The 121896-nt window shown below is 38.6% G+C and overlaps 1 protein-coding gene across 1 annotated transcript; it reads right to left on the bottom strand.

The window, feature by feature from the left end:
- Window positions 1-1141: 1141 nt before the first annotated feature.
- GRAMD2B (GRAM domain containing 2B) lies at window positions 1142-63728 on the bottom strand. Its single transcript, XM_063085573.1, has 14 exons — window positions 63265-63728; window positions 25619-25738; window positions 22633-22741; window positions 20459-20525; window positions 19451-19554; window positions 16054-16149; window positions 15117-15188; window positions 14939-15019; window positions 12467-12578; window positions 11261-11383; window positions 10566-10653; window positions 9592-9696; window positions 6150-6243; window positions 1142-2396 (listed from the first exon to the last, which is right to left on the bottom strand). The coding sequence occupies exons 1-14, from the start codon at window positions 63345-63347 to the stop codon at window positions 2355-2357; spliced, it is 1296 nt and encodes a 431-aa protein (XP_062941643.1). The 5' UTR covers window positions 63348-63728; the 3' UTR covers window positions 1142-2354.
- Between the last annotated feature and the right edge of the window lie 58168 nt (window positions 63729-121896).

Genomic DNA, 121896 nt, shown 5'->3' with positions numbered 1-121896 from the left:
TTTGACTGGGGAGCTAGTAGTGTAAAACAAAACAAACAGCAGCAGCCTCCCCAAAGTGAGAAAATAACTGAACCTAGAAATGATTTCTCTTACTTTGGACAAGCCAACTGCAGTGGTTGTTGGGAAGTAAAATTCCAGGTGCAGACCAGCAACTGTGCTGTCGGGGTGTCAGGTGTGAGATCTGAGTCCTGCTGACAGCCAACCAATCTTTTAATTAACTTATCTGATTAAGAAAAAGGTAATGACTGCTCATTATACAAAATCTGTAGAATACAGAATAGGTCAATGTGTGTGTGCGCTTTCATGTGTATGTATGTATGTATGTGTATACACACACAAACGTATGTAAGATTTTCTTTATAAAACTGGGATCATACCACATAGTTTTATGCCTGCCCTTTTAGTGCAATTTTTAATTATATTTTCTGTGCCTTTCTTTGAAAATACAATTCTAAATAACTACATCATTTAACTGTTCTGCTATTGAATATTTAGACTTATTGTTTTTCTGTCAGAAGGCTCCAAAGATTATTCCTGTATATAAAACTTTGACCACATCTTATTGCTGTAGGATAAATTCCTAGAGGGCAGATTACTAACTCAGTGAAATTTGAACCTTTTTAAGGCTATCCATACAGTTGTAAGACTGTCCTCCAAAGGTGGCTGACCCACTCTTGAATCTCAAATGGGTTCTGAATATAAAGCATTGACACTGAACTTTTATAAAACTGGAATATCAGAAGTGAAAATATTTGTAAAAATAATGAATATGGTACCTGTTATAATAGTATACTACCTGCCTGATAAGGCTATGATAATGTGACTTTATCACATTTAATCCTCACACTGACACTTTCAGCCTCCTCAATAAAATTGTGGGGAAATGGCCAAATATTTTGCCTAAGGCCCCACAACTCAAAAAATGTGGACCCAGGAATCAAGCATTGATTTCCTGATTTTGAAGTTTTCAAAGTTTATACCACTGTAACTCAAGAACTTAAATCATCTTTGAGTTCTGACATGAATACTTGAGGGGAAGGAAGTATGAAGTGAGTTGAAGTAGTAGACAGGAGGTAGAAAAAGAGTTAAAAAGCATAGTAAATCCTAGTTAAAAGAATTTACAAATTGACAAAACACAGCATTAGCAGGGCATTTTAACCAATGAGTATTTATTAAAAGCCAGTGGTGCACCAGGCACAGGTGTTGTCCAGTGGGCTAACAAATACAAACGATGTAACCAATTTACTTATTAGCTTATCTGATTAAACAAAATACATTTCATAGAAATGATTATAAAATGCATTAGATAGAAACAGAATATTTTTTATATTTATTGTTCTTATGGTATCCTAAATAATTATTAATAAAAACCAACCAACCCATCTGGTAAATAAAGTTAACAAACCACCAGTTATTTAATTTAGTCAGCAAAGGAGAAAAACATAATATTGTCATGCTGAACTGGGGTTCAGCATTCAATACAGACATCCTGTTCCAAACTGCTAACACAGTCCACCTATAATCTTAAAAATTCACTGTTTTTCATCCTGTATTAAGTCACTATTACGCCTTTTGTTTTAAAGATTAGTTTTGGTTTTAAGGTAAGTTTAATTTAGTACTTCAGTCCCATGCCTCACAGATTCTTGACCTGAGGTGGGTTAAAATCACTCCAATTATGTATCGATTATAGGAACAAAACAAAACAAAGCAAAACATAAACGGGGTGGTTTCATCTACTTTGCCTGATATTCTTGTCAAAATTGAACTGAGATATGCAGATAATTTGAACCAGAACATAACAGCAGAAGGGGGGAAAAGGACAAAATGTAGGTGTTATTTGTTTGAAGCAAGCCTGTCTATTTAGAACCATTTATTGCTTTTTTTAAGACTCCTGGCTAATTCTTTAAAGGACCATTTGAGTTCGTTAGTTTTGTGATATATCCCTTAGCTTAAAGGCTGGTTAAAAGGGGTGTAAGGCAGGAAAAGGAGGGTGGACAAGACTGAAAAGGCGTGGAGCGGAGTGTTTGCTGACATCATCACGATAACGGCAGAACCACAATCATCCAAGAGTGTCGGCCAGGCCCCTCCTGAAACCTCCAGAAATGGGTCTGTTTACTTCAGGCAGCAGCAGCAAAAACTTTCTCAGAGAGTCAGGGTCCACCATTATTGCACAAGAACCCAAAGTATTCCCCTTCCCCTCTTTCCTGAGCTGGAGACCTCCAAGTGCAAACTTGTCTGGGTTCTCATCCGCTCGCACCTCTGACCAGCAGGGGGCGCTCTACCAGGATGCCTCGGGGAGCACCTTCTTCAAAGGGAAACGTGAGGTATGACGTTGGCCCGAGCAATCTGGTCGGTCAGTCACCATTCTCAAGCAGCTTTTGTAAGTTGTTTTGTATCTTGAAATAATAAAAGAGAAGCTCCTATTATTAAAAATAATGGACTACATTAAGGGCATATTGCTATGGCCTATATAATGCTTGAGGTGAATCTATTCTACCTTGAATAAAAAGCTACACGGGTTAAATTTAGATGAGGCAAATAAATGATTTTTCATGGACTAGAACTCTAATAATCCACTTTAAAATGAAAGAAGATAGGGATAAAAAAAAAAAAGGAGTGGCACAAAGATGAAAATGTCAGTAGAGGTCGAGAGAAATCAGAAGTAAAAGAAAAACTGAAAACATCAGGTATGACCAAAATGCACAGAGACAATGGGAAACTGGTCTTTATAGAACCCATTCGACGGTTTTAATCAGACAGATGCCATGTAATAATGCTTAACACTCCTGTTGGAAACTACGCAACACTTCCAAGAAGATTGTGAATATTACAGGGACAGGGATCAACCATGTCATATGTTTGGATTTTAAGACTACAGTCAAGTGCTGAGTATAAAAATGTTCTCAGTAAATGTTTCTTAAATAGATAAACTTTAAGGATTTCAGAGCATGGAATTCTCAACAACCAAAACTATGGTGAGAGTAGGGAACCCTGCGAAGCAAAAGAAAGGGGATGTATTCTTCTTGGAGGAACAGTCTGTGTTGCCGTGCAGGTGTACTCAGGGTGAGTGGAGATGAAGGGGATCAAATACGTATGTGCCAGGAACCTGACACATCTCACCTCAGCCACACCACCCACACACAGGCAGGTTTACACATGAAACTGAGGGCCAGAGGCTAGGCAGCATGACCAGCTACACAGGAAGTCAGTGACAGAGCAGGCGAAAAACAAAGGTCTGACTCCAAAATTCATGCTCTTTCTATCATACTGCTCCACCATTAGCGCCACTTTTAGTACTAAGGAAATAATCATTTACTTCTTGACCTGTAAAAGGCATTGCCTTCTCTCCCCACATTCCTGCTTCCTGTCTTCCCCAACTATCCCTCAGGACCAAGGAAAAATGGAAACCAGGAGTGGGAAGGTAGAAAAAGAAATGAAACAAAGGACCAATATCCAAAATACACAAAACACCCAAAGGTAAAACAAAGGTGGTAAATAGGCAACTTATAGGAGAAAACACAAATGGCCAATAAATACATGAGATGTTCACCTTCAGTAGTGATCAGGAAAATACAAATAAAACCCATACTGAGATCCAGTTTCACACTGTCAGACCGGTAGTGGGAAGCCTAAATGGACTAGGATAGTGCCAAAGGAAAGACAACTTGAAGAGACACTTGAAGACATTCTTCACAGGACTTGCTAGCTAATTAGTTAATCAATGACAAGTAAAAAAGAGGAAGGAGTTAAAAATTATTCTTTGATCTTCAATGAGGATGGCTGAAAGGCAGTGATGCCATGAAGAGAGATAGGGGAGTCAGAGCAGGAGAAGATCATGAGGCTTAGACATGCCCAGTCCCTGAAGGAGAGTAGAAAGGAATTGCTGGTATTGAGTAAAAAAGCTGGGCCAGGTCTCAGACTTTTCCAAGGCACGTAGCCGCTATTTCACCCGCAGGCTGTGCTGGTTACTGCCAGAGGGGCGTGTACCAATCAGAAGGAACAGGGGTGTGGCCTGGGAACTCTTTTTTCAATACTTCGATTCCTTTGATCAAAGTGTGCAACTTACAACTTATTATGTTAAGATGTGCGTTTTGACCACAAATCTACTTTTCAGTGATTCTGTTTGGGGACTAAGGTGGTGTCCACGGGGACAACTGTAGGCCTCCCTAGCCTCCCAGCTGGACTCTGTCCATAGGCCCACACAAGACATGCCAACTGTTGGCCTGCTGTGAACAAGCCCTTCTGTTTTCTGTTCCCTTGTTACAGAATGTGGTGTCCTGGCCAGGCCTGGCAGGAGAGTGAGAAGAAACACAAAAGGAGGCAGCAGGAGTCCATGTTTTTCCAATCCAAAGAATATCATTTTTATGTCAGAGTGAACAAAATTGAAAATTAATACCACCTCATTCTCTAGGTCTGCAAGAAAGCGAGACATTGGTAAACATTTTTTTTTTTTTTTTTTACACACACACACATACAATTGTTTATTTTCAATTCTCAGAACCTAATGTGTTAGAAAGTAAAATTTGGGTAACCAACCATACCTTCTGTAGGTTGATATTGGACGTAAAAGAGAAAAGTTTCCAAGTTTGCTCATGGATACAATGATTCAATGTGAATAATTTGTCCTGTCCTGATTTGGTTTAGAACAGAAGTTTGGAAACTCCTTTGCTCTCAATACTTTCATTTTTAAAGGCTTAATAACGTTTAGTGTAGGTAAACAAAGATAATTTTACTCATTTGTATTTCATATTTCTTCCCAGGTGTGATTGCACTATTATGTAAAGTTATTAAATACTGGGCATTTGGCATAGCAGTTCTAACTGAACACTTGATTCTTCACTCTGAACCTTGCCTTAAGGATTGGAGTAAAAACAAAGTTGTTATCACATGGGAAAGGATAGAAATGTGGAAAGGAGAAAGTAAGACATGTTGATGAAGGTTTACCTTCTGGGATATTCTGGTGAGCCTATCTTTTTCTTCTTGTTCACTCTCCTACCGACTTCTAAGAATGCCACAAGCTAAGAACACATTCGCTCTAGATTTGCCCTGCAGGAAAATCTACATCTTGTCCATCAGTGGCATTGTCAACAGCCCTAAGGCTGGGTTCTGAGAAGCAGGAAAGCAGAAGGCTTCTGTAGTGGATTGAACTGTGTCTCCCCTAAACTCACTAAAGCTTGAACTGTGTCCTCCAAGTTTTATGTATTAGAAACTTGGCCCCCACTGTGACTGTTAAGAGGGTGGGAAATCTTATTCTGGTAATTGGAAGGTAGGTCCTTGAGAGGCGATTAGATTGTAGGACCATGCCATAATGAACGGATTAGAAACGGTGGTCATGGGCATGGTTCTCAGGGCTTTAAAAAGAGCGTGAATGAAATTAGTCTCTGCTCTCTCTGCTCCACCTTTCTGCAGTGTGATACCCTGCCATCACTGAAGTCATCACCAAAGAAAGCCTTCACCAGCTGTGTCCCCTGGACTTTGGACTTCCTAGCCTATGAAACTGTAAGTAATAAATTTCGTTTTCTTTATAAAATACCCAGTTCCAGGTATTTTGTTATAAGCACCAGCAATGGACTAATACAGCCTTTAAGCACAACATTGTAGTCAGACAGATAGGTTCAAATCCCAGGTCGGCTAACTTTCTAGGTGTATCATCTTGAGCAAACTAATTTAAAACTTTGATTCTTCCCTTATCAGATAGGAACAATGACACCTATCTGCCAGGGTGTAATAGGGATTGAATACAGTATTTTCTGTTTGGCAACAATCAGCCAGGGTAGAGGTGAGGCTGCATTCTCTAGTAGGGCCAATGGTCTCCAGTTTACTCCCTTACTGTGTCCCTACACTGAGCCCCAGTGCCAGAAGACATTTACCACTGGGCAGCATGGTACAAAGACATATGTATAACCAAGGAGGAAAAGCAAAAAGCAGACCCACAAGACCATGTATTTCAAAGAAAATGAGATTAAAACCGATTTCTTTGTAGAAATAAAAAAATATTCTTCCACATTTACTATGCAACCCCCCTGCTGGATTTGGCCATTTGGGTTGTCTGCCGCACACTGAAGGCATTTGCTTGTGTAATCCCTGACCCACGGCAATCGACAGTCACTGCCGTGATTGCCCCCATACACAGGAAAGAAATAGGTCACCTTTTCTAATTTCATTATGTTAGCTGTAAGCTCTTGGCAGAGGATCTCCACATTTAATTGTACTTGTGACCCCAGGCTGGATGGTGCTGTCTGCCTGTAAGAACAAAGAGAAAAATTATTACGGGCAGGGACAGCAAAGAAAGAAGTGAAATGAACACATTTTAAGTTTATTTGAAAGAAAACTAAGTTATAGTAGAAGAGAGTGGGCATTTCACTTGTTAACTTCAGAAAGGCCCTGCAGTAATCCACAACTCCAGGCTGGATGTTTAGGGAACTAATTCTTCAAAGCTCAGCTGGAAATCTCTTAAGCTATTTTTGTTTAAGTGGCTGTGTTGTGCCTTGGCTTCTAAACAAAAATCAGACAAGAATTCTCCAGCATGTGGTTTCTCAGACCTCTTTTATTAACCCCTAACATCCTCTCTATCCCCACCACAGCATAAATTTGCAAGAATTATTGCTCTTCTCAGTCACACATGTATTTTTTTTAATGGGAAGAGCCATTTACACTAGAACTTTCAGAAAGTTTAGGAATGTCTTTATCTAGTTAATCAAATTTCCATTAAAATGTGAGATTTTTGCAGATTCTTCTTTGAGACTTGCTGCACACATATGCCCTTGTCTTATAATCTAACAGATGTATTCAATATTTACTCTGACTATTTATGGCATAGACTCTTATTGTGGAGCCCTCTGGGGTCCTGTACCAGCTAACACTGTAAGAAACTTAGAGATGTATTTACATTTCCTGGAGAAATGGTCTAAGCCTGTTTATCTGATTTTCATATTTCCCGGTTTATATCATCTCTACCTTTCTCGGTTGTGATTTAATTTTGGCTGTTAAGTTTTTGTGTTGCAGTGCCTGGTCTATTTTACATAGGGTCTATTTTTGAGACATAAGTACTTGGTAAATTATTGATGATTATCCAAATCTTAAAAAAGCCATACTGGCCAGCTGCCAAAATTAAAAAAAAAAAAAAAATCTTAAGAAAGCAACCAGACACCTTTCTGTTTTCTAGTACTGACACAAATAGTGTATTCTTTATCTTTAACCCATGGAAATGGAATCTAAATTCTCGATTTTCTACATGAGGGATCTGAGGCCTGGAGAACTGACTTATCAACATGAGATTCTGAGTAGCAGCTATGTTCTCACCCCTGGGCTTGGAATCTGGGGGAAGGTAGTGCCACTGAGGTGACTACAATCTACAGGCTGTTAACATGTAAACAAAGCTGGTAATATGTATGGATTCAAAAGGATGGCTCTTCAGCAATTGAAGAATCAGATTACATGTGTGAATTTAGCTACTTTGTAGCATAGATGGATTACCCTGGATGAGGTAAGACATCGGGGAAGCTCAGGTATTGAAACAGTATTTTATTAACACACCACCCTTCCCGTCATGGGTGTTCCCTGACCTCATGTGATATGTAATCTTTGTGATTTTTCCTGTAAATAATTATTTTTCAGATTATACTTCCTCCTGGGTTGATCACTTCAGTAGCAGAATGACTATTCCATTTCCTTCTGTTAAGTGGAATTTCTCCCTCACCATCACCAAGTTAAGTAAATGATAACAGGACATGAGGTATATGTTCCTAATAAAATCAACTCATTATGTGATAGTGAACTAATAGCCTACAATCTAGAGTCACCTCTTACTTCTAAGTGTATTAACATTTTGATCAAGATGGGAGAGGATAAGGGCAAGGTATGAATCTGTCCAGACTATTTATTAGGCTTCTGCCTTTTATTAGTTCAAATGTATATTTATGGTTCAAAAATAATCTGCACCATACATGGAAGCCACAGAACAAGACCTTTAGGTAATTCTTAGAGAGAAAAGAAAAGTCGTAGAAGAGTACAGCAAAGTAATTCTCTAAGAGTAGAACCCAGACCAACACCATCAGCATCACCTGGGAACTTGCTAGAAATGAAAATTCTCAGGCCCCATCCCAGACCTATTGTATCAGAAACTCAGGGGATGATTGTTTTACTTTTTCAAAATTCTACTGATTATTTTTGTTCACTTTCTTTTCTAGATAAATGAAGAATAGCTTCACAGTTTCTATAAAACTGTCATTTTGGATTTTGATCCTAAATTTACAGATGAATTTGAGGAGAACTGACATCTTCACAATATTAAGTCTTCCTATCTAGAAATGTGTTGTAGCCCTCCATTTATTCAGATTTGCTTTTACTTCTCTTAATAAAATTTTCTTTTTCTTCATTAAAAAAACAAACAAACAAACAAAAACTCAGGGGATGGGCCTTTTAGTCTGTTTTAATAAGCCCTCTAGACGATTCTGATGCACACTCAAGTTTAAGAGCCACTAGCAGACTGGGAGCTTTTGTAGTGATATAGACCTGCATTTCAATCTTGACTCTGTTATAAGCTATAAGGTGTTAAGCTAACTGTTTCTCTGAGACTCAGTTTCTTCACCTATAAAATGGGAGGTTATAAGGTTATAGTACCTCTCTCATAAGGTTATAGTACTGGTTAGCTCACTTGGTTAGAGTGTGGTGATAACACCAAGGTAAAGAGTTTGAACTCCTGTACCAGCTAGTTCCCCCCAACCCCCCAAAAATTTATGGCAAAAATAAAATGAGGGAAAAATTGTTTGTATTTGTATATGCATGTATCCATTCTAACAGTCTCTAGCACATGGTAGCACTCTGTAAAGGAGTAGCTCTACTTCTAAAACTTGGGCTAAAAGTATGCTTTTTAACATGAAATAATTTTTTTTTTTTTTTTTGGTGGCTGCCCAGTATGGGCATCTGAACCCATGACCTTGGTGTTATGAGGCCTTGCTGTAACTAACTGAGCTAGCCAGCCAGCTCTGGAGTAATTTATTTACTTTTGAGGCAATATAAATCTTCATGTAAATGGGTTTAAAGGAAAGTACTCTATGTCTGAAAAGATTGAATTAGGTCAGGAATGTTAAAAAATGACTAATGAAAAATCTTCACAGACACATTCAGCTAATTACTAGTCACATGCATCTTTACAGTGGTCAAGAATTTTGCAAATTAATGAGTTAATATGAAGATGCAATATGATGAAATGTGCTGAGTTACCTGAATTGTTTCTTTTCTATGAATGTCTTGACTTGCTGTCATTTTACAAAAATAAACTTGTACAGTTTAGTAAATGGGCCAAGGTCACAACTGTATCTTAGGATAGTACTGCATGATCATATAAAATTAGGCTTGTTTCTTTCCATATTACTGGCGACACTATAGCAACTCAAGAACACTGCAGGGTTAGGTCATTCATTTCTAGGACCCCCCTATCTTTTTACTTTCCACATATACCTTAACAAAATGTCTCATATAGAATGTATCCTCAAGTAATGTTTGCTAAGAAGGATTCTAAGCTTCAGGTCAATTATTACACTAATCTGAATAGCAAGCAGATGATAGCTCTGGAGGGAACTGTCTTACTCAGTATTACGGGTGTCCACAATGGAGGTTAGTGATCCCAGCCTTTCCTCCAGAGTGTTAATTCTGTATCTCATGTAGAAGGTCGAGATGATTAGTGCACAGACACTGAAAGGGATAAAAGAAAATTTTCAATAGGTTAATGGCTAGGACCTGATACTCATCAAACAACAAACTCAGAGCCAATGCTATACACTCCATGCAAGACATTTTCCAAAATAACTTGGCTAAAGAGACTTAAAAAAGTTCTTTTTAAAACAGGCTGATGTTTGTCATAAAACTTTACAGCCAGAAGGAGACTTAAAATCCTCTAGCCAAAGCCTCTCAATTTGCAAATAAGGTCCACTCCAACAGGATCATTCAAGGCCAGTCCCAAGTTGGGTGACCAAGCCAGTACACCTCTTCCCTCTGGGTACTGTCTCCCTCTGCTAGAAGAGCCTGGGCAGAGAGTGCCCAGCCTCGTTCTCTGAAGACACACAAACTCCTTGCTCTATCAGGAAACCAGACTGGGCATATCCTCCTTTGTTGTGAGGAACTGCCTAGTAGAACAGGCTATTTTCAGAACAACTGGTTACAAGACTGGAAACTGATGGGAAGGTTACGAAAGTCAATGCCTATTTTTTCTGTAAAGGTAATGACATTTCAAAGTTGTTTTGGTGTCTGTCCAGAGGACATGGGACAAACGGAAAAACAAATAACAAGGATAAAGATGCTTCATAATACGCAGAACTATTTCCCAACTAATAGTATACACTCAGAATTTAGTCCTCTGCTGGATTTGGATAATCATTAGGAAAATGTGATCTAAGCCCAAGGAAAAAAATGTTGAAGTAGAAGACAGAATTTGTCAAAGAAAATATTTGGGTCACATTAGAGACAATTGAAATTTACAGTGGCTCTTGGCAATGTGAAGAAATCATTCCTTTGGAGAATTGAGTCATTTTCTGGAGTCACTCACAGTAAATTCATTTACTTACACAACTGCGTAGAATATAAGAATATGGTGGAGAGTTGGACATTTCTGAGACTTGACTTTATGTGAGATTTCAATGGTTTCTGACTGACCTGTAGGGTGGACAACAAAAAGCAACTGTTTAAAACCATAATACACTTCCTTCATTTAGCAATATCCCCATGTGAAGAGATAGTTGAGAGAGTAATTAATCTCTGATAAAAGAAATCAGAGAAAATATTAACTGAAGCCTTCCAGAGGTCACTTTATCCATTAGTTATAATTCCTTCAAGGTTCATTCAATACATACTTATCGAGAGCCTTCTCTGTGTCGAGCATTGTGTTGCAGTCAATGGGGGACACAGTATAACACCATCCTTGCTCTCATACTAGTATAACTGGTAACCAGTAATTAACATAATTAGGAAATCAGAAATAATTCAATAATTTGAGTTTTACCAGCAATGTCTGAATCGTAGTCTCACATATTCAGAATAATAAAGTGACCTCCATGAAAACTATCCACCTTTGTATCACCCATAGTAAAGCACAGAACTGGGTACTGCTTGTTGAATGAATAAGTGAATTAATATGCAAAAACCTATCACAGGAAGGGATGGGAGGAAACATGAAAGGTGATCACAAAGTGAAACATGGGGGCCCTTTAAAAGCTACAAACAGAAATCTCTCCCCACCCTTCTTGAAAAAATCCACCCTTACCATGTGCAGGGAGACTCTTGGCTTTTCCTTCAGGCACTCTGTTCACATGGGCATCTGCCCGAGTTGGTTTTGCTTCTCCCTTGGAGACATTCAGAACTGTCTGGGATTCTGTCACATGGAAATCTACCAAGCCAAAATGGAGGTGGGTAAGATTTCTCACCAATCCATTTAAAAACACAGAGCTGTGGGAAAGCAAAGTATTTTGGCCCCAAAATATATTTCTTTGACATATTTCAAGATGGCTAACTCAGACTGGAAAAACAAAATTAGCTAGGCTGTTTCTTTGTGGAAAGAAACTTACATTTGTAAATGCCAACAGCCAGGCTTCCTCTGAGGCACCCCTCCTTTGGATACTATCTGTTCTTTCTGAGGGCAGCTGTGAAATTGCCTGAAGTATTTTCATCTGTATATGAGACGTCTCTACTTTAACTTCTTACTTCCTTCTTTCACCTGTGACAACACCTCCCCCCAGAACTTCAGAGAAACCTGGTCTCAGGCCATTCATTGTTCTGGGGCTTGTACATCCTCCCACCTTCTCTGTCACGAACACTGGTATATAAGCTTTGTACCCCCATCGGAATTTGGGACATTTGGGACATTACTCTCTTGTGATTCCCTTGTGCTTTGCCTGCTCCCATCATGTTAAATAATAAAATATGTTATGCTTTTTCTTCATATTGATCTAAAATTTTTAGTGATTTTTATTAATAAAGCTTCATGGGTAGTTTTCCTTTGGCCCCTATAGGGCCAACCACAAAGCAAATCAACCCCTTAATATGCACAGAGGTCAAGAATATAAATGGACCTTCTCACAAGTTGGTCGAGGTAGTTGGGGATTGAAATCCAATACTTAAGCAAGAATAAAATGATATAAGGCAGTCTATCGTTACCCCACTGACTCACAGGAACGATTCAGCTATAACAATTAATAATATTACTGAAATAAGAGGTAAGAAAATATTATATGTTTATCTTTCTCAACCTCCCCAATATTATGTCTATTTAAGAGACATCTGTTAAATGTGTATAAAAAGAAACGGATTTTTACCACATAGGTAGTTCCACTCCCTTGAACATTCAACCTACCCTTTCCCCAGATTCCCTTCCCAATTTTTTTTTTTTAATTTGTTTTTGTTTTTAAGGGGGGAGGGTAAAGATGTTATATGGGGAATTAAATTTTATTCAAAATACAGTGATTTTCCAGACCTCGAGAGTTCTCAGATTCAGGAGTCTGAGAACCAGAACTGCTGTATCCTTCCATGTCTTGCCTTCTTTGTTGAACCACTCCATCCAGATCTGAGAATTCATCATTGAAGTCCTGAGGGGAAACAATAGATGAAGAGAGGCCAATTTTCCCTTATTAAACAGGCAAGTCTTTGTAACCCTTGTCCCTTTCACTTAGGCCTGACCTATAAAATACAGAAAAGAAGGAAGGATTACCCCACACTACTGGGATTTTCCCAACAGATCACTGAGTATCTGATTACTGAAACTGAGATTTTTCTGAGCAGTTGGAATTCTGTCGAGAAACAGTGGCCAACTTGTTTGAAACAACAAAAGTCTAGAAAAAACCTTGGAATGCTGATTACTGAAAAGCTTCCAGTGCGAAGCTGGAGAAATCTCAGAATGCTCTAAATCCAAGTTTGAATATGTAGACAGAGAGAAAGGTATTACTAAATTATTGTTTTAAAAAAATATATTAGAAACAGAAAAGGGAAAATAGTTTTAGGAAATTAGACCCTGAAAAGAAAGTGTCAGCTTTTTTTATTCCCTCAATTAAATGAAAATAGGGTCAGTGATATAACATTTAAATTACAAAAAGGTGAGAGAGAAGTTAAGGGAAAAATCAAAGATGTTTTAGTTTGTATTCCATTGGTTCCCCTGAAGAGCTTATGAACTGAAAAGACAAGAGGTGTCATTAAAATGTTCTGGCAGAGGTATAATTAAGCTGAGCTTTAACAATTTAGTTAGCTGCCAAAAGAGGCTCGTCTTGTAAGCAAATTGCCAACCTTTCACCTGGCACAGGCTCTAGCTGTCTTCAGTCATCTCAACACTCATTTTAATTTCATACAAGAATTTATAGGGGAAGGAAAATTGAAAAATTCGAATCTCTTCTATTTAATAATGATTTATTGAATGCCTATCATGTATCAGGCAGTATGCAAAGCTTCTTACATACATAATTGCATTTCATCTTTACAGCCACACAGTGAGGTTGGCATTTTAATGGGTGAAGAAACTGAGTCAGAGCAGTTAAAGAGCTTGCCCGATGACATTACACAGCAGGGTTGAGCCCAGATTTGAAACCAAGTTTGTTGGATTCCAAATCATATGTGTTTAATTGTCTTGTACTGCTTCCCACTACTTTTTTTTAAAGATAGATTTATTTTTAAATTGAGACAAAATTCATATAAAAAAAATAAAAGTGTATAATTCAGTGGTTTTAGAATATTCCCAATGTAGTGCAGCTATCACCACTATATTATTCTAGAATATTTCGATCACCCCAAAAAGAAACCCTGTGCCCATTAGCAGTCACTTCTCATTTTTCCTTCACCCCCTTCCCTGGCAACCACTAATTTACTTTTTGTCCTTATGGATTTGCCTATTTGGAATATTTCATATAAATGGTATCATAATACGTGGTGTTTTGTGTCTGGCTTTCAGTTAGCATAATGTTTTCAAGGTTTATCCATGTTGTACCATGTATCAGTACATCGTTTCCTTTTTATGGCTGAATAATATTCCATTATATGAATATGTCACTTTTTTTTTTTTTATCCATTCATCAGTTGATGGACATTAGGATTCCCACCTCCCCCCATTTTTTGCTTACGAATAATGCTGCTATGAACATTCTCGTACAAGTTTTTGTGTGAACATGTTTCCAATCCCACAACTTTTTAATGGCTCTCAAAGATTTGTAGGACATGTTGAAACTATGGGCTCATACTGCTACAGTAAAGGTGAATATGTGACAATAATCAATTTGGGAATAATCATTTTAAGTACATGGTTATAAATCTCTTGGGAAAACATTATAACATTATTAAGTAAAAGTCTTCTGTAAACAGGGGAAGCTACTCCTCACTGGAGATTTACCCTACAACCAACAAAGTCTAAGGGAATCAAACAATTTCTATCTGTGCTTTGAGCTTGCTTTCTTTTTTTTTTTTTTTTTTTTTTACAGTTATTTCTAAGTATGCCTTGTCTTTTCTAAGATGTAAAATCTTTGAAGAAAAGAATTAGTTTTGATTTTTCCTTGTATCCTACAGTATACACTAACATGATGGTGCCTTGACTATAGAAGACATTCAATGATTTTGTGGGATGACTCATGACCTACCTCAAATAGATTTGTGAGTTGCTCTAAAACAATACTGAGAAGCAAACAGAGCAAGACTCTATAAATACCTTCAATGACCAGTAACTCATCAAGACAGCCTACTACCATGTTCATTCTTATTTTTTTGCAGGACAACCCTTCAATTATTTGAAAAATATTTATGACCTACTATGGTTCTCTCTTCTTTAGTACACATATACCCTGTTTCTTAAACTATGCCTCATATTCTGGTCCTAAGTTCTTACTGCATCTTGGTCATGGTGTAAGCACAAGTCTAATTGTGGGACATAATCCCTTTCTTTTGTATTTAGATAGTTATGTAGGCAACTTACTAGAGGCAGAGATGAAGGTCGGTCTGCCCGGAAACTGTTTTCAGCAGAAGATGGATTGGGACTGTTACCAACACTTGTATTCTGAAATTATTGGAACAAAATGAGAAACCAGATCAACTACGAAACCGTAAGAAAAACAGAAGAGAGAGTAACAGAGGCTCGGGGATGTTATACTCACTTCTAAGTGTCCACACACAGATTTTAATAGTTTGTAAGTTGAATCTCTGGACAGCAAGGAGACAAATATGTACTGAAAAACAAAACAGAATAACGAAGAGATACTAGCTGACGAGAAGTGAGAGTTCAGAGTTCAAAAAAGTATCTGTATATAGTTTTTCATTTTCAAACAGTGCAGACCATTCTCTGCTCTATATTCTCATATTCTCACTCCTCTCACCCATTCTATTTTTATTCCATTCCTGGAATAAAGCAAATATATTCTCCCACAGTAGCAACAAAACCCCTAAATCCAATTGAACAGTAATAAAGAAATGCAGGGCAAAATGAAGGCTTCAAAATCTGATATTGGTGCCCCAAACAAGGACAGACAGAAAAAGGCCTGGGCAGTAAAGAAAGGCTAGTGATATTTGCTAGATCCTCTTTAAACATCTCTCCTCCTCTGTTTTTGTTTTTAAGGGTATTTAACAATTCTCTAGGGTCCACTTTCTCTGCTCTGGCTGCCCCCACCCCAAGAAGACTCAGTCTCACCCTGTCTCACCCTGTCAGCAAGGATGTTGTTCTTATTTGTTTGTTTTTTAATAATATTAAAGGAACTGAATATATCAGTTTAGTCTGACCTAACAGATGTTAGGGAAACGGAAGTTGGGAAAGAATTTTATTTTTTTGACCTTGGTCAGGCAAGTATAATTAAATCAGCAGGAAATTCGAAATTGGCAACAATTAGAATACATCACCTTGTGAGGGGAACAACACTACATAAATGTCTACAAGCTATAATTTTTACAATTAGTCTTTATAGAATAGCTCCTGATTCATTATAGGAGATGGTGACATTTATGGTTCAGGGTCTTGGGCCTTGGCAAGAGGCCCCGAGAGCAACAGAGCCCAGAGCAGGAGGACGAAGCAAAGGTGCCGTCACTCTGCTGTGTACTCACCCTGTCTGTGACCGTCGCTATAACCAGGGCGTTTGGCACCAGTAGAGCGGTTTTGGTTTTCTTTATAAGGGTTACTGAGAAAGCAGGAATAGAGATCTGAAACAGAATCGCTGAGTTAACACTGGTTCAGACTTCACAGAATAGCACTTCAAATCTTCACATTAAAGAAAAACAAAAAAACCCAAATTAAAACCAGCAGCAAGCTCTTCAGCCTCCTTGAAGAAAAGTGAATCTTAAAGAGAGGTGTGGGGTATGCCACTGAGCTCCTCAAAATGGTGTTTATAAAGTCAAAGGATAAATCAGGATCATCAATTCTACTGAAGGTCTTGGTGGGAAACCTTTATCTTCAGACAGAGGAAGAGTATGCAAAATTTACATTCATTTTAAAGAGGAGCCCAAGGCTCTAAAGAAGTTTCAAGCTCGTGGTCATTCACTTTGGGCTGACCTCCACATGCCCCATTCTCCTGTTTTTAGGTGCATGTGGTTGGGTTGGGGAAAATGTTAAAAAGCACTGGTGTAGTATAACCATCATTGGACAGAAAGTCTGAGATCTGAATTCTCAGCTCAGCTATGTTACTATCTACATGACTTTATGAGTTATCCATTCTAGGCCTCAGTTTCCCGATTTATAAATTAGAGATAGTCTTATCCACTTCTCAGGCTATTTTGTGTATTAAATGAAATAATACATGGAAAATGCCCAGGAGCAAATAAAAATTTCATTAATTTCTTTACTTGTCTCATGAAATCAGGATGGGTGAAATAAAAGAACGCTAAGTTATTTTCTAGTTCAATAAAGAATAAGAACAGCGATAACTGTCACACAGACACATTTCTGTCACACACAGAAATGCTAAAAATAAGATGATCTGACTCCTTCCGTAGGTACACACACTCACTTGAATGTTTATTTTGTAAAATGCTTTACATATTCTGAAAGAGATCTGCAAGGTCAGTGAGGAAGAGGGGGGCCTTATGTTAGTACTGCAGGCTTGAAGGAAGAAAAACAAGCTTTTAATTTTGAATATTTGCATCCACATTTGGGTTTATGAGATGGGGTTATTTATAGCCCCATAAAGTTCCAGACAGCAAGACTATGGAAGAATGAGGGGCTAAGCCAACTAGACATTTTCTAAAAACTATTTTGCCAAAGAATTTTACCCACAAAAATTTTTAAGAGTAGGAGATAATTCCCAAGTTATAAGTTAGGATAACTATGGAAAAAAGAATTTAAGTTCTACTGAGATAAAAGCTGATATCAATGAGTCTAATTTTGTTTCTGAGCAGGAACACGAACACACAGTGACAAGGAGCTATAAATGTAGATTTTTCATAATCTAAGGCAAAGAACACCCTTAAGGAGGAGTTTTTCAATTGCTTCATGTGTATAAAATTACAACTAGGTAAGATTTGTGAAATAAAGTTTAAATCACTTTTCAGTTTGAACCTAGATCGAATGTGATTCATGCATGTTAATTTTACTAGCATCTGAAAATACCGACAGACTGACTAAATAGGTCCTGATTAAATTAAGGCTATACTTTATTATTACAGGGTAAGGTGCTCAGAAAGTTCCCCTTCCTGGAGCAAATTCTTAGAGTGTCTTCAGTTCATATTGGATCATGTTGGACCGAGGTCTGTTGGCAGTGAGAAAATTCTGCAATATCTCTGAAGCCCAAATCTCTTTTGATATCATCCTTTGAGGGGAAGAAACATACAAGTCACTATCATGGTTCTTACTCCTACCCCCTGCTAATCTTCAATCTCCTGCCTCTGTAGGTTAGACACAGCGGCACATGCAAAAGCAATCCCAGTGTGCCCATGTCTTTAAAAAATCAGGGTCACTCCTTTTAACTTCTTCTTGTCAGTTCTCTCTGAGGTAGAAGTAGGATTTTAAAGACATTGTAAGAATCGTATTAGCTTGAAACTGCACCTTACTGCCTTTGTGAATGCCCCATCCCTTAACAAAGACTAATTATTTGTTCATGAATATCTTCGACCCCTGCTCAGCTTTGCTTATAGATGCTGGCTGTCTCTGAATTCCTGAGAACTAGCCTTCCCACATTAATCAGTACTACCCAATCCTCTTCCCCACTTCATGAAGAAGCTCTATAATCCAGAAATCTAGAAATACCATTGAATACTGCCTGAGATTGCTTTGCATTATACTGCTTCAGAAAATACTGTGAATCAAAATATTGTTATCTCAACATACCTCTATATAACAGAGAAACAACACAAAAATATCATGTTTTACCTAAAGAATAGTATGCTTGTCTGTAGACCCAACACCAACAAAATAAAAAACTTCCACAATATGTGTTAAGTGGCCTTTATATAATTGCCAGTGGCTTTAGGGAGAATATTTAAATAAAACATATCTATCACTCAAAACAAAAGGTTTTCAATCAATTACTTCATGAGCATAAAACCTGCCCATTCATCACCATGAATCAGAATGATTAAAAAATCATTGAGGTCACACAAACCCAAGAAAGTGTTTGTCTGACTTCTTATATTAGCGGCCTGAATGAGCAGAAATGTGACATTATAGCTCAAAGGTAAAGAATGTCAGGGGGATGGAATTATCTTTTCCCTTCTTTTTTTTTTTTTTTTTTTGAGGGAGGGGTGTGGCTGGATGGAATGGTGACTTGAACCCTGGACCTTGGTGTTATCAATCTTTTCCCTTCTTATGCCAGTCCCAAGGTCCTCATTTTTAGAAGGTGGTGCCTTGGGCAAACTGCTAATCCCTTCAGGCTATTCTCCTTGGTTCAGGGTGTCACATGCCTCTGCTCCCCCAAATCTATGTTTAATGAGAACAAAAAGATGTAGTATCAGAGTACACTCGGGATTGTAGGTATGTACCTTCTCAGACTAGGCATTAACTGCTCCAATTCCTGCTCATTTTGTGCTGCTGAGAGTACAAGGTGAGTTCTAAGAAGTAGCTTATTTATAGGCCTGTTGTCCTAGACATCTCTGATGGTAACTGGCATGAATATCGTGCATAAATTCATATTTCTTAAAATAATTGTTTTAGATTTAATGAATATCTTTGAAACAAACTGTGGCACTCTCTATATGAATAACTTGAGTATTCTCTGGTGACATCTGGGTAAAAGGATTTAGGGTGTGTTTGTGGGAGAGGTCTATTTATGTGGATAAGGAAATGAGTGAGAGAATGGTGTTTGGGGAAAAAGAGAAGTTAGTTTCATCTGGAAGCATTTAGAACCTATAGTATTTGGAACTAAAACAAAGAAAACTTGGCATAAAGGCCAAGTTTGTATCATAATCATGATACAAATATTTATAAATATCACTAAATTTAAAACAATTAATATTCACAATATATAATAATAAAGTACAGGGTCAGCATTTTTTTTTTTTTAATTACACCAACCTTTGTGTCTTTTCCAAAGACCTTGGAATGAAAACAAATCCAGTTTTCTGATACAAAGAGCTTTCCGTGGTATAGTATTTCTTTCTGTAGAGCACAGGTAAAGCCTGGGAAAATATATACAAATATAGCATCATTTAGAATTTCCATTTAAAATAAAAATTGTGTAGATATTTTGAGGATTCAGGGATGGGCAGAGATAATACATTTGTACTCTTTTTCAGTCATCTTTAGTGGAATAAAGATGCAGTGACTACAGTTTATTTTTAATTAAAAGTCAAAGAGACTTTAGTATAAGAATTAAAGTGGAAAGGCAAATTTACCATTGCATATCAGAGACTAAGAATGTTTCAAAAATCTTCTCTATTTAGGTGGGTCTATCACCACGTGCTGATGTTAGCCCTCCTGACTCCTCTTCCTGGGGATTCTCACTAGTGACTGTTTTTGAAAAAGATGGGGCTGGGAGAAGAGCTGTGACTCATGCCTCCAGTTTGGAGATCACAGCAGACATCAACATTTGTACACAGAGAAGCGAGAGCAGATCCCTGGTGATGAGCCACTGCACAGCAGAGCAGGTGCTGAACTGGCATGTGGGCAAGATGCGTAGGTATGATCACTGCACCCTGCACAGTGCAGGTGTTAACACGTCTGTCCACTTAGGTTTGTGTTTCTTGTTAGCCTCGCTTGCCCCAGGCTTGTTATCTTATCCTAAATCTCAGGATGATTAGACCACATGCCTTTTAGCAATAAATAGAGAAGTCAAGGATATCATTCTGGAACCACCTTGGATGATTACATATCACATGGAGATTCAGTTCCTCATTCTACTCTTTTATCTTTCAAGGTGCTTGGTGAACACCAGCTGAAGCTGGCATTCTTGTTATGTCATGACTTTCAGAAACCTATTCCTCCTGGTGACTCAGTCCCCGGAATATGACTTCTTTCTCCCCCAAAATGAATTAGCAACTTTTCAAATATGCAGCTTCAAAAGTCAAAAAGGTCAGAACTTACTTTGCTTCAGTGGTTCCTCAGTCGGGACATCAAGAAACAACTTGTGAAAGTGCATGTTTGCCTTATACTGCAACGAGAACAAAATACAGCCATCACTGCTCTCGCTTTTTTGTGAAACAACACAAATTTTAACTTAAATTTAAGTTAAGTAAAAAAATACCCCTTCCTTAATACTATCTTTAGGAATTCACTCTCTCTGATCTTATAGTCTCCAATATGAAAGTCCAATGTGAAAAGTCACTCCAATGTTAGGGTCAGGGCACAAATGTTTCATTTTCTACCTAGATTCCTGCCTTGCTGGTTGGACATAAAAAGCAGCTGGTGGTCAGGTTTCTGCCCAGGTAAAGGGCTGGAAAAAGATGTCCCTGATAAGAAATGAGATGAAATTCTAAGGAATCTCACTAAGGAAGGTACTGGATCCCAGGGCACTAAAGATATAAATGGGAACTTTCAGAAGAGTCCAGTGGTTAAATGCTTTGTGGTCAGGTAAACTTTAGTTTATGCCTTGGCTCTGCCTTTTTCTTGGTGTTTGACCATGGCCTCATCTCTTAACATCCCTGGGCCTCAGTTTTGTCTTCTGTGCCAGAGGACCAAAACAGTACCTGCTCAGAGGGATGCCATGAAACTTAAATGGGATAATACATCTAAGGGACCTGCTGCCTGGGACAACGTATGGTCACTATTACTGTTATTGTTGTGAAGGCATTTCCTTTGTTAGGGTCCGGACAGGGGGAGACTACCATTAAGACAAGTAGGATTTCATACAAGACTTTACTCTCAGGGCAGTGGAAGGCCCGAAAGTCTGACATGCTGCACATCGCTTCATTTTCCAGACATCTGTTTTCACAACTGTGACAACAGCAACGTACAGCCAGCAATATACAGTTTGTAAAATGCTTTCACAAACATCATTCTCACAATAACCCTAGACACCTGGCATCCCCATTCCGAGGTTTGGGACACTCAGGGATCCTGAGTGATGTAACCTGCACTACACAGCTATTTAGAGGTAGAACTGGGTCCTCCCTCCACAGGATCACTCTGCCTCATGTGATGCTTTGGAACCAAAAGTCTTATGAGGAGAGAGACAAACACAGGTAGGCCCTTGAGGGCTTATTATTCAAACCAGCAGTGGTCTCCATGGCGAAACTGGCCCTATTATTGCCATAAAGAAGAGCTACAGACCAGGTCATCAAGATGATAGATGGTCCCTGCAAGTCAGCTATTTTGCAAACACTTTGTATAAATTACCTCTCATTGGTTCCTAGGAGCACACTTTGCATCCAGAAACACACATTGATTAAAGCTATGTGTCCTATGCCCGCTTCACTGAGTTTTTGTTTTTAATGGCTAGAGTGAACATTGTTGCACACTTGCACAACAAGGTAGCAGGACTGATCTAAATTAAAAGCAACATAGCAAATGAAAGCAATATGTGACTCTTGATTGAATCCTGGAGAGGGGAAAAGAAAAACCTTCACAATGGACATTCATAGCTGGGACAGCTGTGGAAATTTGAAATGAATTTTATATTGATAATATTTTTATGTACTTAATATTTAAATTTCTTGGTTGTGCCAATAGTTTTTTCTTTTAGTTCTTAGGAGACACATATTCAAGTATTTAGGGGTAAAGTATCAAAAAAAAGCCTCCCACTCTAGGCCCCAGTAAATGAGTCACAAACATAACTGGGCTTTGTTACCTATCTGGGTGTATTTTAGAGCAGAACCAAAATCACTTCTGGAGGAGAATCATGACCCTGCTCAAGGGTCTTCCTCCTTTCTGTGCAGCTGGGTGACCTTCTATACAGGCAGTTGCCTTATCAGACTCTTCAATTTTATGGCAATGGTGTCACACTTCCCCTTGTCCTACTAATCATTAGACAAGCACATGACTCTGTGTTGGTCCCTACTCTCTGGCTATTTGTCAGAGTTAGCAGCCACAGCAGGAAACTCGCTACCACTCAGTATGTGTTGAAAGGTCAGCTGTGGAATATAGTGTTGATGAAAAATTGACTGGAGGGATTGCCACTGGCCTGTTCTTTCAGATTCTCTAAACTCTCTGCCTACATTAGTCCTGACCAGCAGAAAGCTGCACACTTAGGTTCCTTCTTTTCATTGGCTTTAACAGTTCTGTCACTCTCTGAGACAATACACAGTCCGTTCTCAAATTACCTGGCTGGAAGACGAAGACTTTTTCCTTTCAGTCTTAGAGTCATTTTTGCTTTCTGCTTTACAGTCGTTCTTATCACCTAAAGAGGGACCTTCGAAACTGGATTTTGACCTGGAGAAAGGAAATCCAGGGAGTATATAAGATGAATTTTTTGTGCCACTCATTAATTTATTGTAATAAATCTCAATTATTATATCATCTCATGAGAAAAACTGACATTTGTTTTCTTTTCTACATATCAATGATTACTCATGATGCTCTAAGGGCATTTACACAGCATGTATTTTAGGAGACTAGGATGATTACACGAGGCTGCAATCACAAACTGCAGAAATGACAACTTATGAAGAGAGAAATAGCATTCAAGATGTGAAAGTCATTACATCATTTCAAAAGTATTTTAATCAGTATAAAGAAGAGTACTTGAGGCAAATTATTAAACAAAATTGCAGCTATAGCTCAATGAAAGAATATTTTTGTTTCAGAATTCTATCAATATTCAACAAATATTAATTGAAAGGGGCATTGTGTTAAATGCCTTGGGGCACACATTTTCTATCCTTAAGGAGCCTGTGCACACACACACCAAACATTTTTTTAAAAAGGAAGTACATGATTTAGCACCAAATGAGACAGTAAGTACTAGGAGGTAAGAGAAGAGGAGACCAATAGAACAATGTGGGTTTAATATGCTGGGCCCCAAGAGGATGAGCAGGATTGGGTATGATGAAAAGAGAGATAAAACATCCCAAATTGGGAAAATAGCAAAAGTGAAATCAGAAAAAAAAAAGAACATATTTGAAGTCAAGTTCTCCTTTGTCCTGTTAAGGGCAGAGGTAGAGCTCCAGGATTTCTTCCTAAGGTGATTCTAGCCCTGGCTCTCCATTTTAGAGGTTGTGTGAATTTGTGTCTTTAACTCTGCAGCTAAAAACAGTCAATTCAAAGTGGAATGCATGCATGAGTTTTAAAACTATATATGAGATTAGGTTTTACAATTATGTAATTGTTTTATTGTTTATTGGGGGAAATAATACAGGAATTCCATGATTTCACAATATTATTCCCAATATTATTCCTTAGAATGAGGCTCCATTAAAAAAATTTGGTTCAAGGCAGATTTAAGAAGAATCTAAAATAACTCAGGCGGTATAGAGGTGTGACAGATGGACAGAAATGACTGAAGTTAGAGAGACATTAGGCTCCAGTTTTCAAAGCAGTGACAAGATGAACTATGTAATGTCACAGGACTCAAATTCACAGGTAAAATACCTCTCAGCAATTCAAGGTAAATGGATTTGATTTCAGCTACAGGCCATTGAACCTGTTCACAGCTGTAAATTCCCTTGGAATTCTAGAAATTAATTTTTTGGTAAACTATGAGTAAACATTTGTACTCTACTTGAAAATAAAATTATTTTTACAAATGTCAAATTACCTTTTATTTATACAATTCACTAATTTGAATTTATCACCTCTACTGATTCAAGTAAATAAATGTTAATGGAATTGCCAAAGAAATGGTCAGACCTTTTGAAGAACTACAGGCTGTAAGCAAATTTGACAAGCAGGGCAGCTCAACCCTTGATAATTTCAGAAGGTGGAGGCAGTAAAGGGGCTCATCTGCATGGCAGACCTCTGTGGACTGGGTGCTGATTTATATAGTATTGATTTCTTTGGGTCTTCTCAACTGTGTTATTCTCACTTCCTACAGGTGACTATGATCAGGACCGGAAGCCCAGTGCAAAATGAAAATGCGGGGTCCCTTAAACAAAAATTATTAAGAATTTCTAAGGGGCTGACTGGTTAGCTCGGTTGGTTAGAGCATAGTGCTGAAAACACCAAGGTCCAGGGTTTGATCTCTGTACAGGCCAATTGCAAAAAACCAAAAAAAAAAAAAAAAAAACCAACCAAAACAAGAATTTCCAGGCAGCGAGAGCAGAGCATTAAGCCAAGCACAGTTGATGAGTGTGTTCTTCTCATCTGAAGCCTGGGGAAACTGGAGTGAAACCAACAGTGTTTTTAAGGTGCCTGCTGTAGACACTCAACAGTGGTGAGAGATACAAGACACACAATATGCTTTGGGCCTTTGTGGAAAGGATCACTTGGTAAGCTGAGGCAGTATGCTCTGATGGGAACCTATAGAAAAAAATGGTTAAAAGTGGTATGCCACAAAACAGGCACACAGAAAAGGTGGAGAGATAATTAGATAACTGGAAATTAGAGTCAAGAGAGAAAATTCAGGGGAAGAGTTAAGACGCTTGGTCCTGACTGAAGTATAGATTTGGAGAGAAGATATGGGCTGGGGAGACAGAAAGGAAGCCAAAAGCAGGAGTTATTGAATCATCGCTTAGCAGAGGCCAAATGAAGAAGGTAGCAGCTCTGACAGTTCTAGTGATCGGGAAAGAGAGCTCTCACTTCTCTACTCGGTCCAGATAAAAAACACAGATACCCATCACTGACCATTGGTTGACCACTCTTTTAAGGGCTCAAAAGGAACTTTAAGTTCCCACTTGGTGGTTGGTGCCCCTGAAGGTGATGGGGATGACAGCCACATACTCAAAACCACCTCTCCCCTCACAGCCCCAGCCACAGGAAACCGGCTACACGGTGGATGCCCTGATGGGGCTTCTCCTCTGCTCTTGTCCATGGTCCCCAGGCAAGTGAGACGCCAGGTGTGCACACCCAGAGGCTCAGTGGACACTCCACCCTGGCCAGCCACCCCAGCCTCATGAGTCAGCAAAGTCAGTGCTTTCAGAAAGGTGCAGATGTTCTGTACAAGGCTGGGGCAGGAAGGACAGACAGATGCCGCTAGGAAGAGATGAGAGAGGAAGTCAAGCGCCAGTGCCAGGGTATCAAGGAAAAGTGCTCCATTCTTTCTCAAGGCTTTTATCTGCCAAGAGTAGATCCTCCCACTTAGCGATGACCATAATACCAGAAACATCTGCTCCTCCCAAGCAGGCAGAGAAGAAAAGTAAACTGAGGACTCACCGCAGACAAATGATTCTCTTCTGGTCTGGGGACTCGGCCTCCACAGAGGGAGTAGGGGACTGGGCTGTTGGTGACCTGCAGCCTTTCTTTTTCTCCTCCACACCATTCTCAGCCTCTGAGCTGGAGAAGAGAGAAGAAAAATGTCTCAACTTAGACATCCAGAGGGAGGATGAAGAAAAAACAACGAAGTAACTTTGCTTTCTGGAGAGTGGAATGGTCTTCAATCCCCACAAGAGGCACACTCTTATCAACTCTGAGAGCTGTGCCTGTTCCCAATTCTTATTCTAACCCCTCTCCTGGTGCCTCCAGGGCAGTAGCTGTAGGTCACACCTGCTTGACTACACGGGCACTTGCTTGGCTCTCCTGTGTAGCCCTGTGCTGCCCAGGTGTGTGCTGGGCAGCAGATAACTTGGAGGCTGGGAGGGGCCCTGCAAGCTCATGATCACATGTGGCCTTCTGCAGGTGTGATCCTTCCTGCTGGGAACACACACTACCCTTTGTTTGCTCTTCTCTTATGTCACTTATCACCTTTGTTGTAATTATGTGGGTCCCACTTTGGGTGGTGGCTGTTTTAACCAAGCGCTTCCCTAAGCCATTTAGTCTCTAATCTTTACAACCACCCAGGCTAGTAGGAATTTTTACATCATTTTATAGATGAAGAATCTGAGGCTGTAATTGAATATCTTGCCAAAGTTCACAAGCTAGAACTTATCTTATTGGGAGTCAAACTCAGTTCTGTCCATCTTTGTATAGTCTCTCCTCCCTGTCCCTCCATCCCTTCCCCCATCCTCCCAACCTACCCACCCATCCATATTTATCCCCCTTGTTAGCTCTTCACTGTGAAACTCTAGGGAGAAGTGGAAATCTTATTCAGGTTTATACTAACCACAGGGTTTAGGATAGTGCTGGTATATAGTTGTGATCAATAGGCCTTGGAAAAACTAGGTCTGGTAAAACAGAGAGCAGAGGGCAGCAGAGGGGAAGGTAAGTCGAGAGGGTTTGCACACTGAACAGCTAACAAATGACCAGCTTGGTAGATGGAAACAGAAGCGAACTTCCTTGGCTGGTGGTTGAAGACCTCTTGGAGACCAGGGGAAACCATTTCTACTGGGGAGGCAGTAGAGAAAGGAATGTTCAAATAGAGCATGGGTGTTATACAGGGAGCAGACTTTTGATGTCAGCCTGGGCAGCAAAGAACTCACAAAACATACTTCTGAGGAGGTGAGAACTGCAGGGTGACGGCATAAAGTGTGGCATGTTAAGAAGGCATTGTTATGACAGATCAGCTCATTTAATACTAATTCACCACCTATTTGGTATTTTCACCTGCATATGGCTGCACAGGCAGGCAATGTCATTGGTCAGTGTGAGCTTTCTGGTTGTTCGCTTATCACCTCTCATGGCGTGTGGAAATGGCAGCCCACACTATGAGTCCTACTGCGGTGTCAAGGACAGCACCGAGTATATCTGATGAGGGTGGCTAACTAATAAGTCCTATAAATGGTTGATGCTCTCTTTTTGTAGTTTGCATTGCTCTTTTCATAAGTAGATAAATATCTGAGGACAGAGGTCCAAACTTCTACTATTTTGGTTCTTCTCTAAGTACTTTTAAAGAGCTCAGCCCATAACTTACTTGACTTGTGTGATAAAAGGTATATGGAAAGCCTTGAAACATTTTTAGGAAAACACTGCTTTGATTTATAATAAAGCAATTGGACTTTATTTAAACTTAGCACCAAGTTTTATTTATGGACTCAAAGAATTTTAGAACAATTAAGGGGCCTTAGAGCCTATCTGTGCCTTTTTTCTCTACCCCCAAGACACACACATTACTCCCACTCTTCAAATGCATCTGGCAGAAATCTACTTGAGAAGCCCTCTTTTAGTAGGGAGATTGTGTGTGGAACTTCAATAATCCATTTTGGCATTCATTCAAATATTTACTGAATTTTATGCAGGATCAGATTAAGACTTAGAGGCAGAACCATAGCTGTCATGAACAGCACCTTTGTGTACATAGAGCCACTACTGCTAAGAACCACTCAGAAAAAGGTATCTTGCTGTTTGGAGGTAGCCCTACCGACAAATGGCCTGGCAGTGATAAGTCGCCCCTCTCTCTGGGCAGATATAGCCCAGCATCAAGGTGCAAAGGCAGCAAAGTTCAGGCTGGATTTCAGCCCTTCCCTGAACTTGACCCTTCTTGATCAGGCATTTTTGTGCAGTGCAGGGTACTAAGAGCTTAATCACAGGTGGCAGTCCTGTTTCAGGACTAGCTTAGCACTGGGAAGATTACAGTGAATGCCTCTATATCGTCCTACCCAAACAAGTTCTTTCAATGACAGAACATACAGGTATGCTAAAGTTCAAATAGCCTCTTTCTAGATAAGCCCCACCCCACCGTTTCTTAAACGTGTTCTTGGTCCTCAGCACTGGTTCTTTCCCTGACAGCCCTACCCACGGGGCACATCCACAAAGGCTTCCTTCCCACCTAGTCTCCTCTCTGCTGCTGCTGGTTTTATAACTCAGTAGACACCTAATCAATTATTGCCTTGTACCATTAACTTTTCTCCCAAACTTCTTAGATATCTGACTACTAAGTTCCTTAAAGTCAGGGAATTCTGCTTTTTTTCCACAGCTCCCAGCTCCACATTTTGCTCATAGTGGTCATTTATGTATTGATTGATATTGGATTAATTACCTAGTGCCTGAAAGAGGAAGTGAAATTCATCTATGGGCCAACTCAGTTTTAGGTTTTTTGTTTACTTGAAGATGCTATAGGCTCAAGCAAGCACAGGCAAGATTATTCCTGCAAGCGCCTCTTACTTTGGAGGCCCTGTCAGCAGCAGACTGAAACTATGTAGAATCTAAACAGCAGAGACTGTACATGTGTTTGAGTGAGTAGTGTGGGAGGGGCAATGGAAGGCTTCCTCAAGGCCTCTTAGTACCTTTAAAGTCACCAACTTTCAGGGCCATTGACTAAGAGTCAATTGAAAAAATAAACAAACCAAAAAAAAACAATCCTTCTCTTTCAACAAATATTTATTGGTACAGTCCCTGCTCAGAGCTTCGTGGGTGACACAGATAAGTGAGCTGACAGCTGCAGTATCCATAGAAGCAGTGGACGATGCTGGAAATACACATCAACCTTCACTTGTTCTTGGCAGGTTATTTCTGCTCCCATCTCCAACCCAATTTAAGCATCAGTTATGGGCCCTGAAAGCTTTTCGGTAGGAATTTCAGAGCAGTGAGACAGTCATCCTTACACAACTAAGCCTGACTTCACCTATTATGGGACAGCATTTTTATTACCAGCTAGGAAAAGCTGGCTTAAATAAAACACTGCCACACGCTGTTACACAATCTATAAATAAAAAACAGACTGGACAATCCCTATCAACAGTCCAGTATTTGTCACTTTCCACACCTCATTAGTCTCATGACAACTTAAATTTGGATTTCACAATTTTTCAGAATTAGAATTCCTCTTTGAAGTCTACTATCATTCCTCCTGGAGACAGTCTCTCTGAGTTTAAGGTAAACTCAACACTCCTTTCTCTTGTCCTCTCAGTGTCCCTGGCCCTTTGCCCTTCCTGCTGAGAATGTATCGTATTCAGGCATCATCACATGAAAATCCAGGTAAATACATAGCTTCTGGGCAGAAGCTATGATTAAGGTGCCTCTCAGGTGAATGAAAACAAGTGCCTCACAGTGGTTCAGTCCAGAAAGCAATGTTCCTTTCTTTTCTTTTTTCTTTTTTTTTAAAAAAAGATGACCGGTAAGGGGATCTCATCCCTTGGCTTGGTGTTGTCAGCACCACGCTCAGCCAGTGAGCAAACTGGCCATCCCTATATAGGATCCGAACCCGTGGCCTTGGTGTTATCAGCACCGCACTCTCCCGAGTGAGCCACGGGCCGGCCCGCAATGTTCCTTTCTAATTACAGTGATGATTCCCTGTGTTTGAATCTACCTTCATGCTGTATTAGTCTAAGCTAAGGCATAAAAAATATGCCACTAACCTTCCTTATGGTAGTACAGGTGTTGGTAGTTTTACACACACTGTTATTTAAAAAAATCCCTGACCATCATTTTTATTTTATTTTTTATTTTTATTTTTTTGTCTTTTTCGTGACCGGCGCTCACGCTCGCACCGGCCATTCCTATATAGGATCCGAACCCGTGGCGGGAGCGTCGCCGCGCTCCCAGGGCCGCACTCTCCCTAGTGCGCCACGGGCTCGGCCGTGATCATCATTTTTAAAACCACAGTCTTAACCAACAAAGGTTTAGAAGTGACTTAAAGGTAGGATATGTTTCACCAGAAGATCTCCATAGGATAAATTCCTGGAAATGAGATTGCTGTGGTTAAGGCGGGGTCTGTGAAAGTAGAGTGTTACTGAAACCCTGTACCGAAAACTAGGTTGGCACTTCACTCCCCAAGACCTGGGCCCTCACAGACCCTTGCTTTTGTTGTGCTGAGGGTTTAGTGGCTCCACAGCTGGCAGGCAAGGGCTGGAATAGTTGGGAAGCAAATAGTTGGCTACAGAGATGGCGGAGATCTCAGGGGACTGCTGGGCAGCAGCCACAGCACATGTAAAGAGAGACATCACTGTCACCAGAAGAGGGAAGGGGAATGGAGTGCAGAGCTGCAGGAAAGGTGGTAGCGATCAGGGCAGCTGGGAGACTCGTTAGCTTCCCCAATTTTGTAAACTCAGAATCTCCCAAATTAGATTTTTCTCTAAGCCAAGAAGAACGGCCTTCCATTTACATTTCTAATATAGTATATCTTTGCCTGGACATTGACATATTCTAATATTGTATATCTTTGCCTAGATATTTTAAATTTCATTTACTTATCTATCTACTTAGAATATTATCTCTGAATAGATACTGCAAGCAAAAACACAAAATTTAAAAGTTACAAATGGATACACAAATTTTCCTTTTATCCCCATTTCATGGTGGCCTAGTTTCTCTCCACAGAGGCACCTCCTATTCCCAGCAGCTTGTGTGTCCTCCTTCTAGGGAAAGTCTGTGCACATGTGAGTGTGTGTATATTTTAAGCACAAATGATACTATGTTATTCTACACCTTAATTTTTTTAACTTGTTCTTTCCACTTCAGGACACATAGTTCTTCCTCATTTTTTCTAATGACTGCACAGAGTTCCACTGTAATGGGCAAAGTATAATTTAACCAATTCCTTATTGAGGTGAATTTCAGTCTTTTGCAATCAAACAACATTGCAACAAATGTCCTTATATGTTTATTAGGTGTGTGAATATATCCATATGATAATTTCCTGGAAATGGGATTGCTGTGTTAAAAAGTATGTGATTTAAACTTTTTATAGTCATTGCCAAACTGCATGTAGTAGAGGTTTTGTTACTCATGCCCACAGTATATAACAGTGTGTACACATTCTCACTAATAAAGTATTAAACTTAAAAAAATGTATGGCTGGCCAGTTAGTGCATGGTGTTATAACACCAAGGTCAAGGGTTCGGATCCACATACTGGCCAGCAGCCCCCCCAAAATTAATAAATAAAATAAAATAATGGGAAATAGGCTCATTAAAATAAATGAATAAATAAACTTAAAAAATATATTTCAAAGTATGTAGCACAGTGCCTGGCACATAGAATAACAATAATCATTTTAATAATAACTAGCGTTAAACTTTTCGATCTTTGAAAATGTGAGAGGTAAAAAAAAAAAAAATTCCCATTACAGTTTTAATTTGCATTTCTCTTCTTATGAGTAAGGTTGAGTATATTTTTATACATTTAAGAGATTTTTTTTAAATTTCCTGTTTTGCAAGTTAGCTGTTTGAATGTACACTTTGCCAGTTTTTCTAATGGACTGTTGATTGAAACATTTAGGAAAGACAATTCTTACAATCCTTACAATTTCTTGCATCACAGATTCTTGGCAACATCCTAGAATGGACTTTTTCTTTTTCTTTTTTTGGCAGCTGGCCAGTACAGGGATCCACATCTTTCACCTTGGTGTGATAAGGCTGCTACAATGAACTTTTTATGTAAATGATCTTAAATATTTACAAATGCTAAGTGAATATTAGGGGTAAGCACGACATTAAAATAATGACAAACTAATTTTGTTTTTTCCTTGATAGACTTACTGACAGATAAAAGGAATGCCAAAACATAGTATTTGATTTCAGCAAAACCCTCAATGAAATCTGACAGGCTCCCATTTCAGGATGGAGGATAGAAGCATAACTGTTTGTCTCTCCTTTCTTTCTAATGGCTTTACAATGAGTATTTATAAAAGAGGTAATAACCCTGTTATGATAATGGAGGGAAACTATCAATAGAAGAGTAATTTTCCAAAATTCCTGGAAAACGGAGAGCATAAAGTAAAGTACAATATTTTCTCATGCAGCAAAGTAGAGGAAGTCCAGATATGGATATCAATGGAAGATAAGAGAATAGAGATCTGCTTGTCAGAAGTCCAGTGAGGTGCTTTAAAGGAGTAAGTGAGAAGCTGCTGAAGACATTAGACTTAATTAAAGGTGTGCCTGTGGGAAATCTTTGATTACCAACCCCACTTTCCGCCAACCTCCATGCTCAGACCCAAATGGCAGGCCATCAAGAGCTTAGCCCAAGAGGGGAAAATATCAGAAGAGTCATCACTAAAATAACTGAACAATTTAGGTGCAGAAAACCAGGGTGCCTAGTATGCGGATGGAGTCCTTAAGTAAATCCTTATCTTTCCATTTTGCTTTATCCTGAGGCCAAGTGCCGATTCCCTATCTGTGAACTACGGAGACCCTGGACAGCTATTCTAGTCCCTTATTCATTTTTTTTCCTAGTCCCTCATTCTTAAATACGAAATGACAACTAAAGATTGCCAGTTTTTTTAAAAAAACATTAAGTCTGAAAGAAAAGACCAGGATAAATCAAAGAGAAAGTAAAATCCCAAGGAAACTGACTTCAGAGAACAGAACACTCAAAACAAGCAAAGAAGGAAAACAGAACCTAAAACCTTTGAATTAATATCTTCAGAGAGAGAAGATAGCACCCAAAAAACAGAATCACAATATTATGGAAAAGGAAACTTTGCTTGTCCCCTTATGCTCTCTGAGTCCAAATCCTTGTAACAGCCTGTACAGCACTTCAGGACCTGCCTGTCCACCTCTCCTGATTGCTCTGATCTCCTTCACCCCAGCCACACTCCAAATGGCCATGAAAAACCTGTGCACCAGCTGTTTCCTCTGCCTGCGACGCTCTATTCCAGATAGCCACATGGCTCTCTCCCTCATTTCCTTCAAGTCTTTACTTAAATGTCATCTTCTCAGTGAGACCTATATATTTAACCAAAGGGTTGGAAGATAGCGTCAAGATATAGAAATTCAAAAAAGAAAAGGTAAGAGGGAAAAACAAGACATTTATAAGCCAGGTATGTCTATATTAAATGCATTCCAAACAGAAAAAAAAGAAGACATTATTAAAGAAAAAATAATGGGAGGTAAAAGGGAGAAGTTACTAATTTCTTATCTGAAAATTGGTTTATCAATAGGTTTAGACTGATGTATTATTTAAAAGAGAAAAATGCATGAAAATAGGAACTAGAAAGAATAATATGCCTGTTTAAAATTGGGAGTAGGAGGAGGGGGAGAAAGGAAGGAATTAGTAAAGGGCCATGCAAATCAACTAGATTGTATAAAAAAAGAAATAAAAATAAAAATAAATAAATTAAATTTAAAAAGTTGGGGGTAGGAAGAGAGGGAGGCAGGGAGTTGGTATGAGTTGATTCTCTTCCATCAAAACAGGAAGTTGGGAGACAAGATTTAAAATTGATAAATCAGGAAAGCAGGACACAGACACTTTTACAGATAATGAAGTAACCACTACAACTAAAATTGGGTACAGTTAAAAGTGGTAGCTACTGGGAGGTAGATGGGGCATGGGAGAGGTGGGATTGAATTCATTATATTATTTCAATGCATTATATTATTTTGGTAAACATTTAGAATTAAAAAAAAATCTTTATTAACATCCTTGTAGAGAAGATGTAAAATACAGAGTGGATAATAAAAATAGGTGGATTTGCTATCTTCAAATGTTTGAGTTCTTCCAATGTATAAAACCTAATGCCAGATTCTATGTTCTCAAGGGATTTAGCCCTAACTGGGAATTTTAGTTTGGCATGTAAATAGAGAACAACACAGGTCATGAGGGATATCTGCCATAAAGATAGTGTCTAAGGAATTCAGAAATCTCTTCTAACTGAAAAAAGGCGAACCAAGGAAATTCTGTGGAAGAAATAAGCATGACATTGTGTGGGGGTGGGATAATACTTGTATGTCTTTTCTAATTTAGCAGAAAAATATCATAACTCTGAAATATATTTAGTACCAGAAATCAGAAATATAAATTATATTTCTATCTGTCCTATAAAACAGTAAAATTAAAACAGGTGCTTGGATTGGAAAAACCAAAACCTTCCATTACTGTATCTTAGACATAGGTGCTAACACTCTGCCTGAAGAAACATTGTAATTGTGCAATGTTTATTGTGGAAAGATTGACATTTGAGCTGAGTACATATAATCTGGATTTGTTGAGATACCACAAGGGCATGAGAAATACAAGGAAAGGCAGAATTAAAAATATGCGGACAAGAAAGTCACACTCTCACAGGGAACTCTAGTAGTTTGCTTTCTTCTGGAGTATGGGCAGCAGGAAGAAGCAGAAATTAGGCTGTCGTGAAGTTAATTCCCAATGAGCGAGGGCTGCTTTTAGACTTCGTTTGCTTGGCAGTAGGAATTATTTACAGCCTTTTAAACAGAAGGAATGAAACAATGAGATATTAAGTGCCCACCTTCTCCCACCTCACGGGGGGCCTGATAAGATATGTGCTTCAGGGGGACTACGTACATATCAATCAATGTACAAGAACTGGGGAGGGTGGAGGCTGAGACAGAGAGAAAACAGGCAGGTGAGGAATGAATTTAAAGGCAAGAAGCAGAGACGGCACTGCTGAGATAATCCAGAGATAACGTCAAGCAATGGAGAAGAACAGCCAAGGTAACCCCAAGGTTATCTGGGGGATGGAGAGGACCGCACTGCCACTAACAGCTACAGGGAACATAGGAGGAAAGGTAGTTTGGTGGGAAGGATTTTGTGAATCTAGTTTTAGATACAATAGACATATTTTGTTAGTAGGTAGAAAACTGTATCTAAAAAACCAAGAGTCCAAAAGAAATTGACAGTAAAAAGAGTACCTAAATTCTGAGGAAACTGCCAAGTTTGGAAACTAATTCTGTTGAGTCCCAAGCACTCTGCCATAGCAAAGAGTAATACCTAAATCTCAGCAGCAATACCAGAGCTGGAGGAACGGTTTAGAAGAGGCCACCATCTGTCCCTAATACCTCTTTAACCTGGTCTCACAGAGCTCCCCTCTGGTCTCATTAAAATGGACAAGTTGGTGTCCCATGAACAATCATATGATCCATTTCCACCTTTATAATCTACTCCCAATTCTGTTTTCCTAAAATATTACTTTTCTTTCAAAGCCTAACGCAACTCACATAGCTCCAAAAAGCATTTAATTGTCAGGATTCTGATTCTAAAGGGACAGAAACCCAACTCAAACTAGCTTATGTCTAAAAAACAAACAACAAACAAAACCATGGGGCTTCTATCACTGCTTTAAAATGAAGCCAACAGTAGAGAACAGCTGTAGCTGCAGAAGCCTCCCTCCACCCCTGGAACACACAGCAATGATCTCCAGGGTCTTCCTGAGTGCCCGATTCATCTTCCTGAGACATCACCTCCATTACGTCATGCCACTGCTCCAGAGCCAATGACGGCCTTCTACTGAGCATCAGCAGATCGAGGCATCTGGACACGAGCCAAGACCCTCCAGAACTTCCCAGTCTCCCTCTGCTTTTCAAAAGGAATTCTCCATTGCGACCATGTCGGTCTTCTCACTGCGGCCTTGCTCATATCATGTTGCATCCTCTCTCTACACACCGGCTCTCAGTTCTAGCCTGCAACATCCTCTGTTCCTCCCTACTACTCACAACTAGCCATCATTCCAGGATCAGGACAACAATGTCCCCCCTTTGATACTGGCCCCCATCTCTTTATTTCTCATGTCTGGATAAAAGGAATTAGGCAATTAATACTTGTTCACTGGACAACTGAGTATATTTGTAATACAGTGCAACAATCGTCATTTAAATAAAGGGTTTAGGCTTAAATTTTATCTCAAAACTTACCTAGTAAATTCCTTTTCAAGTATGGTTGACAAGTCCTATGTGGTGGCCAGGTTGAGAGTTGCAAGGTGAAGAGAAAAAGGCCAGTCTTTTCACTTTTCCCATTGCTGAATAGCATTGTTTGCAAAGTTATTTTTCAAACTGATTATTAGTTAGGTGAGCAATAATTTGAAACCATATGGACACTTGAAAAGACTGTCTTCATTATTGGAAGAAACAACAACAGTAAGCAAAACTGTAATCAAACTAAATAACTTCACAGCAGTGGCATTTTGAGGCCAAGCACAGCTGGAAAACAACAGAGAAAAATAACGAGCAAATGAATCAAGGAGGCACCAATTGACTTTTCCAATTTCCAGTCAAGGTAGATTGATGCTGCTGATAATAAGTGCTCTTTTGTTATTTACACTCTCAGTATGTAAATACTATTTTGCATTGCTCATTACTAACAAAATTTCTAAACATATAGATTGAATATACCTCCTTCAAACTAGACAATACCTTCTCAGGGACAGGGACTTAAAATATTTTTCATATTTCTAGATTCATTTCTTTTTTTTTCTTTTCTTTCTCCCCTTTTTTTTCTTTTCCCCAACATAGATCCGTTCCTTTTTGAAGCTGTTCTTCTAACAGCAATTGCTGAATGTCAGAATCACTCACTTTTCACATACGTAAGATATATTAGAAGGCATCTATTGGATTAAGGTTTTTGGCCTGAATGATGTGTTTAGGGAAGAATTGGTTTTTAAACAGAATGAAAATTTAACCCAAACAGAAAGATAGAAATGCAAAAGAATAGGACATAAAGATTTATAAAGAAAAAATATTTATAGAAAGTGCAATATTAACAAATCTTCAGCTATCAGGATAAATATTCAAAATATAAATATCAAATAAGATTGAAAAGTAGTTCAGGTACTTTAGAAATAACTATAAATTAAAACCTGGATTAGGGAGAGCAACGCGGTCACTGGGAATTTTTTTTTTTTTTTTTTCTTTTTGAGATAATATAGGAAAAGAATATACCATGTGAAAAATCAAAATAGCCATTTGGAATTAAAGACAATTCTCAATGATAAAATGAAGGAAAGCTGTTTACATAAACTAGACTTGCAACTGGTCAAATTCATAAGTATGCCTATTGCCCAGAGCAGGAATCCTAGAATTTAAGGATAGTTAAGTTCTTTCTCCAGGGCCACACCTAAAAGTTCCAGATGGGAATCTGGTCTATACCAAAACAGATCCTATACCCATGATAAACAGCCACACACATAGTTTTTGAACCTAGCACATCCCATACATGGTAGGGAAGAAAAACAGAGAGGGTGATCAATCCCTGTTCTCAGCATATTTACAGTTGAAATGGAGAGATTAAGCACATGTGTGAAAAACAAACCCCATTTCTAAAATGCTCCATTAAAATCCCAATAAGAATGTTAAAGCCTCTCTTTTGGATTTTTCAGAATTAATGGGATCTATCATAGAGGAGATCAATTTGGAACCCCATTTTAAAGGAATGGAAGACCAAGGATAGTACAAAACTGGGAGGATGAGAACTTCAGGCAAAGTCATAAAAAGTCATAGTATGCAAAGAAGGAGAAAGAAAAGAGCAAATAACTTGTATACCAGGAATACCAGAGATGAGAAGGTGAGTAGAATGGCAAGGCACAGAGTGCCTGAGGTGCTGGGTTTCCTGATAAGGGATGAGGGTGTGCCTGAGCAGAGAAGTTCTCAAATTTAGGAGAGAGCCACAGGTCCAGCCAAGGTTTCCTGAGATGAGGCAGTTTATGAAAATGATACTCCTGAGAAAATTATTGTGTCTCTTCTGATAGATAGGTTTTTGTAAAGGGTTAGAAATCTTGATTCTCATTTGATTTTTAGAATAGGGTTTTTAGTAAATATATGTATGGGGCAAAAGCCCTCGGATTGAAGATGACAGTCTACAGATAGCGTGGCAATAGCCCATTTAATCAATCCTAATTAAATAATGTTGATTCTCATTTGATTTTTAGAATAGGGTTTTTAGGTAAATATAGGTATGGGGCAAAAGCCCTCAGAGTAGGCAATGACAGTCTACAGCCAGAGGGCAACAGCCCATCTAATCAACTCTAATCACTGCTTAGGTATGGGATTGTGTACTTTAATGATTTTAGAGCTAGGCTGTCATACCGATCCTGTTAAGAGATTTTAAGAACTGCTAATGGGAAAGATGCGTAAAAAATGTTTGCTAGGGGCAAGCTGTCTGTTGGGGGAAACTTTAGAGATAATTATACTTATGATTTTATATCATTTAAGGAGAGTTTATACTTTAGATTATGATCACAGTTTGACCAACTTAGGTTTTCACAAATTGTACTTGTGAAATGCACATTGTTAATTTTACTGATGTTACTAGTTTCCATTGTTTAAGCTGTACTTAGCCATAGATAACTTTTGTCACACTGCCCATGTCTTTGTGTCCTTTTGTAATGTTTGAATCAACTGAATTTTCTTGTGAAATATCCTTGTCTTTACAATAAAAAACAGAAGCTAACTTTGAATTGGGGTTGTACCCAGTTTTCTCCTTCCAACAGGGAAGTAGGGGTACAGACACTTTGGGCTTCTCAACATATTCATGGTGCTTTGAATAATCCTTTTTTTCATCTTCATTACACAGTGAGAAGTGTAACAGGTTTTGTAAGAGAGTAATGTCTGGGAGGCCAGGTGTTATGTTCTGAATGCTTGGATCTCCCCAAAATTCATAGGTTGAAATCCTAACCCCCAAAGTGATGGTGGTAGGAGGTGGGGTCTATGGGAGGGCTCTGCCCTCATGAAAGGGATTACAGCCCTTATAAAAGAGACCCGAGGGAGCTTTCCACCATGTGAGGACATAGTGAAAAGATAGCTGTCCATGAACCATAAAGTGGGCCCTCATCAGACACTGAATTTGCTGGCACTCTGGTCTTGGACTTCACAGCCTCCAGAACTGAGAGAAATACATTTTTGTTTTTATAAGCTACACAGTTTATGGTATTTTGTTACAGCAGCTTGAATGGACATCAGTGGCATGAATGGACACTGGGTTTAGAGGTACTCTTCCAGGGAAGAGAAGGAATAAGGACCGGGAAGAATGTGGGAAACAAAGAAAAGAAATGCGTCACACCTCAAAGTGAGGCATTGCTAATACACGTCATGGGCAGAACATTCCTTTATGCTATGCAAATTCCTCTTGAATTACATTTTAATTCTCTTGTCATGACCTTAGTGAAGTTATACCTATGATAAATGTAATTCAGAGAGAGAGAGGGGGACAGAATGTATCATGCCAAGAAATACATGTATGTGGCCAGAAGGGAATTTTTTTTACCTATTAATAACACAGTAACATTTAAGGTTAAAGTATGCAAACAAAAACCAGGGCCATTAGAAGCAGACTTAGAAAAGAAGAATGTTTGCTTTTGTTTTGAGGACCCCCCTCCCTGCCCCCATGCAGACCAGCTTTGCTACTTTGGCCCTCAGCTGTTGGAGTAGCATTTGGACCCAAAGCATCAGAGAGAAGAGCTGCCTCTTTCCGCCCTGGCTGGTATCTGTAATGACTAACAGCTCTTTCTTTCCTTTTATACCTTTTATTTCCTGTAACTCTGTCTTTCTCTTCCATGTAGGAGGGGAAAAAAAAGATCAAAAGCCAGAGAGAGCTAAAAGACCAAGGTATGTGGGCATTGCTGCAGAGTTAAAACTTACTGAGAGTCCAAAATAGCAACAGCGAGTCCTCCAGAAACCTGTCTCCCTTTGTTTCTCCCTCACTCAAACTCAGCATAACTACTTCCTCCGTCTCCTGCATTCTGATCTCACAGATCAGAACTGCATGTGTGTGAGGGCAGCGTAGGATGTTCACAGGACTGTGCCACAGAGGAATTTCCCAGAAGCAGGTTCGGATCGACATGCACAGGACAGGTTATGAATGTCAGTAGCACATATGCAAATTCTCTTTGCTTAAATGGCATGTATTATTAAAACTCAGGATTCCTTTTCTAATAAAAAATAATGAAACTGAACTTCTAGAGAAGAAAGATGTCACTTTTTAAAAATGGGATATCTATACATTACAGAAAACAGCTTTCTGTAAAAGGTTTTGATTTAAACAAAACACTCCCAAATTAGATACACTGACTTAAGAGCAGTTCACACTACCCATGGCAAAAAATAAAGGAGAGTACAGTTTTAGTTACTTCAAGTTGTAAGGTGAGATTTCAAAAGTATTAATGTAACTTACCTAAAAAAGTAAATGTTTATGTGTATTTGGTTTTCCTCAGAATTCACCCCTGTGTTTTGTACATATTACTGTCAATAATATGGAATTATTCTATATCATTATTGTTTATATAATATAAAATATAACAATAATTGATAGAGTTTGGATGTGTTCTCCCCACCAAAACTAATGTGGAAATCTGATCCCCAGTGTGGCAGTGCTGGAAGCTGTTTGAGCCGTGGGGGCGGATCCCTCACGAATGGATTAGTGCTCTCCCTAGGTGGGGGGATTAATGAGTGAGTTCTCGCTCTATTAGTTCCTGCAAGAGTTGGTTGTTTAAAAGACCATGGTACCTCCCCCCCACCCTCTTTCTCTCTCTCTTGCTTCCTCTCACCATGTGATCTGTTTGTATCCACCGGCTGCCTGCTGCTTTCTGTCATGAGTAGAAGCAGCCGGAGGCCCATGCCAGATGCAGCTATCTCAGAATCGTGAGCCAAATAAACCTTTGTTCTTTATAAATTACCCAGTCTAAGGTATTTCTGTTATAGCAACACAAAATGGACTAACAATATAATATTATATATTATTAAAATTGTTATTATATGTAGCAAAATATGGAATAATTGTAGAGCTAATGATAACTCTGCACTGCTGTTGAATAGAAATGTTTATCCCAATATTTTAAATATAACTAACTTATACAGGATGGAAGAATTAGGTATAATATAATTTATACATGACAATTAGTATCTCTTTCAAGGAACTAAGCAGTGAGTATAAACAGATTATAATAAATCTTATATCTGACATCCATATTTCCTGTCCTTAATTTCTCCCACCACAAATATACATTTCTATCTGCACTGAAAATAGGTCGCTTTGGAAAATACATCTTGTCTGCCTCTTCCCTCTTCCTTGCCCCTCCTTCCTACTGGATTTTCCAGACGACTTTATACTCACATTGTGCTTCACTGTTCTCAAAGAGCATTCACACCCATGACACCTTGATACCACACTAATCCTCATGCCAACCTTTTGAGGCAGGTATGTATATTTCACAAATAAGGAAACAACTTCAATCTTGGTGATGGGAGCCTCCATTACTCTCATACTTTGACTATCTTTGTCTCACCAAGCCCAATCAGACACCAAGACTTGTGAATTTTACCTCCTTAAAATTTTCCAGTTAAGTCCCCTGCTTTTCTTTCCCAAGTTTGATTGGCTTAGCTAGGGTCCTCAACGTCTCCTGCCTTGACCACAATACCTCCCTACCTTGTTTGAGTTATATACGATATCTCCTCCTTCCATGGGTGCGGAAGATCACTTGGTTCTATGATCTTTGAAACTTGCAAGTATGATCACATCATTCCTCTGTCCCCTTTCAAACCTCTTTGGTTTTCCATTGCCTACAGGATAAAGCACAGGTCCTTTACTATCTGAAGCTCCCTTTCAGGCTTTCGACCGCTTGTCCTATGTCCCCCAAGTACCCTAATCTTGGGCTGCTGTGCCCTCTCTATGGTCCCCCACAAGCATTTCACATCTTTCAAGATTTAGCTCAGGCTGAGGTCACCTCCTACATGAAGACTCCCGCAACTGACTTCTTTCTTTTTTGTGCTCCTTCCCAATACCCTATAAAGTATTACTGTCATGGCAACCATATCACTTTAATGCACTTTAATATGTGGTTTGTTTAAACATTATGAATAGGCTATTGTTTCCTTCTTTCCCTGCTTGGATCATAAGCCCCTGGAGGGTAGGGTCCTGGTCTTATCACATCTCTGTATTCCCACAAGGTGTTCAATTCATTTATATTAGGTGTTCCATGTCTCTTAAACCAGCACTAAAGGCCAGGCTTTCTGATTTCTGGTCCAGAGCCCCTTTTGGCTCTGCCAGACAGTATAAATAGGAACAGGAAGAGATAGATTTCACTTGGAATTCCTGGACTTGGGAAGAGTAGCACGGGAAAGGCCAGAGAAGTTTTCTGCTGGTGGGTAATTCTGTTCTGGCAACCGAATAACTAACCTAGTGAGGGCGGTCTGGTGGGGCAACAGCCTGCCCTTCCAATTATTCCAGACAAAGATCAGATAAATGATCCTGTGAAGGTTGTGGGTAAAGGGAAACATTTCCATTGAGGAGGCTTTACTGCTTCACGTCACAAGACTGGGTGAAAGGCAATGGAATCTGCCTAGTTCCTAAGGTGAAGTGATTTTGTCACTACTGCCGGGAGGGGCCATTATGTCTCAGTTTGCTTTACTTCACTAGATTTCAAAGGGCAATCCTTAGACACTGCACATTCCAAGAAACTGGAAGAAAACAGGGTTGCTTTTCTTTGTCTTATTCCTTCTTGAAAATGGAGAAGGCTCTAGCAGAAGAATCTCTATGCCATACTCTGTGATTTCCAAAGAGCAGCCCAGTGCAGTTTCTGGGAGTGGCATCTTCATGCAGGATGTTTATCACATTTCAGTGTCTTAATAAGAGCCCGGGCTGTCCTCGTCTCCTCTCCGGGTCCTCCCTCCCACAGCCTGTGTTACAGAGCTGCTCTTTGTCATATCTTACTTGAGTTTAGAAAACGTAGGCTTTTCTTGTTTTCGTTTTTAAAAGGTTTGGGCAAAGGAGCTTGGGGGAGTATGTGCGTTTCCTATCTGAGCAGTGTATGCTAGGTGTTGTTGATAAGAGGAATAGTGCTGATGTTTGAAAATCGGTCATGGTTACTGCTGGATTTCATCAGAAAAACTGAGGCTGGTCTACTCTTTTGGGATTCATACTAAATTTATAGCATAGCTGGGTAATTAAGGTACCCAGTTAAATTCATAAATAATTAAAAAAATTTTAATCCACTTACTATGAACATTTCACAACACATACCAAAGTAGAAAGACTATTATAAACCCCCAAGCCAATTTTGTTTCATCTATATCCCTGCCCACTACTCCCGCCTATTTATTTTGAAGCAAATACCGGACAGTATATAGCTCTAGAAAATAAGGATTATCTAAAACACACAAACAAACACAATACCAATATCAAACCTAAAAGAAGGTTAAAAATTGTCATTGTTTTTAAAGAAATGAGTAAAATCCATTTCTTTGGATTTGGACGATGTGAACACTGTGTAGTAGTATTTAGGATTGGAGTGGACTAAAGTATCTTTTGGCACATTGCTGGGTATGGGACTCAGGATGTTTTCACGGTCCCTGCACTAGTCCATGTGGCTATTGCCAGCAGGGCAATAGGACGTACCCACTTTGATAGTGCCAGGCACCAGGCAGGATCCCTTTTCTCTTGGGAGCCTATCGGCGCTGGCTATTCTGGGGAGAGGAAGAAACAGAAGTGACATTCCCTAATCTTAATACCTCTGCCAGGTTAGGCTTTCTTGGAGATGAAGGAAGAGAGTTTCCCAATTCCATGGGTCAACATGAAGTGAGTTCTAATTGTGACCAGAGTGCATGAGCTACCATGACTTCAGGAGGGACGATGGAGCCACACCTGTATCCCGTCTGTCCCTCATGCTGCTGCTGTTCCTCTCCAATGTCCCTCCCCTAGCACCCAAGGGACAAGCATGAGAGAAACCTGAGCAGCAGCAGACACAGGTGGTGATGTGATAGCTAAGCTGCCTGCTTCCTCTGGCCCATCAATCAATACCATGTGTCAGCAAGGCCTTGGGCTGAGCTGGCACTCGAGATTGTCTGGGCTTTCACACGGACATGTTCATTTGTCTTTGAGCATTTGCAGGGTTAGGTCAGACTTCTTGAACACAGAAAAGAAACAATTCTGTAACTATCTAAAAAACAAGCAGTTTGTGGGTTTGAAACAAAATATGGAATTCTAGGTGCAAAGACGAGCTCTCTCAAAAGTATTAGATTCTCAGAATTTGTCAGTCATAAATACCAGGCCTCAAATGGTACCTGCCCCCTTATCCTTGGAAGAGATTCTTGCCAATTCTTAGAACAAAAACCTACAAAATTCTGTTCATGAAAAACAGCTTTTATGTAACAATAATTCCCAACCTCTCCTAGAATGCTTCAGTCACCAAACTGGACGGTTACCTTAGAAAAGGCACGAAGAAATGTCTTTTCTAAGCTGGAGGGACAGCTTTTTTTTAAGGCAGACATCTGCACAGTATGGTTTGCTCAGCAGAGGGAGATACTGGGAAAGGCCCCTCTGTAGTATCCCTGAATCCCCTTATCCCCACCCCAATGTGTCCACCTATATTTCTTTGGAATAATCTTTGGAAAAGGTAGGCCAAGATTATTGGTGGTGGTGGTGGTGCTGATGGTCGTGGGGTGCTGGAAGGCATCTGTATCTTTTAGAGCTCACTGGTCTCTGTTATGAATATAACAGCATGCATGCATGAAGTCAGTGAGGGAGTCTTCCATCACAGCTGAGAGAAAGATGGTTTTACAGAGGCAAGACAGCAAAGATATTGTCCAGGAAAGTTATCAACTCTGTCAACATCTCCACTGGGACAGCAGCAGGTGCCTGGGCAAAGGGTGTCCTTGAAGATGTAGTGGGAGAGAAGTATAAAAGAGAATGTGAGGGTGCTTAGAAGCCTCAAGGTTTTGCCTGAAGGAGACTTGTTTTCTTTTAACTAATTAATGGGATCCTGGCTCAGCACAGAAATACACAGACTGAAACAACACCTGCCAAAACCAGGACTGAGTATATAAATAAGGCTGAGGATTTTTCTCTCCCCATTAAGGGTCTTTTCGGGTGTGCTCGAGCCATATGGTTTCTGAAAGATGAGTCTATGAACTCCACAAACGAGGGATTCTCAAAGTGTGGCCTAAGGACCTTCTGTGTCAGAACCACTGGGGTTGGGAGAGAGGGGCTTGTAAAAATGCACTTCATAGCCCTACTTCAGACCTTTTTAAGACTTCAGTCTTATTCCAACTGAAATCTTGGAACTACTGAGCTGAAAATCAGCCAAGCCAAGATTACTGGGCCAAGTGGAAAGAAATCAATTACTTTTGTTTCTTTCATCCAGCAATCTTATAAGGGTGGCTGGTAAATTTATCAGCACAAACCAGTACTACTAGAAAAATAATTCCCATTAATAATGAATTTGTAATGCTACCTTGAGGAAAGAAGTTTCTATATCAGTTAGATATGCTACCTAAAATCACAATATGGACCATGTCTGGGTTTCCTTTGGGAGATACAATTACTGCTGGTTTTTATTTTATTTCTTGCTACAATCTATGGTTGCCAAGGTTTCTACAATGAGCTTCTTAGAATCATAGCTATTATTATTTTTTAAAAAATCTTTTTAAAAGAGGAGAAGAAACAGCGACCACATTTGATTTTGAGATACTAGTTATGCATGATATCTTAAACTAGAGTAATTTCAAGCAAGTGTTTAGGGAAGGATTTTAAGCAGAAGGCTCACAGAAAAATCTAGAAATTTTGTAATGCATAAGTGTGAATGTACCTTGGAAAATGCATTTTAAATAGGGGTTTGAATGAGTTTGTTTCAAAATTATGACTGATGTAAATATGCAGATGAAGAAGCTGGTGAAGATGAGATTAGGAATTAGTGGGTTACTGTGCTAAATGCAAATACTATCTCTATTCTGTTTTGTTTTTTCTGGTATTGGGTGGGATGGTTAACTTTCTTGCTGAAGTATCTTTATAGACATATCAGAATAATAATTTCTTCTCTTCAGGATGTTGTGAGACTTTAGTAACATTCATAGTTGTTTTACATAAAAACACACATAAATACACTAAAACGGGGTTAAAAAACTTATTTTAGCCGGAAAAGAAAAGAGTTTTGATTTGGAAATTTTCATTGCTGGGGAACAGAGATTTGAGCAGATTTCATCCTGTGACTATCTAAAGTTGTCACAGTTATCAGGTGAATTGTCTCTCCTGTTTTGCATTAAAATATACTTCCAAATTCCAGATATTTCATTAAGAGCCTCTAGCAAGCAAGTTCACATATTCCTAAGAAAACACTCACTGGGGAAGCTCTTCTCATTAGAACTAAAACTGCATTATTTGTTTTACCAAAAAAAAATTAGGTAAGGACTGTCCATTGAAATGGTAATTGTGAAATGTTGACGTATGCCAGGATTATTATTTATGGTTCTTCCTTGAGCAGCCTGATCCCAATGGCCTAAATAAAGAGGAGCAGTAAGAAGAGCGGAGCCTGGGAGATGCCCACTGATTGTTGTTCGAGCACCTGCATGCAATTTTAGGACTATAAAAGGTGAGGAAGATAATCAATGAAGCAGTGCTAGAGTGACACAGTAGAGGAGGGGTAGCCCTGAGCCAATCCTGGAAAACAGTTGCTAACAGCCTGCTTTCCTCCTTAGTACCTGCAGAGGCCGAGTCTGCAGTTTTGAGCGATCCACAGCCCACAGCCCACTTGCCATCTGCATACCCCTACCTAATAGTATGACCTGAGACCTAATTTCAGGGTCAAGGATTACCCTGAAAAGAAAGTTGGTTTTATACTGTTATATTTCAAATGAGCCTAGCAAACAGTATTTTAGTGTCTAAAAGGCATCAATCTCCCTAAAGCAGGAGATCTGAGTTTAAGGAAAAATAAATTTATATTAAATTGTATGTTTTTATAAGTATTTGTCCCTCTGCCATGATAATACATCCTCATTTTAGAAAATCCAAACAATACCAATAGTATAAAAAACAACAAAATAAGAAAACACAATTTAGAGACAAATCATCTTTTTTAAAAAACATTTTGGGAAACATCTTACCAGGAATATTTTAATGAATAAAAATATCAGTATAAGAATTTATGTAATAAGATCATACTATAAATTGTTTTGGTAATTTTTTAAAAAAATTAAAGATATTCCTGATGTTATTCTACTCCAGTGAATAGAGATAAATGCCATCTTTTGTAAATGCTGCAAAATATCCCACGGTGTTAATGTGCAGTTCATTAACCTGCCTTGTTTTATTATCACACACAATTTTTTATTTTGGTCAAATCTACAATCTTTCCCTTTACGATTTCTGAATTTAATTCCACATAGTAAGACCTTCCCTACTTCAAGATTATATAGTGGTTGGCTTTTGATTTCTTCTAGTATTTTATGGTTCCTTTTTTTGTGTTTAAATGCTTGATCAATCAGGAACTTGATTATGGAATGAAGTAGTTTTCCAACTCTAATTTTTCCCAAGTAGCTAGCCAGGTGTCCCATCTTTTCCCCACAGATTTAAAAATACCTCCAGATATATTTGGATTTCCTTCTGACCCTTTGGATAGACTCATAATGACAAGCTACGGGTCTATCTTCCTATTGTTCAGATTTACCCTGGATATTCCTGAGTGCTTCATTCTTTCAGAAGAATTTTAGAATCACCATGTAATGTTTTTTTCAAGAGTCACTGAGATTTTGTTTGGAGTTGCACTGAACTTACAAATTTAAGGTACACTTTACAACGATAAGCTTCCCTGTTGAAGAAACTCCTCCACTTATACAAGTTGTGTCCCTTAGCAGAGGTACTGTTTTCCTTTGAGTTGTACTAAATTTATTTCTGGGTATTTTCTATTTATGGTTGCTTGTCCGTACCTTTTTCTATAATTTACTTTTTTAACTTGCTTTTGTTGGTAAGAAAAGTAATTGATTTTTATAAGTTTTTCTGATAATCAGTCAACTTACTCTTGTTTCTAATTGCTTTTGTGTTAGTTCACTTGAGTTTAAAAAAATATAATAACTTTTCACCTATACTCAACATGTGTGCTGGGTAAGTTCAGCCTCCTGCAGGTTCCTCTTGACTCAGCTGCCTTTAATTTTCCTTATTGCCTTCATCCTCTGACATACTTTCTCTTTGAGTACTTTGACACCTGGATCCTTCAATGTCCTCATAGATGGCATCAAACAACCTGGCTTTAAACCAGTGATTTTTACTGCCATTTCGTGCAAATCACTTACAGTCAATGCCTGGCTTTCTTTCATCATGGCTCAGATTGCTCTATACAGGAATCCTCTTTGTCTCTAATGTTCCATCGTCTCCCTGACTACTTCTCATACCTCGCCACTCCCACCACCTGTACTTTTTGACCTCAGAGACAGAAATCAGTCCTTGATATTGCCATGTTCTCCTAGTCTCTCAATCCCTTCTGGACTTTACTTACTTCCTGAGGCAGCTCAGACCATATACGTGATTGATCACCTACAGTTTCCAATCATGCCACTCCGGCTACACCCACTCAGCATAAAACCCCCTAAAATCAGCTCAAAATTAGCCTTTTTAACTTCTAATCCCTGGACTCTGAGCAGGGTGAAGAGGGGAAAATCAGTGGGTCGGTGCCTTTGCTGTCAGCTGGGCCCTCAGCAGTCCTTGAATATCCTCCTCTCCTCTTCCCTCAACTTGTATTCCAAACACTCTCCATGCTCCTCAAACTCCTAACAAAACACAACTCATCCCTCCAGGTGAAAGGGGCTATGTCATGACTTCACTGATGGAAATTTGAAGTCACCCAACAAGAGTAGCCACAGGTCTTCCCCTGACCTACAATTACCTATGTCTGCATCATTTAATAAATGCCCATCTACAGCATCTATTCATTCCTCCAGTTTCAGAGTCAAGGTCTCTCTCCTATCCATGTTCAAGCCCATTTTCTGACACCTCTGGGCTTGTTTGTCAGTTATCAGGTATGCTACATCATCTTCTCCCTCTCTGCCGGCTCTTTCTTCTAGGTTATCTACAGGCTCACAAGGCTCTCTCATCTAAAAAACAAGACCTTCCACTGACCTCACTCCTCTAGTTAGTGTCCTCCCTTTCCCTCACTTCTCAACCACGACTCTTCGAGCCTCCATCGACACACGCTGCGTCTGCTTCCTCACGTCCCGTCTATGCAGTCCACTGCAGTCTGGTCTCCATGCCCCTCACTCCACTAAAATGTCTCTGGCAAAGTTCACTGGTAATTTCTATATTACTAAATGCCAAAGGCACTTTAGTAGTTCTCCTAAGGCTGCTCTTGGTTGCACTTGCCACTGTTGACTATCTTTTTTTTTTTTTTAAACCACTTTATTGAGGTATATAATTTATATACAGAAGCTGTGCATATTTAATGCATACAGCTTGATGAGTTTGGAGACAAGTATGCACCCATGAAACTGTCACTACAATCAATGCCATAATCATATTCATTGCCTCCAAAAGTTTCCTCTCGCCCTCTTTATTATTATTTTTTGTGTGTCTGTGTGTGTGGTTTTGATAAGACCATCAGGAAGGCCAATAGGGGTGGAAGAACCAGAAAGATAGTGTGGTGAGAAAAAAATCACATAGGGTATTAGGACTATGTTTTTTTTTTTTTTTTTTGACACGAGGAGAGAATGGATGTTTTTAAACTGAAGAGTGACATGATTTAACTTACATTTAAAACAGTCACTGATTACTGTGATGAGACTGGACTGCAGGAGGTGGGGTGGAGTGGGAGGGAAGCAGAGAGATCAGTTGGGGGCAATCAGTTAATGCAGGTGAGAGATGCTGCTGGCTTAGACCAATTGGTAGCAGTTGTTAAGTAGAAGTGGGAGAGTTCTTGAAATGTGTTATGGTAAGCCAATGGGATTTGCTGATGATTTAATATAGGTATAAGGAAAAGAAAGGAATTAAGGATTAAGGAAAAGAAAGGAATTAAGGATTACTAGGACATTTAGGCAGAATAGCTAGAAAAATGAAGTTGCCATGAGCTCAGATGGAATACCAGGTTTGGGGGTTACTGGCTGGACGTATTTGACCTATTAAGGTTGAGCTGCTTCTTTTATTTATTTATCTGTTTGACACATAATAATTGTACATATTTATAGGGTATGGTATGATATTTTGATTGATGTATACAATGTATAATGATCAAAATCAGGGTAATTAGCATACCCATCTGTGGAGTATAATTACATTCAAAAGCAAATATATTTCACAGGGTCTAGTTCCCTGTAGTTTCAGGTTTAGCCTAACCTTTTTGAAATTACATATAGAAATGTTAACCTTTCAAAAGACAGGAAACTTTCCTCAGGCTAGGGTCTCTGATGTGGATGGAGAGTTGTGGCACAGCAAGGTTGCTGACTCAAGGACAGACAAGTTACTTGTTTGATATGTAAAACACTGGGAAAATTACTGCAGGGAAAAAGAATGTTTGCTAAGATCAAGCTTTTGTTGGTGGATCGACTTAACCTTTGGCAAATCGCATTATGGAATGTCACTTTGTTATTTTATGTATGTTACCAGCCTCTACTGCTGAACTATACTTAGACATAACCCCACATAGGTCCTTTTCCTGTAACTTCCTGGTCTGGAGAATAAATGCAGTGGAAGAACCCCAGTTCACGTTTAATTTCCAAAGGAAGGAATGCCTCTCTCTTGAGGGTTCCGGGAGATTAACCCCTTTAGGGTCTCTCACTGCTCGGAAGAAATGGGCTTTAAGTAATCCTTTTTGCAGCTCCATCACCCAGGGGAAGAGAGGTGACAAATATGTGTGTGGCAAAGCAACATCCATCACCTGAAACATTTATCTTTGTGCTGAGAATTTTCAACATCCTCTCTTCTAGTTATTTGAAAATATATAATAAATTATTAACTGTCACTCTATAGTGCTGTAGGACACTGGAACGTATTCCTCCTCACTAGCTGTAATTTTGTGTTCTTTAACCAACCTTTCCCTCTCCCTCATTCCCCCTTGCTTCCCAGCCTCTAGCAACTATTATTTTACTCTCTATTTCTATGAGATCAACTTTCTTATTTTCACATACGAGTGAGAACATGCAGTGTTTATCCTTCTGTGCCTGGCTTATTTCACTCAACATAATGTCCTCCAAGCTCATTCACATTCCTGTGAATGACAGGATTTCATTCTTTTTTATAGCTGAATTGTATTCCATTGTGTATATATATTTGCTTTATTCATTCATCTGTTGATGAACACTTAGGTTGATTCCATATCTTGGCTATCGTGAATAATGCTGCAATAAACATGGGGTGCGGTATTTCTTCAATATACTGATTTCCTTTCCTTTGGATGTATACCCAGTAGTGTGATTGCTGGATATGATAGTTCTATTTTTAGTTTTTTGAGGAAACTCCATAGTTTTCTGTAATGGCTGTACCAATTTACATTCCAACCAACAGTGTGTAAGAGTTTCCTTTTCTCTGTATCCTTGCCCGCGTTTGTTATTTTTTGTCTTTTTGATAACAGTCATTCAAACTGGGGTCAGATGGTATCTCATCATGGTTTTGATTTGCATTTTCCTGATGCTTAGCGATGTTGAGCATTTTTTCATATACTTGTTGTCCATTCGTATTCTTTTGAGAAATGTCTGTTCAGATCATTTGCCCATTTTAAAATTGGATTATTTGGTTTTTTGCTGTCAAGTTGAGTTCCTTGTATATTCTCTATATTAATCCCTTGTCAAATGAACAGTTTGCAAATGTTTTCTCCTATTCTGCAGGTCATCTCTTGATTGACTGTTTCCTTTGCTGTGCAGAAGCTTTTAGTTTGATATAATCCTATTTGTCTATTTCTGCTTTTGTTGCCTGTGCTTTTGAAGTCTTACATCCATAAAATCTTTGCCCAGACCAATGTCCTGGGGTGTTCTTCTATGGTTTCTTCTAATAGCTTCATAGTTTCAGGTCTTACATTTAAATCTTTAATCCATTTTTGTAGATTTTTGTATATGGTGAGAGATAAGGGTCTAGTTTCATTCTTCTGCATATGGATATCCACTTTTTCACACTGTATTTTTTGAAGAGACTGTCTTTTCCCCAGTGAATGTTTTTGGCACCTTTGTCAAACATCAGTTGGCTGTATGTTGACCATCTCTTGAGATTTTCCTTTCCTTGTCTGTTTTTTCATGATTCTATTCCTCTGTTTTCTTTTATTTTGGTTAGTTGTTTCTGTTTTGTTTTCTGCTGTGCTGTTTATTCCCCATCAACTTTGTGGCTTCCTCTTTTGACCTTCATCCCAACATAAGATCATTCCCACAAACTCTCTTTGGTTTCCCACTCTTCTCTCCATTGGAAAATTTCATCCACTCTCATGACTTTAAATATCATCTATAGGCTGATAATTCCCAAATACATCTTCCAGGTCTGGTCTTCATCCCAGTCTCAACTTTTATAATAGCAAACTTACCACTTTAATACCCAAAATCTACTTTATTTTACCTCCTATGTTCCATGGCTTAATATAGTGGCATCACAATCACACAACCTTCCCAGAGTGAAAAATGAAGAGTCTTTCTAGCTTCCTCTCTCTATCAATCCAATCCACTACTTGGTCTTTCCAATTTTTATATCAACATTTCTCAAACCCATTCTCCCCATTTCCCCTACCCAAACAACCTCACCTCAATTGTTTCACAACCAGCTAATCCCTGCTTCCAGCTTTGTTCTCCAATAAATCTATCTTCAACTTTGCCACTGGAGTCATCTCTAAAAAACCCAAACCAGACTGTATCACATCCTTGGGTAAATCCTTCAGTGACTCCCTATGCCTTATATAAACCCAAGTGCCTTCTCATCTTAGAAACTGTCTTCTGTGACCTTCCTCCAACTGACTGCTCCTGTCTCATGTGCTGCCATTCAATTTTCTACATTTTACATTCTAGTAATATTAATTGTCTATAGTCACCAGGTTGTTTCACATCACTGTGCCTTGGTTTAGGCTATTTTTTTCTGGTTAGAATGATCTCTTTTTTGGGGGTTCGGGGGTTGACTCCCATTCCTCCTTCAAAACTTTTCTCAGGTATCATCATTTTCTCTAAGAAGCCCTTACTCAGTCTACATGCTGGGCCAGTTTCTTCCCCATCATTCTCTTAAAAATGCCTGCACATATTCTTATGTATCACAGGAGACTGAAATTCATATTTAATGTCATATTAAGATACTGCTCAAATTATAGTGAAATTTGTCTTAATGTTTTTGAGGGCAGACCCCATGCCTAATACATCCTAATATCCTATGACATACCACAGTGCCTAACAATGGTACATTCTCAAAAACTATTCATTAAATTCAATTACTGAAGTACTTTAAAGAACATAAAATGCATTAAAAGTGCTAGTATAATTATTAAGTTGAATTGGGACTCTAGTGTCCATTAGATATTCCCTGATTTCATATCTGAGGAAAAGCTTCTTAACCTTAAATTTTATTCTGTATTCAAGTCAAATATATGATTATTTCCAGACCTTACAAGTTGCCTGATTAGGTATTTCTATTTTGACCAGTCCAGAAGGCATAGTAGCAAAGTAGGTTGTTGGCATGCAATGTGAATGCTGATATGTTATCTGTAAATGTGTAAGAGGACAGTTTAGGTATGTTTTAGTGGCAGTCATGCCTTAAACAGGTATAAGTTTACGTAGTGAAAGAAATAACAGGAAAAATAAAATAAAATAAAGAGGCCAAACGAGGTAAGAAAGCAAGGATTCTATTCATATTAAAAAAGCTTTTCTCAGTCTGTTCAGTCTGACAGAATTCTTTACACAAAGGCTACAGAAGAGCACAAAGAAGCAGGGCGGTTTCTTCAAAGATTCATCCTCTTCAGGTTGGAAGGGATCTGACAAATCAGGTCATTCAGCCCTCTCTCTTGACAGAGGAGGAAACTGAAGACCAGAGGCGAGAAAGACTTCCCTGGAGTGTCAAAGCGTCGGTAGTAGAGCCAAAGCCCTAAGTGAAGCGGACGGCAAAGCAGGGAGGCGGGCTCTACTCCCCGCTGCAAGTCCTTATCCTTCCCTCTGCCTGGAATCATTTTCTCCCTCCAAGTGAGGGCAAATTCTTTCTTATCCATCAACCTTCCTTCAAACATGACCTCTTATCTCTGCTCACTCTGAGGAAAACAGGTTGCCTATGTCTCTGTTCATGGCCTCTGATAGCTACAGTGGAATTCTTATCACACGTGTTAGTTATGTAAGCGTCCTGCTCTCCTCCCCGCAGCCTGGGCGCAGCCTTGGATTCTCGGCATGCTTGCTGAATTACACTGGATGACAGAAGAATTGGAGACATATCACATGAGAGTTACTGAACGGTACAGGGTTAAAATCAGATCTCGGATCAATTGGTAGTTGGAACACCGCTGTGCTAAGGAATCCATTCTGACCAAAAGTCAAGAACAGGGGAATAGGCTTGTCCTTAAGCATGCTCAGGGATTGACTGGGTAGCAGGCCAATTAGGTAACAGATGTTAACTGTCAGGTGATACTTGGGCAAAAATACAAAGCTTAATGCTGATAATTGATAATCACCATATGGGTAAGTCAAGGGTAGCACCTCGTATATAGTGAGAAAAGCCCATTTGCTGTAAAATTATAACTTGCAGAGGGGACCTGAAAAAAAATGTAGTTTCCATACAAATTCCCGTAATGTGTAAGGAAGCAGAAGATAGTACAAGAAGACTGTGACAGCTAAACCTTCACTGTTTAAACTCATGAAACTTTTTTCAAAAATTGTTTTCTGTAATACACAGGCTATTCTCTTCAAGAATAAGGTATATATTACATTTGTCTCCTCAAAGTACTTTTTAATGCTTATGATATGCCAACACCTACCTGAGAATATTATAAATACCAAAAAATGATTTTAGGACAGAATAATAACTATGAAATTTTATAGTTAATGGTACAAAGTAATAAACCTAGATATGGAAGCATAGAAATTGGTAAGTATTGCCAGAAACTCAGTCTTATTATTCTACAGTCACATCTTGTTTTTGATAAAAAATGATCTTATCTGCAGAGTGGCTTATAGGTATTTAAACTATTCTCATCCACCTCATTCACCAAGTTTGGCTTAAAGTAACTTTGGGCTGTTTCCAAGACCTGAATTCACTCTCAAAGGAAGAGGATTTGCCAACCTTATGACTATTCAAAGAGGTGGTTCCAGGCTTTGAAAGTAACTCTGCAAGAAGAATTTCAAAAAGATTTTGCACAATTGCAACATTGTTGGAAAAGTTCTGGTGTTTCTTTGGTGACACTTTTAAAGAATCAACATTCACATGCTTTTAAAATAAATCAGTCACATTACTTTATGGAAACACTCTGTACTTGTGTAAAGAAGAACTCAACTATGGTTTTTAAAAATTGGAATCTATGAATGACTGCTGAGCAAATCACAATTAATGCTGTGACCAAAAATATTAACTTCTCTACTGTGAGGTTTGAACACAGGTGAATGAATATACAAGTATCCAAAGAGGTACCTGTGTTTACAATACAGAGAAAGTATCAGTGCTCAATTGACACCTAATCTTGTCATCTACAGAGCATTAAGAAATCCTTTCAGTGTTAGAATTGTACAGTGGAAATGAGCCTTAGTTTTATAGTTGAGTAAACAGACCTATGAAAGAGACCTATTCAGGGATGCACAGACATTTAATGGGAGATACTTTGCCTTCTGCATCTTTGCCCTTCCTAATTCTAGTGAGATTGTATAATTAATGATTTCAAGAGGCTGGTTCAGATTAGACTGTCCAAACTTTGAATTTTGGCTTTAACACTTTAATCGCTGTTATGACCTTGAGCAAGTAACTGTGTCTGTTATACATAAAATGTGATGAAAATAGTACCTACCCCATTATATGTACATATGTAAAAGCACTTTGAACAGTATCTAATGTATAGCAATACCACATCTTGTCTTGGAGTTACCTAATCACTTCTTAGAGAAGAGATGAAATCTCAAAATAAAACATTCCTTTCAAAACTACTTAGTAAATGCCAGATGATACACAATCAAATTTCTCTGGTCATTACCAATTGTTAGATATTACCTTTCTCTTAGCTCATATGCCTTATAAGTTCTGATAAAAGTGTGGAATATACTATAAAGCAAATGTACTTCACAGGGCCTGGTTTTCCAAAGCCTTGCAGTTTCAAATATTGACCTTGCGGAGGACAGGAAATTTTCCTCTGGCTATATAATCTCTGTTGTAAGATAAGGAGTTGTAACACAGCAAGGTTGCTGGCTCAAGGGCAGACAGGTTACTGATTGATATGTGTAGATACTGGAAAATTGCTGGAGGGAGAAGGAATGTTTGCTAAGATCAAGCTTTTGTTGATAGGACCTCTTAATTGCCTTACTGGAATGTCATCTGGCTTGTTTCACTGAAAGTTACCAGCCTATATTGTTAAACTATAACCCCACCTATGTTCTCTTCCTATAACTTCCTGGTCTGGAGAATAAATGCAAGAAGAGAACCCCAATTCAGGGTTAATTTCCCGAGGAAGGGATGCCTCTCACTTGAGTGTTCCCAGGGAAGTTAACCACTTTGGGGCCTCTCACTGCTCCGAAGAGATGGGCTTTGAGTAATCCTTTGCATCTCCGTCACCCAGGGGAAGTGGGGTGACAAATCCATGGGGGGCAAAGCAACATAAAAGGTATGATGTTTTATGATTTTCAAATTTGAGAAAAGGTGTTCCGATTTTTTGTAAAATTTTCAGAAAAGATTCTGGTCAAATCAAGAAGTATAAGAAATCTACCAACTTCATGTTAAAACTAGTCTAATTTTACATACCATGGAACTTTGTTATTAAGGGAGGAAGGGAGAGCGGGAGGGAAAAAAATACATTCTTCGCAGTTCATTAAGGCTCTTGGAGGACCACATTATAAATTATATGAAGCATCCAACAAAATAATTAAGGATTAAATGGATCAAATGAGGTGGTGTTTTCCAATGAATTATAGGAACAGTACACTGATAATAAAAGCTGTCATAATGGATTAGCAGTTTTTCATCACTATTCACTTACAGCAACTCAACTCACAACACACATTTTACAGAACTACACATGAGGGGTTTCAAAATAATTTGCAGGATCAAAAATAACTGTTTTCAGATAATAATCTTTAATGGTAAAGTACACAAAAATTAGCATATTTCTGAGGTTCTTCCCAGTTTTTAACTCACCGTACAAGATGGAAGACATAATATGAAAAATCTAGAAGATAACAAATATGGATGTAATCATACACCTGATAGATTTTACATCTGATGGATTTTAAGAAAACATCACAGCAATTTGTTTACACTGATCACTATCTCTGTTAGGTAAGAAGAGGTACATTCACCTCTCATCTCATTGCCTGAGATATCACTGACAAGACATGGAATCACACAGGCAGAGAAGAAGAGGGCATCTTCCAGGACAGAAGAGCAAGATCATCCAGGTTAATGGCACATTAGCATGTTTTCTTTCTCTTTTCAATATAACTCAATATTATTTGCCCCTCTCTTTTTCCAACTCTTTTTATTCTCTCCCCATCTCCTTACTCATTTTCTCCAACTTCACATTTCCATTTCTCCACCGTGATCTCTTTTTAAACAGGTCTCATCACCACTATGACCTCTATTTAGTTGCTCAGAGGGTGGCCCAGATCTTGCTACTTCATTTGGTCAGGGGCCTGTCTAGGATCATCCAGACTAAAAGAGGGGAACAGAAGAGATAAGAAAATAAATTGATAACTTAGGATGACTCAGAAATCAATCTCTCTATTTTATACTAGGAGTCTACTTTGCTGAGGTTATCATAAGGAAGTTATATTCTGATGGATTTGTTTATTACTGTCAAAACTGTGTTGTCACTTTATAGATAGCTAACTATTCTGAAAAGAAGTTTGAGGGAAAATGGTATAATGCCTGCCAACAATATGGAATAATTTACTGAGCTACCCTATGAAAGTCAAGTACTGTGTGATCACAGTCACTATGACAACCCCACCGGGTGATTCATTTCACCAATTCCAACACACATGTGTAAATTTGGTGATGGCTATTCTAAGGAAAAATAAAATAAACAAAAAACTTGATTCTGACCTTAAGTGACAATTGCATAAGCAAAAAATGAAAACCTTGGGGAGTGGTTACCTTTGGGACAAGGAATTGTAAGGTGGGAGACAGGAAAAGGTCTTTTCTTTTTTCTATATTGTTTTAATTTTCTAACCTTATAACACGTATTGCTTTAAAAAATATCATCATGGATGGGAAGATTATGGTCCAACTCTGTCATTTAAAAAATCGGTAATATTCATAAATATTACATGCAAAATTTTAAGAGATTGTAAAAAAAAGTACTCAAGTATCACAGCTTGAATTATCTTTGATATTGTGGCTTGGGGGATTTTCAAAATCTTAAGTATGAATGTCACTTAGTCAACATTCAACCAATATTTATTATGTTATAAAGTGTAAGGCACTGACCTGCCTTTAAGGAGCTTATACTCTTGTTTCACTTGCTGTATGAAAGCCTTTTCTCTTAAATCTATGGGCCCTCATACATTACTGGTGGGAATGTAAAATGGTGCTGCTACTTTGGAAAAGTTTGCCGCTTCCTCAAAAAGTTAAAAATAGAATTATCATATGACCCAACAATTCTACCTCTAGGTATATACTCAAGAGAAATGAAAGCATCATCCACACAAAGACTTGTGTGCAAACATTCATAGCAGTGTTATTCATAATAGCCCCAAAGTGGAAACAAACTAAATGTTGGACAGATGAATAGACAAATGCAGTATATCCACGCAATGGAATACTATTCAGCAATAAAAAGGAAGCAACTACAGGCACTTGCAACTTCATATTTAAAAACATGATGTGAAGTAAAAGAAGGCAGACACAACAGACTACCTATTGTATGATTCCTTTTATATGAAATGCCCTGAAAAGGCAGATTTATAGAGATAGGAAGTAGATAGTGATTGCCAGGGGCTGGGGATAGGAATGAGGATTAAATATAAATGTGTCTGAGGGATCTCACTGGATGGATGAAAACCTTCTAAAACTGGGTTATGGTGATGTTGTGTTACTTGGTAAAGCTGCTGTAAGTCATTGAATTGTATACTGGAAATGGGTAAATTTTATGATATGTAAAATAAACCTCAACAAAGCTGTTAAAAATAGTATGCATCTTGGGACATCATGTCCCATTAGAAATATGGGAACCTCTGACACACATGGAGTGACCAATGAATGACAGCATATAAATTAGCCTACCTTAGGGAATGAAGTTTAAGTTGGTTCTACTTGTCTTCTAAGGGTAAGTAATAAAACTTAGGTTTGGAGAAAAACAGTCCTCTTTTAGGAGAAAGAAGTAGTCATTAATGTGCCTGACGAGGAGTCTTTCTCCTGGAATTTTGCTTCATTCCATTTGAAAATGGGTGAAGTGCCTAAAGCTGAGCATTTAAGGAATTAGAAAGGTGTCAAAGGGCAGTTCTGTCGGAGTTTAGCAAATGGAAAAAACTCAGCAGTTTAAAGCAGAGGCTCCATGAGAGAAAAGCTCATGCCAGGAAGCAGGATGAGAAAACCAGTGGACCATGGATAAAGGTAGTGGACAGATATGATAATACCAAATCAGTAAAAAATATTTATATAAGCTGGGAGGTCACAAAATAGTTATGGCATAAGATCCTTTTAGCATAAAGTAAAACCAGGATGCCACACTAGATTCATGGCAATGCTTAGGTGCTGTTACAAGAGTCCTCAATGTTACTTAATAGAACATTGTTGCACGCTACTGTAAGAGTTTAAGCCTTTCGGATTTTGACTATTTAGTTTAATTAAATTTCATGTCATCCTCCTATCCCAATCCCACAGCATGTCCTAGACCATAGCTACAGTTTATGGAGCACTGACAATACATCAGGTGCTTGGTGAAGCACATTCCCCATTTAAACTTCAAAGCAAGCCTACACGAAACAGCTGACTTAAGTATTCCCCTTTACAGATGGTGAAACTGAGACCTGGAGATGCTCGGTAACTTGCCAGGGTCACTTGCCAGGGTCACTTAGGAAAGTCAGAATTCAAATACTAGCTCCCAGAGCCAATGTTCTTAATCGCTTTATATACTGCCTATGGTATCTTCTATGATATTAATCTCCAGCCACAGAGCTGATTTGGTTCATTATATTCCTTTACAAAACTTTTCAAACCAGAACACATTATTTTTCTCCATCTTTTCAAACTCCTCCATTGATTGCTGTACTTTAATATAATTTTTATATTTTCTAATATGTTATGCACAATTTTTCTTCTTACCCCAAAGTTTATACTAAAAAGTGAACTGGGTCTGTCAGATTTGATGACCTGGAAATTTAGAAACACACACACACACACACACACACACACACACACACACACACACACACGGACAGAGAGACAATATAGAAATTCTCTTGCTAAATGGGAACTTTCAAAGTTCAGAGTTAAGTAGTACTAAGAAATCAGGTTATACTCAATAATTATTTGCCTTTGCTACTTTGGCTTCCAATTCAAGATTGATTCCCAGCTCCAATCCTTATTTTGTCTGTCAACTACCCTCAACATGCCATGCACAAAGAGAAAGGATAGCTTAGAGGATATGTGCTTTAATTATGAGTAATTTATTTTTAACTTGAATATACTATAATTTGTATTGCCCACCATTATTGAATAAGTAGGTATTCCATTATTTGTTGAACTGAAATGAATTTGTGAAACTGGTCATTTCAAATGAAGGGCTATGTTGGGGTCTTGAGTTTCAATGTGGTTAGGCGTATTTTCTACAAAATTATTTTCCCAACATCTAAAGAGTTTTGAGTTGTGACTTTGCCTAAATGCCACAGTAGACTTTTCAATCAATCAAAACCATCTCTTTAACTATGTAGAGTATCTTAAGTATCTAGACAACTAGGAATGTGAATATTTCAAAACTTTGGTAACTGTTGGAATCATTCTGCTTTGTGTAACTGGAACTAAATACTGCCTTTTGGCAAGTCCTGGACTAGGAGTTGAAAGTCCTGAGTTCTAGTCTTACTTCTGCTATTCGACACTCCTGTCACCACCAACATCTATACAATGGTGAAAAGTCTATCCATATTACCTCTTCAGAGAAATAAAGTATAGAAAAGAATGATTAAGAGCAAAGGAAGTAGATGCTATTTGACAGTTCCTCTTTTTCTTGGATTTGATCTATTTTTATAAAGTTAGGATTTTATTTTTGGCTGAGAAAAAAACATTTTGGGGAGTGGTTTACCTATAGCAATATTTTTTTCAGTCACTTTTTATCTATCATAAAAGTTGACAATGCTGGGAGGGCAAAGGAAAGAGTAGACAAAGAAAGCACACACTTGAAGACAACATGACCAAAGCCTTTGAAACAACAAATCAAAGCAGCTAGCAAAGCTATTCTTCCAACACTTCAGCCCAAACTCCAACAGATACGCAGACGAAATATGCTTTTATACACACAAGTCTCTATGTGGAACAAGGCTGTGATTAAAAAAAAAAAAACTAAATGCTAAAATAATGAGTGGTAGATTGAATCTTCACTCTTAAAAGAATCTATCATCTTTTCATACTAGTATCAATAAATCATTTTAGGTACCCCCAACAACTTGACACCATAAAGTAAAATTGGGCTTATTTAGATATTTATCTTCACATCGCATAATGCTATAGTGATATATTGTGGTGATATTGCAAATAAACAAATACTGAAAGATTCTTTTTCTTTTTAACAGAAGAATATCTGGGAATAAAAATCATTAAATAATCATACTTCTGGATTTTAAAAATATCCAAAGTAGTACATATTTTCTGGACCAAAAAAAAAAAAAATACAAATTTACAAAAAAGGTTCATTTACGGGAAGTTAATCCTTTTGACAAAAATATTTGAGTTTTCAGTTTCTTAAACCAGAAGAGTTTTTAGGTCAAACGATGTGCAAATCTTCCTATTACGCACATAAATGTTTGAAGAGGATAGTCACATCCCAATATTCAAAGTGTTTTGTTTTACTATCTATTTATTATGCTCCACACCACACCTCTACACTGTCTCCAGAACAAGTGTGTAATACGTTGTGTTAAGCAGCCAACAAAAGTCCGGCGGTGTTCGAGGGGAAAGATGAAGCATATTTCATGTTTTTCAAGACTTTTCCTCGCTCTTGAGGAAAAGTGAAGAGTGTAAGGGAGAGACACTCACAAGCTCTGACTCAAATAATAAAACACACATCGTTGTGAAGCTGATAACCGGATGACACCGACTAACCAACCGAGTCTCCCCAGACGTCATTAAGAAGTGGGACAACTGAAGTAAATGTTAGTGCCGTTTCCTGGCATAGCTCGAGGATTTGGATAGTTTTCCCAGACCTCCCGTGGGAATTATAGAACGCCAGTCATACTTTCGGGCCAAATAATTCACATCCCCATCGGACTGCAAGCTACAATGCATTCCTGAAATGCAGCGGTGCCTTTTCTTTAGTACGGAATTTGTGGAGAGGACGGAATTTGTGGAGAGGACTGACCAGGCGACAGAGGGGTAGAGAGAGGGGTGGGGACGGAGAGGAGACAAAGGGAGGGGGAGAGACAGGGGAGAGAGAGAGAAACAGAGAGACAGAGACAGAGAGAGAGCAGGAGAGAGAGAGAGGGGGGGAGGGGGAGAGAGAGAGAGAGAGGGCAGGAGAGAGAGAGAGGAGGGGAGAGAGAGAGAGGGCAGGAGAGAGAGAGAGAGAGGAGGGGAGAGAGAGAGAGAGGGCAGGAGAGAGAGGAGGGGAGAGAGAGAGAGGGCAGGAGAGAGAGAGAGAGGAGGGGAGAGAGGGCAGGAGAGAGAGAGAGAGGAGGGGAGAGAGAGAGAGAGGGCAGGAGAGAGAAAGAGAGGAGGAGAGAGAGAGAGGAGGGGAGAGAGAGAGGGCAGGAGAGAGAGAGAGAGAGGAGGGGAGAGAGAGAGAGGGCAGGGGAGAGAGAGAGAGGGCAGGGGAGAGAGAGAGAGGAGGGGGAGAGAGAGGAGGGGAGAGAGAGAGAGAGGGCAGGAGAGAGAGAGAGAGAGGAGGGGGAGAGAGAGAGGGCAGGAGAGAGAGAGAGGAGGGGAGAGAGAGAGGGCAGGAGAGAGAGAGGAGGAGAGAGAGAGAGAGAGGAAGAGAGAGAGAGAGAGGGCAGGAGAGAGAGAGGAGGAGAGAGAGAGAGGGCAGGAGAGAGAGAGGAGGAGAGAGAGAGAGGAGAGAGAGAGGAGAGAGAGGAGGAGAGAGAGAGAGAGCAGGAGAGAGAGAGAGAGAGGAGAGAGAGAGAAAGAGGAGAGGGGGGGGAGAGAGAGAGTTAGAGTTAGAGTTGAAGCCCCAACATTGCCCACGTAAAAGTTCCAGAATCCCGTTTCCACCCGAAACTCGCGTCCTGGCAGAGAGGTTTGGGCAGCGCGTTTCCTGTCGCCCAGGATGGGTCCCAGCTGAGGACACTTACTGCGCTGAGCCAACTCTGCTGTCTCTCTTCCCGAGCACTTTGGCAGGCTTTGTGTCTTCCACATCTTGCGGTAGTTCAGTCATCAGGGCCGCGTCCGGAGGGCAGCTTCAGGCCTCCACGCGCCCCCGGCGTCCCCCGCGCTCGGCTCCCGGGCCCCAGGGCGCAGGCCAAGCGATCCGCGCAGCGCCCTCCCGCGCACCCAGGCCCGGCGAGCTCGCGGGCCGCCAACCTGCACACGCTCGAGCGGGCGCGATTGGTCCGACCCGGCTGGAAGAGCCCAGCGGGAGGGAAGGGGAGGGTCGAAGCGAAGTGACAGCCTCTTTCCCCAACCCAGGAGGCAGAGGAAGAGAAAAAGGAAACCTGTTGAACTAGTCTTTCTGGGAGAGGAAGCTGATGGGCCAAGCAGGTGAAGCATTTGCCTAACAAGGCACAGTATATTTAGCCTTCTGGTAAATTGGGCGTTTTTCCTACCCCGACGGTACCAGCGGGATTTTTTAAAAAGGGCAGCGGGCTCTAGACACAGGAAACGGAGGCGACTGAGTAGGACTTTCTCACGCAAATGCGCCGTGTGGGCTGGCCTATGCCCTAGCCTGAATTATTCAACGTTCTCATTGAGGACTGCCTTTTCGTGCTTCAACAATAGGTCTGCTCAGTTTTTTATGTGGGAATAACAAGGGTAACGAGAAGTAGTTACCTGGTTAACCCTTCCTAGTTCTATGGGGGGTGGGGGGCCGAGTAGCACGCATCAGCATCTCACTAGCGTCTCATTTACTAGGCACCCAGCCAAAAGAGCGAATGCCTCTTCTTCCTACGTTTCGATGGGTTTCGACTTGCTGGTTCCGTGTGAGGTTTTGCATTTGAAGCATCCATTCATTCATTCAATAAACTTTTGAGAGTTACTGTGTTCCAGGCATTGTTCGAAACATCGACTTATTATAGCAACTAGCGTTAGTGTTAGTGGTTTCCTAATTTGCTATAGAGCAGTTGAGCATAACTAATGTAAAACCTCATTGTTGGAACTCTTAACTTATTTTAAAACGATGACACGTAGCGATAGCAGAGCATGACGTTCCTGGGAAAAAATAACTAACTCCATGCTCTGAGGCTGTAAATCCTTCAATTTTCTTTTAAAATTAAGTTTAGATTTGAGAATGTTACAAAGAATATGCAAACATAGTTTGTATATACGTATGTATGTATTGTATATACGTATGTATGTATGTGATGTGTGTGTGTGAAATACCTACCCTTCTAAATGTAACCTCAAACATTCTGGAGATGAAAGTCCTTTCCGAAGTTTTCTTATTCTCTCTTCATTTACATTTATGTCCTTAGGCTGAGAGAACAAAAAATCTTTTTGTAGCCTGCTTCCTCCAAACTTGATTCTTGTGACACTTGGAAAATAAGGAAAGAAAAAAACGTTTACATAAATTCTGTAAGAATTGGCCTGGTCATGTCTCTCTTTTTTTTCTTTCTGACTACTGATCCTCTGGCTGTGGGAGCCAGGCTGGCGGCGGTGGGTGGGGGAGACTCTGGGTGATGTGGAAACTTGGAGGCTCTCTCTTCCTGGGACATTCCTGATGTCTTTGCCTCTTGGTCCGTCCTCTAGTTCCCCACCCTACTCCAGGTGGGCATGGAATATAGATAAGGTTGTCAACTTCCCCAACTCTGGGTAGTGACTTTCTCCTTAACTCTCTGTTATCTTCCAAGCCCACACCACAGAGCTCAGACCAGGCTGACTTCCCCCCCCCCAAGTAATCTTTTCTGTTGTGATAAAATATACATAATATTTATCATTTTAATCATTGGTAGGTGTATAACTCAGTGACATTAAATACATTCACGGTGTTGTGTAACCATCACCACTATCTAGACCCCAAACTTTTTTTCTCATCCCCAACATAAACTCCCATTAAACAATAACTTTCATTAAACCCATTAAATAATAACTCCCTCTTCCCCTCCCCCCACAGCCCCGTAACCACTCTTGGACTTTCTCTATGAATTTGTCTGTTCTAGGTACCTCACACAGTGGAATCACATAGTATTTTTCCTTCTTTGTCTGGCTTATTTCACTCAGCATAATGTTTTCAAGGTTCAACCATGTTGTAGCATTGTTACCGGGTGGCAGTTACAGGATCTTGGTCTATCCGTGAAAAGAAAAATCCTTCATAGGACTAGCAAAAGGAACGGAGGAGAGGGACAGAGAAACGCAACATACTAGGGCTTGATTATAAAGCGAAGGTACGTGCCAAGGAAGTGCTGTGGCGGAGGGGGAGGAACGCCTGCCCCGCCCCTCAGATTCCTAGGGGGAGGGTTTATACGCTGTTCTGGGATGGGAGTGGTGCTCTATCTTAACTAAGGGGAGGAACATTCAGCTTGGGGGAGGGGCAAAGGTAATTAAGGCCTGAAGAAGTAGCATCATCTTCCTGTCATGCGTTCCCCAGTTTCCGGAGTTTCCGAAGTTTCCGGTCACTCTTCAAACTTTGGCTGATCCACTCTGAATATTTATGAATAGCATCCTTGGGGCGTGTACCTATTCTGCCCTGCCTCAGCATATATCAAAATTTCATTCCTTTTTTTGGCTGAGTACTATTCCTTTGTATGTATGTATATATACATCACATTTTGTTTGTCCATTCGTCTGTTGATGGACACTTGGGCTGTTTCCACCTTTTGTCTATTGTGAATACTTCGAGTCCCTGCTTTTCTTTCTTTCTTTTCTTTTCTTCCTTCCTTCCTTCCTTCCTTCCTTCCTTCCTTCCTTCCTTCCTTCCTTCCTTCCTTCCTTCCTTCCTTCCTTCCTCTCTCTCTCTCTCTCTTTCTCTCTCTCCTTTTCTTTCCTTTCTTCTTTCAATTCTTCTGGATATATGCCTAGGGGTGCATTTGCTGGGTCTTACGGTAATCTATGTTTCACTTTTTGAAAAACTGTGGTCAGGCCTCTTTTGATGCATGAGTAAGATCTCATGTTTGGAGCAGCCCCAGCATGGGCCTACAGCTCAATTAAAGAGCACTCAGATATCCTGAAACTTCTTTAATGTGTGGGATGAGGACTTCCAGTGGTGTGGTCTCAAGTGAGAAAGAGCAGGCAAGGTTGGGGGTGGAGGAGAGGTGGGGCATGTGGGAAAAATAGCAGATAGTACTTTCCTAGAATGGGGAGGAATTAGGAGCAAGTAACCTACATTATTTTACCTAGTGACTGAAATAGAGCTCCCTACACCCTCATAACGTACACTATCTGCTTCTGTAGAATTGCTTGCTTAACCTAAGTAACTCCATTTTGCCTTGTCTGACCTGCAGACTACCCCCGCTTCTGCATGAGAAATCATTGACCTTTTCATAGAAACAAAAAACAATTGCATAGAAACAGGAGCCATACACAGTGAATTATTACATGGGAACAGGAACCATACACAATGAAAACTTGTATGCTTGACTGCTCGAATGGCTCATTCTCGGCCTCTGTGACCTAGCTCCCTAGCTTGCTTTGTGCACCTGGGCAAACCTGTGTGCCAACAGGATGTAGTTTTTGTCTTTAAAAACCCCACAAGACCAAAGGCCGATCCTGCTCTTTCTTGGTTGCAACTTGGAAGACGGACGCTGGCCAGCTGGAATGAATACACTGCCCTTTTCTGCACAAGTGGCGTGTAAGTGCATTTCTTGTGGGAAGGTGCCTCACAACAGTGACATTTGCTTAAGTTCAAAAGACATTGTCAAACAGCTGCCTAATTTGTTTATTCTTGGAGCTATTATATCATAAAATGGAATGCAGTATTTATAAAGGTAGCTGCAGCCAAACAATGGGGGATGTTTTATTATAGTATGACAAAATAGAGACATAAGATTATGCCTAAAATATATTTTAGGAGGCTTTTTGATTTTGCACCAAGAAGAGGCACATTACTTTTCTGCCTCTAAGCCTCCGGGAATCCAAGTTCTTGTTTCGAATATCTAAGAGTTCTAGCTGATATTTTTTCCAGTTATTGAAACAGCTTTGGTAGAAAATGCTTAATCCATCATCTTTAAGTAGGGGGGAGCTTCTATTTAAACAGCTTAGAATACTGGTCAAGTGTTGGTTTCTTTTTAACATTGATCAGATACACTGTGCATCTGTCCATAGTCTTGGAGGCAGAGTTCAAATAATGACTTTGGAGATTTGAGTAAAGATTTGGTTGTAATGTATAATCAAGTAGTTACCTAACTGATAACATGTGACAGGGTGTGTATTTATTAGTCAATATAAGTATAGGTAATGTATCTTCACATGCCTATAATTTTATGCATATTGTCAGATGACATACGTTTTAGAAGATGTTGATGACCATATCATGATAAAACCCGGAAGCTCTGTAATAATTTAACTGTGTGATATTTCATAGAGAATTCCAGGAACATTTATCAGACCATTCCTGTTTTCTTTCTTTTTTTTTTCAAAAGATGACCGGTAAGGGGATCTTAACCCTTGACTTGGTGTTGTCAGCACCACACTCACCCAGTGAGCAAACCGGCCATCCCTATATGGGATCCGAACCCGCGGCCTTGGCGCTTCCAGCGCCGCACTCTCCCGAGTGAGCCACGGGCTCGGCCCAAGACCATTCCTGTTTTCAATTCAGGTCAATATCCAAAGGTAAAGAGGGGAAAAAGTTGAGAGAGTTCAGAAGAGAGCCATACAGTGACACTGAAGAACTTAATTCTAAAACTTTGAGAAGCATTACCTGAAGGTCATTGAATGATTTTGTCAAATATGAAGGAAAGTTTCCTAATGAATACAACCATTGAACATTGGAAAGGGAATCTATAGTAGGCTATGGAATCTCCTACTACGGAGGTCTTTAAAAATAAGATTTTAAAAATTCAATGGAGTGGTTTTAAAATAGTATTTCCCAAGCCAAGTGGGAAATTTTTTTTTTTTTTTTGCAGATTGGGAAATTTGAAATACACTATTTTTCTCCCTAGAGATGAAGCAAAAACTAAGTTTAGCATCCATGCTGAGAGGAATAGGCAAGATGGTAAGGGCTTACTGGTCCAGGGGCCAGAGGATAGTTGGGAGACACTAGTATAAGTCTGGTTCAGTGAGAAAGCAGAAATAATAAAAACTCTACCAGTTCAATACTCTTAAAAAAGTAGAACAAATGACGCCACATACACAATAAATTAAAATCTACCCCAAAGTTTAAAAATACATGTCTATTTTCTACATGGTAAATGTTACAGATCATGACCTGTGATGTGGCAAGGCCTCTGAGCTCGTCTGTGCAGTGGTTTCCACAGTAGGTTCTGAGCGAGTCCTGGGCTGTCTGGACCAGGGAGGCTGCTTAACTTAGGTCTTCGCCCCAGTGCCTGCTTCTTTTTTTTTTTTTTTTTTTTTTTTTGTCTTTTTTTTCGTGACCAGCACTCAGCCAGCGAGCACACTGGCCATTCCTATATGGGATCCGAACCCGCGGCGGGAGAGTCGCCGCGCTCCCAGCGCAGCACTCTACCAAGTGCGCCACGGGCTCGGCCCGCCAGTGCCTGCTTCTTACTCTACTCTAGAGTAGTATCTCCTGCTTCAGTTAGAACTCCTCCACTTGTATCTGTTTTATATATTTGTGTTCTGTCTTAATTTCTATGTGGGGAAAGGGGAAATTGCCTGCCACACACTAAACAAAATTTAAAAATTAAATCCCCACCATCAGTTTTTCTTTTTGTCTTTTTGTATTTATATATTTTGTTTCTTTATCATTACACAATGTAAACATTTTTTGTGACCCTTTGCCAATTTCTCCCTACCCACTTCATCTCCCCCCCGTCCCCGCACCTTCTCACCTCTGAACCACCACATTTTTTTAGAGATGAGGCTGAGATTCAGGGAGTTTAGTGACTTTGCCAAAAATTACAGCAGCCGCTTGAGGACCAATACTCAGATTTTCTGACTTTCAGTGTGGAGCTTGCAGGGTTGTAGGAGAGTAAACAGTGCAAAACAAATTTTGTTAGTGGCAAAGACACATGCCTTGTAGGAAAATGTGTTGTGGGGAAAGCTCAAGAACTTTTAGTTTTGAATGCAATGTTCATAGGGAAAGAAATATTTGAATTTAGAGCTATCTTTAGTGGCTGCATTTTTCAGTTACCTATTGCTGCATAACTAACCACCCAAGACTTGGTGTCTTAAAACAATAATTCATTATTATTTCTCATGGTTCTGTGGGTTAACTGGGCTCAGCTGGATGGTTGTCACTTGTGGTCTCTCATGCATTTGTGGTTACATAGGGTCCAGGATTGGAGTCATTTGGAGATGCAACAAAGGGGGTGTACAAGATGGCTTTTTCACTCCCAAGTCTGATGCTTCCATGGGGATGGCTGGAAGAGCTTAAGGTTAGCTGAACATTTCAGTCTCTCTTTGTGGCCCTCCACATGGCTAGCTTTGGCTTCCTTACAGCGTGGTGGTCCCACCGTAGTTGGATTGTTCGCTTCTTGGCTGGCTTCCTCCAGACCATATGTCCCATAATACCAAGGTAGAATCTGCAAAGCTACCTATGGGATAGCATTGGAGGTCAGTGCACCCATGCTGCATTCTTTTGCTAAAAGGTGAACTATGGGGCCAGCCCAGACTCAAGGTGAGAGAACTACACAAAATATGAACACCAGGAGGTATAGTTCACCAGGGGCCATCTTTGGAGACCAGCTACCATGGTGCAGATAATAGATTAGGCCCTCTGACTATACATGCTTTGCCTTGGACATGTGGGTAAATGGACATTTCTAACAGAACTATTCTAAATGCATGAGATCTAGAAGTGAACAGAACAGGCAAAGCAAAACCTATGCTGTTGTGATGTCATTCCTCCTACTTTTTTTGACAATTTGTTGTTTCAAGTTACATCTTTTATTATTGCCTATCTCTTATATCGTTTCTGTATATGTTAGTGTTTTGTTAGGTTTGTCCTTTGTCTTCATACTAAGGATATAAGTAGTTTATTCACCATCCTTATGACATTGGAGTATTCTGAGGTTGTGAACTTACTTTACTAATGAATTATGTACCTTCAAGTGTTTTCTGGCTGTTCCTTAGCATTGTCTTCTTTCAGACTGAAGAACTCTCTTTAGCATTTCTTGTAACATAGGTCTTTTGTTGATGAATTCCCTTAGCGTTTGTTTGTCTGGGACAGACTCTATTTCTCCTACATATCTGAAGGTTAGTTTTGTCAAGCACAGAATTCTTGGCTGACTGTCTTTTTCCTTCAGCACCCTGAACATATCATCTTATTCTCTTCTGGCCTGTAGGGTTTCTACTAAGAGATCTGCTGAGACATGTATTGGGGCTCCATTGAATTTTATGTGTTTTTTTCTCTTGCTACTTTCAGTATTCTTTCTTTGTCTTTGACTTTTGATAATTTGATTATTATGTGCCTTGGGGTGTTCCTCCTTGGATTGAACTTGATTGGCAACCTCTGAGCTTCCTGTACCTGGATGCTGTCATCTTTCTCCATACTTGAGAAATTTCCAGCTATTATTTTCTTGAATATGCTTTCTACATTTCTTCCTTTATCCTCTCCTTCAGGTATGCCAATTATACAGAGGTTATTTTGCTTGAAGGAGTCTCATATTTGCTGTATTTCTGTTTCATTTTTTCTTACTCTTTTTTTCCCCCTCTGATACGATAATTTTATCTAACATATAGTTTTATATAAGTTATATCTTAGAGCGCACTAATTCTTTCCTCAGTTTGATTAAGTCTGCTGTTGGAGCTTTCTATCGAGTTTTCCAGTTCAGATTATGTATTTTTTATTCTAGAATTTCTATTTAGTTTCTTTTAATTGATTCTATTCCTTTGTCATGTTTCTCATTCTGTTCCTGGATTGTTTTCCAGATAGCATTTAATTTTCTATCTGTATTTTTCTTGTTTCCCTGAACATCCTTTAGAGGGTTATTCTGAATTCTCTGTCAGACATTTCATAAACCCACTGTTCTCTTGGGTCCATTGCTGGTCCCTCATTTGTATTGTCATATTTCTTTGTTCTTTCTCCATCTTTGTGTCTTTACATTGATGTGTGACCATTTAATGAGACAGCTATCTCTTCTGGGTTTTATAAGTGTTCTTTAGTAGTGTTAGACCTTTACTGGTTAATATTAGAGATTTGTCTCTGGTCTGCGGTTTTAGTTAATTCCAAAACTGGGGGAACTTCCTGTGGGGATTAGCACTTGAGCTCTGTGGTTGCTCTAAATTGCTCCTTTGCTGCTGATTCTCTGGGGAAGGCTTTTTGTGCGGACCAGATTTTAATTTTTGGGCTTTTAAACACTTCCAGGCCTTGTGAGGTCAGATACACTTGAGCTATGTGGAAATTCTGGCACGGGGCTGAGTCTTGCAGCAAACTGCAGCCCCTGCAGTTCTATCACCCTGACCAGTCTCCACTGAGGGAGCCTGTGCCAATCAGAAGGCAGATCAGCTGCCTGCTCTGCACCCTAATGTTTTCCCTGTGGGCCAGCCTCCCTCTCATACTCCAAATGCTTCCCATGGGGTGGACCATGTGGGTCCCTTGCTATGACTCACTGACCTCTAGGTGGTTCTTTCAGTTATCCACAGACCCTCGCTCTTTTGTGGGTCCATGCGAGCCCTGTCAGTGGTATCACTGGCCGAGGGGCTGGTACAGTGCACTCTGAGGTCTTCTTCTCCCCTGCAGACTTTAGACAGCTTCATGCAAAGGACATAGCTGCAGCTTTTGCTTGCTCCTGCTCTGTGTGTGCTGAAGCTTCTTCCTGTCTCTTACAAGGCTGGCCCTGATGAGGCTGGGTCTTGAAATGGGTCAGAAATGGTCAGATTTCTTCTTCCTCTTGCTGCAGCGTCTCCCACCTTCATTAACTCCATGGGTCCTTCCTCTTCCCTTAAGTTCCAGTAGTCCCCAGTTGGCAGTCTTTGCTTTTTAATAGTTGTAAATTGGTCGATTGTTGGGGAGAGTAGAATGCTGGGGACTGTCTATTCTGCCATGTTGATGATGTCATTCCTCCAGTGGTTGAGTCTAACCACTGATTCTCAACCATACTCCCACAGAACTCTAACTGACCTACTTTTTTTTTTTTTTTTTTTTGGTGCCTCGACAGTACAGGGATTGAACCCTGGACCTTTGTGTTATCACCACCATGCTCTAACCAACTGAGCTAACCAGCCAGCCCTGACCTGACATGTTCTAATGTTGAATAATATTGGTCATTTTTGTTTTCACTTTGCAGGAAGAAAAGAGAGGAGTAAATGAAAAAGAAATATAACAAAATTTTTCTCTCACAACTAGAAAAAAAAAAACCTTTGGCTCATGCTACTTATTGATTGTCTGCTAGTTGAGTACATGTGCCCCAACAGATCAGAGCAGTCCCCCGACTCCCAGATGGCCTTTCTCTGGAGCAAGTCCAAGAATCACTGTTTATAATCCGCAGGCAACAACATTCATACAGCTACTTCCTTTCCTTGTTTTGGGAACTAATGATCACACTATTGATATGAGGGTTGGTCTTTCTCTTTCCTCCTGCCATGATTTGTCATGTTCTGTTTTCCTCCCTGTGAAATGTTTTGACAGTGCAGTCCATGCATAGCAATTGACACATTGTTTTGAAGCAGTTAATATTTAATTATTGTTAAAGTAGTCTCTGCATATTATGTATTTTCATTTTATCACTTATACTGCACAATTTTTATTGCTTTTTCTGACTTTTCATTCTCTTTTATATATTTTCATTTTCTTTTTCTTTTTTGACAATTCCTTTTGGCATTTTGTTATCTTTTCTTCTAATCTTTCCTCTAGGTAGAACTATTCATCTTAAAAAATCATTTTCAACAAACAAGTTGAAACAAGGAAAGAAGGAACAAGGGAGAAGCGAATGCAGAAAACTCCTCAGGCAAATAAGAAAGTTTTTCTAGTTCTCTCAAGTAGCTACAGATTTATTTTACTTTCACTTTTTGGTTGAATCTTACAAATAGACCCTTCATTTGAGGCAAATTCATTTGAGGCGAATCCCTTCCCCTTCCTTCCTTCCTTCCTTCCTACGAGTCTTCCTTTCTTTCTGTCTTTTTTCCTTTCAACAAACATTTTTTTTGGATGCCTTTTATGTGCTAGGTCATATTCTGGGTGATGGGTGATGGTGATATAAAAATAAATAAGCACCATGCTTGCTATAAGTGAGTTTGCAGTCCAGTAAGAGAAACATACTAATAAACAAACATTTACAAAACATACATAAACAAAGTCTTAGTCAAAAACTGTCATGTTCTGATATCACAACCAGACACTTGCTGCCAAGTAAAAACACGGTGTAAAATGGTGGGAAGGGGATAGCCATTTGATGCTTTTTGTTCTGTTTTGGGTCATATAACAAGCCATCCTCCCAACCCCTCCCCCTATCCTCACACTTTTAGAAAAGGCCCTAGGCTGGAAGTCAGGAGAACTGGGCTGTAGTCCAAGCTCTGTGCTTTGTGCTGGAATGTGAATCTATTAATGGAATACAGCATTGAAGTCACAGAACTGCTGGCCCTAAGGAAAGAACCCTTGACTGCATAGTTATAGCCTGACTGCTTCTTTCTGCCCTTACATAGACAAACTATAGGAGTGAGGGGGGAAAACTTTTTACACGGAAATGTCCGAGCCAATTGCAAAATATTTAAATAATATTCATGAAGAGAGAGCAATTACTGAAATCTATTTACCTGAGAAGTAACTGCAGTTACTTCCTTCCTATAGGGCTTTGTACTTTGCATTTTAAAAAACATATCAGATGAAAACAGAATGTTTCCTACTATGTTAAGATCACAGACTAATTAAAATCAAAATCTAATTTTTATTTTTAGTAGTAAAATAAATAGAATTAAAAATTCATATTTATTCTGTATCAACAAATACGTAAGTTCTCTAATAAGACAGATATCAGAAGGAGATCCAGACACTGGAGATGCTTGGTCTTATAGAATCTCTAGTCCCCAGATTTTAAGAAAATACTGTATGAATTAGTAGTGCACACTACAAAAAAGCAGGTGATGAGTGCCGTTGGGAATACTCTTGGTTCCTGGCTTCTCACCTGTACTCTCCAGGTGGTACTATAGTATTTGCTTTTCTGCCCTTGGGTGTCCAAGGGATTGTCCATGGTATCCTTCAGTTAGCAGTTGTTCTTGTTTGAGCTAGCTTAGTGAGTTGTTCTGGCAATAAGTGGGTTCTCACTGGGTGGTGGAATAAGAGGGTTATTCATAGTCAGTCTGATGGGAGAATCCTAATGTGTATTTTATTACATTGGACAAGTGATTTACTTTTTCTAAGCTTCAATTTCCTCACTGGTGGGGAAAAAATGAAAATAGTGGTAGCACCCATTTTACATAATAATTAGGGAATTTAAAGAAATAATGTATATAAAGGACTTAGCATAGTATGCCAGGCACATGGGAAACACTCAATGTACATAAACTGTTAGATATTATCCCAGTATTATTGACCAGAGTAGTATTTTAGCAAATTGAGGATATTGCCTTCCCTTAGTTCATTAGCCCTCAGTATTTAATAGCAATCCACAGTGGAATATTATGTCACATGCTAGAAGAAGTTACTAAAGATATATAAGATGTGACCTCTGCCCCTCCCTAAGTCCTCAACCCTCTTCAGGCTGATTTCTTTATGTCAGAATTTAAGGCTGAGTTCTTAGATCAGAGGCATTGATATATTTAACTTGTCAGATCTCAGCCATAATCTCTCATGTCTCCTTGGCGTTTTCCTCTGTGAGATGTCTTTGTTACTACAAAAGTTTTAGCATAATTAGTGAAAGAGTCATTGGAATTAAAAATTAATCAATGTAAGTCTTAAAAAGTGGAGACTTATGATAGCTAGGGTGAATTTATGTCCTGGTTTGCCTAGGACAGTGCTGATTTAGTTCTGCTGTTCTAACATAAATATAATAAGTCCTCTTTCAGTCTCAAAAGATGTCCCTGTTTGTAAAATTTATTGATAGCCGATCTATAGTATTGACCAAACTGAAATATCATATTAGCTCAGTTGATTAGACTGGGCATCTAAAAAACCAAAATCTTCTATCTGATCGCCTTGCTGCCCAGTGGGCTACCCTGTCACTCATCGACCTTCCAACTTCTACGAAATGACTTGTAAGTTATCAGAAAGGTGGGATGAAAACAAATGTATGCAAGAATGTCAAATTATCACAGTTACTTGAAAAACGGCTCAAGCTCACGCCCCACTGATGTCAGTCAGAACTGTCTCTATATGCAAAGAGCTGATAGCTTCATGACCCAATCAAGAGTTTGGGGGAAACTGGTCTATTGTTGTTATTTATCTTGACTTTATTAACCAGAAGGCAGAATTTTGTTCAAACTTCATTGAATAATACTTATGTTGACATAGGTTGTGAACAATCTGGCTTAATTCTCAAGGGGTGTGTGTGTGTGTGTGTGTGTGTGTGTGTGTGTGTGTGTGTGTGTTTGTGTGCGCGCATGTATAAACGATTTTGCTTTAGAAGAAAGAAGTCATTGGCTATCTGACTCTTCTACAGTAAGAACTTGAAGGTTGCCTTCCCTAAACCCCAGGCTATGGTTCTCAGTTTATCACCCAGTTAGCTGATTCCTTAGAACCTTGAGTATTTAATGGTAACTAAACTTCCAATAAGTAAGCTCTGTGATGAAAAAAAACTCTAGCATACACCAAAAAACACACAAAAAAATCAGGTTTAGGATTCCTTTACTTTTTCAGTTGTCATTTTCTATTTTTGTTATCCACTCTATTTAAAAGTGTAGATAGTGGTTACCTTGGAGATATGGACTGAGAAGGAGGTAGGGGACTTCCAGGGGTGCTGGAAATGTTCTATATATTAATCTGGGTGATGGTTAGTTACATGGGTGTATGCATATGTAAAAATTCATTGAGTGCAGTTTGATATATGTAAGTTAAACCTCAATTTTAAAAAGCAAAAAGAAAAAAACCATGACTGTCGTTAGCCAAAGCTAGCAAAAAAATGTATCCCAAGTTATTAAAGAAACAGAAAAAACAAAACAACATACTTAAAGTTTTTATCTCCTTTTTTCTCTTGAATACCGATATGATTTTGTCTCTTTACTCTTTCCTACAGATATTACCTCATTATCTCTGCTTTTACTTAATCTTTGAAAATAAAACTTCAAATAATGACCAAAGAGTTTTTGGGACTTTTTCTTCCCACTTTCATTCACATATTTACAGAATATAACATTATAAAGTTTTTAAACTCTTTTATCTGTGCCTTTTGTTTTGTTTTATTTTCTATAACTTAGGAAATATCTGTTGTAAACTTCCTGGGCTATATCAGTCATGATTTATGACTATTCTGTATCTCCACCACTTCCTTCCTAGTTTAACATGTGGCTATTTAATAAGTTAGTCGAGTTGTAAAATCAAAAGGATCAAGAGATGCAAACAACTCACCCAAAATCACACCACTAATAATTTAGTTGTGTTGTTTTGCAAAGCTGGCTATTGTCCTACAATGTACTATCGCTGGTGATGTCACAAGAGGTGAATTCCCAAGTGATTAAAATATTCAAAGGGATTTTAGAGATAATTTCATCAATCTCACTTGTTTAGAGATAAGGAAACAGGGCCAGAGAGGCAATACTGTGTCTATCTGGACAGCACACAACTCAGCTACCAGTTCCTCCTAGAGCTTCCTCTACTCCTCTTCCTATCTATTCACCTCATCCTGCCCTCAATCATAGTCAGAATTAAAATCTTTTGCATGTGACGTTATGGGTGGTCAACAGTGATTGGCTCTGGGACCTGGGTTTAAATCCTTGATCTATCACTTGTGAGTTGGGTGACTTTGGGTAAGTTGTTTAACCTGTCTGAACTTCATTTTCCTCAGTGTGAGAAGGGAGAGAGTAATAGTGGTTGTGATAAATAAAGGAGTTAAAGCATGGAAAGACCTTAAAATGGGGTATGGTATGTAGACAATATGAGTGTTATGAGTATTAGTGATCAGATTTTGTTATTACGCTCTGTAATACTCCTCTCTTGACTTATGGATACATGTGTACAGGCTTGTCTCCCCGTTGACATGGGGATGGTGTCTTACACATCTTTGTAATGTACTCCTCCCCTCCTCCCCTCACTACCAAGATCAGTGCTGAGAAATTCTAGACAATGAACAAAGGCTTACTGGATTGATTTGGTTTTCCCAGTTAATGACTTCACAAATTTTCTACATTTTCCAAATTTCACCAGTTAGTGACTCCATTAAGTGTAGAACCCAAGCCTCCCAGACCTTAATCTGCTACTGTTAAGGATCTGGATTGTTAATTTCCAAGCTAGCATTTTCCCCTAGATTCTTCATTGCTTTTTGAAATCTAAAAGTATAGGGGTAGTTTCATATGCCCATGATTCCATTTAGGAATTAGTTATTTCTTTGGTGTTCCTTTAGGGAATTAACATCAAATGTGGAATGACTTCCTATTCTTGGCACTATGTAGTTGATGTAAACTGGTCTAATGTAAGAAGTAAGTCATCTTAGTACATGCTTTCTATCCACAGCTTCCCATTTCCATTGACGGTGTTATCTTCAATTCCCCCTACTAGCTGCCATGAGGAAAAATAAGGGTTTTAACTCTGTTTGCTTCCCTTGACAGTTCCCCTCTCTATCAAATATTGCCATCTCAAAAAGGATGGCTTTACCTCCATGGCTTCATTTCCTTGGGTTGTATTGAGATTGTAGAATCCTGGGATTTCCTGATTTCAGGGAAGGTAGCTATTTTTTTTTTTTTCAATTTCCACTCGCAGAGTTTAACCTCAGCATTTCAATAGCACCAAGATATTATTTTCAAAAGTATGGTATGTAGACCTTTGTCACAAGCTTTCTAAAAATGTGAATTACAGGTAGCGCACTTTAGCATTTCATCCTCTTTTAGCAAAGTGCTGGATTCTTTTTTTAAAAAAACAACAACAACGAAGTTTATCTCTTGTTTTAAGATGCAAATATTATTCCCTATCTAATGTCTGGAGAAATAACACTGTTCTTCCACTGTGAATTCCACGTTGTAAATTGTTCTTTTCCAGATAGCCTCTTCCTTATTAGCAGAACTTTGGGGATAAATATATATATTTAGAAAGTCTCTCTGACCTTTGCAGATTTAGAGACTTTTATGTTACTAAAATGTGAATCTTTTAGTGTGTCAAACTCTATTTCAGGAGATATAAAATTGACTTTAAGTAAGATAAAACTCAGTGTAGGAATGTTTTGAGTTACAAAATTACAACAAAAAAGTAACTTTATCGAATACTTAAATTTACATTTAGTCTACTTTAAACTGTATTAAAATTTTTTTTCCTACTATCTCTCCCTCTAGAATCTAAACTTGGTAAGGATTGGTTCATTGTCTCATTTGTTGAGCTCTGTATTCCTAGTACCTATTATAAGTGCCCAATAAATATTTTTTGAATGATAAATGATGACCTAATTAGTTAAAAAAAACCACTCTGCATCTTACAGGCAACATCCAACTTAGAAATGCATTTTGTTCCAAATGGCATTTTTGTAATTCATTATTGGGGATGAAGAATACATTTTCCCACATAAAGAGCAATGTGAAAAGAACTTAGATTCCTAGGTTTGCTCTTAAAATGAGTTTATCTCATATTTAAATTCTACTATTTTATCTACTCCAGGAGCAAATTTTTCTGGGTTAGCCTGGGAATTAATAATTATTTTAAGGCTCATTTAATGGAGAAAGCACTTCTTATTTCAAGGTGACCTCTCCACTGAGCTCAAGAATAGATTTCCCTTTAGATAGCCTCCTTCTTGGGTGAATATTAGTTAAATGGTATCCAGAGAGATAAGAAGCTCTAAGGGGGAAGTATTGTCTTCTCCAGGGCTTTGGAAAGACTCTGTCCTAACTCCTGACTCTGTTAAAGTACCCTACTCCCATGAAATTCCTCACTAACTTATAGGGACTCCTAATTTCTATATGCTATCTTCTCCTTCTAGCCAAACATCCTGCATCATAACCTCAGCCCCTGAGGAAAATAGTGAAGGAAAACTCTAATACTAATTTTTTTTTTTTAAAAGATGACCGGTAAGGGGATCTTAACCCTTGACTTGGTGTTGTCAGCACCACGCTCAGCCAGTGAGCGAACCAGCCATCCGTATATGGGATCCGAACCCGGGGCCTTGGTGTTATGAGCACCGCACTCTCCCGAGTGAGCCACGGGCCGGCCCTCTAATACTAATTTTGAAGCTACTGTAGGTCTTTGGGCCTCTATCTAAAAGCTGTGGGTCCAGATGGGTTTTAGAATTCAGACATAATTTTGGATTTTAGAAGGGAAAGGTAATAGGACATGTTTGCTGCATATTGCATAACATCCCTGGCATGTAATTCGATACAATAATATTTCTTTGGCTAATTGTATGGACATTCCTACTAAGTGAGACAAATAGATACTGCCTATAAACTCACATCACCTAAATTTAATTTCTGCTAGCAAAATTTATATTGTTTGGTTTCCAGAACCCTTTCTATCTCATAATTGTGGGTAGGGGATTGTGGACCTATAATACCAGAGAGATCATGTCTTAAAGAAGAAAACAATGAAGGTTGTCCCAGTCCCAGGTTTAGGTTCTCAAGTCGTGGAGACCCTGCTCAGGGACATAAGGGATTTACCTTTTTTGAAGGAGCTCGTGCTGCACCTGGGACTAAGGCTGAGAGTATGGTTCAAGGTGGTGTTTACCAATGTCTCCTAGCTCAGCCAACCATTGGGCTCATTAGCTTTAAGTGTTATTATTAGCGGGCCTATTGCTTATGTAGCCAGGCTTTCTGAGTTGGCTGAAAGACCTGTCACACTTGGAGAGAAAACTCTTCCTCTTTCCCTCTTTCCACTTGGGATGGGGTGATAGGAAGTCATAGTGGTGGCCTGGAGCCCCAGTGGAGATGCTGGCAGAAGCCCTGCAGATATGTGGAAAGAGGGGGTGCTATTGAAAGCCCTGGAGGAGAGGGTTGATCCCACAACAGGGTGGGGCCTGGAACCCAATTTAGCTGGGACCCCCATCTAGGCTTTTGATTTTCTTTGTGGCTAGTTTAGCAGTTGCAAAATAGTGACCCTCAGCTAAATATGATCAACCAGTGTGTTTTGTTAGAATGTGAAATCTTAACGGTGATCCAGGCACTTTTCAATTTGCTGTAGGTCCCATGGTCCCTATTATCTTACCTCTATAATTTACATACTTGTGTCACCTGCTGGGAATAGAGTGTCCAATCCTGTGTATGACCTGGAGTCATATGATTACCTCAATATTTAATTGTCTGAGCCTAATCAGCAGCAATGATATGTTGACTACCATGGTGGTATGTAAATCACTTTTAACTCTAGTATAAAAGTTAAGAGACAAAAGTATTAAAAAAGACTGTAGCTACAATAATTTGCAAATAGATGCACAGTATTAAAAAATGTAAATTGTGACATCAATGACATAAACTGTGTGAGAAATAAAAGTGTAGAGTTTTTGTATGCAATTAAAGTTGTTAGCTTAAAATAGACTGTTGAACTATAAGATGTTTTGTGTAAACCTCATGAAATCACAGAGAAAAAACCTCTACTAGATCCAAAAAATATAAAGATAAAGGAATCAAAGTATAGCACAGCAAAATATCATAAAATCAAAAAGAAAGACAATAAGAGAGGAAGAAAAGAACAAAGGAACTATGAAAATGTCACGAAACAATAAAACAGCAATAGTAAGTCCTTGCTTATCAATAATTACCATAAATGTAAATGGATTAAACTCACCAATCAAAAACCGTAGAGTGGCTGAATGAATTAAAAGAAAAACAACAACCAAAGGGAAAAAAAAAAAAAAAAACCAAACAAAAACCAAGAAAACCAGGATCCAGTAATATCCTGGAGGCTCACTTTAGATTTAAAGACAGACATGAAAGTGGAAGACTGGAAAAAGATATTTCATACAAATGGCAACCAAAAGAAAGTAGGAGTGGCTATATCAGAAAAAAGAAAGTTTAAATCTAAAACTGTCTCTAGAGACAAAGAAAGTCATTATATAATGATAAACAAATTGATTCAACAGGAAGATATGATATAACAATTATAAAGATATACACACCCAACATCAGAGCACTTAAAAATATAAAGCAAATATTCACAGATCTGAAGATAAAAATTGACAGCAATATAATAATAGGAGGGGACTTCAATACCCCACTTAAAATAATGAACAGAATATCCAGACAGAAAACCAATAAGGAAACATCTGAGCAGATAAACACTATAGAACAAGTAGACCTAACAGACATATATAGAACTTTCCACCAAAAAGGAGTAGAATACTCATTCTTCTCAAGCATACACAGAATATTCTCCAGGATAGATCACATGTTAGGTCACAAGATAAGTGTAAACAAATTTAAGAAAATCAAATCATTCCAAGTATCTTTTCCAACTATAATGAAATGAAACTAAAGATCAGTAACAGCAAGAAATCCAGACAATTCACAAGTATGTGGAAGCTAAATTATACACTTGAAGAAGCATTAAGTCAAAGAGACAATCAAAAGAGAACTTAAAAGTATCTTCTGACAAATGAAAATAAAACAACAACATATCAAAACCTATGGGATGCAGCAAAAGCAGTTCTGAGAGAATTTTATAGCAATAAATTCCAACATTAAAAAAAAAAGATCTCAAATAAGCAATTTAACTTTATACCAAAAGGAACTAGAAAAAGAATAGTAAACCAAGCCTAAAGTTAGCAGAAAGAAGGAAATAAAAAAGATTAGAGCAGATACAAATCAATAAAAGAATAAAAAACCACAGAAAAAAATCAATGGAACTAAGAGTTGGTTTTTTTAAAAGATAAATTGACAAACACTTAGCTCAACTAAGAAAAAAAGAGAGAAAACTCAAATAAATAAAACCAGAACTAAAAGAGGAGACATTACAATGGATGGCTTAGAAATAAGAAAAAGATCATAAAGGACTATTATGAACAAACTGGATATGGCAACAAACTGGATAACCTAGAAGAAATGGATAAATTCTTAGTAACATACAACTTAACAAAACTGAATCAAAAGAAATAGAAAGCCTGAAAAGACCAATAACAAATAAGGAAATTGAATCGGTATTCAAAAATCTCCCAATAAAGATAAACTCAGGATCAGATAGCTTCATGGGTGAATTTTACCAAACATTCAAAGGAGAATTAATAATTAATATCAGTCCTTAAACTCTTCCAAAAAAACAGAAGAGAGAACACTTCCAGCATTGCCCTGGTACCAACACTATACAAAGGACACTATAACAAAGAAAAACTACAGTCCAATATCCCCGATAACACAGATGCAATGAACTACTTGAAAAGGAAACCTAGAAAATTCCATTCATTATAGCAACAAAAAAACCCAAACTAGTTAGGAATAAACTTAACCAAAGAGGTGAAAGACTTACACTGAAATTCTAAGAAATCGGTGAAGGAAATTGAAGAAGACACTGATAAATGGAAAGATAACCCATGTTCATGGGTTGGATCTACAGAGTCAATGTAATCCCTATCAAAATTCCAATGGCATTTTTTACAGAAATAGAAAAAACAATCCTAAAATTTATATGGAACCACAAAAGACCCTGAATAGTGAAAGCAATCTTGAGCAAGAATAACAAAGCTGGAGGAATCATGCGCCCTGATTTCAAAATATATTACAAAACTATAGTAATCAAAACAGTATGGTAATAGTATAAAAACAGACATATAAGCTAATGGAACAGAATAGAGAGCTCAGTGGATTTATGATCAATTGATCTTTGACAAAGGTGCCAAGAAGTCACAATGGGGAAAGAACAGTCTCTTCAATAGCTATTGTTGGGAAAACTGGATATTTACACACAGAAGAATGAAATTGGACCCTATCTCACACCATATAGAAAAATCTACTCAAAATGTAAAGATTTAGTGGCCAGCCAGTTAGCTTTGGTTGGAGTATGGTGCTGATGTCACCAGGGTCCAGGTCTTGACTCCTGTACTGGCCAGCTGCCCAAAACAAAAACAAACTGTAAAGATTTAAATGTAAGACCTGGAAGTGTAAAACTAACAGAAGAAAACATAAGGAAAAAACTTCTTGATATTGGTCTGGGCAATAATTTTTTGAATATGATCCCAAAGTACAGGCAACAAAAGCAAAAACAGATAAGTGGGATGCATCAAAATAAAAAGCTTCTGCACAACAAAGGAAACTATCAAAAGAATAAAGAGATAACCTAAGTGGTGGGAGAAAATACATGCAAACCTGTGTCTGATAAGGGGTTAATATTCAAAATATGTAAGGAACTCATGCAACTCAATAGCGAAAAACCACATAACCCTATTAATAAATGTGCAAAGGACTTTAATAGACAGTTTTTTAAAAGAAGACATACAGATGGCCAACAGGTATATGAAAAGTTGCTTAACATCAGTAATCATCAGAGAAATGCAAATCAAAACCATGATGAGATATCAGTCATACCTATTATGATGGCTATTATGAAAATGACAAAAGATAAGTGTTGGCGAAGATGTGAAAAAAATCCTTGTACACTGTTGGTATATTGTATACTTTAAGTTTGCTAACAGAGTGCACGTAAGTGTTCTCATCACAAAAAATAAAAGGTAACTTTGTGAGGTGATGGATATGCTAGTTAGCTTGATTGTGGCAATCATTTCACAATTCATAATGGGTATGTATAGTAAAACATCAGATTGTACACCTTAAATGTATGTAATTTTTATTTGTCAATTATACCCCAATGAAGCTGGAAAAAACCACACTCCCTCTTGTTCTGGAAACTGAGTAGCAGGCTCTCTCCTGGTGCTTTTGACCGTTTAGTCCCTGACACTGTCCTTATTTTTCTCTTTTAAGCTTCTAGTGTTCTAGCATTAATACTTAGTTTGCTAGTAGATTTTTAAAAATTAGTCTTAGCAATAAAAAAGTTAAAAAAAAAATAAGCACTTGTGCATGCGAGTTAATTTTCCATGGAAATATGTTTGTGAATTCTGTGTTGCTTGGAACCATGCTGGGAGTTTTAGTGAGACTAACATGTTGAATTTCCCGTTGTTTCTCTCCCAAGCCTCAAGTCAAGCCAGGTGAACTCTAAGGGTCCTTTCAGCTACAAGAGGTGTGATTCCAAACTGTCCTGCAAATTCATTCTGAGATTGTAATTGTTATATTCAGATGAAGGTAAGGTGATATCTTGAAATGTGCTTATTAGGGAAATGATTAGAAAATGAACTTCTTTGATTATGATTAATGGGCAAGAATAGATTCTACTTAACATGTTTTGTGCATTAAAGAATTTAATTCTGAGACTATATGTTAATCATATTTTAAAATCATTTTTAGTGTGTTTCTTAACCAGCCTTATGGTTCTTTCCTAATTACAAAACATTGTTATACAATTTTTCTGGAGGAAAAGTGTCTTCCAATCATAAAATATGTATAACTCTAAGTTATAAGAATTGCAACCAAAAGCAAAATGATGATTGTAACTAGCTCATTTTAGGAAAATAGTTTTGAGTCTTCTTCATTAATGTACTTTAGAGATCCATAGTTATAACTTTAATGCCTTGATCCTAATAGTATCCCCAAATGTTCTCTTAGCTAGCCATAGCCTGTTTCATAGCTAAGGGTTATTAACTTGGCTGGCTCACTCTTGGTAAGAAAAAAAAAAACATTCTTGGGGTGTTCTAAATATGGAAAAACCCATGGCTTTAATTTGTAGAATTACAATTTCTTGGGATTAGGAAAAACTTCACATGTCCTATTTGTATGTACATTTGAATCTCCTCAATACATCTGAAATAACTCCACCAGAATCTACATTGGACGAGAGCAGGAACCATGACTATTTCATTCACCTATGTATAGTCAATGTCGAGCTTCCAGAGAAAGCATTTAAGAAAGGAATGTAGAATGCTGAATGAATTTATCAAAGACTTAAACACCACTGGCTATAGGAAACTCATTCTTGCTCAAAGCATCCCAGTCCATCCTTGGGCAATTCTGGTTGTTCAGAGTTCTCTTATAATGATTGGACTGTCATCCCTTCCTACTCATTTACTCTAGTTTTAACCCTTCCAGTCATTGTAGACTTGCTCCACCACACGACAAACCTTTATATATCTGGGTTGACCCTCATGCCCTATTCTCTCCACCTTACCTCTGAGGTTTGCATCTACAGATCTGGATGTCTCCTCATGCTCTCAGATGCTTCCCTCTGAGCAGGCACCAGATTGTCACCTTTACATGGTACCCAGGACGGTTCAGGGAAGGCCTGACCTGTGTGACATCATTACCTCATGCCTGCTAGAGTCCTGTCTCTCTGTGTGTTTGTGTGTGTGTTTGGTGGCTGGCCAGTATGAGGATCTGAACCCTTGACCTTGATGTTATAGGGCTGTGCTCTAACCAACTGAGCTAACTGGCCAGCCCTTGCTAGAGACTATTTATGCTTTTCCTGTCAAATTAACTTTTTCAGTTTTTGGAAGAAAGAAATTTTTCAACAAAACTTTTAGACAAAACTTCTATTTTAGTCTTAACAAAACCCTTCCTCAATGGAAGGCAATTGAAGTGGGAGATAATTATTATCTTGGAAGCTGGCTTAGCCTGCTAATGGCCCATCTATTGTGTCTTCTTTTCAAGTTGACTTATTTGGAGATTTAAGAAAATTTGACTCTCTGTGAAGATTAAACCTGAAGAGTTAGACTGAGGGTCCCTTCCAGGAATGTTTCCTCTATGGCAGCCAATCTGATCAATGGGACTACCAAACCTGATTCCTGATAGTTAAGGTAGAACTTTGAAGATTTGGAAAGGCCACAATGTTTCCATGCTGCTTCCAAATAAGAATTTACTATAATTTTCATAGGGCTGAAGGTACAATTTAGTAAAAAGCATTTATTGATTTCCATGAACTTTGATATTTTCTAAAGGTAATTTTAAAATCAAACAATTAATTTGGGGGCCGGCCCCGTGGCTCACTCGGGAGAGTGCGGCACTGGGAGCGCCCAGGCTGCGGGTTCGGATCCTATATGGGAATGGCCGGTGTGCTCACCGGCTGAGCGTGGGGCAGACCATACTGTGCCAAGGGTTGCGCTCCCCTTACCGATCAAACAAACAAACAAACAAAAAAACAATTAATTTGGAAGATGCAGGTACATGCATATACAAATACGTACTTTTTATTAGAAATTATCTCATATTAGTGAGGTAATATCTTATATTTGGGAAACCAGAGAAATAAAATTGTGATACTTTTTTTTGCAGTTCTTTGAATCCTTTGAAATTACAGTGAGTTTATAATTATTTGAGCGGTGGTCATGATGGACAGGAAAAAAAGAAAGTGGAGGAAACTGACGAGTGAAAGTAGGGAGGGGAAAAGGAGAAAGGGATGAAAAAAGGAAAAAGGCAGAGAAGGTAGAATGAGAGATTCCAAGTAGCCTCTGAGCCGTTAACCATTTTCTTGTATGTGTGCTGAGTCCTGCACTGTAATTATATATTTGTAACTACCCGGTAAAAATTAAACAATACTTATGTAACAGAAGTTTATTGTTTTTGGAAAAAATATAACTTTTTACTTTATTTTTCTAATATTTTTTAATTGATTTGCTGTAGTTACTAACAGTTCCAACAAGAGCTGGGACAATGAACAGATCTTTCCACCTCTTAGAAGGTAATTCTTAGAACGGGTTTCAAGATGGCGGCGGCTGCGGCGGCTGGCACGGAGTAGCTGAGGTGGAAAAGGTGGCCACTGGGCCTCAGGCAGCCGGGAAACTTGTGGACCTTCCTCTGGCCATCTGTTAAGGGAGGACTGCTGCTGCTGGCCGGTCGTGGGGGCTCAACGCCACTTTGCCCCCGGCAGGAGAGGCTGCCTCATTTACAGGCAACAGCTTTGAAGTGTGGAGCAGGAAAAGAACTGATTCTTAGCTGCAAAAGCGAGTCTTGAAACAGGGAACACGGCGCCAGGGCTGCTGTGGATGCAGCCAGGATCCCGGAGGCTGGGGCCGCACTGAAGGCGGCCAGCTGCCCTATTCAGGATTCGAGGTTTCAGGCCGGCATTAAAGAAGATTCCTGGGAGCGCCCGAGCGGCGCCGCGACTGAACAGCCCGAGGCGGCAGCGCCGAGAACACGGAAGGCAACAAACCAGAGACAGAGCGAGCGCCCGACCTGGCACAGCACTGTGAGTGATCCCTGGCACAGCTCTGTTCGGGGGGTGGATGCCCACGTGGCTCCCGCCTGCACCACCAGGCCACTCACTGCCCCGGTGCTGCCTCCATTTTCCCAGGTGCGGGCAGCTCCGCCCTGCTCGGCCATCACTGAGCCCATTTGCTTGGCCTGGCGCGGAACTTTCCGGACCCTGCGGGCCGGCCTCCTCTCCCACTCCCTCCGCGGTTCTCTGGCGGGGCTGGGGGTGTGGGGCGTCCCGACCAGTGTTGGGAGGGCTAGGAAGTATGGGCGGGCCGATTGTCACTCCACCACACCCTGGACTCCGCCCCGGTAAACTTCCTGTTACTGGGAGGCAGATACCATCTCTGCGACCACCAGTTTGGAAAAAAGCCTAACGAATTTCTGGTTGGGAATAGTGTGGTAGGAGAGTTCCCAGGTCCGCTTGAACCTGCCGGAGAGCAGGCTGCAGGCGGGCACTAGACTCGGTTTATACCGGGGGGATACAAAGGTGAACAAGACCCGAGAAAGATCTACACAGTGCTACAAAGGCACCCAGAGAGACCGGTCGTCTGTGCCTAGCAGAAACCTGATAGACTTCCTGGGCGAGGCGGTGCTGAGCAGGGTCTTGAAGGCCCAGCTGATAGACGAGGGGTGCAGAAGACACGCCCCAGCCCAGCACAGTGTGCACAGAGGGGGGAGACGTGCGGCCAGGGAGGCGGAGACTCGACAGAAACCACACACCCGGTGGGGTCGCCACTGCACGATCTAACAGCCTGGGCCAGAGCACACGGAACGGGGAGAAGTCCTGTACAGAAAGTGAAAGCTCAACAGAGATCACACACCCTGTGGTACGTGATCCACCAGCCCAGCAGAGTACAAGCTGACCAGAAAGGTGGATCCCCGAAGAAGCCCAAGACCCGAGGCAACCACACACACAAGACACTAGAGGCTAACTGAGCAGTCAGGCGGGAGCCATACCAAATTGGCAACCACAGCAACATCCTAGTTAGTCATTAGTCTCAAACCGGTGGACTGTGAAACCCCCTGCCACAATGAATAAACACCAAAAAAAAGACACCAGAAATACAAAAAATCAAGAAAGTACACCACCAAAAGTTAATAAATCTCATACTCTAGATCCTATAGAACAAGAAGCTCTTGAAATAACTGACAAGGAATTTCGAGTGATAATTCTAAGGAAACTGAATGAGATACAAGAAAACTCAGCTAGACATCATGATGAAATGAGGAAAAGTATACAGGATCTGAAAGAGGAAATATACAAGGAAATCAATGTCCTGAAAAAAATGTAGCAGAACTTGCTGAACTGAAGAAGTTATTCAGCGAAATAAAAAACACAACGGAGAGTTTAACCAGCAGGCTTGTCAAAGTTGAAGAGAGAACCTCTGAACTTGAAGATGGGCTGTTTGAAATAACACAAGCAGACAAAAAGAAAGAAAAAAGAATCAAGGACATGTAAGAAAATCTGAGAGAGATATCAGACAACCTCAAGCGCTCAAATATCCGAGTCATGGGTATTCCAGAAGGGGAGGAAAATGGAGATTCCATTGAAAACATATTCAACAAAATAGTGGCAGAAAACTTCCCAGGTATAGGAAAAATCACAGATCTTCAGATCCAGGAAGCTCAACGATCTCCAAACGTATTCAACCCAAAAAGGCCTTCTCCAAGACATGTCATAGTCAAATTGGCAAAACTCAGAGACAAAGAGAGAATCTTAAAAGCTGCAAGAGAGAAGCGTCAAATCACCTATAAGGGAGCCCCAATCAGGTTAACATCAGACTTTTCATCACAAACCCTAAAAGCTAGAAAGGAATGGGATGATATTTTCAAAATACTAAAAGACAAAGATTGCCAGCCAAGAATACTCTACCCTGCAAGGCTATCCTTCCGAAATGAGGGGCAAATAGTATATTTCTCAGACAAACAAAAACTGCGGGAGTTTACTACCACAAGACCACCCTTACAAGAAATCCTCAAGGGAGTACTGGGTTTGGTTCCTGAAAAATAACTACCACTGCCATAAAAACCTAAGAAAAATCTAAACCCGCTAGTACAATAAAAATGGCATTCATGAAGAGAAAACAAGCTAACAAAAACACTATCTACAACCTAAGGAACCAACAAACAAAGAAACCAAACAGTAAATCAGAAAGCAAGGAACAAAAGACACCTAAGACAACCAAACAACCAATAAAATGCTAGGAATAAATCAACACCTTTCAATAACAACTCTTAATGTTAAAGGCTTAAATTCCCCAATTAAAAGACACAGACTGGCTGACTGGATCAAAAAGCAGGACCCAACTATATGCTGCCTACAAGAGACCCACCTCACCCATAAAGATTCACACAGACTAAGAGTGAAAGGATGGAAAAAGATTTACCATGCAAACAGAAAAGAAAAACGAGCTGGAGTGGCTATTCTTATATCTGACAAAATAGACTTTAAACTAAAAACCATAAAAAGAGACAATGAGGGACACTACTTAATGATAAAAGAACTGATCCATCAAGAAGACATAACAATCATAAATATGTACGCACCCAATGTGGGAGCAGCCAGATTTATAAAACAAACTCTATTAGACCTAAAGAAGGAAATAGACACTAATACCATAATAGCAGGGGACCAGAACACTCCACTGTCAATATTAGACAGATCATCTAGGCAAAGAATCAGTAGAGAAACACAAGATCTAAACAAGACTCTAGACCAATTGGAATTGGCAGATATCTACAGAACATTCCACCCAACAACCTCAGAATATTCATTCTTCTCATCAGCACATGGATCATTCTCCAGGATAGATCACATATTAGGTCACAAATCAAGTCTCAATAAATTCAAAAAAATTGGAATTATCCCATGTATCTTCTCAGACCACAATGGATTAAAACTAGAAATTAATAACAAACAAAACTCTGGAAACTATACAAACACATGGAAATTCAACAGCATTCTACTTAATGACATATGGGTCCAAGAAGAAATCAAGCAGGAAATCAAAAAGTTTATTGAAACTAATGAAAACAATGATACATCATACCAAAACCTGTGGGATACTGCAAAAGCAGTATTGAGGGGAAAATTCATTGCATTAAATGCTCACTTCAGAAGAATGGAAAGATGGCAAGTGAACAACCTAACACTTCACCTTAAAGAACTAGAAAAACAAGAACAATCCAATCCTAAAGTTAGCAGACGGAAAGAAATCATTAAGATCAGAGCAGAACTGAATGAAATTGAAAACCAAAAAACAATTCAAAAGATCAACGAATCAAAAAGTTGGTTTTTTGAAAAGATAAATAAAATTGACAAACCATTAGCATGGCTAACAAAAAAAAGAAGAGAGAAGACTCAAATAACAAAAATTAGAAATGAAAAAGGCGATATTACAACTGATTCATCTGAAATACAAGGAATCATTCGAGACTACTATAAACAACTATACGCCAACAAATTTGAAAATCTGGAGGAAATGGATAAATTTCTGGACACACACAAGCTCCCAAAACTGAACCGTGAAGACGTAGAAAATTTGAACAGACCAATAACAATAAAGGAGATTGAAGCTGTTATCAGAAGGCTCCCAACAAAGAAAAGCCCAGGACCAGATGGATTCACAGCAGAATTTTACCAAACATTCAAAGAGGAATTGACACCGATTCTTTACAAACTATTCCAAAAGATTGAAACAGACGCAAATCTCCCAAACTCATTCTATGAAGCAAACATCATCCTGATACCAAAACCAGGTAAAGATATAACCAAAAAAGAAAACTACAGGCCGATATCCTTGATGAATATAGATGCAAAAATCCTCACTAAAATACTAGCAAACAGAATACAGCAACACATACGAAAAATTATTCATCACGATCAAGTGGGATTCATCCCAGGGATGCAAGGTTGGTTCAACATACGCAAATCAATAAATGTGATACACCATATTAATAAACTCAAACACAAGGACCATATGATCATCTCTATAGATGCTGAAAAAGCATTTGATAAAGTTCAGCACTCATTCATGACAAAGACCCTCTATAAGTTAGGTATAGAGGGAAAGTATCTCAACATAATTAAAGCCATATATGCCAAACCCACTGCCAATATCATCCTGAATGGGGAAAAGCCGAAAGCTTTTCCTTTAAGAACAGGCACTAGACAAGGATGCCCACTCTCACCACTCCTATTCAACATAGTGTTGGAAGTACTAGCCAGAGCAATCAGAGAAGAGAAGGAAATAAAGGGCATCCAGATTGGAAAAGAAGAAGTCAAACTGTCCCTGTTTGCAGATGACATGATCCTATATATCGAACAGCCTAAAACCTCTACAAAAAAACTGTTGGAATTGATAAATGATTTCAGCACAGTAGCAGGATACAAAATCAACACACAAAAATCAGTAGCATTTCTTTTCTCCAATAGTGAACATGCAGAACGAGAAATCAAGAAAGCCTGCCCATTTACAATAGCCACCAAAAAAATAAAATACTTAGGAATTGAGTTAACCAAGGAGGTGAAAAATCTCTATAATGAGAACTACAAACCACTGCTGAGAGAAATTAGAGAGGATACAAGAAGATGGAAAGATATTCCATGCTCTTGGATTGGAAGAATCAACATAGTGAAAATGTCCATACTACCCAAAGTGATATACAAATTCAATGCAATCCCCATCAAAATTCCAAAGACATTTTTCTCAGAAATGGAAAAAACTATTCAGACATTTATATGGAACAATAAAAGACCACGAATAGCCAAAGCAATGCTCAGCAAAAAAAATAAAGCTGGAGGCATAACACTACCTGACTTTAAGCTATACTACAAAGCTATAATAACCAAAACAGTATGGTACTGGCATAAAAACAGACACACTGACCAATGGAATAGAATAGAGAATCCAGAAATCAACCCACACACTTACTGCCATCTGATCTTTGACAAAGGCACCAAGCCTATTCACTGGGGAAGGGACTGCCTCTTCAGCAAGTGGTGCTGGGATAACTGGATATCGATATGCAGGAGAATGAAACTAGATCCATACCTCTCACCGTATACTAAAATCAACTCAAAATGGATTAAGGATTTAAATATACACCCTGAGACAATAAAACTTCTTAAAGAAAACATAGGGGAAACACTTCAGGAAATAGGACTGGGCACAGACTTCATGAATACGACCCCAAAAGCACGGGCAACCAAAGGAAAAATAAACAAATGGGATTATATCAAACTAAAAAGCTTCTGCACAGCAAAAGAAACAATTAAAAGAGTTAAAAGACAACCAACAGAGTGGGAGAAAATATTTGCAAAATATACATCTGACAAAGGATTAATATCCAGAATATATAAGGAACTCAAACAACTTTACAAGAAGAAAACAAGCAACCCAATTAAAAAATGGGCAAAAGAGCTAAGTAGGCATTTCTCTGAGGAAGATATCCAAATGGCCAACAGACATATGAAAAAATGCTCAACATCACTCAGCATCCGGGAAATGCAAATCAAAACCACATAGAGATACCATCTAACCCCAGTTAGGATGGCTAAAATCCAAAAGACTATGAACGATAAATGCTGGCGAGGCTGCGGAGAAAAAGGAACTCTCATACATTGTTGGTGGGACTGCAAAATGGTGCAGCCTCTATGGAAAATGGTATGGAGGTTCCTTAAACAATTGCAAATAGATCTACCATACGACCCAGCCATCCCACTGTTGGGAATATACCCAGAGGAATGGAAATCATCAAGTCGAAGGTATACCTGTTCCCCAATGTTCATCGCAGCACTCTTTACAATAGCCAAGAGTTGGAACCAGCCCAAATGCCCATCATCAGATGAGTGGATACGGAAAATGTGGTACATCTACACAATGGAATACTACTCAGCTTTAAAAACGAATGAAATACTGCCATTTGCAACAACATGGATGGACCTTGAGAGAATTATATTAAGTGAAACAAGTCAGGCACAGAAAGAGAAATACCACATGTTCTCACTTATTGGAGGGAGCTAAAAATTAATATATAAATTCACACACACACATACACACACACACACACAAACCGGGGGGGGGAAGAAGATATAACAACCACAATTATTTGAAGTTGATACAACAAACAAACAGAAAGGACATTGTTGGGGGGGAGGGGGTGAGAGAGAAGGGAGGGAGGTTTTGGTGCTGGGGAGCATTAACCAGCTACAATGTATATCGACAAAATAAAATTTAAAAAATAAAAATAAATAAATAAAAAAAAAAGAAAAAAAAAAAGAAGGTAATTCTTACTAAGCATTTGCAGTGGAGAAAAGGATAAAATTGGGTCCTTCTGCTTTGGGTTTATTTCTCAAGGTCATGTCTTTGATCATCACATCTGAGCTAATAAGAATAGCTAGGTTAGTATTTCAGGGATGTGTCATAAATTTCATTCTTGATGATAACTATTTCAGCATCTTTATATCTTTGAGGGTTCCTTCTTGAATACCAGGGGCAAAATGTAAGAGGCAAAGAACCTCTGTACTTTATCTGTCCTTCCTTTCACCTCTCCTTTAAATGACATGCTGACACCAGGAAAGCACCAAGGGTTTATTTTCATATGAGCAGCCATGATGGTGGTGATAAAACTGCTTCAAGCTGGAAACTCCTGGGACCCCTTCAAAGTGATCAGGGCCTAACTGGCCATAAGGCCTTGCCAGGCGTGTGGGTGTCAGTAGACTTCTGACTTGGAAACCAAAACTTACAGTGTCCCCTTGGCCCTGAGACCATGCTGAGCCTGTTTCAAAGAGTATTTAGTCCTCTCCCTCTTTTTTTCCCCCTCTGAATATGGAGCTTAAAATCCTAGAAATTATGATTATGATTGCAGGAAAAAAATGTTTATTGATGACTATATTAGTGTTTGAGAAATGAAAATGGAGGACTGAGGCAATTGTTTGGGTTTTTATTCATTTGACAAATATTGCCCTTTCCCTCTTTCCTTCAAGGATCTGTTTTCATTGGATGGTGGTTTTGAGATTGTCATTTTCCACCCCTGTACAGAAAAGTGTTAATATAGCAGGCCTGAAACTGCTATTCTTAGAAAGGCCTGTTAGCAAGGTTGGCCCTTAGCTGGCATGTGGAAACTTGGATTGTTCCTACAGTTCCTGATAAAGACAGCTCATTATGCCTAGATTTTGCAAACAAGATGATTTATGCTAAACTCCTGCTTTCCTTCTGGGAGTTTGAATTTGGGGTATGTGTTAAGTAGAGAGTGTCTACCTGAGTAACCTCCAATAAAAATCTTGGGTCCTGAGTCTCTTATGGGCTTTTCTGGGCAGTGTGCTACATTTTCATTGCTGGAGGAGAATGTGCTCTCTGTAATCATAAGAGGGAGGCAGAGAGCATAAGGAAGCCTGTGTGTGGACTGCTCTAGACGCCACATGTGTCTTTTCCTCTTATGATCCAGCTTACTATGTTGCTGTAATAAATCTTAGCCATGAGTACAACTACATGCTGAGTTCCATGAGTCCTTCTAATCAGTCTGTGAGTGTGGAGTGGTCTTGGGGACTCCTGACACAACCCCATTTTCTTACAGTACTCATATTGATACATTCCTGCCCTAACACTACTCCATTTTAGTGAAAAGATAAAAGGGAAGTGTTTTAAAAAGTTAGATGTAAAATGACAAAATATTGACCTAGAAGATCTAGTTTAATAAAAATGTGTCAATCCTTTTGAAAATCAAGAAGCCATTTTATCAGTCATGGAAAAATAATTTACATACCTTGTACTTACAGAATATGAACTTTCAAAAAAAGTGGCTTTTCAGGATCTCTCATTAGCTTTTCAAAAAAATAACAGCTTTATTTAGATATAACTCGCATACCAGAAAATGAACCCTTTTAAAGTGTGCAATTGAGTGGTTTTAGTACCACTAAAGAGAATTGTGTAACTATCATCACTATCAAATTGCAGAACATTTTTATCACACCCCCCCAAAAAATCCCTGTACCCATCAGTAGTCAATCACTGTTGTCCCTTCCCCCAGCTCTTGAGAAATACAAATCTATTCTCTCTTTCTATAGATTTGCCTATTGTGGACATTTTATATGAAAGCAATCATGTGGCCTTTTTCTGAATGGGGACAGTTTTTCCTTTAAGAACAGGAACTAGACAAGGATGTCCACTCTCACCACTACTATTCAGCATAGTGTTGGAAGTACTAGCCAGAGCAATCAGAGAAGAGAAGGAAATAAAGGGCATCCAGATTGGAAAAGATGAAGTCAAACTGTCCCTGTTTGCAGATGATATGATCCTATATATTGAACAGCCTAAAGCCTCTACAAAAAAACTCCTAGACTTGATAAATGATTTCAGTAAAGTTGCAGGATACAAAATCAGCACACAAAAATCAGTAGCATTTCTATACTCCAACAGTGAACATGCAGAAAAAGAAATCAAGAAAGCTAGCCCATTTACAATAGCCACCCAAAAATAAAATACTTAGGAATAAAGTTAACCAAGAATGTGAGAAATCTCTATGAAGAAAGCTACAAACCACATGCATAGCCAAGCAATCCTGAACAACAAAAAAATAAAGCTGGAGGCATAACACTACCTGACTTTAAACTATATAACATAGCTATAATAACCAAAACAGCATTGTACTGGCATAAAAACAGACACACGGATCAGTGGAATAGAATAGAGAACCTGCAAATCAATTCATACACCTACACCACATCTGATCTTTGACTAAGGCAGCAAGTACACACACTGGGGAAGAGACTGCCTCTTCAACAAATGGTGCTCGGAAGACTGGGTATTCATATGTAGGAGAATGAAACTAGACCCATGCCTCTCACCATATACCAAAATCAATTCAAAATGTATTAAAGAATTAAATATACATCCTGAAACAATAAAACTCCTTAAAGAAAACATAGGGGAAACACTCCAGGAAGTAGGAGTGGGTACAGACTTCGTGAATAGGACCCCCAAAGCACAGGCAACTAAACGTAAAATAAACAAATGGGATGATATCAAACTAAAAAGCTTCTGCACAGCAAAAGGAACAATCAACAGAGTGAAAAGACAACCAACAGAGTGGGAGAAAATATTTACAAAATACACATCAGACAAAGGATTAATATCCAGAATATACAAGGAACTCAAACAACTTTACAGCAAAAAACAAATAACCCAATTAAAAAATGGGCAAAGGAGCTGAATAGGCATTTCTCAAAGGAAGATATACGAGTAGCCAACAGACATATGAAAAAATGCTCAACATCACTCAGCATCCGGGAAATGCAAATCAAGACCACTTTAAGATACCATCTCACTCCAGTCAGGATGGCTAACATCTAAAAGACTGAGAATGATAAGTGCTGGAGAGGTTGTGGAGAAAAAGGAACTCTCATACACTGTTGGTGGAGCTGCAAAATGATATAGCCTTTATGGAAAATGTGTGGAGTTTCCTCAAACAATTACAGATAGATCTACCATATGACCCAGCTATTCCACTGCTGGGAATATACCCACAGGAATGGAAATCATCATGCCAAAGGGATACCTGTACTCCAATATTTATTGCAGCACTATTTACAATAGCCAAAAGTTGGAACCAGCCCAAATGTCCATCATCAGATGAGTGGATAAGGAAACTGTGATGTATCTACACAATGGAATACTACTCTGCCATACAGAAAAATGAAGTACTACCATTTTCAATAACATGGATGGACTTAGAGAAAATTATATTAAGTGAAACAAGTCAGGCACAGAGAAAGAAATACCACATGTTCTCACTTATTTGTGGGATCTAAAAATAAATAAATAAATAAATAAACACACAAACAAACAAAGGGTGGGTGGGGAAAGAAGACACAACAATCACAACAATTCCTTGAACTTTTTAAGACAAGTGAACAGATATGATGTGGGGGGGGGAGGAGAGAGGGAGAGGGAAAAAAGAAAGGGTAAGGGGTCATGAAAATTGGCTATAATGTATATCGAGAAGCTAAAATTAAAAAAAAAAAGTCATGTGGCCTTTTGTGTCTAGCTTCTTTCATCTGTGTTGTAGCATACTTCATTCCTTTTTATGGCCAAATAATATTCCATTCTATGGATATATCACATTGTATTTATTGTAGATGAGCATTTGAGTTATTTCCACTTTTTGGCTTTATGCATAATATTTCTATGAATATCCATGTACAAATGTTGTGGTTGTTATTTGGACAGTTTTTTCTCAGTTTTCCTGAAGTGGAATTGATAAATAACCATGTACAAGTTTTTGTGTAGACACATGTTTTCAATTCTCTTGAGTATATACTTAGAAGTAAAATTACTGGGTCATATAGTAACCCTTATGTTTGACTTTTGGAGAAACTGTCAAACTATTTACCAAAGTTCTTGTCCCATTTTACATTCCCACCAGCAATGGATGAGGGTTCCAGTTTCTCTACATGTTCACAGACACTCGTTATTTTCTCTTTTCATGTATAGACTATGAAGTGATTTTAATTTTAATTTTCTTAATGACCAATGATGTTAAGTACCATATTGCATCTTATTGCCCATTTATATATTTTCCTTGGTGAAGAAGCTATTCAAATCTTTTGCCCATTTTTAAATATGTTGACTTTTTATTATTGAGTTGTAGGGATTCTTTATATATTCTGGATATTAGGCCTTTATCAAATATGTGATTTGCACATATTTTCTTCCATTCTGTGTAGTCTTTCACTCTCTTGATGGTGTCTTATTTTAATTTTGATGAAGTCCAATTTATTATTTCTTTTGTCACTTATGCTTTTGGTGCCACATCTATCTCTCATATCAGATTTTAATCATTTACTTTAGGAAGTCTGCATCTTTCAGCCCAGTTCTCTTTGTTAGTCCATGATGGAAGGAAGTTAAAGGTGGGAGGAGAGATTGGAATACAGTGAAGTGGAAAGAGCATGGGATTTATAGAGTCCAGCGTCTTAATACTGAGTCTTATTATTGAGGCCTACTTCTTATTATGGGAACTAAGCCGCAGTTTCCTATCTGGAAAATGGGGTAATATAAGGACCTATTTCATAAGGTCATTTGAATTAGCTAATTTGTGAAAAGGGGTTTGGAGGAGACATCTGGCACATAGGAGACATCTAATAAATGTTAGGTTGTTGTCATTTTATTAAGAGATTGTGGAACTAAGGCTGGACCTAATCAAGAATTGCTTAATAGAATTAAATTTATGACTGTGATACTAAACAGTGCATTGTTAAAAGGCTGCTGAAATTACATAAAGCTATAGCTTTACTTATGGTTATATAGCCTTCTGGTACCATCAAAAAACCTGATAAGCATATAGCAGAAGGATTTTATTTCTTTTGATTTCAGCAATATATAATAATATTGCTCTTTGGGGGCTGAAGAAGAATCCTAGACCGAAAAACTGTGTTCAGCATAACTGAACATTTCATCATGATGTGTGCTTATTTTTATCATCAATTTATGATCATTTATATAACTGCATAGAAAATAACAAACAAAACTCCTTCCCTGCCAATTAGATAAAAGACTTTAAGAAAGGTCACTTGTTAAATATTAACCATGCTTTGCAGCATTACTTCAGAACTTTCATATACAGATCCTGATCATTTGGTGTTCACAGGTATAGAAGCAGTTTAGGGACACAGTAGAACACACTCTGCTTTATTGTTATAAACCCAGATATTAGTGAAAGTTCAAGGTCAAATCATCTTCTCAGTTCAGCCTGCTTCTGCGTGACAGGAAGACTCATAAATGAGGAGGCACCTCCCAAGAGAGATATGCTGATTAATATGTAATAGAAACGATGAGACCTTTCTGCCATTTTTGTTTAAACAACTCATTCTAAAGTTTTGCCACTTTATTCACCATCAAAAGTAAAACGCTTGGCCAGTAACGGACACACTTATAATTCCCAATATCGACAATTTTGCAAATATTAAAACCCTTTTTGAAAGAACACACAATAATCCTATGCTGTGAAACATTTGTTTTAAATTAAGCCACACAGTTTTCTATTTTAGTTATTCCTATCTTAACTTGCAATCCAAAGAAACCATTTAGGGAATCTTACTAAGGAGAGAAGACTAAATGATACCTTAGAGGGGTACAGAGATGAATAAGTCTCTTCCACTAAAAATGTGGCAATTCAGTAGGTGATCTAGAAACAAGATGTCATTACTAACGGGAGAATGACCACAGAATAAAAATTTCCAACCACTACCAGGTCGATTAAGCAATTTGTGAGATGACAGACCAAGTTCGAAATCAGCCAAAGGTGTTTTAAGTGGCACTTATATAATGCTTATATATGCGAGGTAGTTTTCTAAGCACTTCCCAAGGATGGTAACTCGTTTAGTCCTTTCAACAGCCCTGTGAGGTAGCAGCTGTTAGTACTGCCCCTTTGGCAGGAGAACAAACTGAAGTACAGACAGGGTAAGCATTTTAGATGAGACTGGAACGCAGGCGGTCTGATTGAAGGTTGGTACTCTTAACTGCTTGTTAAGAATTCAGAGTGCTAGTTCTGAATTCAAATAAGAATTATCGTCACTAGAGTAGTTTTTGGATTTCTGGAAGCTCTAGTTCTTCAAACCCCCCCCAAATATGGTATACAATAATATAGATAAACAAAAGATTGAAAAGTTTTATTTTTCTCATTGAAGAAGGAAAATAAAGATACTACCACCTTTATCTATGCTTTACTCTAAAATAAAATTTGACATTAAAAATGTTATATAATCTTGTGTGCTGAACTATATGGTTTATATAATGTGGTTATCTTCTATGGTAATAATATGAATGTTCCAAAAAAAGTTGTCTGTGTAGGGAATAAATTTTATTGCCATATTTTCCAAGAATTGATTATTTTGGAAATATCCTTTCACGGCATCATAACAGCTTCTTGTATAGCTTTGTTAAATTACCGGTTAGTAAATAATATTCCATTTACTGGTATGAAATCCAGATTATACTATTTAGAAAACTGGTCTTGGTTGAAAAATGCATCTTCAAGTTAACAGCAGCAACTGGGACAGAATTCAGTTTTGTAGGGCCTGAAGCTTATACAGTATGAGGGACTTCTTTAAGAAAAGAATGCAAAATTAGGTGCAAAGAGTGAATATTGAATAAGAAGCAGCTCATTAAGTGATAGTCTCTGAAATTTCAGCTTCATTAGCTTCATGGTAAATCCACCACTTCAGATAGCAACTAAATAAATTTTAAAAAACTACCATATGAATAAAATAATCCCTGAAAAGAATTCATTTTTTTCCCCCTCTCCTTTCTATTTCTTCATTGCCTGGAAAAATTCTGTTCACAATGGATCTCTTCATTTGTGAGATGGGGAAAAAGAGGGGATTAGTGATTTGCTCCCAGATGTCTGCAAGGGTCAGATCCGTGTTCTTTCCACTATATTCTTAGCATATGAATTTGGAGAAGTAATATTTTGAGTACGCATATGAAAAACTCTCTTCTCCTAGTGTCTTTGTTCTTATTTTATCAAGGAAGAAACTAAGGTCAGAGACATTTAAAACCAGGCCAAAGCATAAAATCTCTAATTCCTAAGTACAGAACATTGTTTAACCTTGTAAACCAGTAGAAATGTTGAAAAAATGTTTCATTTTGACATGACATAGAACTTGACCATTTGAACTTGTCTTTTTTTTTCTAGAGATAATTCATTTTTGTTTTATTTTGTTTTGTTTTCAGAAGAACAGTAATTTTGAGAAACCCATTTAGCTCAGTATAGGGGTGTGTGTGTTTTAAGTGACACTTATATAGTGCTTATATATGTGTATGTTTTTTCTCCCTATTTTATTTCCATGTTTCTTCAAGGTCAGCATAATATGAACTTCAGCCATATGGGAGAGATGAAAGAGCCTGATAGCTGTTTGATTCTCAAGTCCTTATGATTTCTACATGAACCAAATATAGAAAAATAAACACTATTTTAACTCCATATACCTTTTCTTCTCCCTGTGTTTAGATCTTACTAAGTTATAAATGAATGTATGGCTATAATTAAACAAGTAGGAATAAAATCTTAGAATCTGGCATAGTTATGTGTGGATAATGACTTCCAACTGTTTCTATGGCAATGATCTACCTACCTTGTATCTATAATACTACTTAGCAATTCTTGAGTGCCTCCTACTTGCTAGTCACCATAATTATCCATCCCTAATCCTCGAAGTAAGTCTAACAACATATGTGTTATCAGCCCTATCTTACAAATAAGAAAACTTGGGTTAGAAAGATTAGATAAATGGGTTAAAGTGACACAGTAAGTGGTAGAGTTGTGATTCATTTACAATTCTGGGTAACTCCAAGGCTAATCCCCTTTTACTATATGCCATCTTAAAGATTAGAAATATGTGGTAGTTTTATGTCAACTTAGACTGAGATGGTCCTCCAAGATGGTCCCCAATAATCTCCCCTCTTGGTATTCTCACACTTCATATTGTCCCTTTCCACACTAAATATGCAGGGCTGACCTGAGTAAGCATTAGGATATTGAAAAAATGATGATGTATGACTCTAAGACTGGGTTACACGAGACAGTGTGTCTTTCACATTGCTGTCTCATGCATCACTTGCTCTGGGGAAAGCCAGCTGCCATGTTGTAAGGACATTCATACACATGGAGAGAAACTGAGGTGTCCTGCAGATAACCAGCACAAACCCACGTCCTCCAGTCCCAGCCAAGCCTTTGGAGGACTGCAGCCTTGCTTGTCTGGTTTAATACTCTCCACAATCCTATGATTATCCTCACTTTACAGTTGAAGAAAGTGAGGCACAAAAGAGAATGCATAGCTGGTGAATGCCAAAACCAGCTGTGTACCAGGCGGCCCTCCCTGTACAGAGCATCTCTACACAGACATTACAGAGAAGCATTCCATAACTGTTCAATGAAATTGTCTATCATATTTGTTTTTTCACCACTCTTCTAAAGTACTTAGAGCAAATACCATTGTCTTTTACAGATACGTTTAGCTGAAACTCACAGACTCACATAATGAGTCAGTGTAAGAATTGGGAATCCCAGGTAGATCTCCTTAACCTTGTTCTTTGAAAAACAGTATTATGTCTACTTCTGAAACCAGTGTCCCCTCTGGGGCTCTGAAAATCACCCTGGGTGAGATGAGGAAACAGAATTAAATGATCCTTAAGATGGATTTGATTTTTGGAACTAGCCCTATGAATTTTAAGCCAAGCCAGGTGAATAAATTGGTCAATGAAGTTGAAAATGCCATTTTGGTCATGTACCTGGCTGTGCATTCACTACCTGAACTAATTTTGTTAGCTCAATTTTGCCATGCAGCAACAATGGAAAATTTCTTTTCTTTTTTTGTTATGTGCTTTCCTCATCTAAGCAATGCAGAGAATAGCTGTAATCTATCTACCATAATGAAAAGCCACCAAAGTTTATAAGGTCACATTTGTAAAAAGTTCCCACGAGCGAGCCACTGTGCAAATAGAGAGACTATTATTATCACTGCTGGGTTATGTATAAGCACTCAACCATCACTTATGTACTTCTTGGCAGGGCTTCCCAACTTGCACTTATGTAGCTCCATGCTAGGTCTTCCACATAGTTACACAAGGAGGCAACTTCTAGGCTTTCAATTCAATTACACTTGCTTGGTTTTGGTTTTGTTAAACATGAAGGCTAAATAAATAATAAATAAAGATGAAGGCATGTAAAAAATCTGATTGATTTTTTAAATGTTAAGATAAAAAACTTCCAATGAAAGTGGGGACTCTAAGTTGAATTAATCCAAAATAGATTTCTATGGGGTTTTAAAATTTTATTTAAAAAATGTCAAAGGTTAGAGCATAAGGTTATTAAAATGCGTTTTTTAAAAAAAATGATTTTTAGTGGTCTGAAAAATTTAATGTAGTGAAAACTGCTCAAAAACATTGTTGTAAAATTAGTTTTCCTATACATACTTGCCAAAAATGAAGGACTGATAACAGGTAGTCACAAGCCAACCTATATTCCACTTGGTAGTTGATACCCCCACGGGGAGAACCATATTCCTTCCTTCACTCAGCACTGCAAAGTGCATAGCCTGCATGAAGTTCTGCAGATATAAGCAGTTCAGGTTGGTTTGAGAACCCAGGCATAGAAGCAGTTACAACCAGGGGCAGATCTAGGCGTTGTGGGACTAAAGCTTATAGAACTGAAAGATCTTTACAAAAAATTATGAATAAAAAATTATTTAGAATGAGGAAGGAAATCAAGTTATTAATTTGAAATGTGGCAGTACAAGTGGGTTTGACTAAGAAAAGGCAAGGCTTTTGGGAGGGGAGAGCAGAAGAGGACAAAGGCAAATGTTTTCTCTTCCACTCACTGGTGGCAGCTGGAAAAATTTTAAAAATTTATAAAAAATTTAAATGGTGCCCTAATTTACCCCAAAAGCAAAATAAATTCCAAACCTATAAAGGAATCTAGTTTGAAAGAAAAACATACTTTTAGAAGAAAATACATACATAAGAACATTCTTATGACCTCAGGGTAGGGAAAGATTTCTTAAATGAGTCACAGAAAGAGCAAATCATAAAGAGAATAATTAATAAATTGAGCACGAAAAGGCAAGTCATATGCTAGAAAAAATACTTTCAACACGTATAACTAATACTGATCAGTGTCTGGAGTATTTTAAAAGCTGACAAAAAGAAGAAAAAGATGAACCCAAAAGGGTTATAAATACATAAGCAGGCATTTAACAGAAGAGGAAACAAAAATGACCAATAAACATGTTGAAATGATGCTCTTTCTGTTATTAATAAGAGAAATGTACATTAAAACCATATCAAGATACCATTTCACACCCTCCAGACTGGAAAAAATTAGACAACTCAAATGTTGAGGTAGCAGAATAACTGCTGGTGGTAGCAGAAATGACCCAGAACTTTGGAACACAATTTGACATTAATGAGGAAAGTTAATAATGTCCATAATCTATGATGAGCAATTCCTCTGCTAGGTACGTGCTTTAGAGACAGTCTAGCACCAGTGTACCAGAGGGCGTGGGCAAGATGTAGCACTGATTTAATGAGCAAAAACTGTAACTAACCCACAGGGGGCCCAGAGTGCTCTTCTAAGGTGAACATTACATCATGACACTCCCTGATTCTAAACCTTGGTGGCTTTCCATCACAGAATAGAATTCTAACCGCCCCCTGCCTTTCCAACCCCCGACCCTGCTGCTGCCCCTTTTCTCTCTCTGATTTCATTGGGTGCCAGTCCCGCAGATTCTTCAAGACTCAAGATCTTCCCCACCTCAGGACAACATGCTCCTTCACAATCTTTTCATGGTTGGCTCTTTTCATTCTCTAAGTCAGCCTACATATCACTACCTTAGAGAGTCCTTTACTTGCCACCCCATCTAAATTAGTTTTCTCCATCTTGTTCTCTATTTCAGCTTTGATTTATTTTATAAAACATATATTAATTTTGAATTATGTTTTTATGTATGTATTTATGCAGTCATTAATTTTTTCGCCCCATCTTTGACATTAATAAGCTCCATGAGGGCAGGGACTAGGTTTATCTTGCTCATAATTGTATCGCCTGTGCCTTCTGTGTAGTCTGGCATATACTAGTTACTCAATAAAACTTTGTTGAATTGAATGATGGAATAAAAGTACTGCATAAATTATATCTGTGCCTATTTGAGGAAATGTGTTGATCTGAGAATATTAACTCTAATTCATGGAAAAGGTAATGGGATACCCAAACAGCCACATATTCTCAATATTTATTTAGAATATAAAGGGAAGTGTTTACCTGATTTTACTCTTGACCTCAAAATTTTAACCAGCATGTGACTGAATGATTCTACAAATTATTTTCAGTGATTTTATACACAAAACATTAAATAGAACTTTCAGCTAGTGCCCAAACTGTATGAAAATATGTCATGTCCTTTTAGGCTGGTTCCAATACACATTTTTAAAATACACTTACAGATATTAATCTAGAGATTTGATGTTGAATACTCAAATTTGCAGGTAAGGGAAGACATTCTATTTTTATGGAATGACTTGTTGCCCGATTCTAGAATTGCAGTAAAGCCAACTGAGATTTTTAACTAAAAAAAAAAAAAAAAAAAAAAAAATACAGGTGACATGGACCTGGGCTCTTTTTGGAAGAGGCTTGAATTTAGGCTCATGCAGGGTTTTATTTAATTTTTATTCTATTTATTTATCTATAATTATGAAAATTATATTTAAAGTATACTTTATGTATTTGTTTTTTATTTATTTGTTTGCTGATGCATTTTAATGTAATTTAATTTTTCCTGGTTATAGCGTGAGCTCCAAAGAAGAGTTTGCATGACAGTCTACTTAAGAGATGGATTAAGCAGACAAAGCAATTCAAGAGACACTTCAACCTCAGCTAAATATGAAAATAATGCAAAGGTTTTACATTTTCAGTCATGGACATAGTATTCTAGTTCAAACAACCACTAATGCAAGTAAGATAGATTCATTTTAATGATGGACAGAAAAATTAAGCTCAGTTGAAAATAGATGTATTAAGAAACAATTTGCATAAATTCGGTCTCTTGATCTCAAAAACTTCTTTTTAAAAATTATTTAGCTTGTTTTCATAACCTGATATTCTGATATGTAAATGCCATTAAATAAAATGGGATTTCTTTGTTTCTATTTTAAAAATATCTACCCTATGTGAATCATTGTGCAGTATATGCATGTATTAAAACAACACACTGTACCCCACAAATATGTACAAGTAAATGTTAAAATAAAAAAATTAAATAAGACAAATAAAAAAAATGATCATGTTTAACCCTTGCCTTTCTGAATATGGTGCTATCTGAAAGTGAAGTTCAGGTATGGAGGTCATTCTTCTGCCTTTACTTGAGAAGTTTACGTGAAAGTTATGTTAAAGTTTACACGCAAGTTGGATGACAAACTTTTTCTTGTATTTGATTTCTACTTATACTTAATTTATACATTTTTAAGTTACCAGAGAATTATTATGAGACAAAATGAATGAAGAGTTGATAAATAAGTTTTCATTAAAAATATGTAATTGTCAGGGTGGTGTTCATGTGGACATTAATGTTTATAGTTAAAAAGGATGTATTCTGAATCTGGTCAGAACTGTTGTAAATCACTATACAGCAAATAGCTGAATAAGAGCACAGCTAGTACTATTTTAATATTTAACTTACAAAGGCAAAACAAGAGCAATTATGTTAATATTTTAATAATTACTAATTTAATAACAATCCAGGTAATGTTGATACCAAAGTAGATTTTTGGTTCAACTCTCTGGCTTCCCTTCTTATGGACCTGAGAGTAAGTCAAGAATTGAGGAACTACATAGTGGCCAGTTATCCCGTACTAAAAAGTTATTAAAGAAGGCACTAAACATTATTTTCCTTTAATTGTGCTATTAGTTCTATTTGGCCAGGAAATGAGGCAGGAGCTCTCCAAGGGCCACGTGTTGGGTGGCAGAGGCTGCCAGGGGAACAGATGGGATCCTAGGATCAGGCTGTACCCACCTGAGAAATACCCAGCCGGGGCTGTCTGCAGAGCTGTGCCGGGCCTCCGCACTGGCCTTCCCTGGGCTGCCCAGAATCTCAAACTGGAACACTGTGTCACTGGAAGTCAGTCTTTTCTTCACCATCGTGCACTTGTTGATGGCCACATCAAGCAATAAACTCAAAGGCTCAATCCTGAATCTCCCAAATAAATGTGAAAATCTCTGCGTTTCAGCTTTGCACAGTCCCCTGCATTGCAGGAAGCTCTTTCTTCACATGACTCCTAATCTAGCTAAGACTGTTTTTTTTTAAAATTTAGTTAATGAGTAACATCAGTATGTCACAGAGTGGTTTTCATCCTGCCCATGTTTGCTGTACAGGAGAAATAAATGTGTCTGGGAAATTCAGCTTTCAGTTTACTAATATGAACACTACGAAATCTGTGGATTTAGGCAGAAACATCTATGAAAAAGTAAACACTTAAATGAAACAAAACGATGAGGTGCAGAGAGTGGTAGCATCTAGACATTAAAAGCAAGATGCTTTTTCTAACCACCTGAGCCTGATCAACAGGGTGAGGAATGTGAAGGTGCTTTATGCCTTTACACGTGCAGGAAATACCCAGCAAATGTGGATTTTAACTGGGGCAATGCTTAACTTAGAACAAAATGTCTCTAAAAAAAGGAAAGTCCAGTGTCAGCGGCCAGTCTTTGGGCATATTGAAAAATAGGTAAGCTTTCTCAGTACTCAATCAACAAATATGTATTTATTAGCAAATATCTATGCTAGCTGCAGTGAGTGATACCAAAAATTTTAAGAAATGTGCCCTTGCTCCAATAATGTAGCTGGAAAGAGACAATGTGCATAATTGAAGAGTTAGCTAAAAATAAAGAAGGTAGGAAGACAGTAAATTGGGCTAATATTTCTTAAGTCTCCTTACTATTTAATATCTTTTGAGTTGATGTAGCATCTCTGCTCGATAATTTCATATACAACATCTCATTTAGTACTTGACAAAATTATGTTTTTATAGACGAAGAAACTATATCATAAAAAGATTAAGCTTGACCATTATAAAATAGTAAGAATGTGGTCATGGTATTATTCATTCATTTATTTATTCTTTAATTCAACAAATATTTATTGAGCATTTAAAAGGAAGCAAAATCATTTGAGACTGGGATGATTTAGGAAAGCCTAATGGAAAAGATGGGTTTTGATCTGAGTTTCAATGACAGGACATTGGAAAGGCAGAAAGGTAGGGAAATAGGGCTCACGAGAAGATATTGGGCATGGGCCAGGCAAGTACGTGAGAGTGGAGAGTCTGTGTCTGTAAAGTAGAGGAATAGACTTGAACATTTACATGAATAACGAAGGACCCTGAATGCCAGTGTGGGTAGTTCAAACAGTACCCTGTGGATAATGGGAATAAAATGACGAAAGATCAGTTTGATGGCCATGTGCCCGATGCTTTGGAAGCAGAAGGAGATGAGTTGGACCATTACTACAATCATCTGGGTGATAGGGTTATTTCAGTTGGGCAGCAACTACTCAGCCTCTGGAAAGCAGCTCTGAAGCAGTTAAAACAGTATTGACTGAACTCTTGTGTAAGATGATGAGTTAATCCCTTATCATAAGAAATTGTGTCAAAGATGAGATTTGCTGAAAGTCTACAGCAAGGGTGACAAACTCAAATGCCTTCAGGAGCTAGAAAGCTAAGTCAAACCATGAGGTGGGGATAGAAGACAGCAGAGAGCCTCAGAAAACTGGAATGTTTGTGCCTGCCTAAGGGCATTCAAGTTTTAAACACAACAAATGCTGCAGAGAAAAGGCTACCTAAACCAGTCTTAGGGCCTGGTCGCTGGGGCTTGCATTTCACTTCTTGGTATGAGCTGCCTATGATAAATGTGACAAACTTTGCAAGTAGTTATGTTTGTTTGGACTTTATTTCAAACAGGAAGAAGGTTCTGATGGCACACAACCACTGGAAGAAAGTGTGAATTGACTGCTTTATTTTTAAGATTCATGGCGGCTGACTTCTGTGCAGCTATCCACATTAAAGAGGGGCCATTGCCTAACCCCTTTGACCATTTCGATCCGGCTTCTGCCCAAGGGAATCCTAGCCCGTGCCACGGCTTTCATTTTTGTGCGTGAAAATTAAAACAAAGACCAGGCAATCGAAGATAAACAACCAGAGTAGGATGTTTATGTAAACATAGATATAAAAGGAGCATACACACACTGGCCAAAATGAATAATAAATGATTACTAGTTGTAACTAGAATGCAACTAAAATAAAGGCAGCAGAGATGCTTTTATATCCTTCCATGGATACTGAGATTTAAAAACAAAACCAAACAAGACAAAAACTGACAACTAGCAGGTGGTTTTAAGTAAGGCCACCAATGATTCAAATATTTCATTTTCCTGATACACACTACTACGTCTTAATGTTGCATCTTTATAAATTGAGTTTGTAAAAGAGAGTCTGATGTGGAAAAAAGAGACATGAATTCAGGCTCTCCCTCTTGGTAAGTTAGTTAACATCTCTGGACTTTGCTTTTTTTCTTCTACAAAAACTAGAGATTTTAGGCTGGATTTGGCCTGCTGGCATGTTATGTTTGGCTTTTACCATGTTTTATAAGTAGAGATTTCTTATATATTTTATATAAAACATGTTTACCTGGCCTTGCCCCCAAAATCAGAAGATCTGGCAAGAGTGTGGCAATAGCTGGCTGGTCCTAAACAGTATTGCCCCTTATGACTTCTGCTGACCTCTGCAGTTTGCCTCAGTCCCCAGCCCTTCTCACTGTCACACTGTACCTGCTTTGCTTTACTCATTCTTTTTCTTTTTATTTCATTTTATTTTTTTATTGAATCATAATTATTTATACACATTTTTGAGATTTGGTGTTGACATATGTTGATCAAATCAATATTACTAGTATGGATATTGTTACAAATTGTACTTATTCATTATGCCCTTGTCCAATCTCCCCCCTCCCCCTCTCTCTCCCCCTCCCCCTTCTAACTACCCTATATTTCTTCTCTCCCTCTGAAAGAGTAATGGTTATTTTGTTGATTTGTTGCCTAGATGATCTGTCCAATGCTGAGAGGTGTGTTCAGGTCCCCCAATATTGTCATAGAGCAGATGCTTCTTCTGTCACTCTGGAATGGGCTTTGTGGAGAGAGACGTCCTCTTCTTTTCTTTGGTTTCTGCTGGTGACTTTCCTTGTGCTGATGCACTCCAGTGGATCACCTGCATGGTGGTTGTGATGTCTAGCCACTTTCGTGGCAGCCACAGTTATTGTGGCGGCTGTGGTGGGCCACCCACATGGATGTGATGTTTTTGGCATGCTCCTTGGTGCTGGTGGTGTGCCTGGTTGTGAGCAGGGGGTCTGGTCCCTGGCTTGATGCCCTGTGACCCTGGCAGGGCCCCAAGGCACTGGCAGTGTGCCTGGTTGTGGGCGGGGTTCCAGTCCATGGCTTCAAGCTTCAGGTCCCCTGGCAGCCCTGAGGCACTGGTGGTGTGCCTGGGCCAGAACTAATATTTTGTCCTTTGCTTACTTCTAAAATGGGAGAACTTCCTGTGGGAACCAGTACTTGAGCTGTGTGGTTGAGTTAAATTGTTGCTTTGCTGCTGTTTCCCTAGGGAAGGCTTTTTGTGCAGCTCAGGGTTTAATGGTTGACCTTATAGGTACTTTTGGCTCTCCAGAGACTGGGTGCACCTGGGTTATGTAGAAACTCTGATCTGGGCCTGAATTTTTTCAAACTGCATCCCATGCTGTTCTGCATTCTCGACCAGTCTCCTCTGAGTTGTCTTGTGCTGATTGGGTGGCTGATCGGCTCTGTCCTTGCCGTGCTCCAGTGTTCCCCTGGTGGGCACGTCTCCCCCACTGCCCATGCTCCAAACACTTCCCATGGGACAGGCCCTGTGCCAGTCCCTTGTGATGACTCACCGGCCTCTGAATGGCTCCCCTTTTTCAGCTGTTCTGGCTCCTCACTCCTGCATGGATCCATGCGAACCCTATTACTGGTCTTGCTGTCCTGAAGGCCACTGAGGCCCTCTTCTCCCTTGCTGCATCCAAGCAACTCCATCCTTGGAGCACAGCTGCAGTTTCTGCTGGGTCCTTCTCTATGCGCTCAGCAGTTTCAGGCTTAAAGCGGCTGCAGACCAAAATGCTCTGAACAGTTTTTTCTCTCTCTTATTGTGGCTTCTCCTGCCTTCATGAACCCTGTAGGTCTCTCCTCCTCTTCCCCTGACCTCCAGTGGCCACAGCTTGGCTGTTTATACATTTTTATAGTTGTAAATTGGTTGATTTGTGGGAGAGAGTGATGCTGGGGACCGTCTATTCCACCATCTTGACCGGAACTGTTGCTTCACTTGTTCTTGAAACCTGCATTTGAGTTTAAAATGCCTGGCCTAGATGATTTCTTTTTAAATATATTTTATCTTATTTCAATAATAATTCCTTAATATAATCAAACATTAAACATGTTTCAATTTCTCTAGATAATGTTGAAAGTCTTCTTAGCTATAGTTTTCTTTGCTTAAACCCTATGAATTAAAGTTTGACCATAAGAATTTTTTCTTTCTTCAATGAAAAAAGGTCCATAGTTCCAAGAATTTAGCCTGTGCAATGGTAATAATCTTTGGTTATTATATCCAAGTCTTCTGAAGTCCAAAAAGGAGGAAATAATATGCCTACTGGTGCTCGGTTAGATAGGAGGTGAGGAATTCATGCCTGTGTATTTCCCTCCTCCTCTTCCTTCCTCCTGCCCCTTGTCCTCCACCACTCCTCTCCCCTTTCCCCCCATCCCTTTTCTTCTTCTAGAGGAGTGAGATTTGGATATTGAGGCACAAGACCAAACCAAAAACACCAGATGAACAGAACTTCAAAACTGAAGTTTACAAAGGTGTGGAATATAAATATCTACTTATTAATAAAGTACATTTCCTCTACAACTAAGAAAAGTTAGAAATGTTTGTGCTTTAAGATTTATCTGATGGATTATGCTGTGTTTAGGCTAGTGTTAATAAAAATAGTTTGTATACTCTAAGCACACACTACTGCCATTTGGGCAAGGAAGTCTGGGATCTGGTGAAGTCACTGGAGTTTCAGACTTCACCATGGAATAACCGTATATGGAGAACTGGTGCCTGGGTGTAAAGTGAATATATGCACACTTCTGGGGTGGGCTGTATGATGTTGAGGTTTAGAGGTTGGGCTTGGAGATCGGGTTGCCTGAGTTGGAAGGGTAGCTCCATTATTTTATTACTATGTTACTTTAGAAAGGTACTTAACCTCTCCAAACCTCTGTAAAAGTGGGAATAATAATAATAGCATCTCCTCAAAAGTCTATTGTGAGTACCTGATGATATAATACATGTAAAGTTCAAGCACGAAGCCTGTGCATAGTAAGCACTCAGAAAATACTATTATGATGACGATGATGATGAAGACCATGATTTTTGACCTGGTCATATTTTCAGTAATGTTGAGGGGGGGTCCTACATTATATAATTGAAAGATGACTTGTTTTTCTCAGTAGGATGTCAGCTGTGTGTCTGCATGTGGTTTGTGTGGAAGACCTATTCCTAGAGGGGGCATGAGTGTTAACAATCTGGGCCCATGGAGTGTTGATATTGGTGATAGCAGTCCCACCAAACAACCTGGAATATTCCTGTCTAACTCACAGACTAGATCATTTCTGAAGTCCCCTCCTCTTTCCTCAAACTCCTCTATTCTGTGGCTTCTAAGATAAAGATTGGAGAGGAGGTTAATTCCTCCCCCAAAGTTGTGAACCTTTCCCTGAGAGGATGCGGGGAGAAGATGGATGCTGCCCTTGACAGAAAACTGTTACTATCTTCAGGAGGTTGTGACTTTAGAGGGAGTTTTGCCTCCAGAAAGATTAGAAGATTGATTTTATAGCTCAAGTAAACCTGACAAGATCAGACTTAAGACAACCTTTCTTTCTGTGCCTTTGGTCTTCATGATATAGGGGAAAGAAATTTGAAAACCCAAGTTCCTGTTCTAGTCCTGCCACAAATTTGGGCAAATCTTTTCACTGCTTTTAATTATATTTGCTTAAATTTATAAAATGAGACAGTTGATTTTAAACATTCTGTTGCTGTAAATTCCTATTGATTGATACATTTATTATTTAAACAGTAATCTGCTGGTAAACTGGTATATTAGCTCATTCTCTGTCATTTAAAACAGAGTACTTGAAACTGGGTAATTTATAAAGATATAGAATTTATTTCTCATCGTTTCCAGAGGCTGGAAGTCTGAGGGCCAGGAGGCACATCTGGTGAGGGCCTTCTTCTGGGTGGAAACTCTGTACAGGGTCCTGTTGCAGAGCATGGTGTCACATGAAAAGACTGGCAATAGCTCTTTCATGTTCTCTCCTTATAAAGCCACCAGTCCATATCCATGACAACCCATTAAACCATCAACTCATTATTTCATGAATGGATCAATGTATTCAGATGGCACAGTCCTTGTGATCCATTTTTCGTATATGTACTGCCAAAGGGAGCATACTCATGGTCCAATAACCTCTTAAAGGCCCCACCTGCTACCACCATACTGGGGGTTCAGTTCCAACACGAGCTTGCGGGGACATTCAAACCACAGCAACTGGGTTTCCAGAGAGAAAAAAAGCTCTGATTTGTATCATTGGCTGATTTCCATAGTGTCGATACTCCCACCATGGCTGATCTCAAGCTACCAACATGACGTCACTGAACATGGCTTTGGGAAGAGACACTGACAAATTTTATGAGCTAGTGCATGCTGACTCCCTCACACCACTGTACACACTCAAACATTCAAATTTGGGTGTTTGGTAAAACATAAAGTTGGCCCCAGAGGTACCAGATTTTAAAAAATTGTATGCTTTTAATTAAATAGCATTGTCACCTGATAAATCACATGGTAGTTACTGTATATTCTACCTTTGTTTGATTTTAAACAAATTGGTATTTATTTTCAGAGAAATACTTCTGAAGATAATATGATTATTTGTGCCCCCATAAGGGTGTTTTTTAGTATTATTTTTTGGGGGTAAAATATATATAACATAAAATTTACCATTTTAATTATTTTAAAATTTACAGTTTGGTGGCATTAACTGCATTCACAACTTTGTGCCATAAGGTTTTAAAAATATACATTTTTGGTTTATTTAACAAATGTATATTCATTGCAAACATTTAAAAAAATACACCAAGTATAAAGAAGAAAATACAAAAGTCATCTGTAATACTCAGACTCCAGAAATAATCACAATTTACATTTTAGCATCATCAAGATTATTTTTTATCCCAAAAGATTGTTAAAGTAGTTTAATAATCCTGACGTATATGCAACATTTACTGAGTATATTTTTATTGTTTTGAAAGGCCTTACCAAAGTGAGGAGTTTTTTAAAAAACAGCTTTATTAAGATACAATTTACACAACACAAAGTTCACCTGTTTAAAGTGTGTAATTCAGTGGCTTTTCCATGTTTACAGAGTTGTGCAACAATCACCATCATCTAATTTTGGAACATTTTCATCACTCCCAAAAGAAACCTTGTACCCGAGAGCAGTTACTCCCCATCCCCCTATTTCCCTCTGTTACTCTACCCGAGGCAACCACTAATCTACTAATTTACTTTCTCTGTCTGTAGGTGAGACATTCCGTATCTCATACCTATACAGAAAAAGTACCTATTCTGGACATTTCATATAAATGGAATCATACGTACTGCTTCTTTCACTTAGCATAAGTTTTCAAAGTTTACCTATGTAGTATGTATAAGTACTTCCATTTTATGACCAAATAATATTCCATTTTATGGAATTTTATTTTTCCATTCTTCAATTGATGGGACATTTGTATTGTTGCCACTTTTGGCTATTATGAATAATGCTGCTATGGACATTTGTGCACAAGTTTCTGTGTAGACATATGTTTTCAGTTCTCTTGATTACATACCTAGGAGTGAAATTGCTATATTTAACTTTCTGAGGAACTGCCAAACTGTTTTCCAAAATAGCTGTAACATTTTACATCCAACCAGCAATGGATGAGGATTCCAATTCCTCCACATGCTTGCCAATGCTTTTTGTTTTTGTTTTCCTTTTTTATTATAGCCACTTCGGTGGGTATGACGTGGTGTACATTGCGGTTTTCATTTGCATTTCTTAATGACTAATGATGTTGAGCATCTTTTGTTGTGCTTTTTGGCTATTTGTGTATCCTCTTTGGAGAAAAATCTCTTAAAATCCTTTGCCTATCTTTAAGTTGGGTTGTCTTTTTATTATTGAGTTGTATCCATATATATATATATATATATATATATATATATATACATTTTAAAAAAATATTAGGAATAGTCATGAGATACAAAGCTAATTGTCGCCCCTCCTGCCCATGACCTGAGGGCCAGACCCACACTGGCGACATACCCATCACCAGAAATTACCCCTGTATCCCTTGTCCCCCCCCAATTGTCCCCCAACCTCCCTCCCCCTCTCCCCCCCCCACTCCACTTTGTAGCCCTAGGAATGTTCCCTCCCTCTGTTGGTCTTTCTTTCCTTCCTTCTTTCTCTTAGCTCCCACCTATGAGTGAGCACATGTGGTATTTATCCCTCTGTGCTTTATTTCACTCAACGTAAGTTACTACAGGTTCATCCATGTTGTTGCGAATGGGATTATTTCAGTCTTTTTTATGGCAGAGTAGTATTCCATGGTGTATATTTACCACAGTTTCCTTATCCAATCACCCATCGATGGACATTTAGGTTGGTTCCTTATCTTGGCTATTATAAACAGAGCTGTGATGAACATGGGAGTGCAGGTATCTCTTCGACATGATGATTTCCATTCCTCTGGATATATACCCAGAAAAGGGATTGCTGGATCAGATGGAGGATCTATCTGTCGTTGTTTGAGAAACCTCCATATTGTTTTCCATAGTGTTTGTACTAATTTACAGTCCCACCAACAGTGCAGTAGTGTTCCCTTCTCTCCACATCCTCGCCAGCATTTGTTATTCACAGTCTTTTTGATTGTAGCCAGTCTAACTGGAGTGAGGTGGTATCTCAATGTGGTATTAATTTGCATTTCTCTGATGACTGGTGATGTTGAGCATTTTTTCATGTACCTGTGGACCATTTGTATGTGTTTCTTTGAAAAATGTCTATTCAGCTCCTTTGCCTATTTTTTAATTGGGTCATTTGTTTTTTTACTGTATAATTGCTTGAGTTCTATGTATATTCTGGATATTGACCCCTTGTTGTATGCATAGTTAGCAAAAATTTTCTCCCACGCTGTAGGTTGTCTTTTTACTCTGCTGATTGTTTCCTTTGCTGTGCGCAAACATTTTAGGTTGATATAGTTCCATTTGTTTATTTTTTCCTTTGCTGCTTGCACTTTCAGGCTCATGTTCATAAAGCCTGTGCCCTAACCTAACTGCTGAAGTGTTTCACCTATATTTTCCTTTAGTAATTTTACAGTTTCAGGTCTTATACCTAGGTCTTTAATCCATTTTGAGTTGATTTTAGTGTATGGTGAGAGATGCATATCTAGTTTCATTCTGCTGCATATGATATCCAGTTTTCCCAGCACCACTTGTTGAAGAGGCAATCTTTTCTCCAATGTAGATTTTTGTTGCCTTTGTCTAATATGAGATGGCTATAAGCCTGAGGAGTGATTTCTGGGTTCTCTAGTCTACTCCACTGTACTGAATGTCTGTTTTTATGCCAGTACCATGCTGTTTTGGCTACAACAGCTTTGTAGCATAATTCGAAGTCAGGCAGAGTTGTGCCTCCGCCTTTATTTATTTTGCTCAGGTTTGCTTTGGCTATTTGGGCTCTTTTGTTTTTCCATATGAAAGGTAAGATTGTTTTTTCCATTTCTGTGAAGAATGTCATTGGTATTTTGATGTGGATTGCATTAAATCTGTAGATTGCTTTGGGTATTATAGACATTTCCACAATATTAATTCTTCCAATCTGAGAGCATGGAACACCTTTCCATCTTTTGGTGTCTTCTTTAATTTCTTTCAGAAGTGGTGTGTAGTTCTCACTGTAGAGGTCTTTAACCTCCTTGGTTAAATTGATCCCTAGGTATCTTATTTTTTGTGTGTGACAATTATAAATGGATTTACTTTCTTTATTTCTCTTTCTGTTAATTCATTATTTGAGTATATAAATACTATTGATTTGGGGGCATTTATTTTTTATCTTGCAACATTAATGAAGTTATTAACCATCTGTAACCATTGATAGAGTCTTTAGGTTTTTCTATATACAGTATCATGTCATCTGCAAATACAGAAAGTTTGACTTCATCTTTTCCAATCTGGATTCCCTTTATTTCTTTCTCTTGTCTGATTACTCTAGCTAGTACTTCTAGTACTATGTTAAATAGAAGTGGTGAGAGTGGACATCCTTGTCCTGTTCCTGTCCTTAAGGGGAAGGCCTTCCATTTTTCCCCATTCAGAGTGATACTGGTGGTGGGCTTGTAATAAATGGCTTTTACTATGTTGAGATATTTTCCTTCTATACCTAATTTGTTGAGAGTCTTTATTATGAAGGGAAGTTGAATTTTGTCAAATGCTTTTTCAGCATCTATTGAGATAGTCATGTGGTCTTTGTCCTTGAGTTTGTTGATGTGATGTATCACATTTATTGAATTTTGTATGTTAAACCATCCTTGCATCCCTGGGATGAATCCCACTTGATCATAATGTATAATTTTTTAATATGTTGCTGTATTCTGATTGCTAGTATTTTGTTGAGGATTTTAGCATCTAGGTTCATCAAGGATATTGGCCTATAATTTTCTTTTTTTGTTGTGTCTTTGTCTGGTTTTGGTATCAGAGTTATGCTGGCCTCATAGAATGAGTTTGAGAGCATAGCATCTGTTGTTTGGGATATTCGCATCAATTGTTTGGAGTAGTTTGAGGAGAATTGGTATTATATTAACTCCTCTTTAAAAGTTTGATAGAATTCAGCTGTAAAGCCATCCAGACCCAGACTTTTTTTTGTTGGAAGATTGCTAATTACCACTTCAATCTCCTTGCTTGTTATTGGTCTGTTCAGGTTTTCTATCACTTCTTGGTTCAGTCTTGGTAATTTATATGTGTCTAGAAACTTATCCATATCTTCCAAATTTTCATATTTATTTTCATACAGTTGTTTATAATAGTTTCTAATGATTACTTGTATTTCTGTGGTATCAATTATAACGTTTCTCTTTTCATTTCTGATTTTTGTTATTTGGGTCTTCTCTCTTCTTTTTTTTTTTTTTTACCTAGCTAATGGTGTGTCTATTTTATTTATCTTTTTTGAAAAACCAACTTTTAGTTTTGTTGATCTTTTCTATTGTTTTTTGGGTCTCTATTTCATTTAGTTCTGCTCTAATCTTTATTATTTCTTTCCATCTGCTACCTTTAGGTTTGGATTGTTGTTGTTTTTCAACTTCTTTGAGAAGTAGTGTTAGGTCATTTATTTGAAGTCTTTCCATTCTATTGATATAAGCATTTACTGCAATAAATTTGCCTCTTAGTACTGCTTTTGCAGTATCCCACAGGTTTTGGTATGATGTATCTTCATTCCCATTAGTTTCTAGAAATTTTTTGATTTCCTGTTTAATTTCTTCTTGGACCCACAGGTCATTCAGGAGCCTACTATTTGCTTTCCATGTATTTGTACAGCTTCCAGTGTTTTGCTTGTTGTTTATTTCCAGTTTTAGTCCATTGTGGTTTGTAAAGATAGCTGCAATGATTTCAACTTTTAAAAATTTGCTGAGACTAGATTTGTGACCTATTATATGATCTATCCTGGAAAATGTACAATGAGCGGATGAGAAGAAAGCGTATTCTTTAGCTGTTGAGTGAAATGTTCTGTATATATCTGCCAAGTCCAGTTGGTCTAGGGTGTAGAGTAAATCCTGTGTCTCTCTGTTGACTTGTTGCCTGGAAGATCTGTCCCATACTGAGAGATGGGTGCTTAGCTCACCCATTATTAACGTATTAGGTCCTATCTCTTTCTTTAGGTCTAAGAGTGTTTGCTTAATATATCTGGGTGCTCCAGTATCGGGTGCATACATGTTTATGACTGTAATGTCTTCAGCTGGATAGTTCCCTTTATCATTATATAGTGGCCTTCTTTGTCTTTTTTAATGTTTTTTAGTTTAAAGTCTATTTTGTCCGATATAAGAATAGCTACTCCTGCTCGTTTTTGGTTTCCATTTACATGGTATATCTTTTTCCATCCCTTCACTTTTAGTCTATATGTGTCTTTACAGGTGAGGTGGGTCTCTTGAAGGCAGAATAGACTTGGGTCTAGCTTTTTAATCCAGTCAGTCTGTGTCTTTTGAATGGGGAGTTTAGTCCATTCACATTTAGAGTAGTTATTGACAAGTGTTGCTTAATTCTTGTCATTTAATTGCTTCTTATTTAGATGGTTTAAATATCTTTTGATCATCATTTCCCCTTTTATTCATCTTCTTCAATGTTTGTTGGGAATTTAAGGTGGAATGATTTAGCATTCTAAATCAGCAAGAAAGAGAAAGCTTTCTTGCTGGCATTTTTGTTTTAACTGTGGGTTTTGCTCTTTCTTGTGTATTTGTGATAGTGGTCACCATTATTCAGATTCCAGATGAATGACCCCCTTGAGAATTTCTTGCAGGGCTGGTCATGTGGTGGTGAACTCCTACAACTTTTGTTTGTCTGGGAAATACACTATTTCTCCCTCATTTCTGAAGAAGCTCTTTGCTGGGTAAAGAATTGTTGGCTAGCAATTTTTTTCTTTTAGTATTTTGAATTTATCATTCCACTTTCTTCTGGCCTGTAGGGTTTTGGTAAAGAAGTCTGCTGTTAGTTTGATGGGGGTTCCCCTATAAGTGACCTGATGCTTTTCTCTTGCTGCTTGTAGAATTCTCTCTTTATCTTTGAGCTTTGCAAACTTGACTATAATGTGCTTGGGGAGGATCTTTTTGGGTTGAATCTGTTTGGTGACTTTTGAGCTTACTGGATGTGAAGGTTTGTATCCCACCCTGCACCTGGGAAGCTTTCTGTTACTATTTCCTTGAGTAGGTTTTCAATACCTTTTGTTTTCTCCTTCAGGAATACCCACAATTTGGATGTTAGAGCGCTTGAGGTTGTCTGTTATCTCTCTTAGATTTTCCTCATTATTTTAAATTCTTTTTTCCTTTTTCTTGTCTGCCTGAGTTATTTCAAAAAGACCATCTTCAAGTTCTGAAATTCTTTCTTCTGCTTGCTTTATCCTGCTGCTCAAGCTCTCAATTGTGTTTTTCATTTCACTGAGTGAGTCTTTCATTTCTAGAAGTTCTGCTACACTCTTTTCAAGGTATTAATCTCTTTGTTGATTTCGTCCTTCATATTCTGGATATTTTTTCTTCTTTCATTGTGTTCTCTAATTGAGTTTTCCTTTATTTCTTCAAGTTTTCTTAAGATTATTGCTTGAAATTCTTTTTCACACATTTCAAGGATTCCCTGATCCATGGGGTATGACTTTGGAGCATTACTGTTTTCTTTTGGTGGTGTTGTTTCTTCTTCATTGTTTGTACTTATAGTATTTTTTCAGTGACACTTGGTCATTTGGTAGAGGGTTTGCTTCTTTTATTACAGGTTGGCTGTGGAGTGGCCCTGGTTGCTACTGTGGAGGTGAATTGTCTTTGCTTGACGATAGGTGTGGTGTTGGTTATGTTAAACCACCTTGGTTCCTGTTCCAGACTCTGTGGTCATAGAATGAGCTCCAAGTGCTGTGCAGTTCTGCTGCGGCAAACTCGGCTGGTGCTCCTCCCAAGTCCAAGGAGGGGGAGGGGCCACCTCTAGCCACGTGGTTCTGCTGCTGTTGTCACCACTCCCACCAGTCTCATCTGGGTGGCACTGGTTCAGGGTGCAGGAGCAGGGTCGGTGCTCACCCCCCTAGGTCAGAGGCAGGGTGAAGGTCCATGTCTAGCTATGCAGTTTCCGCTGCTGCTACCTCTTTATATATTTTGGATACAAATTTCTTAAGATATATAATTTGCAAATATTTTCTACAGTTTTATATGTTGTTTCTTCACTTTCTTGATGGTGTTTTTTAAAGCACAAAAGATTTTCATTTTGATAAAGTTCAATTTATTAATCTCTTCTATCTTGTGATTTTGGTGTTGTACCTACCAAATCATTGCCAAACCCAAGTCACGAAGACTTACTCCTGTGTTTTCTTTTAAGAGTATTATAGTTCTAGCTCTTACATAAATGTAAAGTCTATGAGTTAATCTTTGTGTGTGTTATGAGGTGGGGTCCAACATCATTCCTTCGCATGTTGTCCTGGCATTATTGTTGAAAAGACTATTCTTTTCTCATTGGATTGTCTAGACACCTTTGCTGAAAATTAACTAACCATAAATGTTAGGGTTTATTTCGAGATAACTAATTATTTTTAACAAAATAAGTAGAATCTTATTCAGAATTTGTGAATTTGGTCATTGCTGTCCCTTTTGAAGACAATGTGTTTATGTCCTTTTAGAAGTATATGTCCAGGGCCAGGACTTTTGTTGTTTTCCCTTAATCCTTCTTGATAATCCTGAAATCACATTTTACTCGGTGGTTATTTCACCTCTTTGTAATAATGCTAATAACAACACTAGTAATAATGATTCTCTACAAAAGCTTCAGGCATTTAGAAGAGTATGAACTACCATCATTTAGATAAGGACAGGTAAAGAAAACAGTCTCATATGCTAATATGTTTCTATGTTGCTATTGCATATTTTTCTTCAATCTACTATTCATCCTGTAGCTTTTTATTTATTAATCTTCTTTAGCAGATCAAACCCTGGCCCGTGGTGTATCAGCACTACCCTCTAACCAACTAA

This window comes from Cynocephalus volans, chromosome 2, assembly GCF_027409185.1.
Source record: "Cynocephalus volans isolate mCynVol1 chromosome 2, mCynVol1.pri, whole genome shotgun sequence".
Lineage (NCBI taxonomy): Eukaryota > Metazoa > Chordata > Mammalia > Dermoptera > Cynocephalidae > Cynocephalus > Cynocephalus volans.
The sequence above is the reverse complement of the archived record's forward strand: the minus strand, read 5'-3'. Positions and strand labels throughout refer to the sequence as shown.

Bases quoted from the DNA above. Each gene is read 5' to 3' on its own strand.
- GRAMD2B (XM_063085573.1), bottom strand. From the start codon at position 63,347: ATGACTGAACTACCGCAAGATGTGGAAGACACAAAGCCTGCCAAAGTG. The intron at 12,579-14,938 runs GTAAGTTGCCTA...GTTTCCCCTCAG, and splicing joins GACCTTCATCTCTGCCTCTA to GACTTCAATGATGAATTCTC. The intron at 9,697-10,565 runs GTAAGTAAATGA...TATCCCTTTCAG, and splicing joins CTTATATTCTACGCAGTTGT to TGTCTGTGCACTAATCATCT.